Source organism: Carassius auratus, chromosome 22 (assembly GCF_003368295.1).
Source record: "Carassius auratus strain Wakin chromosome 22, ASM336829v1, whole genome shotgun sequence".
NCBI lineage: Eukaryota > Metazoa > Chordata > Actinopteri > Cypriniformes > Cyprinidae > Carassius > Carassius auratus.
Window position 1 is genome coordinate 22,364,162 of NC_039264.1, and position 135,895 is coordinate 22,500,056.

The following is a 135,895-nucleotide window of genomic DNA, read 5'->3' on the forward strand; positions in this document are numbered from 1 at the left end:
CGCATCATTGACAACAATTTTACTTCAAAACTGACCATGTTTTAACTAAATCAAGTAGCCTACAAGGAATAACTGTGGCCTCTCTGTCACCATTTGTAGCTGAAACATAAAAACGCAACTTACATGCCGAGTTGTTTTTGTAAAATGAGTAGCCGTACCTTAATTTTGTTATAGTTATGGACATGACATAAACCTGAAATTCCACCATATCTTCAGAAATCTAATCAGGTCAATTTCCAAACATATTCATCCACATTTTTAAATGACTTTTATTTTTTTTATTTATTTTTTTTACCCTCCCTGAAATTTCATAGATCTCATTTAATGTTTATAGCCTTTATAAATATATCTGTAAAAATAAAACACATTTTTCACTTTCTTACAATTCCAGGCTGGATCTCAGAGGGGATCATGGGAAGGTAAAACATGCCCTAAAAAAAAGTCTGGAGCTGCTTTTTTGCCGCATTGACCCAGTAATGGAAAAAATTAGGGTTATGAATTCTGAGGCCATGAGGGCTAGATACATCTGTTACAGTTTTAGGATGTAACAGTTATGTTCAAATCCTGGAGGAGAGCGAATGTTGGCGCAAAGCGACTGAGACTGTAAGCCTTTTTTTAAACGACCTTTTGTTTTACTACGGCGTGTTATTAGGATACGTCCTGTATGTGCTGTTATTGCAGTCCAAATTCTGAATCTGGATTGTTTGTGGTTGTGTCCATAACCTGTGTGTGTTGCCTTTGTTTGCTGAATGCTGTGTCGGGTCCTCAGACTGAAACATGTGGCTGTAATAAATCGCATAAATCCTCTTCTCTGCCTGTTAATTCACTTCCCTATGAGTTTAAGCCGAGCTGTTTTTTAGGCCATTTAAACCACAACATTCCCTCTGGATTCTCAAAACACCACGATATCTGGAATGTTTCATTGTTTACTCGCACTGTCTGGCCCTCAGGCGGAGCGCGTACACTTTCTCGCTTCATCTTTCTTTCCTCTCTCGCATTCTGTTGATTATTTCAAAAACCCTGTTTTCCTTCATGAGCTCTTTCCATTCTCACACACACACACACACACACACACTACATCTGGTCACAAGAACCTCCGCATGTGCGTTTTACACTTACATAATGCACCAGAGAAAGCCAAAAAGAAAACGAGATGAGAAAGTGGAAAGAGATTGAATGTCTCTTGACACCTTCATTCAGCAACAATGTGTGTTTGGTCACGTGAAATTAAAATGGACCCTATTTACTTTATTAATAAATGTTCCTAGTCATACTGGGTTGTGACTGTCATTGTATGTTGATTTTAATACATATTGATATCTGTTTTGATAAAATTTGTAGTCTCCAGCATGATAGAATATGCAGATATTGTAGTCTCACAATGTCAAAGTCTCCTACTTAAATCCATCACGCTTTAGGACAGCAAAAGATCAGTCATAATTTATGCCGCCCGTCCTCTACTTCCTGTAACAGCAAGGTTATGCAGCAGCAAGTGGAAGATCAATTTATTCAGCGTATTTTAGTTCTCCTGGGAAGATTACATTTATAATTTGGGAAGTTGTAATTACGATATCAGATGTATTCAAATCACTTCAGTCAGGAACACTATTGTCAAAGATGATTGGCATGTTTTGATTTGGCGGTATTGTTTTTTTCATGGGCATGAACTCCCTGCGCATCCATGCAGCCTAGCATTAACCCCCCTGGGGTAAACAGAACACATCCAACATAAATGTATTGCAGATGTCGTTAATGTCACATAAATTAAACCTTTTAGAAATTAGTCTGATTCAAAGGGGATTCAGAAGGCCGAATCCTGACTGAGCAAGAGGAGGAGCTGGGGATGGAGGAGGGTCAATAGTTTAAAACTCACAATTATGACGACTTATCTTGCATTTCCCATGAAAAAGTCTGAATTGTGAGATAAAACTCACAGTTACATATCTGGTGTTTCATGCTAGGAATAAGTTTCCATAAATTCCTTTTTAAAAATTTCCTGCGAAAATTTGCCAAACGACGGAAAATATGAGTGCACTTTAAAAACGCGTATCAATGCAGATTTAGTAGTACACATATGTGTCTGTGTGGGAACTACAGATCTTTATCCAAAAATGCTGTTTTGCTTTATGTTTCACACTCTTTGTTATATACATATCACTTATGTTTCACCTGTACCTGGTAGAGTGATATGTATAACAAAGAGTGTGAAACCTAAAACAAAGCAGCATGTTTTGGATAAAGATCTTTAGTCCGTGACACGCTTGCAGGCAGATGACTGAGGAAAGTCTGTGTCGTGTTTCATAGTGCGAGACACTACTGCGATTCGAGCTGACACAAGAGGTGAAGCCTGAAGTTAATTACTGGAGAGATGGGAGGCCCGGCCACACTGAAGCGCTCGCTAGCAGTCAGAGCTTAGTTCAGTTAAAGAATAGACCACATCTATCAGAGCAATCGATACTCACTGACAAAGATAGTCTCTCTTTTCTTTCCTTGTGTGCATGTGTGTGCTCGGTGTACACTGGTCTGCACACATCTCGCAGTAAAAATGCTAGTCATTTAATATAAAAATGGCTTTGTGTGTGTATTATTAATATTATATGCTGTCAAATGATCATTTCAAAAATACATATATACATCGTATATGTGTGTGTACTGTGTATATTTTGTATTTATATATGAACAAACACACATGCATGTATATTTAAGAAAATTTTTACTCTTATATATTAAATATATTTATATATAATATAAATTATATGAATATAAATATATACATATATTTCCATATATATGCTGTATGTGTGTGTATTTATATATAGATTTTAAATATACACAGTACACACACACACACATATATTATGTAAACCGAAACTTTTATTTTGAATGCAATTAGTCGTGATTAATCATTTGAAAGCACTATATTATATAGGTTTTTATAATAAACATTACAATTTATTTACAGATAGATATTTTGAACAATGTAGGTAACCAAATGGTTGACGGTACCCATTGACTTTCACATTCCCATCAATTGCTCAGATTATTTTTATTTTCAGATTATTCTGTACTGTGGAAGTCAATAGCTACCGTCAACTGTTTGGACACTCACATTCTTCAAAATATCTGCTATTGTGTTCAGCGTAAAATATTAATTAATACAGGTTTAAAACAACTTGAGGGTGAGTAAATGATAACTACATCTTTATTTTTGGGTGAACTATCCATTTAAATACTGTAATATATATTATTGTATTTAATATTTAATATAAAAATCAAAGTAATGTAAAAAAAAAATTTGGGGGGGGGGGTGTAGATAAAGTAGCATTAACTCTGAAAATCTAACCTATGTTATGTTCAACAAGGCAGCACATGCACTCCTACATGGGGTATTATAGTAAAGATGAGATGGTAATAACTCCTTTCGTGTTCCACAGAAGAAAAAAATCATACAGGTTTGGAACAACATGACAGAACAATGATGATAGAACTTTCAGTTGTTTAATAAACAAGCTGCTCATTCATTTACAAGGTTATCATAGAGCCACTATGACTCACCATATAAAGAGACTGTTTATTTGTTATTTCGCTTAATTGTTCAAGGCACTCAGCACTAGGTGCTACACGTTGCTCATTTGTCATTAGCAGTCATAGGTGATCGTTTATGCGGCGTGATTGGCAGCTGGAGGCGGGAGCGAGGAATAACTGGAACTTCAATGCCCACAATCCCTAAAGACTGCACCCCGCCCTCCACACATGCTGCAGCCAATCAGCGGCCGCGAACGCCACGATTGGACCGTTGCAGCCTCTGATGTCAAGGGCAAACGTGGGACTTGGACGGTTTGATTGGTTGGAACGGTTTAGTCGCTATAACCAATCGGAGGAGCGCTGGAGAGTGCCCGACAGCCGCCGAGTTTTAAGGTGGTCTGGAGAAAGGTAAGGGGTCTGATTTATCTCTTGTAATTTGCTCTTTTGATATTTAAATAACGTCTTGTATACATAAAACACGCATAAATAAGTAGGGTAAATAAAATTAAACGGTCCGGTGATATTTCTGTCCTCATTTAAGTTGATTCCCCTCTTATATTTAGGTAAACATAATTGGCTTTGGAACATTAAACTTTGTTCAGCGGCCTCATCATCTTTTTAAAAGCTTTCAGAAGTTTCTACTAAAACTATAAATAAAATGTGTCTCGTGTACAATGCATAATTGTTTTTATTAGGAGAATTATTGACATGCAAGGAACTTTACATCGCATTATTTGCGAACTAATCAATATTGATGCCGATTCGGATCAAATGTGAATGTGAGACTAAAGCTGAACTTGATTAATTGCTGTAAATGTGGGTCATTCTGGTACATTTATGAATTTATACCATGATATGTTTATAGATATGTTTGTTCGATAGATAGATAGATAATGTCAAATTGTCAGAATAACTTAAAAAGTGTAACATAAAGTGTAAACGCAGCTATTGTTATATATGAATATCCAGTTCGTCTTCCCCTGATTTTCCCATTATATTATTTCAGATCTTGTGTTGATCCTGTTGACCTCTTACCTGAAGCTCAACCAGTCCAGGACGTATCATCGCGTAGGAAGGTAAGAGGTTGAAAGAAGAGAGTCGTGTGAATAATTACCTGTCTAATCCACACAATTAGATAACGGCGATTAGGGCAATCCCTGACCACAGAGGTGTTGCAGACAGAGGGATGATTAAAAAGGGATGCCTCTGAGATCAAGCTTATATGTCGGAGGAGAACAAGTGAATGATGAAGAGATGGTGGTGATTACTAGGTTATTAAAATTATAAAAAAATTTGCTGATGTGTTTTTCGGACACACAAACAAGTGACGTGAACATGCTCCAGATAAATCAAGGTTGTAAGTGTTGCAATCATAACTTAATTTGCCAGTTTATTTCTCGAAGGGCAGATAAATGCTCGTCTGTCAGAGGCGAACGTGCAAATATGGGGTTGGACACACATGGTGCTTTCACGGAATTGCTGGCAAATTGAATCATTCCTCATCTCTCTCGCTCTCTCTCTCTCTCTCTTTCTACATCCCTTATTTTCTGATTTGCTTCTCCCTTGAGGCAAATTTAATTGCTCAGAGGTTGCTCTTTCAAAGCTCCGGAGACTTATTTGTGATTTCAGTTATGCTTCATTGAAGTATGAATTTTGCCTCCGATATGCCTTCCAGAATTCTTTAGGAAAAGTAAATTGAGACAAATGAGACACAAGTTGACATACAGTAAGTAAAGTAAAGCTTTGTTCGTCTTCAGAACATAATTTAAGATATTTTGGATGAAAACCGGTAGACGTTTGACTGTCTCATAGACTGCCAAGTAAGTTACACTGTCAAAGTCCAGAAAAGTATGAAAAGCATCATCAGAATAGTCCATCTGCCATCAGTGGTTCAACCATAACACAATGAAGCAACACAAATACAGTACTTTTTGTACGCAAAGAAAACAACAAAAATAACGACTTTATTAAACAAGTTTTCTCCTCTGTGTCTCTCCACATCACCGTAGAGCCATTTTGGAAAACACCTGATGAACGCAAGCAGTTTATTCTCTTCTGTGTCAGCCGCGTCACACGGATACGTTTTCTGTGTATTTACTCTTTGATTTGAACGAAAACAGCGCATCCTTGTTTAGCTCATATTCTCCAAAATGGCACTAGGGTGATGCAGAGAGACACAGAAGAGACAAATTGTTCAAAGTCATTGGTTTTGTTTTCTTCTTGTACAAAAAGTATTTGTGTAGCTTCATAACGTTTCAGTTGAACCACTGATGGCAGATGGACTATTCTGATGATGTCTTTCATACTTTTCTGGACCTTGACAGTGTGTTTTATTTGGCAGTCTATGATACAGTCACAAGCCTCACGGTTTTCATCCAAAATATTTTAAATTGTGTTTCGAAGATGAACGAAGCTTTTACAGGTTTGGAACGACATGGGGGTAAGAGATTAATGACAAAATTTTCATTTTGCGGTGGATTAACCCTTTCAATAAATGATTTTTTAAATATAAAGAATTTTGCTAATAAATATATAATTTATAAGATTCTATTTTCTTTGTATGTATAGATATACTGTATATATGTGTGTGCAATATATAGAGAGATTATATATATTTCAAATTTTATATAATTTAAACAAAGTATAATTAGTAATGTATTTTACATAATAACATATAGGTTTATGTGTGTAATATGTAAATTGTAATATAGCAAAACAGTTTACATATGTCATATTTTGTATCATTTTAAACAATAATGTTTTAATTTATAAATACGATTATATTCTCTAAAATAAATTAATTTAGGTATTATGGCTCAGATAAGAAAAGATCTGAGCACAGTGTTGAGATTTGATCTAGAAAAGACACATCAGAGATCACTGTGGCAAGAAGGGTATTTTTATTTCAGTCAAAAAAAAATTTAAGCAAATGTCTCAGTTTTCCCTCTAAAAACATAATGAATTGCTGTTTTTTCCCCTCTATAGGTCTGTATGGTGATATGAATCTATCAGCCTTTCAATGCAACGACGACAAGAAATCATGCATCATTGGTTGTAAGCATGTATTGGTGTCTGTTTCTGTCTCTATCTCTCCATCTATCTACCCTCTATCTATCTCACTCGGTCCACCTTAAGTGCAGCTTGAGCAGGCTGTGTGTTTGTGTTGAAGCCAACAGGCACAATATATTACAGTCTAGGGCTCACTGCTGAAAAGCCTGCTGGATCTTCCAGTGACCTGCTGTTCTTTCCTGCTTTCCTGTGTGTTTTTTTCCTTCCTCTCTAGATTTAGATTAAAAACAAAGCCTGTTCCTCCTTCTCCTTGCCTTTTTAGACCTCGGCAAAGAAGCCCTGCAGTTTTGAGGTACTGTTACAAGGTTGGAAGACTCGAATGGAGATACGTGTTTGTTTTTGTAGCTTGTTGGGGACATTTGCAGAAGGACAAGACCGAGGACAGCTGGACGTGATTCTTCGGAATTCCCTGCTCCTCCTGCTCTCCTGATCTGTCGGACTGAGAGCCGGACAGTAACGGAGTGGGACGTCAGGGAATTCTAGGGGGGAAATCCAGTCCAAGTGTGAGTAAGGGGATCTGTTTTTGGAAGACCCACTCGTCGGATGCACTGACAGCCTTCTGCGGCTCGGAAAGAACAGAGCCGGGTTCCCGAGCTCGATCCAGGGCTCTGTCCCCTGGTGGAGGGGGTACACAGGAGTACAGAGGGTCAGCGCGTTGGCCGTCAAACCCATAGCCGGCATCCCTCCGGTGACCATGTACCCGCAGGGTAGACACCCGGTAAGTGCTGTGCTCTCTCTCTTTCTCCAACATCCTCGACAAATGGGACAGATGAAGCGATTGGGTGTAAGAGAGACGTCTCTTCAGACTTTCAGTTGCACGTACGCATATTCATCTTCACCCAGCTGTCCTCAAGAGCCAGTTGATAGAAAGTTGTGTGGGAGGAATCAAACACAATGTGTGTCCGTATTAGTTTGTGTAATAAACCTTTCTCATCGGCCCCTCTAATAGATGGCAGTGCGTTTGGGCAAATCTAGAGTGGTTTAGATGTGATATATATATGTGTATAAGTGTGTGTGTGGGTGTGGGTGGGGTTGGATAGGGCTCAACTGTGGGAAGTTTATTTGTTATCTTTGACGCGTCTTTGGTTTATTGATGTTTCTAGAATCTGAAGAATCTACTGTACATCGCAGCCCGTTTTAAGTGTGGCTTGGCGTACAAGCCTAAACTTGTCATGTATACGACAACGCAAGGCATCAGATCTGTTCATGAATGAATGAAAGATCTCTTTAGACTGATTTAGTGTGCATGTAGTGCACTTGCCCCATAGACTTCCATTGTAAGGGTGAATTTCACAAAACATGTCAAGAATGAGACGTATTTCATCTTAAAATCTGAAGAAGAAAAAAATTGGGAAATAGATTTGGCATGAAGTACTTTTTAGGACAGTTACCGCATAATTTTTTCTCCTCATGGTTTTCATGTGATTTTTTTTTCTTTATCTTTAGATTAAAACTTTGAATGTTTATTTAACCTTCTCCCTCACCTTTTTAGACCTCAGCAGAGAGACCATGGGATGTATTACATATTTGTCAAATTTGTATTCCTGTAACATTCTGAGCTTCCAAGTCAGAGTGATCGAATGTAATTTATAACCATTCAATGAACGAACTCCAAAGGTATAGTGAAATCTGCAGCCAGGTTTTATTTTTCCCCCTTATGGCCTGTGAAACATGACCTGCAATGGTAAAAAGGTGTGAGAAAGGTCTCTGTGAAGCCAAGCATAAACATTGCCTTTTGTGCTCACACCTTTTCTCGTTCTGTAACTTTTAAAGAAATCTCCATGTTCGTGAGAATACTCAGAAAACACAGATCCACACATGGTTTGAACAGCTTGTTTATTAGCGGATCTCGTTAACCCAAGCATCTCGGTTACTTTTTTTAATGGGTTTTTTATTCAGAAAGGAAACAGTAGAGAGATGACAGGAAATTACTGGTAGGAAAGAGTGATCGCCAAATGACCTCAAGATGGGATTCGAACTCGGGTCTCCGTGAGCACGGTTGCGTTATTTATCAACACACTAACCACGAGGCTATTGGCGCCAAAAGCATCACTGTCACCTTTGCTCATTCTTAATCTAAAAATAAAAATCTATGTTTCCACAAAGAACCTTTTAAGAAATGTTTGCTGTAAGGTTCTTTGGGGCACCAAAAATGGTTCTTCTATGGCATCACCACAAAAACCCCAATTTATTTGGAATCTATGAACACTTGCAATCTCATAGCAACTCCCTGGAAACTAGCAAAGTACTGCATTTTCTTCAAGCAATGTAAATCTCAATGTCTCAGCATGCTTCAGGCAATGTTTTACCAATCAGATTGGCCCATCAGTAGTTTAGTTAGACAATTCAACATCATCCAGTGCAAATCAGAGGTAGCCTGTCAGTGTGAAAAGAGTCTGCGGTACCTGCCTATTGAAAGGGTTAAGGCCTGATTTGCGAGGCAAACTGCATCGGGAGGACTGGTAATTGGTTCCACTGGATTTTTGTGGTTAGTGTTATCTGAAGCTGGGGGATTGGAAGGTGGAATGAGAGAAGGGTTACAGCGCTCCGTGCTTCTGAGCCAAAAACAACAACAATAAAAAAAGCTGGGCAGACAAAGCTCATAATCTGCTGCAGCCACACCTTCAGTTTCCGACAGTTACAGAACACAGACTTCCAAAGGTGGATCAAATGCGCTTAACACATTGTTTTTAAACCTGAAGATGAAGTGCCTCGATGGTAATGCCAGCGTTCAGTTAACGTTTAAGGGTGACAAGTCCACAGATGTCATGTGTGAGGTGTGAGAAATGTGAACTCTCTCTCTGTTGAAGGTCTTTTGGACGGGACAAGTAGTTTGAGAACCTGATACAAATAAGAGGATGTAATACGAGTGTGTGAGCGCACGTAGCACACGAGGCATCGGTGCGCTTGCACCATCGCTGATTGTACCCGTGTTTGCACTGTGTGGATTTATGGGTGTTTTGTAGGCAGGTGCTGGTGTGTGTTGTGCCAGGATGTGAATATTTACATGAATACTGAGCTCAAGGTATAATGGTGAAGATGGCATGTAGAGAAAATCATGGTCAATTGAACTGTATTTACAGGTATGAATTAAAATGTCACTTTTCACAAGTTTTGCTCGTGGTCTTGACAGGCAAGGTTCTTGAATGCTGAAAATTTGTGTTAAATGCTGGGTTTTTTTCATTGCTGCCTGACTTTTATAATGATTACTAGGGACGGTAATTGTGAGGAATGTATTCTGATCCCATATAACCATTACTTTTCCATTAGCCGTTCCTTTAGTAGGCACTTTTGAGGAAAGAAATATTTGGAAGAAGTAAGTTCTTAGTGCATTTACTGCCCTCGGGAGCTTTCAGTGTAATAACTGACAGACATATATTCCATTCCTTATTTATTGAATTCTTGTTGAAATGTGTTTATCTTGACCTTTAGTGGCTTTTAGCGACTTGACATGGTGCGACAAAGTAACAGTCCTTAGTATTTCAACGTGATGAAAGCACTTCAGTAACTGAGTCCGAATAAGTAACCGCTTATTCATAAAGTGTTTATTAAATGAAATGGCTCAGAAGATTCACTCATTTGGGAATCGGACTACACTTCTCATAATGTGTATTTCTGATTTACTGAAAAGAACCACTGCATAAGAATAATTGTTTAAGAATCATAGTAAAACAAGGCACTCTTTATGCTAATTTAGTTTCACTAAAAAGAATTGCTAGCACTAGATTTGGAATCATGCTTTTGGGAATTGGACAACACTGGTTAAACTGAATGCTTTTGATACACTAAAAGTAATCATTTTGTAAGACTTATTTGTTCAAGAATCAAACTACATGGGTCACACATTTTGTATTCTAATTCCTGGCTCATGATAGTTATTGTTTGAGAATCTAACAGTACTAAAGTAGTTAACAGTGTGTTTGATTCACTAGAAAAATCCATCAGTCTGCAGAAAATGCATGTTTCTTGACATAGCTGAAAGTCATAAAAACCATTGCATTCTGATACTAAAACTGACACTTACAAATGGGTTATTTTTTCATACAAAGCACGAATTGTACCATATTCATGCATGTTTTTTAGTGTGTTATTGCGTGAATGTGTGTCTGTGAGTGAATGCCAGCTTTCTGTTGCACTGATGTGTTGGCCAAGTCAAAGTCATAGCCAAATATTTAGCCACAAATTTCACATATGCTTTTTTTTAATGAGCTGGTAGTTTGAGCTGGAGTGCTCTCCTTTGCTCATTTTTACTCACAGCCATATTATATTAAAAAAATGTTTTATTCTGGCCACATTTGGATGTTAAACTTGGTTGCAGGTTTCATATCTTCACACTGTTTTATTATCACTCTTTCGGGTTGGTCAGAAACACATGAGGATTTTCTTTCTTTCTTCATTTAGGCTCAAACTATTGCTGGTTTACTCTGTAAAGCATAAAAGCTGTTTTCTCTGCCTGCCAATCCACAGTTCATAATCCAGTATTGGATGCCGATTGCTTTTGCTCGGCCCCACAAAGCAAGCTACTCCAGAGCCGCATTGTAAGTAAGTCGCCAAGATAGTCCCAGCAGCCATCCAACGTCTCAGCATTCAGTGGGGTTTAAGATTGGGTAAAAGCCTCAGAAATGATTGGCAAAAATGGAAGGACTTTCTCTCAGATTGTTCAATGAGGATGTGACACCCAGTTCAAGGTGTACCTGCTAAACTCAAGCACCTCAAACCCATTGCATCTTAGGAGTTTGTGGGGACAAGGTCTTGCAGGACTGGGAAGGAAGGAAAGCTGGGTTTTTAGAGAGCGAGATCACACACATTCACCCAGATCCCCCCCGAGATCACACTGACACTTCTCTTCCTCCCACTTTCTGGTGATCCTTATCTATTCGTGCGCCTTTTTGCACTAAATATTTCACCAGCGGATGATTATTTCATGGATGTCTCTATCCCAGCCTGTCTGCGAGGATGTGAGCGAAAAACAGCTTCGCAGTCGTCTCGGAAGCTGACGGCGCTCCTCTTTCAACGTGTCTTTCTCTCCTTCTTCAAACCGATTTGAGTCACTGTGTCCAAAATAGCAACTCCAGCAGTGATATACGAGATGATCAGAGTGGGCGATTGGGAGAGATTTCATTTCCCACCATTGTTATGGGATCTGCTCGTCTCGGTCTCCCCCTTTGACCTCCCTCAGAAGATAATCTCCAGTAATTCTAGGCTAGCCTGCTGCAGCTCGTCTAAATTGTGATTGACTAGCCGCTGTCCCACATGGCTCGCTGTCTGCCTCGTCCCCCTCTATCCAGATTAACTGGATCAGTTTTGGATTTCAGGATTCCCCCTCCTTCTGTCTGACACACACTGTTGTATCTAAACAGACGCTCCTACCCAGGATTCCTCCTTGTTTATTTGCATGTGTTAGTTTTGCACGCATGTTTGTTCTTTATGTTGCAGAGCCCTTCGTTTTAATAAAGTCCGAGCAAATATTTTTTTCTAAATTCATCTAAAGCAATAAAAGATTCTTTATCTCTTAATTAAATGCAGTGATAATTACTGTTGCTTATACTTAACATTAGCTGCGTTTCTATTACCATTCTAACTGTGCATATTGAAAATTGCACATTGAAAATACGCTCAATGACAATACATCAGTTTCGCAAAAAACTCCCATATATATATATATACATATATATATATAATATAAAATTACACTCACATTAGATGGTTTTTCAGGCAATTCGAAAAGGAACGTTTCATAAAACTGCAATGGAAACATTGGTTTTCCACATTTACAGGTCATCTGCCACACATAAGTCACATGATCATTCTTTAATGTACTATAACTTTAATCTTCTATAAAAACACTTTGTAGGTGGCCGCTCTCAAGCGTAAGGGGCTTTCTTTGCCATTAATGTTTGGATAACCCCTTATTTACACTGCAAACAGCTATGGCACATTACGTCTCCGTCATGACCAACGAAGCTGATCGCAGCAACTCTAGTTAATGCTTGTGTTTATACCAGCCACTCTGTGGCATGTCCCAGAAGTGGCTCTCCGCACTGCTTCGCCAAAAAAAAACACGACTACGTCTCCTTTGATTAAAAATGATGGCTAGTGCAGTGGCTGCAATTTACGTAAACTTACCAGCATCACCATAATGTATTGCATTAATATTATTTTAGTCGCATAACATTGGAAATGGTTTTGCGCAAATCTTTAATGGAAACCAGGATATTGTTCAATACCCATCCTGTACCATTTTTGCTGCAGACACGAAAGGTAGCTCAAATTTTGCAACTTGTTGAAACTTCTAAACTGCAAAGCAACACCCTAGAAACAGTATTCAACACCCTGTTACCAACCCAGAATACACTATCAGCCACATAACAACATCTAAGTCACCGCATAGTAAGTGATACGGAAACCACCTACAACAACCTAGAAACCGTGTAGCAAAACCTTGGACACCTAGAGACCTACCTCTCACAGCAACCTAGTAATTGCATAGCATCACCCTGGCAACCTCCCATAACATCCCAGCAATGGCATAGCACATTTTTGGCAACCCCTCACAGCATCTGAGCAACTGCAGAGCAATAGCAATTTAAACCCTGATAACCACTCAGAGCACCCTATCAACCTTATAACAACATTCTAGCAACTGCATAGCAAGGCCCTGGCAACCGCTCACAACATTTGAGCAACTGCATAGCCATACCCTGGCAACCACATAGCAATGCCCTGGCAGCCATCCACAACAATCTGGCTTCATGGTAGCAGGATTTACACTGATAACTGCACATTTCCTTAGAAAATGTAAAAATAGAGTTTGTGTAAAGTCAATTCAGTGAATTGTTTCTAAACGCATAATTGTCAGAAATGCATTGCTGAAACATTACAAAGAAGTTAGCTAAACAGTTTTTTTCACCAGTATTGTGAATAGTGTTTTTTTGGGCGGGGCTAGAATCGTGTATATGATGCAATAGAGCTACAGAGCATGGCTCCTCCCCTAACACTATAATGACGCTTTTCCACTGCGTAGTACGGTTCAGTACGGTTCACTTTTGAAGGGTTTTCCACTGGGTACTTGGTACTTGATACTTTTTTTATTAGAACCACTTCGGTTGAGGTTCCAAGTGAACTGTACCATTACTAAAACATGACGTGTAAACTCTGCTGAACACTGATTGGCCGTAGAGAATCATAACTACCTGCGTCACTGAACTTGTGACACAAACACAACAGAACCGCTAGATTTAAATCAGCACAGCCAGCGAAGGATCGAACACAACTCTTTTGAGTAAGGTGATGTTCAGCCCCTGGAATGCAGATTTTACTGGAGGAACCGCACTGAAAATCTAGTATTTTACCCCTCGGAATGCGATATTTACCAGGGAACCTCCCCTTGAAACACGATTGGGTTAGTTTCGAGTAGAAATTGGGTGGGTTTTGTTGTGAAACCTGGTAACCCTGACTACAGCCTACAGTTTGATAGCTAGCTGTGCCTTCATCACATAAATGCATAATACCTTATTGTAATAATTTTCAAAACAGCTTGGTCTCCTTATTGAAATTAAGATGCTAGATTATCCATTCAGGTTTGCGAGTGGGCGTGGTTTCAGCCCCGCCAACGGACACGCCCCCTGCATTTGAGAGCAGAGAATACTACTAAGATTGAGATACCTTAGTTTTTTCCATTCAGATTTGGCTGGGTGGTTAATAACACATTTTTCTATGTTGTGACAAACTCAGAAGAACACGCATTTAATTGAATTGTTCTGTGGCTACACAATATATTTATGAGCTGTTTCCTGGTTGTTTATTTTTGTGTTGTTGTGAAATGTACCATGTGAGTTCTGGCCCTGTGTGGTGTGAGCTGCTTTCAGGACAGTTACTGCACACACACACACACGTTTGAATGAATGAGGGTCAGTAGGGACATGATGATTGCCCCCCTCTATCCACAAACAAACACGGCGGTGTGTGTACTGAACTCATCCAGTCAGCTGTGCGCCTGCAGCTTAATTACTCGAAAGCTCACCGAGTGTCTGACCTCCACCGTTAGCCTAATTGAAATTTAATTGAATTTCGCTTGTCTAGACTAATTAAGCTCCTACTGAAACCGGCAATCTTCAGCTGCTCGCTGGACACCGAGCTTCAGAGAGAAAACCAGAAGCCCGGAGGAGCGAAGGACAAAGGCGGCCATTTTAGGAAGCAGCTGACAGAATGGGAAATGTGTTTAAAAATAGCAAAGGAAAGGACTTGGGTCTTAATGAGGAGGGGAGGTAGATATGAATACAGCTGGATCAGATTAGAGCACACAGGCTCATAGATGACCCCATGTGAAACATGTCTTTTGGGGAAAATATGTGGGTATGGTAAAATGCATCAGCAGAATTGAAAGTTCCATACTCTTGTTCAATAAAATAATATTTGATTCACTAAAAAGAACCAGTCAGAAGAATCATTCATTCAGAAATCAACCTAAACCATTTAGCAATTTCCAAAATTGTTTGCCAAGTAGGTATACTACTTTTGAATAAAAACTAACTTTGTGACTATTAAAAAACTATGTAGTATGTAGTATGAATGTGTTTAATTTAAGGTAGGTTTGCATGTCCTATAGCTGACATGTTGTCATTATCTAGGTTTCCATCCAAATGTGAGGCAAATCTTTTCAAAGTTCTTAAAAATATAAAAAAACTAAAAACTAATTTTGTATCAGGTGTTTCCATCAGGTTGTTCGAGCGGTGGTATTGGTAGTTAAATTAAAAAGGAAAAAAAAATAGTTCGCAAATGCAAATGCATTTCTATTATTCGTGTTAAATCTTTTTCAGCAAACCACCAAAGCGAATGTAAAAACTTCTTTGCGACTGAAAGGATTTTTTTATTTTTTATTTTTTTCAGCATTCAGATCACTCATTTTTGATGCAAAACTTCAAAATGCACATAAAAACGGTGGTGGAAACAACAGCTACTGTGACTCACTTAGCCATTTGCAACTCTTCTCTTATAGCCTTATGGGATAGTAAAATGTCCACTGGGTGCAGACTTCTGAATCTGGCCAATAATAGTACTAGCCAATAATAAAATCAGTTTTTCACCTACTATATAGTAGAGCCTTAGGCATATTCAGACACAGTATGCTTTAGTTTGACTTAAAACAACAAAGTTATTGGTTCAGGTATTCAGTCATTAATAAAGTAGAACTCAATGTCCTGGGAATGTATAGAAGTTTTGTATTGACTAAAAATTTATTTAGAATTTCTGGTATAGTTTCCATGAAATATTCATAGCTGCTTTTTTAATTCTCGAGATTGGGAATCGCATTTGTGTCTACCAGGAGTAAGGGTTAAATCTTATAAGAGCGTTTTGCAAAACAAGGGTTACACCGACCCCATAGAATTGCTGCTGTTATCAAATTTTCTCTCCTCCCTCACCAAAAATGCATGTAGTGTTTGTAGTGCAGCCAAGGTCAAAGATAATGCACTGGGAGCACTTTTCAATTTTATTTCAATGAGTCAATTAAGCAGTCCAGTCTTCCATCGCAGACCTATGGATGTTTAGTGATTAATAAGCCATCTCTCTCCTCAGGTACCTCTGCAGCCGGGACAGTCATTCAAGTTCACGGTGCTGGAGACTCTGGACCGCATTAAAGAGGAGTTCCAGTTCCTCCAGGCTCAGTACCACAGGTCAGATCATATGAGCTGATTTACTCCCAGAATGTGAAACGCATTTGATTATTTATGAATCTCTTCCTGTAGGCTAATAACCGGCTGGATGTGTATTGAATTAATTTCACTGTATTATACAGCACACTATACAGCAGTGAGGCATCAACGTTTTCATGTTATCCATGGAAAACTGCATTCAGAAATCAGAAATAACTAAAAGTGGTGATGCTGCTGGCTTAACAATATATTCAGTGTATCTTTTACAAAAACAAACTATTTTTCCCAACAAATGGCAGTTTTAAAATAATGTTGTTTGCATGTGTAACTTTACAGCTGAGCGAACTGAAACAACAATCAAATGAGCTCTGCTGAACTGTCCTGTAACGCTGTAAATTGCAGTGGAGAAGTTTAATTCATTTAAGTGATTTGATTTGTGTTGGTTCCTTTAACTGAATCAATTTGTGCTGATTGCATTAAGTGAATCTGTTTGTTCCGAATCATTTACTTGAATGGTTTGTTCTAAATCATTTTAGCGAATCAGTTCATTCTTGTTCATTGAGGTGAACTGGTTTGCACTATTTGCACTAAAGTGAATTTGACCATTTTGATTCATTCAAGTGAATCAGTTTGGATTGATTCCAGTAATTGAATTGGTTTGTTCAGATTCATTTAAATGAATTGATAATTTTTTATTCATTTGAATTATTGTTTTGTTTGAAGTGAACTACATTATTCTGATTCATTTAAGCAAATCAGTATTTCATTTCATTGATCTATTCATTGAAGTGTATAGGTTTGTTATGATTCATTTAAATTAACTGGTTGTTCTGATTCCTTTAAGTGAGTTCAATCATTCTTCTGATACATTTAAGTAAATCAGATTGTTTTGATTTCTTTAAGTGAATTTTTTTTATTCAGATTCTTTACATTTAATTGATTCATTCTCATTCACTGAAGTGCATCAGTTTGTTCTGATTCATTTAAGCGATTTGGATCATTCTGATTCATGTAGTTAAATCAAGTTGCTTTGATTCAATAAATCGGTTCGTTCTGATTCATTTAATTTAACTGATTCATTTTTTATTAATTTAAGGGAATCAGACTTTTCAGACTCAGTTTCTGATACAATGACAAGTCATTCGCATCTTTTGTACAATTCATATTTTTCTGCCGTGCTTTCACAGTCTCAAAATCGAGTGTGAGAAGTTGGCCAGCGAGAAGACAGAGATGCAGCGCCACTATATCATGGTGAGCTTTTCAACCCTCATATCGTCAGATCTGCCGTACGCTCCAGTAAATACAGCATAAAAGCCTGTCTGTGTTTAAAAAGAGAGATTGCGTTTCATTTCATGTTGCAGGGTGTTTGGTTAACCTGAGGACACATCAGCGGGTTTACGATAGGGGTTGGGAGGAGATGAAAAAGTGAGAGGGAGAAGGAAGGGCGATACGCGAGAGGAGGATGGAATGATGAGAGAAAAGAGATGGAAAGAGAGAAACAAAGATCACAAGCACAGACATGTAAATAATGAGGGAACAAGGATCCAGTGCTTGCAGTAAGCAGATAACCCACAAGACTATATTAAGCCTGCTAGTCCTGCCATGTACACCAAGACTTGTTTCAACAGCCTTCTCCTTTATTTTTATGCATTTATATATTACCCACATTTCTCTGTCTATGCTCTTTGACGACTAGACAGGACTGCATGCTCTTCTCGTCTCTCTTTAGTGAATGGTTAATTTGTTGATGGGCATAAAATAGTTTTCAGAGCTCATTTGCGATGGTGTGTTAGCCTCCTGGCTAACAGAAACAACAGAGACAGTGTATTGGACGATATTCAAGTGTTAAAAGCTTTGCTCTGTGCCGTGGTTCAGTGGTTGGCACACACACTCCTGATATTTTGAGCAATGCTGAAGGTCTTGTCATCTCTTCCTCCACTATCTATCCAATAAAGCAAAACACCCGCATGGTTATTTTAAAAACATGTTGAGGTTGTGGCCTTGTATTAATATGTCGAGCCATGATACAGATTCAGAAGAAGCAGAAAATTGTTCTATAAGCTCAATTATTTTCTAAACTATACATGCAACTTTCAGCTATATGCTAAACTATGCCACTGATTTGGAAGACAGAGTTCGAATCCGCCTCAATAAATCATAGTCATTAACTATTAAATCCTGATTGTGGATTGAAGTATGTCCTGGTGTGTGTCCTGATGTGCCATCATGATCTAGTCTTTAAAGAGCGCCCATCTACATGGTCACTCTGTGACCGCTGTGTGTAATCCAGACCCCGAGGCAGCTCAGGATGCAAAGATAGAACGAACGAGGGTCTAATGTGCTGCTTTTGCAGTAACACCCCCGCCCCAACTCATCCGTCTGATACTCTCTGCTCTCCTCCGAACATTACTGTCACAGATTGCCCTTGCGCCAGAGAGAAAGAACATAAGGAGAGATCAGGGGCAGAGACAAATGATGAGAGTGAGTGAGTGAGTGAGTGAGAGAGAGAGAGAGCGGTGATTGAAACGCAGCAGTAAAAAAGAAAAAAAGAGGAGGGGAAGATAAAGATAGCGAAGATGAAGAGCAGAAGAACTGACAGAGTGAGAGAGACGGTATAAAGACGCAGTGGGAGACAGTAAGACGACAAAAGGATGAGGACAGAGAAAGAAAAACACAAGGAGGAGAAGGGGAAAACCAGGAAGGCAGAAAGGATGACACATTTGAAAACGATTACTCCCTAGTAAGCTAAACGTTTGAGTGCTGCCGTGTGAGTGAAAAAAAGAGAGAAAACACTAATGGATTGCTCCTCTTTTAAGAGATTTTGAAACTTGTTGCTGCCCTGTGATGGAAAACGAACTTATATTTCCAACCAAACAAATCAAATTATAAAGCAAACAGCAGAAGTATTGCAATGCATTTATTTAATTTCAGAAATGAAAAGATGTAGTTGACTTTGTTTGTTCAGTAGAACACAAACCAAGTTTTTTTAAGTCAAACCGTTGCAGTCTATCACTCTTATAATGAAAGTGGATGGCAATCACTGCTAAAACATACAATAAAAAAACAAAAACATACACAAACAAAACCAACCTGTGGCTCGTGATGATTCATTGTATTTAAATAGTTTTTTTTACCTCTCATTCACGTAATGTCTGAACTGTTAGAACTCTCCTGTGTGCGTTCTCAGCAACAGGTGCGTGAGGCGTCATCTTCTTGCTTCATGGCGGATCGCAGACTTATAAGTGCATTACCGCCACCTATCTTTCAATGGACCATTGACCCTCGATCTACAACCTGAATTAGGAGTGTCAACAGTCCACTTGAGAGATAGGTGGCAGTAATGCACTTATAAGTCTGCGATCCACCATAAAGCAAGAAGAAGAAGAAGAGCCTCATGCTTGCTTGAGAACCAGGGGGGCAGGGTTTCATATTTTATTGAAGCATCCCTGGGCACCGCCATTGGTTAGCGGACCCCCACCTGCTGTTAGCATTCCATTGACTCCCTTTCATTTTGGCATCACTTTGACAGCGAATAACTTTACATCTGAAGTGTTTAAAGACTCCATTTGTCCATTCATTATTTCTAAAGAAACAGAACATGTATAAAAGGGGTCTTTGGATAAAAATAACTTGGAGTGTGAAGAACAAAAGAAAATCGTTTTGGAAAAATCTTCTTTAAATTACTTGCAGTTTCAATTTGAATTCTCATTTAAAGGTACAGTACACAATTTCAAAAATGATAATTTTTAAAAATCATAATTTAAAAACATTTCATTTACGTGTTTCACTTAACTTCCAAAAACATTCCTAAAAGCCCAAAACAATCTTGTCTAGCTACACAAGCTTGATTTCAGTGCCGTGAATTTCTGTTTACAGACCTTCACATAATGTATCCATGATGATATGTTGGTCAAAACAACTCAGAGGAGCATTTTATTGCTCAGAATTGCTCTTTTATAGCTCATGAAACTGGTTTAAATTTTTTGTTCTCAGTATCTGCTCAGATGTTTCTTGTAACTCTCTCTGTGAGGTAATTGTTGACATGCTGTGAGAGTATAGAGCAATAAAATGAATGCATATTACAAAGCTCAGAAAATTTTGATGAGACCACAAGTTTCACAATGTACCTGTATTGATTATAACTATATAAAAAAATTATAATATCACTATCATGTTAATACTACACATTAAAAATAACATTGTAGATAATCCAGCATTGACAATCCAACACAGTATGCGGCAGTATTGCATTTTTACATTCAGATGCACTGCTTTTTCATTGTTTTACTATGCAAGCAATCTTTTCGGAAATAAAAAATAAAATAAGTTAAACTTTTAAAACAGTGTAAAAACTGTTTTTGTTTTTTTTTCACTGTCCGGAATCTCACGTTTTTGAATGCAAAAACACATCCTTTGAACTAGCTGTTGCCACCCATCCTAAAATGGGGAAAAATTACTTTGGCCACCACAGTAACCATGTAGTGAGAAGCTGTTATTATAATTTTTTTATTTATTTATTTTTTACTCTGAGAATACCAGATATGAAAGCAAATGGGAGATATTACTATTTTATGTGTTGCTATACATTTTGTTTGTATTACAGTTTTGATAGTGTTCCTTTTCAGAAATGTCTTATACTCCTCATACTTATTAACTAATTATTCGGTTTTATTTGGTTTGAAATTCAATTTGATAAAATGGCATTCTGCAATTTGCTTCATCTGTAATTGCACTGATATGAATTGGCAGTCTATGAATCACGGCTCTGGTTTTGTGTGGCTGATAACGCACTCGCAATTTTCTCCCGTCTGTCAGGAAACTTGCCAGGTAACTCGTAATTCAGTCTCGGATTCACGAACAGCCGCCAACAGCACTGTCACCAACGACATTCGTGGCTTTCATATAATGTCCCTTTATTGTCTGGGGAAAAAAGGTAGTATAATGAAATAATTTATGATACTGCTCTTTCTTTGGCTTGTAACTGATTGAAATGATGAAGAAGAGTAATGTCTTAATACACAACTTATCATGATTCTGTCATCATTTACACTCGTATCGTTCCAAACCTGTAGGACTGACTTTCTTCCATTGAATACATGGAATGTCTTGGGAGATGCAAGGGTCTGTTGTACTTACCATTGGAAAAAGCATAACGCTAACTTGGATCATATGGGTCTTATCATACAATCTCCTCTGGTCTCCTTCCCTGCATACTGTCAAAGCCGCAGCGTTAGCATTAGCCGTTACGCTTTTTTGGCTAAAGGTTGCAGGCTTGCCCTCCATTGGCTTTGGTTATATCTTAGCTGTACACTATAATATTGGAACCAGTGATATTTATAGGTATTATAGTTCCTATTAGCTATTGTTTCTATGGAATGCCATACGTAAGCCATTCTCCATATTGGAATGGTCAAAGTGATCACTCAAGAGCAAGTTGCATGTGTGTCTGCATCCATAGTTATATGGTCACGCGACACGTCCTATTGAAATGTAAATATCACAAGTTTTTTATTTACATGAGGCTGCAGTCTTGTGGCATCTCGAGAAGCTCATTGATTTTACCTGTGAGTGACGACACATTGACCATTCCAAGATGGCGGATGTGTCGATGTGTCTGGAACAGGCGGCAAGGAAATCGGCCGGAAGTCCGCTGCGTGCTGCCATCTTGTAGCAGACCTTCCTTTGCATTAGCATTCCCTTTGACTCCCATTCATTTTGGCGTCACTTTGACAGTGAATAACTTTACATCTGAGGCGTTTAAAGACTCCGTTTGTCCATTATTTATTTCTAAAGATACACGACAATGTATGAAGGGCTCCATTACCTTCTATGTTACATTATGGCCCCGTAGAAACAGTTTTTGTAAAAACAGGCTAACGATTACGTCATAACCACTCAACTCTCTGTCGCATAACCGTACAGACAGGAGAAGCTCGCAGGCAATTAACTTAAAGTCGGCATGAAATCTAATTTGACAAATCTTCTTTTTATATGTAATATTGTAGTGTTTATTATAAATGATTTATCTGTGCACTTCATTATTTTTTTTTAAATTCATGTACCGTTATAATCTTTAATCAAATACATTACCCTACCATCCCCCCTCGAAACGACCTCTCTTCTCTTTCGGTCACGTGCCATGGCGAAAGGGTGCGGCCAGAGCCAAAGAGGGTGCGGCAATAGGTGTCTGTCTCGTTTCAGACACGTCGAGATGCTCTCGAGGGTGAACTTGACCGACTACTTCACTCGACTCATCATGGTTTGCAGGAGGCTCGTATAAATATGAACATGGGGGAGAGAAATCCTCCACAACTGAATGTAAACTAGCATTCAAATCTGCCTCCATTTTATTTGCAACGCCCAACCTCCAACGATCCAATCTAATTTCTAATTTCAGAAGCCGTTTAACTCGGATATACGTCACAGCAAGGACGTAACTTCCGTTTCATGTCGACTTTAATATGGCGTACTGGCGTTACATTTTAAAATACTATACAAAATAATTAACCAGAATACTTACTCCTGCTCACTCACGACAAAGAACTCCCCGCTCAAGCTCGCCGTCTCTGCAAGATTAACGATGGCAGTTTGCACGCACAGATACTAGTACATGTACATCTGTCAGACAGGTTGCTGACGTCATCAAGCTTAGTTTGAGTCTGCGCGTCAGAAACAGAAGTGCTAAAAAACGCTAAAAATGGGCTTCACTCAATTGAGTTCCAATGGGGTCGCTGTGTCCATTTCTTTTACTGTCTATGGTCTGGGACGGTCATATGTGGCATCTAAATATAACCTGTGTGTACAAGTTGGAGCTCTCAAATAATTCAGTTTATAAGTTGTTATTGTAATTCATGGATGTGGACACATTTTACAAGTTGGAATCTCGTAATTATGTAAATTCCGACATCTGTCAAATTTGACAGCTATCGTTACTGCATTCTGAAAGCCTAGCTTTTCACCCTCGCAAACTTTGGTATTTCTTACTGATAGTGCAATCCTATTTAGTATTTCCTTTTTTGGAGCTCTTTTGACAGCACAGAGGATGGTTATTTTTATATCGGTCAATTCAAATTGGGCTGTTTGGTGTTAATGGGCTTGTGGCAGATGCAATGATTGAGCCGAAGAGGATAGCCCAATGGAAATTATATCTCATCAGAGTTGCCTGTCTAGTAATACTAGATCAGAATGAGCCAATCAATGTGTCTGAGCTTAGAAGATCACAGCTGTATCCAGTACAGTGGAGTTGACACACACACACAGAGTCTACAGCGGTTTCAGCAAGAGCCGAGTGTCCAGCGACACAGCAGGATATATGTACAAGCGACGGATGGTAAACAGCTGCCGGGTTGAACCAGGGGACACCAAGTGCATTTTGCCCCTTGTTAGACTGGTGAGGACTAACACACACGCACACACACACACACACACCGTGGCTGCAGCAGGAGGAGAGGCTTTGTTGAACCTCCACCGCATTGAGCCCCGCTACATCCGCCACATGCCGCGCACAATCTGCTCCAGACAACACACACACACACACGGACACACTCAAGGGATTACACACACACACTCGTGGTGTAGAATGGGAATGCACATTACATTAGAGAGTTTATATAACAATGAGCTGCATTACGAGCCAAAAGCGCGTCACAATCCCACCAATATCCAGATTAACAACACAATAAATAAATAAATGTCACAGTGAAACTCACCCACCTTCAGATATTCTACATTTAGCAGACACTTTTATCCAAAGCGGCTTACAATGCATTCAGGCTATACATTTTTTTTTGGGAATCAAACCCACAACCTCCTAATGCAATGCTCTACCACTGAGCCACAGGAACACCATAGGGATGAACTTAAATATACAAGTGTGCAATGTAAACTACTTCACATACTTTATTTCTTGGCTAATAACTGGAATTAGTTCTTTGCCTGCCTTTTTTTTTAATTGCCCCACCTCAAAAAAGTGTTTGCTTTCTTTGCCCTTGCCCTATCAATATTTTCAGGGGCCCCACTTTTTTTTCTTCTTAGCAGCATAACTATATTTGTGTCAGAAGATGTATTTGTTAGCTATAAACTATTCATTAAACTCATCAAAAAATTGTATGGAGTTTATTTAATGGAATTAATTTAGAGATTAATTTAAGATTTTTTGCTGTTAATTCAAATTTGTTTTGACCTTATACATATTTTAAGTGGACCCACCGCAAAAGAAGGTACACTTATTTTTAGCATAATTATATTTGTTCCAGGAGCAAATGTGTTTGTTATTCATTAAAAATAGTTTCTTAAATTAAACTTAAATAATTAACTTTTAATTTAAAATGAATCAAATGAAATGTGTTATATTTCCAGCTGTTATCGTAAATTATTAACTTCAGTTTAGTTTATTTTATTTTAATTAAGTTATAACTTTTTGAAAAACATGCTTTTTTTAAATACATTTGCTCCTGACACACTTAAAACTCAGTGCCTTGATTCCAGAGTGTTCTGGGATGTTGCCAGGGTGTTTCTACACAGTTTCTAGGGTGGATACCGAACATCCAGGACACTGTTTCCCCAAACCTGTGTGTTCGGTTTTGTGTTAAGGCTGGCTAATAGAAGCATTTCCATTCAGTTGGTACGGATATGTCAGTGGGGGCGATTAACTGGATGACATATCGGCCTATTTTTGTGCGAATTAGAATTTCCGTTCAGCGTTTTTCTCCCTGGATTGATTCTACATCAAACCATGCTGAGAACTAATGTTGGTCTGAAATGATGCAGAGACCTTTTTTGGCCGTTACTGAGGTAATACGAGCGCTGCTGAATAGCCTTCTGGGCCGCCGCAGGGCTTTTTAAAACTGCTGCACTATCAGCATGCAGAACCAGCAAACGTGATTTATATTTGTGTGTGTGTGTGTGTGTGTGTGCCAGCAGGCCAGATAGATGGGGAAATAGTTCTGCTGTTATGTCACGCTTTATCTAAAATTCATCACCCACTGGAGCGATCGATACTGGAAATGCGATAAATTTGAATACAGAGCAACATGTGTCTAAAATGCTTCACTTTACAGACTCGCATTTAAACTGCCAGTCAAAAGTTTGGACACGCTTGACTGGATTTATGGTTCTCATGATCTTAAAAAAATCCTTTTGGTCTGAAAGTTTTTCTACGAGGCTTGAATTGAGTTTTGTAGATGAAATTTTGCCTATGTGTGAATTTCTTTACAAAACAAAAAATCTTTTCATTATTGTTATTTAAATGGATTCTGAACTGCCTTTTTTATTGTTTTGTACTGTTCTCTGAGGTCCCCTTATAATGTTATCAAGATTTTTAATAATAAGGAAGAAATGGGCTTTTTTCTGTCCTGTTTTGAATTTATTTGAAATATAACTTATTTTAATTGAATTTTAACCAATAATAACCAATTGGAATTCCTACTATCTGAGAATGCTCTTCTGGGGTTTAAGACTAAACCTATTGCTTTATAGACAGAGAAACGTTAAAATTTTGTCTTTGAACTTCCATTTTTGCAGTCGCTCTGTATATTTCTATTGCGTCACTGTTGTTGAAGAGTAATTAGCTAGTGAAGTGGATTTACTAAAACTAGAGTTAACAAAATTTATTAAGCAGATGTCATAACAAATGTAAGTAGACCAGGACATTTTTATACAAACTGTTCAATTATAAATCCACAAGAGCGTACCACCATTCTGTGGGAATCCAATCCGGAACACGGAAGACAATAAACACAGAGTAGAAAATTGGAGGAACTAGATAAGCCCATATGGTGCGCAAATGGTGCGGAACGAATCAAGCTAAAGAAGATCTATATTAATATAGATACTTTGCTTCGCAAACACTAATAAAGAATAAGTAGGTACGTGTGTCCAAACATTGAAATATTTTACCAATCGTTAACCTTATATCAACACCTTTGGGTTTCCAGTCGCTGTCATTAGATATGAATTGACTTTAATCCTGAGATTAAACCGCAGTGAAGGTTTGATAGAAGAGAGGAGGTCAGGCACACATCACGGATGGGAAATGGAGTTTACGGAATAATAGAAGAGAAGAGAGGAGGATTAAAAAGGAAGGTCGGTAACAAGGGAGCTGATCGGGAAAGACAGAGATAAGGGGAGAGAAGAGGAAAAAGGATTTTTGAAAATCGAGCTATACACAGAGCAGTTACCAAGTGTGTGAGCGTTACAGACAGATGGAGAAAGACAGAATAGGCGAGCAGTTGTGTCAGGTTTCATCTTCATCATTGGCATCGTTGCTCATCTGTCTGCCGAAACAGACACGTGCAAACACACGCGGACGCGTTCAGACTCTCTCTGTCTTGCTGTAGTTTCAGCGAGTCGTTAGTGTCTATCAGGCTGCTGAGGTTTTAATTTGATTGATGATGATGATTCACTGCTGTTTAATTCATCACGCTACTGACTGATGCTCTCACGTTTGTGTTCCCACAGTACTATGAGATGTCCTACGGGCTTAACATTGAGATGCACAAACAGGTAAGACAAACCTGTTGGGCGAATTCACTAAACAGTTTTGCATGTGGTATTTTAACACTTGAAATCTTATTTTCTGTTTACACTGCACACTGGATTTTTATAAGCTCGCAGCAATGCCCCAAATTATAAAAACATTTACATTTGTAACACAAAAGTTGTGGTTTAGATCCGGTTGATTAATGTACAATTTGATTTGATCTGACTGTTCACATTGGTAGCATATATGGATGCGGTTTGCATCTGGTTTATAAGTGGCTCATTTCATGTCACCTGACTGTTCACCTGTGTGATGCGTATGTATTCAGTTTGGATTTGGTTTAAACATGTCTGATTTAATTCAGTCTGACGGTTCACACTTGTAATAGAAATGGATATGGTTTGCTTCCAGTCTAATTTCATATGAGCTGACTGTTCGCACGTGTAACACATGTGGATTGGATTTGGGTTCATACAAATCTGACCGTTTGTACTTGTAACATATGGATCCGGTTTATAAATGTCTGATTTCATGGGTCCTGACCATTGGCTTCCTAACATATATGGATGTAGTTTGAATCTAGTTTATATACATTTGATTTCATGCATTTTTTGTTGCTGCATAAATTAAATATTAATTTAAATATGTATTGCATTTATTATAGTGCTGTCAAGCGATTAATCGCGATTAATTGCATCCAAAATAAAACTTTTTGTTTGCATAATATATGTGTGTGTAGTGTACTGTGCATATTTATTATGTATATATAAATACACAAAATATTTTTTTCACAAAAATGTTATGTTTGTATATTAAATATATTTATAATATAAAATATGAACATACATATAGACATGTACATGCATGTAAATGTTTTCTAAATATACACTGTATGTGTATTTATACATACATAATATACTCAAACACAAACATATATTATGCAAACAAAAACTTTTATTTTGCATGCGATTAATCACGATTAATCATTTGACAGCACTTATTTATTATTCTAGAAATATTTTGTATAATACTGACATATTTACAAAATTATATATATATCCCTAGGAATAATTGAATATATCATCCTCCACAACCAAGCACTCCGACTTCTAAAATGAGGAACTAGACCATGCACATTGTGCTCAATTTGATACCTGATTTGCATAATTCCTTTTGAGAATACACATCCACATACAAGTGCAAATAAACAATGCTATCAGTAGGCGCAATTCATTCTCAGTGAATTCCCCCATGTGTGTTGGGCAATGAAATGGTTATAATGGGGTTTTAGGGAGGGTCAGAATACTCCATGATGCTCCATAATCACACACACATATTCAGAAGCACACACACATGCTTTTTGGAGAGCTCTTAAAAGCATGAAGTGGACTTGATTTACATTAAAAAAAATTATTATGTTTATATAATAACAATTGTAAAAAATATTGAATATAAAAATTTAGTTTTATATTATATTATATGCGATCCATGAACAAACTCCTGTAAGAACAGGCAGCACTCGTGTGTGTCTGTCTTTCCTTTCCTCTGACTGATTTCCCTCTAAATCAGTCTTTCCCAGCATCAGCGGCGTGTGAAGAAGGGGGTAATCATACACGCTCTCTGTGTGAGCTGGAACACATCAATGGAGAGTGATGGAGGAATACAGAAAGATTAAAAAAACGACACTAGAACATAAAAAGCTTTAAGAATGGCAATAAAGATTGTTTAAGAACCATCACTTAGACAGAGCAAGACTGTTTTATGGACATGTGAAGCAAGGACCCTAGATTTGTGTTTTTATGTGCTGTTTAGTGGCAGCACGTGTGGGTGTGTGTCAGTGGGCGGGGCTTCAGTCCTAACGCTTTCATCTTCAACAAACTGATTTGCCTCCTAACGGGATACACACATCTCTCTGTCTCCGCCCCCCTGTAATCCTGCTCTGATCGTAGTGCTTCTAGGCTTTTCCTGTCTGTCTCTGTAGGTCTCACTCCTGTCCCTGTTCAATTAATGCACTGGATTAAGACAAGCTATGAAGGGTGGCTAGACAGAGATCTAGATGGGCCAGTGTGTGTGTGTGTGTGTGTGTGTGTTAGCCATTGAATTCTGTGCTGTGTTAAATTACCACTCGATTTTCAGCAGATTTGCTCTGATGATGTTTCACCGCATCTGAATACATGCTTGAGATGTGAGATATTAATAATAGCGCTGAATCATTGTCATATGATTATGAATGATATTTTGATCATCTGTAATTATACACTTCTTTTTCATATCTATCTATCTATCTATCTATCTATCTATCTATCATCTGTCTCTCTGTCTATATATATGTGTGTGTGTGTGTGTGTGTGTGTGTACAGGTGTGGTTTTCAGCAATACTGTGAAAAAAACCCTCTAATGGCTCTGGCATTATGATTACATCCAATGCAGTGAGGTGTGTGTGTGTGTGTGTGTGAGAGAGAGAAAGAGAGAGAGAGAAAGGTGGCATAGTGGACTAAACAGAAAAACAATACAACAGAACCATAAAAAAGTGGTGATATAAAGCCACACACACCCACACACACACACACACGGACGGCTTTAAAGTGATGCCCCCGGATGCAGGTTTGGTCTTATCAGCCTGCCCTCTTTAGATCTAATGGAGCCTGCCTCTCTTGTCCTCTGTCTCTCTCTCTTCAAACATTTAAAGGCAAATATTAAGCAATGATGCTCTAATCACTGATTGTGGTCACAGGCACAGAGGTATTCAATAAAGCCCTCATTTTCTCTTCTCCTCCTCTGTCACACTGCTCTTTCTCTGTCTCTTTCGCCCTCTGTCTCTCTCTATCTGTGCTTGTTCTATCTTAAATTCCCTCCTTCTCTCATTTTGGCTCACTCTAGTGCTCTCTCTCTCTCTCTCTCTCTCTCTCTTTCTCTGGGCAGTGTGCCAGCCTCTCTTCCCCTGGCGCTCCGCCAGTATCCCCCTCTCCTCCCTCCTCTCCTCGCTCTCTCTCTCTCTTTCTCTCTGATTGATGGCCCTTCCATTCGGAAAGAGGAAGAAAAGAAACAGAACGAGGGAGGAAAGGCGAGCAGTAAAGCCCTGAAAATCAGACTCGCTCACAAAGGAGGGCACGCGCACACATATATGCCCAAAACCCTATACACATGCAAAGGCTCATGGGTAATTAAAATGTGCGGAGGGGGAAGCACTTACAGAGGGGGATGTGGACGCATTCCTGCACATGAGTTCACAAACAAATATAAATACACAAACTCGCACACTCTCCAAACAAAAACAAAAGAGCCGTTTATGGGGCATCTGACACCGTCATTTACCCCAAATCTCGTTGATTTTAAAGCACACTCATCAGTTTAATAGAAATATATTTTAATTCAAATATATATCTATTAATATAAAATAACTTCGTTTAACTGTTAACATTTATATAAATTATCCTAATTATTGCTCAATTGTTTATGTAGGTACAGACATCCTTTATTGCCCTTTTTATTTTACTAATATATATATATATATATATATATATATATATATATATATATATATATATATATATATATATATATATATATATGTATGTGTGTGTGTGTGTGTGTGTGTGTGTGTGTGTGTGTATATATATATACACACACACACACACACACACACACACACACACACACACACACACACATATATATATATATATATATATATATATATATATTTACATTTACAATTTTATATTTTATATATACATAGACAAAATGTAGGTTTGTATGTTTCTGTTTTTATTTCAATGTTAATATTTAACATTTTTTATATTAAAATTTGAACATCAGTCCAGTTCATTCGTGACCCAATATTATACTAGCCCATTTAATTAGCACAGACGGCCCAGAACTGCAAATGCTGCTGCCTTTCTGACATGCAAACACGTCATGTAAATATAGTGAAAATATGATTCATTCCATTTGAATGGTAGAAAGTTTAATAACTGTTGAACACACGCAAAGCAAGTCTATGCAAATGTGGAGACCCGTTCACACACTCGACGTGAATTCTGGGTAAATATACATGTGCACACACAAACAGCAGGGCATCTGCACCTACTCAGTCCCTTTTGATCGAGTGATAAAGCCATTATGCTAAAAGCTTGGCACCCTGGGACTTCCTCACAAACACGCACACACATCTTGTTTTCCTCTGTTTCTTCATTTCCCTCCTGCACTCTCTCTCTCTCTCTCTCTCCTCCTCAAACACACTCCGTTTCATTCCAAACCGGTTACATCACTCGCTCCCTCAACCTCATTATACACAAATGAGCTCTGTTTCACTCGCGCGCGCACTCACACACAATCTGCGGATGTTCAGCATCACTGCTACACTGTATCCCAACACAGATGCAAACAACCCAACACACTTCCCTTCACTCGTCTGCAGTCTCAGATGGCAGGAGTAACAAGTATTCTGACAGGTTATAATCATATTTCTAGCTACCAAATATCATAACCTGATATTCATAAGTTAATATCCTTTACACAGATAGATAGATAGACAGACAGACAGACATTATGAATTGTGTTTAATGTATTGTGTGGTGGTGTGCAGATTAAAATAGCTTGGCTACAAACACAGAGCTCTAAAACACAGGTTTGTGTTGCTCCTTATGTAGGTATTAGAGTGCACTTAGTGGCCCGCTGTGTTTCTGTGCCTCCATCACTGCAAATACTCCTCCATTAGATCGTGTGTGTGTGTGTGTGTGTGTGTGTGTGTGTGTGTGTGTGTGTTAGAGAGAATCACATAGCCATATCACAGGACAGGAAGAAAAGAATGAAGAAAAAAAAAACTTAAAAGAGGATAATGGCTGGAGTATGAGGGTGGATGGGGACTGGGCACCGCGAGGAACACCATGAAAGGAACGTGTGTGTGTGTGTGTGTGTGTGTGTGTGCGAGTGAAAGTAATTAACTGTTCATGTGTTGCAGCGTGTGTGAAACACTTGTCTGCCTGTCTGTTGTTTTTCTTAGTGAGACTATAATTAAACGTGTGCGTGTGTTTGTGTGCTCTCTTGCAAAGAGATTGAGACTATTTAAGCTATTCAGCCCTGAAGAGCTCTCTCTCTCTCTCTCTCTCACACACACACACACACACACAGAGCCTATGGAAATGGCTGAATGAATAGACCTCATCACACTCAAACCAGACACATATTTTCTGAAGAAGACTAAAGTGTCTCTTCCCCACACGGCCTCGGCTCTATGTGGCTGTTAGGGTGTTTCTGGGATCGTCTACAGTGTGTGGTTTCAGGACGTCTCTAGCGTGTTGCTCTGTTTGATAGTAGAGTGTTGCTTTGCGGCTGGGTGTTGCTACATAATGTACACAGTTCTTGGTGGTTGCTAAATGGTTGCTAGTGTGTTCTTGGTGGTTGCTAGGAGATTGTTAGGGCGTTTCTGTTTGGTTGCTCATTGCTACGGTTCCGAGTGGTTGCTAGGACGTCATGATTGGTTTTTAACACATTGCTGGACTGTTCTGTTTGATAGTAGCATGATGGCTTGCAACTGATAGACCAACGCTACTTTTACGTCATCGAAGGGTAACGCCCCTTTTTGGGGGAAAACAAACGGATTCCTGATACAGAACTCGCTACAGGGACCTTTTGTTTTTCATTGTTTCTGATGTTTACAGGCCTGTCAGACACAATTACAAACAGATATTGTATAATATTTATATTGTTTAGTCCTAGCCTGCGAATAATTGAAACTTAAAATCAGTTAACAGCTAAGGTAGCGTGCCTAATGAGAGCTAACGTAAATCACGTAGCTACTAGCAGCTTGTATATCTAACTACAACAAAACTGTCTATAGCTTAAATCAAGTGAAATATGATCCAAGTAAACCACCGAATCATCATGACATGGTCTCATCGTCTAGTTTATCATACTGTGAGTGTGTTAATGACAAAAAATAGGCTACTTGGTGATTCCACGAGATAATGGTAACGTTAGATGTCCATATTTGGCCACTGCGTGGGGTTATTAATCCAGTTTTCGACCATTTCAAAGGGAAACCTCTGTAAACATCGTGTCCAGTAGCTTCTTTAAATACCTCTCACGGTCCTCGGCCCACAAAGAAAGTGTGTATGTTTCTGCCATTTTTGTTATCAAGAAATTAGAGCGAGTTTTGTATCAGGGGAATCCGTTTGTTTTCCCCCAAAAAGGGGCGTTAACCTTCGATGACGCAAAAGTAGCATGGGTCTATAGGGGTTTGCTACAAACATAGTTATTGGTGGTGAATATAGTGTTGTTGGTGAATACTAGGCTTTTAGGAGTTTTTAAAAAATTTCTAGGGTGTTCTGTGTGATAACTAGTGTTAGGAATAGTTTTTCATGTCCAAAATATTACAATTAACCTGCACCTCCATCCCAGATATGCTAATCACCTTCATTTCACTATTATGTGTCACTCCCTTCCTTTGTCTTGTGCATCATTTGTTGTTAAGACATCGTTATCATGAACATGATCTAAGCTGGAGCCGTTTGTGAGCTTGGGAATTGAGAGCCCAGTGCCGTTGTTCAGGTTTATCACTGTCACTGTTTTCTCTCCTAATCAAGCATGTGTACGTGTGTGTTCTCTTGCAGGCGGAGATCGTGAAGCGACTCAGTGCTATCTGTGCTCAAATCATCCCTTTCCTCTCTCAGGAGGTATGCTGCGAGTGATTGACAACTCCTCAAGGTTCTGGGTCTTCTCCCACAGGCGCGCGCACACACTCTCTCGTCCCCCTTCCCGTCAGACTGATTCACCCTCAGTACGCCAGACAGAGTCTGGATTTTAATGACCCTGTCTCACATCTCTGACTAAACAAGGACTGCTGATATTCTGCGTTTTTTTTTTTTTTAACAAAGCCGCAAACTCCTGCCGCGTTCAGTTACCGAAAGTCGTCTGCGATGACTTGATGAGCTCAGGTTGCAAATTCAGCTCGAGTCCAGCATCGCTGTTAGCTTTATTAGCAGCTCTGCTAGTAGTGTTACAAACAGGCTCCAAACTCACACCGTTGGCTGAACCAGACGTCCAACAATGACTCACTTTACCTTTCAAATGAGTCCAAACATCCGATTCCAGTCATTCACACACAGATTGAAGAGTTCCTGGGGACAGTAAACAAAATAAGAGTGTAGTTCACTGAAAGAAATGAAATACTGTTATCATTTACTCACCCCAAGTTTTTCCGAACCTGTATGAGTGTCTTCTGTTGAGCACAGAAGATGATATTTTGACCATCAACAGTTTATGGAAGTCCAAAATACTATGGAAGTCAATGGCTGTTGGCTTCAAAATTTCTTATTCAGAAAACCTTATTTTGTGTTCAACAAAAGATAGAGTCTCATACAGGTTTGGTACGAGTGGAGAATTCGTATTTTTGGGTGAACTATCCCATCATCGCTCTGATATTAGAGTTGCTGGGTTCTATCAGTTTGAATGAAGGGTAGAAGGAGAACTTTATTAGAAACAAGCTCTTGAGATTCAGCTGTTGCGTTAGTATGGATGGCTGAGACTAGAATTGCTTGTTTCGCGTCCCAACTAATTCAAAAGCTCCAGTTCCCTTGTCGAGGAGCCACAGAACCATAGTTGTCTTCAAAGCTTTGGAGGCGCAGTCCTCTGGAGTCTGCAGTGGGCTGCATGAACACACACTCTGAATTAATACAACTCACCTGTAGAGATCAAAACGCAAAAGGAGAAAGATTAACATCATTTCTCAAGTAATTGTGCATCCACATTATATATTTAATAGATAGAATGTATATAAGCTCTGTTATTCTGACTAAATAATGTTAAAAACTTTAATTGTAGATTATGTTGGACGGTCTACAGATCATTATTTTCATACAGTTTATTTGTAAATATAACCTTATATAAAATGTATACTGATAGAGCTCCCTTTTATTTGAGGATAACAGTGGTCCGACAAAACGTCTGGAATGGGTCCTCATTTTAAATGAGGAGGATTTATTTGGGCAGATGAGCAATAAAAGATCAGGCAGAACTGCATTGATTAGGAGGTCACCTTTAGCATTAGCTTGAATTAGTATGTGCTGACGGGGAAGGACAGAGTGATATGTCTGTCAATACTGACTGTGTGTGTGTGTGTGTGTGTGTGTGTGTGTGTCTCACCATGTATCTTTGTGTGTGTCAGCATCAACAGCAGGTTGTTCAGGCGGTGGAACGAGCCAAACAGGTCACCATGGCGGAGCTCAACGCCATCATAGGGGTGAGTGACCTCTGACCTCTCGTACCGGAGCAGACGGATAGAGAGTTAGATAGACAGATGTTGTGTTTATCTCTGTCTGTGTGTCTCTCAGCAGCAGCAGCTCCAGCACCTGTCTCACCACACTCCAGGTATTCCTCTCACTCCTCACCCTTCAGGTCTGTCTCTGGGCGGCACATCAGGGCTGCTGGCCCTCACCGGGGCTCTGGGGGTCTCCGCCCACCTGGCCAACAAGGACGAACGCAACCATCTAGACCCCGAGCACCTGCGAGGTGAGTGTCCATCTGAACTCTCTGCGTGCATTTTTAATGTCACAAATGCATGGGGTTATTCAATGGCTTACATAATAGTAGTAACAAATAAATGTAGTATATCTTTAGACTTTATAGGAATAGGTCACCCCAAAAATGAAAATTTGCGGACAGTTTACTCACCCTCAGGCAGTGCAAGATGTAGCTGAGTTTGTTTCTTCATCAGATTTAGAGGAATTTGCCACTACCTCACCAGTGGATCATGTGCAGTGAATGGGTGCCGTCAGAATGAGTCCAAAAAGCTGATAAGAGTAATCCACTAGGGATTGCAAATATGCAACTTTTCACTTCACAAGAGATTAACTGATGAACTGGAGTGGTGTGGCTTATTGTGAGGTTTTTATCAGATGATTGGACTCTCATTCTGACGGCACCCATTCACTCCAATTGGTGAGCAAGTGAACAAATTAGAATTTAGGAGTGAACTATTCCATTAATAAAGGCTTCAACAAGGCACAAAATACATGCAACTGGTAAATTTTCCTAAGAAAGTTTATTTTGCACTCTTATAAATCCGATTTGTCCAGCATTAAAAGGTGCATGATAAGATAGCAATGGTGCAAAAGTTGGCCTAGAAAACATAAACGAGAAGCCTAACGAGAACGAGGGTGTGTTGAGTCGGTTCGGTAGATTGGATAGACTTCTGAGAAGCCTTGAAAGTGTGATAGACTGAAGGCCGGAGGGGCGACTTGCTCAGGGAGCTCAACACAATGGATGTATTTTTATTGCACCCTGACTGGGTTTTTCAGCATGACCTTGGCTTGCTGTGCAATTGTTGTTATTATTATCTAGTCTGACGTCAATCCCTAAACCCGTCCTTCTCTTTCTGTTTCTCTCTCTCCTCGGCTCCCAGAGGGTGCACCCAGCAGGGTGAGTATCAAACCTGTGTGTTTGTATGTGTATATGTGTGCCTCCACCCCACCGTCTTTGATAAACGACTTTAAAGAGAAGTATTATGAAATCCGGCCAACCTTTCAGGACTCTCTAAACAGCACTGTTCCTGCCCTCTGCCTTTAGCGCGGAGGAAAAGTGTTCATTCTGTACTTTTGATATAACAAGTCATCATTCTCAGTCATTTGGTGAATCATACAGTAGTTAGACTTAAAGGAACAGTACATGCTAAAAAGAATCTCGCTAGCTCGTTGACTTACCATCATGTTGTTCAAAACCTTTATGACTTCAGTCGGCTACGAAAGGTCACATATATTCAGTGAGTAACTGTTTAGAAACTATAATATGTTTTTAGGAGGTAAAGAAATATATTGTTTCAAGGAAAAATAAGCAATTGAGTTTTTGATGTACTGTCTGTTTAAAAGTTTTGCCGTTCGTTTAAACAGATATTTATGTAAGTTCTGTTCATTTACTCATCCTCATGTTATTCAAAACCTGTATGTTTTTTTTAGGTCGCAGAGGGAAAGATGTTTTTTATGAACAATCACTGAAAACAAGTCATAAAAAACTAGAATATAGCTTCAGAAGTCTTGTAATGTAGCATTAAAATCATATAAAAACTAGTGTATTTTGTCCTTTTAATGGAAAATAGGCTTTTTGTGTAGTAAAGATAAAAATTAAAAATAAACTATTTTTAGAATGTTTTCGGACAATTTTTTAAAAAGTAATGAACACACGATAATTGTGAAATATAAACTCAGAATTCTGACTTATTTCTTAAAAATAAACAAAAAGATAACTGCGACTTATGTCACGATTGTGACAGAATTGTGAGATAAAACATTACAATTAAATCTTTTAATGTATTATTATTTTTTAATTATTTTAAATATTTGTTTATTTGTATTGTTTTATTAAAAAGTTTTAGGTTTTTTAACATGGCATAAGCATGTTTCCATAGGAATAAACTTGCACAGACAAGACAAAAATAATAATAATAATAATAATACAGAATTGTGGGATAAAATAGTTTTATTTTTTAAACTGGCTTCCGTAGAACTGGGCTTGCATAGGAACGATTCCGAGGAGAAAAGCCAAGTTCTTGGAGATGATTTCTTGTTGTGGACTGTAGAGGGAGAAAATGAGGGAGTCAAGGAAAGGTCTGAGCGAGGGGGAGTGAAAAGAGAGAGAGAGATTTTGGAGAAAACAGGTTTGTTTGAGAGAACTGGGCTTCTTTGTGCGCCTTTTTTCTCATCTCAGTCCAGTGCACTTCCTGTTTGGCTCATAAAACTGCACCGTTGCAGAAAACGAAGTGTTTGAAGTCACTGATTTGAGACCGGTTTTTGCTGTACTCCTCATAATGATGAAAGATGAGAAATAGACGGTTGACACTGGACGGTGACCAAATGTTTGGGGGCCAGTTCAGTATTCAGTATTTCTCATTGCTGAAAAAAAGTGCCGGATTCTGCTTTAAAGTTAAAAAATCACTCAAAAATAAAAACCGCCATCATTTACTCACCCTCATGTACAGTGACCTTTCTGAATGACCTAATACCAAATTTACCTTTACAACTCCTTCAGCGCATTTCAAATATTTCGCAGATTTGACATCACGACGTTTGGTTACACTCGAGGGAATGATGACATTTGATGTTATTGACTTCCGACACAAAGTGATCGTATGGCCTCAGAACAATGAACTGTTGGGTGAACTTTGCACAACCTTAGCGTTTTGCTGGCAGTGAGACTGTGTGTGTGTTTACGCTGTGTTTCTTGTCTCTACAGAGTAAATCCGTGTCGTCCACTGACAGTCAGGCAGCGGAGGACCGTCAGGGTCCATCAGGGGTGTATCCCTCACAGGCCAGCAGTGATGCCAAACGGAGACGGTGTGAGGAAAAAGACGTCCTCCCGTCTCACTACGTAGGTTCTGTCACATGACCATGACATCATACTTGTCCAAGTAAAGAGACTGAGACTGTTAAACTGACAGCCCTAATGTTATTTTATTCCAGTCAAATTTAATTTAATTTAATTTAGTCTTAGTCAGCATGCACTTTTATTGACATCTGATTATGATGTTTGCAACATTTGTATTGTAAAACATGATTTGAATTTTGTACATTTATTCCTTATATATTTTAGAACTATTATAGATTTTATTTTTTGATTGCAGCATTTATTGTGTTTACTGGAAGGAATTGTATCCTAATTTGGTCTATTTCCACATTTTCGCTAAATGCAATTAAGATAATTGTATATATTATAAATTATAGTTATATGATATGATTAATTTTAATTTAAAATAATTGTATAATAAATAATATTAGTGTGCCTGTTTTTAAACAAAATGAATATTCACACAATTATTGTGCATATATATAAAATACTTTAATAATAAAATTATATTTTAGTAATATAAAAATATATGCATTTATATTATATAAATGTATAATTATATAATTATAAATAAATATAATTCAAATAAAATTGTATATTAAATAATAATAATAATTATGATTTTAAATATAGTTAATAAATGTATATTAAATGATATCCATATGTATAATTATTACATAATTAAAACAATTATTATTTTATTATATAAAATATTCTATTTTAGTAATATGAAATTGGTACAAAAATTATATAATGTAATTTTATTTACTTTAATATAAAATACATATATATTATATTATATATATCCACATATATTATATTATGTTTTGTTATATTATTGTTACATTTATATGAATATAAAAACGTATGCCTAATGTATATTTGTTTTATTTATTGACTGTTTATTATAGATCGTTAAGCTCATCGGCGCATCAGGTGTCTGATTTATCAAACACACATGTAGGGAAGAGTCGGATGTGACCGTCCATGCGGGTGTTATTAGGGGGATGATGTCACTATAGGGTGATGGCAATAGGAACATCAGGCCATGATCACATCAAAGCCCAGTTGCCATGGCAACTAAGTACGTTGTCACCCCCTGATTCCCAGAGATGGGTGAAAGAGGAGAGTGAGATGAGTGTGAGCAGTGTGAGAGCAATGGGGGGGGGGAGGTGATTGGTGAAATCAGACACAAAGGGAGGGGGAGCAGAAAAAGGACACTGCAATATTGTAAATGTGTACCTGATAAATGTCCCATAGGGCTATATATATTTGTGTGTGTGTGTGTGTGTGTGGTCTAACAGCGTCCTTCTCCTGTCTGTTGTGTTTCAGGACAGTGACGGAGACAAGAGCGAGGACAATCTTGTAGTTGATGTCTCAAATGAGGTCAGTTCACATGGACTGTTAAATTAACATTGGTGAAAGTCTGCATCATTAATAGAAAGTCTCAATCATCATTAATAGAAAACATGAAGACATTATGGTAAACAAGAGTGAATATATACAATAACTGAGTTTAATATATATATATATAATGTTTATTGCTATGTGCTATTAAAATTATGGTTCATATCGTCTTATGATGATGATATTTTATAGTGATTTTTTGATTTGATTGATTTGTACATTTTATTTTATTTGTTTCAAATTGTTTTTTTTTTTTTTCAAATTGTTTTTTTTTTTCTTTTCTTATTTTTACATTTCTTTGGTTTGGTTGTTTGTCAGTGTTTTTTTTTTTTTTGTATTTGTTTTTGTTATATATTGTTTTTTTATTATTCTACTAATGCTGTTTTTGTTTTGGTTGTTTGTCAGTTTACTTGTGTTGTTGTTTTTTGTTATTCTACTAATACTTTTTTTTTCTACTAATGTTGTTTTTTTTGTTTTGTTTTGTTATGCTTCAAAACGGACCCAGTTTACTTTCTTAATACATGATCCTGGTCTTATTGTGCCTAATTCATCAGTTCATTCATTCAGCATATTGTTGTAAAAATACATTATCTTCATGCGCATTAATCAAAATGCAATAACCTTCTTCTCCTGTGAATATCAATGCAATCCATAACTGGAGATCAGGATATAATAAAGACTTTAGGCCGCACAGAAACACCCACAGCACCCTAGCTTTTTGCTGGTCTTTCACTGAATTTAATCTTAGTAACATATTTGTATTTAATTGTAGAACAGTACCAACAAATGCATTTCATCCTGAAAAAAAACAAAACTTCCATTCATTATTATTGCTATGATTTCTGTGTAATTATGATCCTTTTCAAGGTAAAACGTTACAGCTCTGTTTCTCAATTACTGGACGAATATTGAACATCACTCATATTTATTAAACTGCATTCATTCAGTAATTGCTGATAATATCGCAGGCGAATCAGGATTGTTTTCTGCTGCAGAGCGTCTGGAGTCAGTGAGCACTGTGCTTATGCTTTTATAATCATTAAGTGACCCTGCTGCATAATTAACACATTTAAAAACATTAAAAAAAAACATTCCTGCAATATCCTGTTTTGTAATTTTCTACCGAGTAAACGCGGATGGCATAATGAAACATAAGTGAATAGATCAGACGTTGTTCAGTTTAATTCCAGGTTAACAAAGATCACTATTGTTTTGAGCAAACCCTACTAACTCTCTAAAGTTGACACATCCGGATGAAAGCTAAATGTCTTCATGCTCTTGATTCTCCGTAACTCTTTGACTCTGTGTTTTCAGGATCCATCGTCTCCTGTAGGCAGTGGCCCTCTGTCTCCACGTGGGAATGGTTTGGATCGAGCCCCGACCCTGAGGAAAGAGCTCCCAGGATCCCCTAGCCCCCCTCCGGCCTCCCCCCCACACAGCCCACCCCCTGGCAAAAACAAGGACACGGCACAAGTACGACCACTCTTCTCAAACACCTAATGTACCACATTATGTCTCATTCACTATCAACATGCTTCACTACTGTTTGACAACCAGGACGTGTCCAAATACTTTTTTTGTCTTTAATATAAAACACATGTTGCACTTTTCATAAACAACATGCAAAATAGAGCCTAGAAGTTGTTGTTCTTTTTTAATTACATATATTGCTTAGCTTGTGTGAGCACGTGTGTGTGTCTGTGTGTGTGTGTGTTTTGTTGCTATTGTATAAATATACAACATTTAAATAATAATAATAATAATAATGATTTTAAGCTTTATTTGCAGATGTCATCTAATGTAAGGTCTAGTTTGGCACCCAGTGTTGGTTAGTAGTTACTGATCAACTTATTTTCTATCAATTAAATAAAGTTTTTAAATATTTTGTTTTCAATTTTTTTTTATATATATATAATTTATTGAATATCGATTAAATAATCAAAAATTTTATATTTGTTTCTAGGATTGCATTTGATTAAATTAAGTTGTATGTGCAAGTTATTTAGGGATATAATATAAATTATATATAATATAAAGTATTTCGTTATTATATGAATGCATATTTTTTATACATTTGTTATAAACTAAATTGTACATAAATTATTTAAAAGTTAAATAAATTAACAAATGTTTCATATTTTTAATAATATTATTTTTAAATTAATTGTATTATTATTTATTATTCTTATTTGTACTATAATAAAACATGGAATATCAGTTTAAAAAACTGTCATCATTGTGAAACTGTTGTAGAATTTTATTTAATGGGTTTCATTGAAATTTGAGGTGGGGTAGAGCAAAGTCTTATTTAAAAATTTGGGATTTTTTTTTGTGGATACTACAAATTTACTGCGGATCTGTTTTAGTGTTGCTATATATTCAACATTGTAACATCTGACTTTTGGTTCTGTTGGCAGACAGAAAAATCTCAGTCGCCCTCCTCTAAATCAGGCAATTCCTCTCCCTCTCACCATGACCCCCTCACCCCTGGTCCACCGGGGCCCAGCACTTCCTGTTTACGCCTGGTCAACAAACCTTCCTCCTCGGCAGACCCTCTGGGTAAGACATTATCTGTTTGTGTTTACAGAGAACACGTGCTACAAGTCAATACGAATAATTGTTTAATTGTGTGTCCTGTAGCTCTGCGGAGTCCCTTGTCCATGACGCCTGCTTCTTACCCGGCTCACTTTGGGGTGGTGTCCCACGCTGGGCTTAACGGAGAGCTGGCCAGCCCGGGCGGCTTCGGAGGCTCGCTCACCCTCTCGCCCCAAATCAGTGCTGCAGCCAGCGCCTACACACGCAGCCCTATGGTGACTGTGTTTCTGAATCTCTTACAATTGACAGAAGTTTACGCGAAACCATTTTGATGCTTGAATACTCTCCTCCACAGGTAGCGTACGAATCTCGGTCACATCTTAGGCCCTCAGGGCTGTCCTCCTCTCTGCCCGGCTCCTCTGGTGGCAAGCCGTGAGTTACTCCCCTTTCTTTTACCTCCCTTGGTTTTTGGATGGAGTCACACAGCGATGCCCAGCGTATCGACTGTTAGCGCTTTTGTTTGCCGCGGCTGTAATACAATCCTCCCTCAAGTCCCCTGCTGACAGCTGAGGCGAGAAAAACACTTGAATTCGGGCAAACATCCTTAAGACGGCAAATTATTGCTGCGCCCACTGACGCATTCACAAACAAGCAAACTTTTCATAATTGTGTTGTCAAACTGCTTGAGTACTTAAGGTTCGAATCAGCTCCTATTCTTATTTTAAACAAGTCCTTTTACCATTTAATTTTTGTCCCTCAAGTCCACTTATAATGCTATGGTGTATTGCACCAAAATCAGTCATAATTTAGCTTTCATGATCATTTTCCACCCTCTAACTGACCCTTAGAAAATGTGAATACAATACAGTGAAAGCCAATGGGGTCCAACGTTTACTTTCATTGCAATCTTCAAAATGTCTTTTGTGTTCAGCAGCTTTCCCTTTTTTGCATTCACTATCTATCACTTTAACGTCCACCTTATTCACCCCCCCAGTGCTTACTCGTTCCACGTGAGCGCAGACGGTCAAATGCAGCCGGTGCCCTTCCCTCCTGACGCCCTCCTCGGGCCTGGCATCCCACGTCACGCCCGTCAGATCCACACCCTCAGTCATGGAGAGGTGGTGTGCGCGGTCACCATCAGCACCTCCACGCGTCACGTCTACACCGGAGGGAAAGGCTGCGTCAAAGTGTGGGACATCAGCCAACCGGGCAGCAAGAGTCCAATGGCCCAACTGGACTGTTTGGTGAGATCTGCGTCACGTTAAACTCTTCTTGTAGTTGGTACCCGCCATCCTAGTTGGATTAGTTAGTTGGGGTCTGGAAAGAGGCAAATGGCACACTATTTCATGTTTAATACTGTAAGCTGCTCTGACACAATCTGCATTGTAAAAAGCGCTATATAAATAATAGTAACTTGAATTGAAAACGTTGATTTTGATTAAATTAGTGTTTTCCCTTTCGTTCAATCAGAATCGAGACAACTACATCAGATCATGTAAGATTCTCCCAGATGGGCGGACTCTGATAGTCGGGGGCGAGGCCAGCACGCTGTCAATCTGGGACTTGGCCACGCCCACTCCACGCATCAAAGCCGAATTGACGTCCTCGGCTCCGGCCTGCTACGCTCTTGCCATCAGTCCCGACAACAAGGTCTGCTTCTCCTGCTGCAGCGACGGAAACATCGTGGTCTGGGACCTGCACAACCAGACGCTCGTCAGGTATCTACAGACTCCTGCTGGTGAGAGAGACCACCTTCATCTTCCTGAAGTCATGTGATGTCCTTGTGTCGCCCTCTACAGGCAGTTCCAAGGTCACACGGATGGAGCCAGTTGTATCGATATTTCCAATGACGGGACCAAACTGTGGACCGGGGGTCTGGACAACACCGTGCGCTGCTGGGACCTGAGAGAGGGTCGACAGCTGCAGCAGCATGACTTCACCTCACAGGTACTGCATATATATATATTTATATATATAAATCTTTTATGGACTAAAGGTACTTGGCATCCATTTTTCTGTCTAGAGGCACATTTTTATGCGTTGGATCTTTTGTTGATGTGTTTTTATGTGCTCGCAGATCTTTTCTCTGGGTTACTGTCCTACGGGCGAGTGGCTTGCAGTGGGGATGGAGAGCAGTAATGTAGAAGTGCTGCACGTCTCCAAACCAGACAAATACCAGTTGCACCTTCACGAAAGCTGCGTTCTCTCGCTCAAGTTTGCCTACTGCGGTACGAGTCACTATGGAGATGTATATGCCACTCGTTGAATTTTCCCATGTATTCCTATGGGCCTTCCTTATTTATGCCTATTTAACATAAATGCTAAATGCTATAATATTCATTTTCTTTGTGTGTATTCCAGGTAAGTGGTTTGTAAGCACGGGAAAGGACAATCTGCTCAATGCATGGAGGACGCCGTATGGAGCCAGTATTTTCCAGGTTTGTTCCAAACCCATATGACTTTATTTCTTCCTTAGAGATGTCTTTAGATGTCCTAAACCTCCAAATGCTGCTACACTATTAACATTTCAGAATAACAGAGCAGCTGTGCGCTTGACAGGAAATGCGATAAAGATGCGATGGAGAAAGAACAAAGCTTGTTTTAAAATGAGACAGTTGTTGTTGCAGATTCGAAAATCACTGCACGCCTCTATTTGACAGTGAGATTTAGCTGGATCTCATCGGTATTTGCGAAAATGTCTCATTTTGTCTCTCACTCTCTCTCCAGTCAAAGGAGTCCTCATCCGTCCTGAGCTGTGACGTGTCCCCAGACGACAAATATATTGTAACTGGTTCTGGGGATAAGAAAGCCACGGTGTATGAGGTGGTGTATTGAACACAAAGATGGACAGATGGATGGATGAACATACAGCGCCAAGCATGAAACAATCATGGATGGCATGGCGGGCAAACATAGCTCTTCTATTTGCAGTCCTTTCACAAACCATTTGAGAAATAGAAAGTTTTGTTCAGAATGGCATACTATTCATACTATGTATGTTATCGGTATACTGTGCACAGTACTGATTACATGTTATCTGGATTACCTAATCAGATTCCAAAAATAAATTACTCATAATTTAAATTATATTTTAAAATGCTCAGAAAATCAGATTAGAGTTACTTTAAAGATTACTTGATTACACATTAAGCATGCAATGGCAGCAAACTGTACAAAATTCTTTTTTTTAAAGTTTCATAAAAAGTATTCATAATATATTAACTAAAATAAGTAACCTAGATTACACTCCTAAATACAATTTTCATCATAATCTGTAATCAGTAATTTGTAAGTAATCAACCCAGCACTGCATGCTTCTTTTTAACAAATTTTATCGCAAGTAATACATTTTTTTTTCTTTTAAATTATCACAATACTGAAAAAAAATACTAGTTGCTGCTTCTGTAACTTCATGACTTTAACACTAATGGACGATTAATTAGCAAGACATTTTTTGTAACATTATTGGACAACAACTTTGGACCAAAAATGTAAATCAACAAAGTGATCAGCTCTCGCCAAATTAAATGTGCAATAATGTAGTGTAGCGTATATATATATTAACATCCTACTGTTCTTATTTTACATCCTATGCTTTCAGATATTTTTTTTGGTTGCACTTTATGTTACAGTACGTGTACTAACATGTACTTATACAGTGTATTTATTTAAGAAAGTTCTGGTAATACAATGTAACTAGGTTCAGGGTTAGTACCTAGTTATTACATAGTTATTGAAATTACTATAATAAGTACATAGTATGTACATGAGGAACAGGACTGTAAAGTAAAGTGCTACCTTTTTTTAATAGTATGTAGTACACAGTATATACTGTCTAGTATGCAGTATGCTAGTATTCCATTACGAACATAGTGAGTAAGTGGGGAGGTTTTAATTAGAACCGTCTCCAAGCTAAAAAAGGAAGCCCCACAGACAGCAGGTATTTAGGGAGCTTCTACTTACAGAAACACCAAAACCAGACAATCATTTCATTAGTCGCTAACTCTCTCCATAAAGCGAGCACAGCATCTTCCCTCCAAAGAGCAAAGAGTTTGGATGCTCCTGGCTCACGTTGAAGCATCTCCGGATGAACATGATATGGGCGTACAAACAATTCTCCACTCGCCTATCCAACCCAATTAGACATTCATGTGGCAAATCCCAGTCGAATTCTCCAACCTGCATTTAATTTCCTCCTTCCACAAGTCAGTGTCTAATGAGGAGCAAGGGTAAATCATGCAGGATTCGTGCGGCAAATATTCATAACCACGACCGTTCTGTTTTAATTCCTGTGGATTATCATACAGATGTTGTGCTCATTTGTGGTTTAATGCTCATTTTCATGTTATTAATTATCTTTTAGCAGCTTTGCATGGGGAAATCTTTTCATGATCGTTCTCCTTCAGTAAGATGAGGCAAATACCTAAATAGTCAAAACTGGTATATGGTCTTTCGTCAAATATTGTAAGAATTATGAAAACGTATAAAGTAATGTGATGTTTAACGCAGTACAACTAATTACAAAAATAGGTTCCAAAAAATAAATAATGTAATTAATCAACACAGCATGGAATGGAATGCAGTAGTCTTTATGAAGATAAGATTATTTTAATTTGAGGATTGCAAATATTGCAATATTAGTATCAGCAAATAATTGATAAGGGATGTCATGCAATTAAATGCATTTTTTATTAATTGAAATCCCTGAATGTACATTTTCACAAGGTAAATGAGAGAAATGCTTGAGAGGTCCTATCACAGAGCCTTGATGCACACCATAAATAAGAAGAGCTGTGGTTGCCAACCTGACCAGGATTGTTCAAGGAGAGACACTACAGGATTCATCTATCACATTCACCAAACATCCTGCTGGGAACAGATTTTTTTTAGTTTTTTTTATTACAGTTTTGTTCATTCTTCTTTTGATCTATAAAGCTTTTCTCAGCACTCAGAAAATGGTTGAATTAGTCAAACCATTTTTGTTTGTGAACAGAAGAAATTGTATCAGGTTCTTTCTCTTTTGTATGGCATTAGTAAGCAGTGTCACTATAGTGTTTTGATCAGTCTGTTTATTATGCAGAAAGTGCAGTGTTTTCTTTTTTCTTTTTCGAATAGTTGAAAATATGGCTGCCTGCAAACAGTGGCATTTGTCCGTTTGAAGACAGACCGGCTCTGCTGCACGAAATGTCTTTGACATTATGCTATCTTAATATCTGTATCTATCTATCCTTATATAACGCATTGTTTGTATACTGAGAACAATGTTCACCGTCACGATTTTGTTAAAGACGCTGTCTCTTGAAAGCCAAGGAACTTTTTCGAAGGCATTGCTGTGATATCCCTGTAGCACTTCCCATGTGATGTAAAAGACATGTGTACATTGACAAATTAAACTTGTGGTCATGTTTTGAAGTTATTGAATTATTTAACCACTTCTCAAGAATATCAAACAATAATTAAAATTTATATAAAATACTATTTCATGCTAATACAAATTGTATTTACCAATGTAGAACGGTTTTCAATAAAAAAAAAAAAATGTAATAATTTTATTAAGTGTAAATTGTAATAGTTAAAGTGACATACAGCCAACTCAGAATTCATTCTCAGCATTTAATCCATTCAAAGTGCGCACACACACACACAGCAGTGGGCAGCCATTTATGCTGAACCGCCCAGGGGTTTGATGCCTTGCTCAAGGGCAACTCAGTCGTGGTATTGAAGGTTGAGAGAGCACTGTACATTCACTGTACATCACCAGCCCAAGACTCGAACTCACAACCTTTGGATTACAAGTCAGAATCTCTTACCATTAGGCCACGACTTCCCATCAGTTACATTTAAGTACACTAAACCATCTCATCAGTGACAAATATAAGATTGGTAACAATTAATTAATTTAATGCATTCACATTCTTGTACACATTTAAATGTCTTATTTTAAAAATGACATTAAATTTACATAAGTTTTTGGGTCTGCATAATACATAATTCTTAAACTTTACTTAATGAATTTAAATGTGTATTTATCTACATAATGCAAAGTAAAAAAATAAATAAAAAAAGTTATTTTTTCCATTTCATCAGAAATTTTAAACTATAAATTAAAGCAACTACCCAACAGTATGCATCTTTTGGCTTTTAAAGAGCTTTATTTACAGTTCATACATACCAAGTTTGCGACCAAAGTCAAAATAATTTTCAACATGCTCCAACATACAGTATTCACGTGATAGGATGTTAACTGAGTGTCTTTATAGCCGTTTCCCTGAAGTCAATGATACACTAAAATCCAGAGCCTTGTCCTATATCATAGTCCATCATCTTATACATAATCCATACAATCATAACACAGAGCCAAGATCAGGTCAGCTTTTAAGAAAATCATCGACGAAGAAGTCATAGGTCAGTCTTTAATTCTCGTCATTCATACACTGTGGCTCCATAATTGTCCATTTCTGTGAAAATTCCAAAGGCTAAAAAAATAAGATTTCTTTTACTATTATATTCACTACAGAGGTTTCATCTTATTAAAAAAAAGAAAGACAAAGATAGAAGAAGAAAAGAGGAGGTCTTTGGAGAAATTCCATGTTTTTGAAGCTAGTCTACCAGCTTTCCTCACAGCATTAAAAAAACAACAAGGTCAGTTCTGAAGATCCACCATCCGATCCTGGAGTCGAAAAGTACAGACATACCACTGCCTCAGAGTCCATATTGACATCCATGCCACACCTTTTGTCTCCCAAGTTCAAGGCAAAATAATGATGAATGTAGTCTCCTCCATCCAATCAGGTTTTCTCATTTTATGAATGACGTTCCAAACACATTCAGTTTAGTAAATGACTTCATACACAGTAGCCTTCTTATCTCCTGAGCCAGTGACAATGAACTGGTCGTCAGGGGAAATGTCACAGCTGAGGACAGACGACGATTCCTTAGACTAGGGACAAAAACAATTAGTTACCAAGTTAATCAGGTGTTAGAAAGCAGTGCTGATCAGTGTCTCATGTATTCTGAAAAATAGGACAAACAGAAAGAGCCTACTCAATTTTATTTTATTTTTTTGTCTCATTGTGACAATGTCATAATAAAAGTCTCCATCAAAGTGACAAAAATGGCATTTAAATTATCAGTTAAATTTTGCTAGAACAATAAACGATCTGAAACAGTTAAAAAAAAAAAAAACTGAGGAAGCTATTCCGAGAAGCCTGCATTTTAGAAAAACTAATATTTTAAAATAGTTTAAGCTAACTTTTAAAAAGCAGTTACAAGCTAACTTAAATAAAGTAAAAAATAGTAAAATAATCATTCATTAGTTTTTTACCAACCATATTAATGATGGAATTTGCAAAAATTTGTCAGTTTGCTCTAATTTTCAGAAAAAGTAGCTTGTTGCTGGAAAAGCTGCAGCATTTTAAAGCTTACTTAAAGCTGCGGTAGGTAACTTTTGACGCTCTAGCGGTTAATAAACAGAACTGCTTGCGTCTTGCGGAAGAACATTGTAGCCGGAACTACTTCTCTCTGTTTATGTCTATGAAGAATCGCAAAGGTACTGGGTTACTCCGCCGCAGTATCCCCGAAGCAATCTAAAATAGTCTGAATATAAACACTTATTATAGGTGCACCCTAGTGATTCAGGACAAGCCAAAAACACGGTTTGGAAAATGGATTCATGGTGTATTCGCTTATTATATACATGTTTCTACGTTTTGAACACAAACAAAGTTACGGACCACAGCTCTGATTGGTTGTTTTTTACCGGGAGCGATGGAGTTTCTGCAAATGGCAATAGGAGCACTGGGAGGAGCCAGAGGAGCTTGATTTTTTTCACAGATTATCTGTCTCATATTCTACTGTCAGGACATAATGACAGGTTTAACAAATATGTAAAAAAATATATTTTTACAAAAGTTACCTACAGTACCTTTAATGTATTAAGGTTAGTAGTGTCACTACTTTTAGTTAGTTACTCAATACTTTGGTATTTATAGTCAACAGACACTATTATCAAACCATTACCTGGAATATGCTTGATCCATATGGAGTTCGCCATGCATTCAGTAGATTATCTTTGCCTGTGCTAACAAACCATTTACCTGCAATAGTAAAAGTAAGATTTTAGGCACAGCCCTTCAATTAAACAGCCGCGTTTTTCTATAATGCTAACTAAAAACAAGGTATTTTTTAAGCGGAACACAAAAACAAACGTACCGCAGTAGGCAAACTTGAGCGAGAGAACACAGCTTTCGTGAAGGTGCAACTGGTATTTGTCTGGTTTGGAGACGTGCAGCACTTCTACATTACTGCTCTCCATCCCCACTGCAAGCCACTCGCCCGTAGGACAGTAACCCAGAGAAAAGATCTGCGAGCACATAAAAACACATCAACAAAAGATCCAACGCATAAAAATGTGCCTGCAGACAGAAAAATGGATGCCAAGTACCTTTAGTCCATAAAAGTTATATATATATGCAGTACCTGTGAGGTGAAGTCATGCTGCTGCAGCTGTCGACCCTCTCTCAGGTCCCAGCAGCGCACGGTGTTGTCCAGACCCCCGGTCCACAGTTTGGTCCCGTCGTTGGAAATATCGATACAACTGGCTCCATCCGTGTGACCTTGGAACTGCCTGTAGAGGGCGACACAAGGACATCACATGACTTCAGGAAGATGAAGGTGGTCTGTCTCACCAGCAGGAGTCTGTAGATACCTGACGAGCGTCTGGTTGTGCAGGTCCCAGACCACGATGTTTCCGTCGCTGCAGCAGGAGAAGCAGACCTTGTTGTCGGGACTGATGGCCAGAGCGTAGCAGGCCGGAGCCGAGGACGTCAATTCGGCTTTGATGCGTGGAGTGGGCGTGGCCAAGTCCCAGATTGACAGCGTGCTGGCCTCGCCCCCGACTATCAGAGTCCGCCCATCTGGAAGGAGCTTGCATGACCGGATATAATTGTCTCGATTCTGATTAAACAAAAGAATAGACTTTATTTAGTCCAACTAGGATGGCGGGTACCAACTACAAAAAGAGTTTAACGTGACGCAGATCTCACCAAACAGTCCAGTTGGGCCATTGGACTCTTGCTGCCCGGTTGGCTGATGTCCCACACTTTGACGCAGCCTTTCCCGCCGGTGTAGACGTGACGTGTGGAGGTGCTGATGGTGACCGCGCACACCACCTCTCCATGACTGAGGGTGTGGATCTGACGGGCGTGACGTGGGATGCCAGGCCCGAGGAGGGCGTCAGGAGGGAAGGGCACCGGCTGCATTTGACCGTCTGCGCTCACGTGGAACGAGTAAGCACTGGGGGGGTGAAAGTCTTATTATTAGGATTTAGTTTAAGACAGATTGGACTATGGAGTCCATCTGACGTCGAGAGGAACTGGCATTGGAAACTTACGGCTTTCCAGAAGCTGCCGACTGCAGACTAGCAGGTAACCCTGGTACCCTCATATGGGGGTGAGGAGACTCGTAGCCCACCTTCAAAAGCAAGAAAGCAGAGATTTAAAGAGACTGAAGCATAAAGGCACAGGGTTAATGTAACCTGTTTTGTCCTTAGTACCACAGGTGAGCGTCCGTATCCAGCGGCGGCTGCAGCAGCGGCGACGGCAGCTGAGCCGTTCATCTGAGGGGAGACGAGGTGGAGACCGGCACCGTATCCTGCGGCTCCAGCCAACTCTCCGTTAACTCCCGGGGGAGGAAGGCCAAATGCACCGGGGGGGTACGCACCCTGCACCGCCAACGGGTTCCTCAGACCTAATGCTAAGAAATCCAGAAATAGAGGTTTAGAAAGAGTTTACAGGAATTGAACTTAAGAAATAGACAAGCAGAAAAGACAAGCAAGGTTTCTTCTCAATGCTGAAGTATATTATAAATAAAGAATTTATTGAGAAAAATGTGAAAGATTTCTTCATTAGTATACATTTATTAAGTTTTTAAATATTTATTTTCATTGTTAAACATTTTAGTAGTATCATGAACATTTCTATTATTTACCACATGACTTTGATTTAGGAGACAAAACATTGTCAAATATTTAAATTTTTTCAAAAATTGTTTCATATTTTGCTTGTTTTAAAAAAACAAATAATAAAAGAATGTTGCTAAGTATTACATGCATTTTTTATATAAATACAACAGTTATGCCAAACTGCCTTTTTTTGAGTAATAAGATTATGCCAAACCTTTTTGAGAAATAAATCGATTATTCTAAACTATTTTTATTTTTTATTTTTATTTTTTTAGCATTTAACATTATCCCAAACTACTTGAGGTTATCCAGAATTTCATTTTTCCATTGAGGATTTTTTTTTTTCTTGTTTATGATATCAAGACAGTTAGACCATACCTACATTTGGACTTGTACCCTCAAAAATATTAAAAGTAAAAATTAAAAACGTGCGCATGAGAGAAGGTGCGTTCAAATCACTGTATGTATGAACTTCGTTTTTAATTTTAGAATAAATTAAAAGATCCTGACAAAAAAACAACAACAGTGTCATGTCTTTGACCCCATTTATATGAACCTCAAGAACGCTTTAACAATTACACAGCCTCCAAGGACACAAGCTCAGCAAGATGATACAATTAAAACAAGACCACCTCTCAGAAACAGGAAGACCACTACTGCCCTCTGCTGGCGGACTAGCCATCAACCTTCAATAAGGACATTCAAACCAGGCTGAAGGAAACACTCCAGTCATTCAGTCACTACAGACAAGGACTTTCAGGATAACAGGATCTTACCAAGAGGGTCAATGCCTGGCTTCCCAGGAACGGGGCGGAACTGCGGAGGAACGCTAGGGCCTGGGGTGGACCCCTCCTGGGACATGGGCGTGCCAGGCTTCATCCCTGGAGTGCTGGACTTCTCTCTCTGGAAGGCATTTACACACATTAATTATTCAAGCAAGGTATATATATTCAATGAAAAAGAACTGGGAATAACTTGAGCGGGAACTGTAACTCTTTGTGATTCTAGCACAAGCAAGACGAGGGATGTGTGACGCTGCAGAGGAAAGTGCGTCTTTTTGTGCAAATAAAGAAAACAGTGTCGCAGTTAAGGGCAGTGAGAGACTTTAGTTTGGGGGAGGTGAAGGAACTAGTTTGTTAAATGAGAAATGCTTTCGTTTAACATCAAACAGACATGTTTGTGTGTGTTTTTAAGTGTGTACCGGTGGAGGCTCCTTGCTGCGTGAAGGGGAAGCAGCACTGCTGGAGGAAGCCAGCGAGGTCGGACTGGCCTGGGGCAGAGGCTCCTTACGGGAAGGAGGGAGTTTATCTAATCCGTTCTCTCTGGAGGAGTACGACTGCACACTCCTTGGAGAAGAAGGGTCCTGAGGGAACACGGTGCGCATGATGGATTAATCAGGAGAAAACACAGTCAGCCTCGATTTTAAGTTTGTTGTTTAATGTAAACCGACCTCGTCAACGACCAAATTGTCATCGCTCTTCTCCGCGTCGCTGCCCTGAATGAGAAAAAATGTTTCAGAGTTAAGCAACTCTTTATTTATTCCCTACATATGCTTAAATCAGATAAAGATCATTTGGATGATTCATAAAAGGATGAAGCAGATTTAACACTTACGTAGTCGGTCATAAACTCCTTCTCATCTGCTTTTCTCTTTTTTCCGTTGCTGAGGTAGTCTGAAGGCCTGCCTTTGTCTCCGTTAGAAAGTGAACTCTGGAAGAGGAAGATGAGAAAATGAGAGGGGAAAGGGAGAACGGCGGAGAGAGAGAGGCAGAGGATGTGCGTGTAAATGTGTGTGTGTGTGTGAGCGGGAAGAAGGGAGATAATGATGTAGGAGACGAGGGATAAATCAAATCAGCTCCATAACTGCTGGACCCACAGGCGATAGAGACGCCTAATGCATGACAGTCTGCACTGAGAGGAGCTCAACTAGAAAGAGACGGAGAGAGAAAACGGACGGATACTACTGATACTCACTGGTCCAGGTTCACGGTCTGTGGGGATCATGGGAAGGGCAGGTAAACGTCCCCGCAGCCAGTCAAAACAAACCAAAAAACAAACAATGTGACTATGGCGGTTAGACAAAACTCACCCCTCCACCAGACAAAACAATTAGCACAGCGCTAATAATAACAAAAGCATATTTCCTTCAGTTCCCACTCTTTCATGTTTCATTGATGATACATGAGCTGACAGATTAAAAAAAAACAAACAACAACAACATTTCAGGGTAGAGTTTAAGTCTAATAAAGAAAATGTGATTACCGTATTTTTTGTACTATAAGTCGCACCTGAGTATAAGTCGCATCAGTCCAAAAATACGTCATGATGAGGAAAAAAACACATAAATCACACTGGACTATAAGTCGCATTTATTTAGAACCAAGAATTAAGAGTAAACATTACCGTCTGCAGCCGCGAGAGGGCGCTCTATGTCTTCAGTGTAGACTACAGGAGCACTGAGCAGCATAGAGCGCCCTCTCGCGGCTTTAGACGGTAATGTTTTCTCTTGGTTCATTTCTCTTGGTTCATGTCAAATAAATTTTGATAAATAAGTCGCACCTGACTATAAGTCGCAGGACCAGCCAAACTATGAAAAAAAGTGCGACTTATAGTCCGGAAAGTACGGTAGTGCAATGCAATGCCAGCATCTTTTTAGGAGATCACTTAAGTCTGGTCTATGATATTCTAATCTTTAAGTCTAAATTGTTAAGGTGCGGTAACACTTTATCACAGTTCAGCACATTTTTGTGGGTGAGTTATAGTCATTATTCATATGAAACAATCTTTATGTTAGAGCCAAAAAAAGCTCCCCACACAAACTTCGCTCATGTTCAAGTTGGTGGATTAACCAACAGAAATATAATTTCACACAAAATTTCACAGGAATGTCACGACACTATAGTGACGAATGTAAACCACGACTATAGACTGAACATTTTTCACTAAATTTTTGAAAACATCATCTGGCTTGAGGCGATTCATAAATCGAGTTTATAAAAAAAACATTATGGGATTAGTAATTAAGATGCAAGATTTATCAAAATAAAACCAAAATCACAATATGGCTCAATGTGATTAGCGAAAAAAGTGGCGCGACTCTAAACAAGATGCTCATTAGTAGTTTTTATGGTTTTATTTTTCATTGAAATATAATACTAATAATATCTCTATTTTTTATTATTTATATTAAAATACTACTATTAATTACTATTATTATTTAGCTAAATTGACATAAAAAATACTAAAGATTTTGGCCAAATTGTGCAATTCTACAAATGCAGCAAACCTAGAGTTTTTTTACTATTTATTTATATCACATTTTTAAGGTTTTTTTTTTTTATCAGAAAATGTATTAGTAGCCCTAAAGAGTAATGTACTAAAATTGAAGACTTCACATTTCTAGATTAATGAGTACATACAGGTAGAAAGAGGAGGAGTGAGATGTTATAACTATAATACGTGCATGCATTTACATGTACTTTTGACTGACTGTGAAAACCAGTCTGGTACGGTTTCAAACTAACAGAGCTAGATAATGTATTTGACACTCGGCTTCATCATGCACATACAGACATTAATTTGAAAACATTTGGTCTCTGCTTGCTCTGAAAGATGGATCCGATTACGCATTCATTGTAATCCCACCGATTAAAACATTGCACCATTATAACTGCACTTGATAGTTCTGTGCCTGGTGTTAATAAACCAGTCAAGTGCTCTGTCAGTATGATTTTATTTGTTATACCTCTGTGCTGTTCGGCTGCGGCTGCCGCTGCCACGGCCTCCAAATGGGCTCGCTCATCTTTAGAGGCCAGCTGGGCCCCGAGGGCCCCGGAAAGGGCCAGCAGCCCAGAGCCGCCCCCCAGAGCCAGTCCCGGGTGAGGCAGGCCGGAGGGGTGAGGGGCCATGGCCAGCCCCTGGGCAGCATGCTGGGAAAGGTGCTGGGCCTGCAGCTGTTGCTAGAGGGAAAGAGAGGAAGAGGATGATGGAGGGATGAAGCGTGTGGGGGGGGGGGTTCAGATAGAGAGGGAAAAAAAAGATGGAGAGTGTGGGAGATAAAAGAGAGTGACACAGAGGCCGAGATGGAAGTGGAGTGAAGAAACAGATAGCCAGAGGAAATGAAGAGAGCATGAGGAGGAGAGAGAGATGAGAGGAAAGGGATAGAGAGAGAAAAAACACACAACACAGTTAAGACTTGGATCTGCACCAGAGTTACAAAGGGAATGAATCCCAGTGTCCCGGGAGTGAGGGAGTCAGTCACACTGGAGTCGACCAAATGGGTTCAGGGAACAGCGTTGCTGCAGCATTCACTAATAAATCACCCCAAAATAAAACGATTAAAATCATTTGAAGCTGCCATGAGATAAATCAAAATGCAACAGACCAAAGTGAATAAAAATACGGCAAATCATATATGAAGAACTGTAAATGCTTCACAGCTAAATGTCAACTGGTGGCCAGACACACACTCAACTAGTCTCCACTCACACCTCATGCTACTGGGCGCTAAAGACAAAAGATAGTTGTTCCAAACCTGTATGCTGTTATTTTTTATAATTTGCACTGTCCACTTTTCCACACAATGTTTCTTTGTCCAAACACTCCAAAAAAATACAAGACAGTTTATGTGCGAGAAAGAATATGAAAGTCGCCATTTAGCGATGATTTTCCCATGTGTCAAAATTTGCATACGGATACAAACATAATGTTGCATTAGTAGATAAAGACAATTCAATACCGTTTTGGGCCGGGAATAACGCTGATGCAGTTTTCATGAATTTCAAAAACAAGCTTTCGGAAAAAAAAAACGTTTGAAGTCTTTGCAAACAGCGCACAAGTTGAAAGGACTTTTTTGCCCTTTTGGAGATGCAGGCACTTAAAAGAAGAACAGATCAGGTCACCATGAACTCTGTTTGGTTTTTATTGTTGAATGGAAAGCTGCAGTGTGAAGACTTAGCAAAATAAAAAAATTGCTTTGGTTTGTTAACGTAAAAAAAAATTACAAACTTCTCCCAGTTCTATCAAGATGAGCACAGAAATGTGACTTATGTACACACCTTAAAAGATGTATCCGACTGAGGTGCAGAGAGCTAGTCTAATTATATTGCGCTTCCTTAACATGGATAAGTTGACCAGTTGTTAGGCCAAATTAAAAAAATATTCAAACATATCCATAGCCTAGTTACGAAAGAGTTATTTTGCACACTATCAAACATAACCAACGCCAAAACACAGAACACGAAATAAATGTTAACTTTTTCCAAATTTGTAATGGAAAGCCAGCTATTGTCTCTTAAAAAGACAGACAAGGTCACAGTGAGCACTGCTTTTTATCGTTGTATGGAAAAGTGCAGTGCAAATAATCAGCGAAAATGTCTCTTTTTGTGCTCAATGGATTTGGTACAACATGCAGGCAAAAGATTTGCAACGATATCATCTTTTGCATTACATCTCACATAGTTTGATCATCCTGCCATGTTCTGGATGGCTTATGGCTTATGTCTAATTTAATATTTCATACATTTTTTCCCATTCTGTCTAGCCAAACACAGAAATGTGTCTTAACAAAAGTCAACTAGTTTTTATCCAAATAAACATCTGTAGCCTAGTTACAAAAGCGCTTTCAAACATATAACCAAACTGAATCCAAAAAAAGAAAACCGCAATGACAACTCAAGAGGAAAGTGTTAAATAAAAAGGATGAAAAGATGGAAGTACACACTGTGGGAGGCAGAGGGGGGAGTCCACGTACCCCTATCGATGCATTCAACTCCCCCATAGTCACCTGTTTGGCGCGCTCCATGGCCTGGACCACCTGCTGCTGGTGCTGTGGACAGAGGTCAGAAAATGGCCGTCAATGATAAACAAACACGCAACAAAACAAGACAGATGGCCACCCCAGAGTGTCTTTGTGTATTGTGCGGTTTGAAGCATGTATGCTCACACACACACACACACACACACACACACACACACACAGGGCTGCATTTTGTATGAATACACACACTTAAAACAGGAGGGGAAGTTGTTTTTTCTTCTGTCAGGAAAAGCTTTGGGCAAACCGTAAGCGTTTTTGTGGAAGTGGGTTTACAAGAATAACAATAGGCTTCCCAGAGGCATCCGAATGAGAGACTATGTGAGAACGTGAGGAAATATGAGAGGATTGCATGTGTGTGAGAAACAGAAAGAGCGAGATTATATATGTGTGTGTGTGTGTGTGTGTGTGTGTGTGAGCACAAGTGAGTGAATTCTCACAGACCGTCTGAACGCAGTGTGGCATGTGTGAGTCTCGTGATGTGCAGCTGTGGGACTGAGTGTGTGTTGGTCTCATCTCACCTCCTGTGACAGGAATGGAATGAGCTGGGCACAAATCACGTTCAGCCGCTTGGCGATCTCCGTCTGCAGAGATATGGAGAGTGAGAGGGAAGCAGAACGCAAGCAAAAATTGATTTCATTTAACACAAAATGTACATTTTTGAAATGTTAAATTAACTTTTCACACCATAATTGGGCAATGTTTTCGATAAGAATAATAACGGTATTACTATTATTGTTAATATTATGCTGCATCTATTGTACAACCATGACAATTATTCTTCGTTTTAGTAATACTAATAGTAGTTATACATTCAGAATAATTAATAAATGTACTATTACTAATACTACTAAATAATAATAAAATACTACAAGTACTACTACTAATAAAGAAATTAGTAGAAATGTTATATAAGAATAAGAAATGTTACAATAATATTTAAATCATTAGTAGTAACAATAACAACAATTATTAATTAGCAATAAGTAGTGTCATTATTAATATTTTATTGTTTAATAATTTTTTATTACTACTACTACTATTAGTAGGTGTTAGCAGTAGTACTAACAGTACTTACACATTAAAAATAATTATTATTACTAAACTTACTACCACTACAGCTAATAAATTAATATTATAATGTATTACTACATTTATATTTAGCTTAAATGTATAATAATAATAATATTAAACATTTAATAACATGTATAACTATTTGTAATAATACTAAAAATACTAATTATTATTATTATTCCATCAAAGCTAATGTATTACTACTGCTACTAAAATAAATAAATATTAAAACTTAATGACGTCAATAATAAATGAAATAATTTAAATATTAGTATGTTTATTCATCAATAGTTGTACTTATACATTAGTTCAGATGTAGAGAGAACTATAATTAAGGCATCAAAACATTGCAATGACTGACAATAAACTTTCCACTCTGTTTAATGACATATCAGTGTGACCAACCAAATTTGTTTTTGTTTGTTAAGGGGCGATTAAATCTGAAGCTGTATATATCTTAAGAACCTACTTCCATTCACAAACACATCTACTGAACTGTGCCACAAACAATGCCACACAGTGCACATTTTGCCTCATAAAGCCAAAGAATGCAAAAGAGATCATGAAAAAAATGCTAATTAGAGACATGCTAATTTTTTGTGCACAAAGCATCAGTCAGCCCGTCCACATTTCTTGTGCACCAAGCTGAGACAATTACAAGACAGTAATAACCAAAATGCTTCAGCAATAGTAAAAAAAATAAATAAAATACAATCCTGTTCGCCCAAACGTATCTATCACACAAGACGTTGCAAGGGTGTGTAACCTGCTACCTCACACAGCTAGTGAATATTTTAGCCCTCCACATCTGGTTCATGCTAATTGTTACACAGTGAGTAGAGGGGATGCCTGAAATATTCATGCCCAGCATCTGCTGCTCCGGTCCAGCCGAGAGGAGTGACGCCTCCCTCTGTGAGCGGGTCATTGGTCTCGCCCCATCGAGCTGCTGAGTCTTTTGAGGCAGTGCTAGGGGTTGCCATGCTACGGCTATTGCAATCATTTACCAGCGACCAAAACAAAAGCTCCCCCGAGCTCAGGGCAACCCACCCCATGGCTGTTTATTTTGCCAACAGGTATAAACTAACATTATTATATCCATGTTCACTCACCCGTCACAATGTTTTTCTTAAAGGGATAGTTCACTCACAAATTAGTGACTTAAATGTTGTACCAAACCCATCGGACTTCATTTCTTCTGTGAAACACTAAAGATGATAGTTTAAAGACTGTACTGGTCGCTCTTTTCCATGAAATTCAACTGACTAGGGACTGTTACTGAGTTTTTACGATTCAAAAGGACACAAAAGCAGCATAAAAATATGAAAATTATTCATATGACATGTTGACTTTTTTCAAAGACATTAACTTGACATTAACTTGTCTTTCGCACATTCATGAAAGAAAGTCTCTAGATTCTCCAGAAGAAACAGTTTTGATATTAACTAAAGCTATTATCAGCTAAATAATTTATGCTGATTGAAATAAAACTGAAATCAAGTGAAATATAAATATAAATATTAGATGAAATGCTTAAAAATAGTAAAACTGAAGTACTAAAAGGTCTAAAATAATATATATATTTCTATATCATCTTACAAAAAAACTCAACTAAACTAAAAAGTATTACTAATATAAACTAATATATATGCATGCATGTATGTATGTATGCGCGTGTGGGAGTGAGTCTATGGGTATCTCACAATTCGATTTGATTACAATTCAGAGGCCCACAATTCGATTTGATTACGATTAACGATGAATCACAATGTTGTCAAACATCCTGTACATCTATTAGGGGTGGGAACCTTCAGGCACTTCATGATTTGATCCAATTCAGGGAGTAATGATCTGATTCCAAATCAATTCTTGATATAGAGTTAAATCGTGTGGGAATCTCTGTATGTCAGTACTGCCATCTTAAAAGTAGGGGTGTGAATCTTCACAATTCAATTATCATTATCAACTTAATATCAATGTGTCACATTACCAGTTTTCAATATTACTGCACATGGCTACATTTTCATATAATTTTTATCAATTTTTTTTTTTTGCAAAATTAACTTAATTTTACGTTTTATTAATAAACAAGAACAGCAAGCTATTTTTTAAACAATTACTTATTTAAAATAAGTGTTCTTTAAGTGTCCAAAAGTTTACAGATTACGATTATCATTATCAACTCAATATCACTTTGCGTCACCTTCTCAGTTTTCAATATTACTGTACATGGCTACATTTTCATATGAATTTTGTTATAAATGTTTGTTACATTTTCCTATAAATTTGGTTCAAAATTAACTTTTTTTCAACAATTTTTATTTATTTTAAAATAAGTGTTCAAGTGTCCGAATCTTTTCAGACAATAGCTGAGGATTTTTATTTTCCTCAGCATTATGGCCGTTTGAATATTACTGATGACATCATAGACGGTGGCAGGCAATACAGCCATCGGTCACGACACATTACAGAACTACACAATGGTATTTATTGTTTGAATTTTACTGTTAGAATATATATATATATATATATATATATATATATATATATATATATATATATATATATATATATATATAGTTTCCTCTCTGCTCCGAGATGTATTTTTTTTACTGTGTGAGAACATGGTGTGTAGTGTTTGTTGTCGGACGTAGCAACAGTAACTAAAGTAGGGTGGCTTTTTGTAAAAGGTCAAATACAAAATCTCCCACTTTGCCTAAATTCACCCCATTTAAATATAATTAAATTGATTAAAAAAATAAACAAACAAACAAAAAACACAAAAATACTAAAACCGTTAACATTTAAATCTGAAAATTACTTATTCAAAGTATTAATAATAAAATAAAAGTAGGCCTATGTCAGTGATGCAAAAATAACACTTGTTTGACCATTTTGATACTTCAATGATACTTTTCTGCGTTTTTCACATTCTTTTTGAATGAATTGTAATTGCCTGTAAAAGAGCAACCAACACATTCTTCAAAATCTCTCTTTGTATGTCAATATACGATTGGGTGAATAAACCTGACAATATTTAAATTTTGGGGTTCACTGAATTACTGGATGTAGAAATACCCCCCCCCCCCAACCCTCAGACTTTCCAGAAGGGAGGAATAGACCCCACCCCCACCTCTTCTATAACCATCCATCACAACCCTCCCCAGGGAAGCACAATGATTTCTTGTTAGGGAACGGCAACTACAAAATGACATCTTCAGAGGAGAGAGTGGGGGAGGCTGGGAAAAGGGGAGGGCAAGGAGGAGGGAGCGAAAGAAGAGAAATCAGGAAAAAAAAAGGCTAGCAGAAAGGCACAGTTAAGGAAATTACAGAGTGATGGGAGATGCAGAAAGACGAGGAGGGGGGAGTTACATTAGAGAAGGGAATTCGTGGAGCATGTCAAAAAAGAAGTGCAATTGAAATGGAGGGAGAGAACAGACGCTCCGAGAGCGCTGACCTAATTTAAACTGACCTGACATCTGCAGGAGAGAGAGAGAGAGACTGAGCGAGGAAGGTCGGGAAATGCAGATGCAGTAGCAGACACAATTTATGAGGAAGGAGAGCGAGAAAGTCACAGCTAGCTACTTTTAGACAATCGCTCACACTCATTTGTGTGTGTGAGAGGGGGGGATGGGGGTGGGGTGTGCACTGCAGACACGTTATTTGTTGATCTAATTAGTTTGTTTGCAGATTAATTTTAAAACAAGTGCCACGGGCCAGACCTAAGAGGATTTCGACTATAAAACGCCCGCAAAAAAAAGAGCCCTGCATAATTGAATCTGAATTATGAACCCTACAAAAGATAAAAGGAATAATAAAACTCTCCAGCACAAATCACAATGGGTCACCGAACAGGCATTTTTACACCGACACTTCAGCGTCAGCCCACGTTAAAACCATCGAGTGTGTTTGCGTGCACAGCATATGACTAGAGATGGGCCATCAACTAACAACCAATTGATGCGATTTGTTTTTATTATATTTTGTTAGTGAAGATGCTTTAATTAGCTAAAACCATCTTTGAAAGGTTGCATCCTATCCCACAGAAAACATGCAATTTTCATTATAAAACACTTACGACTAATTTTTTTTTATTTGCCACTGCATGTGAGGAAAAATGTCACATATTTTCAACCTTTCCCTAAACAGCATTACATTGTTAAAAGGAGAGTTCATCCAAAAAAAAAAAGGAAGCAATGACATCATAAACTCATGTCCCTGTATAAGTTTCTTTTTTCAAGTTGAACACAAAAGACAATATTTTTATAGAAAGTCATTAACCAAACAGCTGCCATGGTCCTCCATAGTATTTTTCCCCAACTAAGGAAATTAATGGCTACCAGTAACTGTCTGGTCACCAACAAGTAGGGCTGTCGCGATATACCAGCAATGATGATAATCGTTCAAATATCATTATCGTGCATAGGGTTGTCACAATATACCAGTATTGGCAATATTTAAAACTGAATATTACACGTACAATAACATGACACAATAATCCAGCGTCATTGTCATTATGGAGTGTTAGGGTTCTTTCACACTTGTAGATCGATTGCTTTGGTCCGAAACAGGGATTAAAATGAGTACATAATTGCTTTTTTATTCTTGGTGCGGTTCGCTTTCACATGGCAAAGTTTCTAAACAGACCAAAATTGTTAATACAAGTCACGTGCAAGTAAACTGTCCTCTCATTGGTCAAAGTTCCACGGTTTATTTTTCGGAATTCCACTCATAGCCGTCATACATCAGAACCAGCTTTGATGGAACTACAACAGCTTCAAGGGCTTATTAAGGTTTATTTTTTGTTTAGTTTTTTTTTATAGCTGTCATTATATTAATTTATGAATTCATCATTCAGCAGGAGTCCAGGATTTATCGGGAAAACATTGTCAAAACCTACTACAAAGAGCAATAAGACAGCATTATAAAATGTTTTTTATTGTTGTTTTTTTTTTAATGGTGAAGACGTGTTCACCCACAGATATAATCTACTGTTCTTCATGGAACTTACGTAATTACCCGTTATACAAGCCTGGTAAAGATTAATTTGACTGATAGAATAATTTATTATTATTATTTAAAAAAAATTTAAGATTTATATAGATATCACAATCTCTCATTATCGTGAAGTTTTGAGGCCGCGATAAAACAATGTAGTAAAAATATCTGATATTGTGTCAGTCCTACTTTTGTGTTCATAAGAACAAAGAAACTCAGTTGTGGAACAACATGAGGGAGAGTAAATGACAACAATTTTCTTTTTTTACAGAACGATCCCTTTACATGCGTTTACCTCAACTGTTGATTCTTGTTTCAGTATAATTGGTGTAAAACTGCTAAATCAAAAGATATCAGCAGAGGGAACCAGCAAACTTACCTGTTTGTGCATCTCTATGTTGAGGCCGTAGGACATTTCGTAGTACTGAAAAGAGAAAAGGATATCATTAAACTAACAAATACTAGGAGGAGTATTCAAGTTGGCTGTTTTAATGTTAATTAGTGTCATTATTGGTTAGGAAATCGAGTCACTCTGCATAGTTTCATCAAAAGTACCGACTTCGGTATCAGTCGGAACTGAAATTTAAAAAGTGTCCATTTCCCGCTAAAATTTGAACGCTGTCGAGCAGATTCTTAAACACCTCTGATTGGCCATTGTGTTCATGTGCTCAACAGATATGACTGTGATTGGCTGCAATGATCATCGCTTCACGTTGAGCGTTCACACAGAAGCACACAGCAGCATTTGATAGCAGGCATCCATCACATCCTTGATGTGCAGATATATTAGAGATCCGCTGATATACATGGATTTATATTAATAAAACTCCCGTGTACCTCTGTTTGAGCACAGAAAAAGACCCTTTTTAACAGTCAACAGTTTAGCAAAACATGACCGAAGTTATTCTTAAACCAAACAGGTTTCCACTTTCATTGTGACGAATTTGTGTGACCAACCTGAACCTGTTGTGAAATCTGCATGAGGAAACTTTTACCCTCATCTGAAATTCCTGATTGCATGGATTCCTATTTAAATATGTTGCAAAAAAATGTTGGCCAAACAATGGTAAATGTAATCACACTGTTAAAAAGAGCAGACCTTGCACAAATTGCAGAAATTAGCTTAGAGCTCATCCTAAACCCATATGTGGTTATTTTGTAAAAGAGTAAATACTGATACATTTTGGTTTATTCTTCACAAAAAATGGCTTTTTATAAGACTTTTTTGTCTTTTCGTTGTTCAAATGCTTGGTCAAAAAACTCCTACTTGTCTGTTCCTTGTCAATAAATGAACAAAGTTCACTTTTTAGTAAAAAAATAAAAAAAACCTTTCAGCTAGCTGGATAAATTCTGGTACGGAGGATAAAAAAAAAAAAAAAAAAAAGTGTAATTTTATTAGATGGAGAGAATCAAGTAAAAAGAAAAGGGTAAAAACAACAGAGACGGAGGGATAGAAAGACCCTGGCAATAAAAGAAGCCGTCCTGACAGCTGCCTGTTGTATTCACCAGCTCTGCCAAGAGCCCACGGTGTTGCTAGGCGACTCCCACACTGAAAAAATTATGAGCCAAGAAGAAAAAAAAAAAAAAGAAAAGGGAGAGAAAGAAAACGGACAGAGAAAAGGGGTTAAGCCGTCTGCCAAGAGCAAATGGCATGCCAGCCTCCCATAGCTGCCATGGGCACTGAGACACATGGCAGCAGCTCTGAAAACTCATTCTCCGTCATAGATGAGTCGAGGACTTCTGATTGAGGGCTGAAGAAAGATGTCTGCTGTTTGGATGTGTGTCGCATCTGATGCAAAACTAAGTTGGGGTGTGTGTGCGCGTTTGTCTTACCATGACATAATGTCTCTGTATTTCTGTCTTCTCTGTGGCCAGCTTTTCACACTCCAACTTCAGACTGCAGAAGAAACAGAAAGAGAGATATGTTTTGTTGGATTGGTTGAAAGAGCGAATCTGCTCCACTGTTTTGGTATTCACTCAGATATGCTGTATTGAGTTGTATTTCTTTATTTCTTTTTTGAATCTAAGATAAGTGGATGTGAATGATTCAAGAGACTTTAATAGTTGTAGGAGGCAGTGTATAAACACTATACAATTCATGCTGCCTTTTTGGCAAACCGCGAAAATGTGATGTAAGAACAGACATAAATAAATAGAAAAAATACAAAGACCTAGAGACAAACAGATATATATGACAAAGACAAAAACCAGACAATTACAGAGAAATAAAAAGACACATCTCAGAAAAGAGATAGGAACACAAACCGAGAGACAAGAAATACAGTAGATGTAAAACAAGATGACGAATGAGACCGAAAAAGACAAATATACAGAGATTTAAAAACTGAATAAAGAAAGACAAAAGATGTGGACACAGACAGAAAATATAAACAAGATGTGGACAGACAGATCGAGATCTAAATAGTTAGATGTAAAGACAGACAGGAACACAGAGACACAAGATAGAGACAGAAATACAAAAGACAAAAAAATAAAACAGACAAGGACATATAGAAAGACAAGATCGATATAAAGACAGACAGATAATGAAGATAGAAAATTAATGAAAGAAAGCCAGAAAGAGACAGATTGACAGATAGATATTCACTAAGATTTATATAGACACAGAGGATTTACAAGACAGAAAGAGAGACAGATAAACAGATGATATAAGAGACATACAGAAAGACTGAAAAGACAGGCAGAAAGACACAGATACATATATAAAGAGACAAATACAAGTTAGAGGTAAAGACAAAATCATAGAAAGACAGCTAGAGGCCCAAACCAACACATACAAGATGTACGAAAAAACAACAACAAAGAGACAAAGACACACAGAAAGACAAACAAAGACAGATGAATAGAAGTAAAACAGACACTCGGAGAAACAAAAAATAGATGCAAAGACTGTGAGACAAACCAACAACTATATAGATAGATAATGAATAGGACAGAAAATGAAGACAAGAGGACAAGAGGACAAACAGATGGACAGAGATTTATAAGATATGTGGACATAATGTATCAAAATATAGATGGACACGACAGATAGACGAGACACGACAGACATGATAAACAGATAGAGACAGACAAATAGATGCACAAAGACAAATGTATTAGATGTAAAGACAAACAAACACAAAGACAGACAGACAGACAGATACCCCACAGACCAACACTGAATCCACTACAATCAAACAGCACTCTCTCTCTCTCTCTCTCTCTCTCTCTCTCTCTCTCTCGTCTCTTGGCTGTATTTCAGCTCTTCACACACACACACTGACTTGTTTGCAGGCGTCAGATTTATGCAAGCGCGCAGGAGGGCCTGGGAAAATTAGAATATGATTAATACCGCAACATTACTGCGCCGCAACAGGTAATAACGGCACATCCGCTCTCCTTCACTGACTGCGCACAACCGTCGATAATTGACTCATTTATCACCGCGAGTGAGGAAGAGTGCAGAGGATGATGGGCTGGGGATGGAGGAGAGGGGGGGGGGGTGTATGTGCGGGAAGTGAGAAAGGGAGCTGGGGAGGATTAAATTCATTCCCCTGCTAGAATTTATTACACAGGAATTGCCTCACTGCAAAAGTCACCCCCATCGCAGGATTTCCGAGAACTGACAAATCTATCGGTGCGCGTTTCGCTGAGACAGTCTCCGCTTATTTATTTATTTATTTATTTCCCATCTCGCCTGAATGAGTTGGCCTCAATTATGCGATGCGGTGAAGACACCGCTCCCTTGAGCAAAATCGTAGGGGAAGTTGGAGAAAACAGCGTGACAGCTCAGAATATTGTCAGGTTCAGTGGATAAAGATGCTAGATCTATTTACAGGCTTTTATTTACATAGGTTATGAGATATAAATACCATCATTTAAATTCTGCTGCATCTCCTACTTGGAAAAAGGGGACAGGGAGTTCACCGTTCCTCGATGCTGGCGTGTATTTAGAGAGGTAAATCAAGGCTAATGTGGAATTACACTTCAAAAGGTCAAATCTGTTAAATGCAGGCACGACACCTCGACACGCAATAAACAACAGCAACGGGAAGCTTCTGCAAGTCCAAACAATCACTGAGCATTAGTTGTTCCACCCCTTAAAATAATTTACCATGCTAAAGGAATAAGCCTAGTTAACCCAAAAAATTACCTTTCTAACATTAATTACTCACCCTCATGTAATTCCAAACCCATAAGACCTTTGTTTATGCAGCTACCGTGTTCAAGGCCTAGAAATATAGTAAGGATATCATTAAAATAGTCCATGTGTCATCAGTGGTTCAACCTTAATTTTCTAAAACTACGAGAATACTTTTTATGCACAAAGAATACAAAAATAATGACTTAATTTCTTTTGGTTGAACCACTGATGTGACATGGATTATTTTAATGGTGTCCTTGTCCTTACTACCTTTCTAGGCCTTGAATGTGGTAGCTGTGTTGATGTCTATGGAGGGTCAGAAAGCTCTCGGATTTTATCAGAAATATCTTAATTTGTTTTCCAAAGATGAACAGGTCTTGCAAGTTTGGAACGACATGAGAGTGAGTAATTAAAGACCATTTTCATTTAACCTTAGTAACCTTGTAGCAACTTGGTATTATTGATCTTAATGTTATAGATGTCAAAATGTTCCCATCTTTAATTATAAGTGCATTTTTTATAACACAAGTCTCGTTTAGCATGCATCATGACGTTTGAACATTGAATGGTTAAATGTGTGTAAGGTGACTAACCCAAACTGGCATGTACCTAAAGATTCCCACTCTTAATTACTAAACCTCAAAACCATACAATGAGAAAAGGAGATAGGGAAAAGAGAGAGAGAGAGGTCTCTTTCTTTCCCTGACAGCAGCAAATCTGCATGCTGCCTGCATCACAGCAATCCACCATTGCAAGCAAATCACCATTACTTCAATATGTACACACAGGCTAACTGCACTTTTTAATCATCTCACACACCACAACAGAGTGAATTCATAACGAAGACTCAAAGCGAAGCGCCTGAATGAGAAATTTGAGTGAAAAAGCAAATGTTCAGCCTGACGGTGAGGAGTATCAGTCCAATTAGAGAAAGTGAGGACACTTCCACAGATCTCATCTTCATTTGCCATGCCTGTGCCTCATTAGTAAAAGCCCTTGTGTCTTCTGTATTCTCGTAGTGCTTTTTCATCTCTGCTTAAAACGCACGCACGCATAGTGATTAGTTAGTGAAATAGTCCAGTTCAGAGCTAAATTAAACCCCATTACTGCCAGAGAAAGAATTGATGAAGGTTTTGCGTTTGCGGCAAATTTGCATCTTTGGCACACGCAAACTCTTACACTCTTTGAAGCTTGAAATGTGCTCTATGCTAGTGCATTTCATACGTTCAGAAATTACATATTTATAAAGCAACATAATTACATGTTGCATTCTCAGCATTGCCACAGGGGGCGCCAATGGTCATTTTTCTATAGGTCAACAAATGTCACAGACACGTACTGATTCCTAAATCAGGTCATTTTTTTGTCTACATTTGTTTACTGAAAGTTTTTCAGAAAGACGTTTCATCAGCTGAACAATCGCTATGTTGTTAAACAAAAGTACAATCCACTAGGGCTGCACGATTAATCTAATGTTATTGTCACGCGCATATTTTTTTTCTGAAAAGACGGTTCTATGATTATTAGTAAAGATCCAGCATGTGCTTTCAGATGGTGCAGCATTTACTACACAGAACAATAGTTCACTGACAAGCTACATAAAATCGTGTTCATAAATCGCAGATGTTTTAATTGCGTGATTAAATAATCAAAGAAATCATTCTGCGAATAAGAAGGCTGTTTGCGTAACTCGTCAGTGAACTACAGCTCTGTGTAGTAAATGCTGCTCCATCTGAAAGAACGTGAAAATACCACATTTAATAAAGTTTTTACTCCAAACTCACTTAATTACATCGAGTGTTTGAAGTAAATCCTACAAAGAATAAGGCACGCAACATATTTCATACTATTCCAAGCAGTGAAAAAGGCAATGTTGATTAGTATTGCATTATTATATACTTTACATTATAAAAATTATAGTACTACAAACTCTGATAAACCACATATTGTCATAGTTGTGTGTTTATCAGTCATGTTGAATTAATTAAAGCAGTTAAATCTTCTGTTTATTCAGCAACCACCATAGGCATTTCCTGGGTTCCTTCTGCGAGGCATATGTGGAGTTTCAGCACAAGAGCGCCCTCTGGCCTTTCGGACAGAGATTTACTGCGGATCACAGAACCGTACTTCACTGAAAGATACGCATTACAATCGCAGCAAATTGTGATTTATTGCCTTTGTGATTGAATTTTGGTTAATCGTGCAGCCCTACAATCTACTGAAGCCACTGTAAGTCTTTTTCACAACCTCATCATCATTCCTGTCAGAAAAGAAATACAGACTAAGGTCCAAGACTGCTTAACTGTTAATCAACTTAAAAACAATGGCATGTAATGGTTAGCATGTTTATAGCTAGTTACCTGAACAATTGCACAATGCATGCACAAGTTTACCTAGCCATACGTTAAGGTGGCAAACCGTAATGACATAAAACAAGGCCATGCCCACATTATTCCACATGGCAGAAACTAAAACAGCACTGTCGATGCAAATATACAATAAAAATCTCTGATGAAAAACTCTTGTCAGGCACACACCGACATTAAAGCGCAATTCCGAACCAAACTACCCACCACAAACACATGCACTTAAATACACACGTGCTAGAAGGGGGAATGCCAGGCCACACACATACAGATGTATCCAGCAAAGCAGACCTAAACCACAAACTGCATCATAAAGATGCCTAGAATCCACTAAAAATCCACTCTGTCTGGGCACAGAGAAGATATCATGGGTATCAGCGCAATGCTCTTTGAGTGCGGGTGGCTGTCTGTGGGTTGGCTGTCTTTATGTCTGAGCCATTGCAAACCCAGAGAAACACATTAGCAAGGTAGGTGAGCTGGTGTGTGTGAGCTTGTGTGTTCGGAAAAAGGGCTGGGCAAAGCAAGAACTACTGTAATGAGAACCTCCGGTCTAAAGCTCTCCTGTCTGCTGATTAGAGGCCTTCTACACCAAAAAACACCCAAACCTAAACACACAATCAGGAACACGCAGAGACATACGCAAAACATGTGCAGCGCTGCAAGCAACACAGCATGGTAGCACCGTATGGAGCAGCTCTCTTTGTTATGCAGTTCCTGCCCAGTTCACATTTCCTGCCGGACCTTGCGCTGTAACCTGACCTCGGCCTAAGTGTGTTTCTCACATAGACCAGCGCCCACAAACAAACACACCTCTCCCAGGCTCATCTTGTCAAATCTCTTTAGCTCTGACTCTTTCCTGCCCTTTAATCCAACACCAATCAGCCTGCAGACACAAATTACGAGGACTAGAATTAAAAACTAAGCCATGCCACATATAGCAAAGAGCTGTCTGTGACTGCCTGGCGTGACCCGTGTGTGCTTTCCACATTCTACCTGGAGCAGGACCAGCTCCATGGAAGGAGAATTCTTATGGGAAATCCCGTAGCTGAACACCATGGGAAGGCCTCTGCTAATCTTGTTGCCTGACCTAAAGAAGGTCTGAGATTTCAGACTTCACATTGTAATGCCTCACAAAGTGCCATTCAGGGGCTAATTACAGTGCTTTCAAGAAATTTAAGTCAAACTGTAAAATCACCCATTGACTTGAACTCACAATGTTTGACATTCAAATTACAATGCTGCTTTGTCGTGTTGGAAATATGGTATTTACAAGATAAGCATACATTAGCAATACTGGCTATAATAATTATAATTGGGAAAACTGGATTTTCTTCAAGCCCATAAGTTGATTTAGGGGGCACATCAATTAGAACTTCGGGGCAAAAGCTAAGTGGTATTGATCATAATACTTGTCAAGCTTGACTACGCTGTAGTATTCAGACAGTTTGTGCACCAATGATGAAAGACGCAATAAGACTTGCCAGAAAATCCCACTGTTTTAGCCGAATTATGAGGCGTCAGGCTTGCACATCTAATCTACATTTCCCATCACTCTCTGTGGCAGCATGAGAAGGAAACAAAAGCATCAATTGCACACCTAATGCACATCTTCTGCTCTTTGTTTTGTCACTCTAGATGGGAAAAATGAAACATAATGGAAAAGAACGGAAGTAATAAAGTGCCAAAATCACATTGAAAATTCATATTGATTAACAAGCATAACTTGCAAGAAGTATTTGCATACTGTGGTGACTGGAACATACATTATGAAAAGTGAAAGTGAAAGTGAAGTGACATTCAGCCAAGTATGGTGACCCATACTCAGAATTTGAGCTCTGCATTTAACCCATCCGAAATGCACACACACAGTGCAGTGACCACACACACACACACACACACACACACACACACACACACTGTGAGCACACACCTGGAGCAGTGGGCAGCCATTTATGCTGCGGCACCCGGGGAGCAGTTGGGGGTTCGATGCCTTGCTCAAGGGCACCTAAGTCATGGTATTGAAGGTGGAGAGAGAGCTGTTCATGCACTACCCCCACCCACAATTCCGGCCAGCCCGAGACTAGAACTCACAACCCTTCGATTGGGAGTCCGATGCTCTAACCATTAGGCCACGACTTCCCAATTATTTTACTAAATGCAAATACAGTTCATTAGGTCTTGAGTAAAGTATTAAACTTAAGTGACCCCTGCTCTAATTTGATAAAAATAAGATCACAAAAGTGCAGGTCTTCGTTCCTCTGCATCAGGCTAAACCTAGATCCATTAGATATCTGAGCAACAGCTAACTGCAAAAAGCAAGAGCAGATGAACAACTCTTAAAAACTGACTGGGAGTCCAGTTGAGGGCCGTATTATCCATTCAGTTAATCTAGAAAGGTGCATGAAGTAACCACTTTGCTGTTGGCTTCTGGGAAAGATTTTGAATAAATTCAACCATAACTATCCAGGCAGATACAAGCGTAAAACCAGCATCCATCAGCAGGGCTGAACTGTGTTTATACAGAGGATTGTTTAGCTTATTTGACTGAACTCCGAAGGTGGGAATAGAAGAGACCCTACAATAGGAATGTGGGGACTGGGAGGATTTGCCAAATCCGGCATGAGGGATCAAAGCTGCAGCCGTGTGAAGGCTTGCCAGTAATAAGGAGGGGTGTAAGATTGTGCAGAAGGGGCATGGACTACCATACCGGAGAGAACGCCAGAACCTACCGAAATCACACACGGGTCACGTCTGGTCTGGCCACATTCCTCAGCCTTAGAGTACACATCAAACGCATACCCACAGAATCAAAGCTGCACGTGTATGTTATGAGAATGTGTCGGGCCTTTCCCATTCAGAAGCTGCTGCAAGGGATTTCTGTTGAATACTAACAAAATTCTATGCCCTACTTGTTAGAAATTCCAGCTGGTGTTGAATAGAGGTGTCCAATCCTGCTCCTGGAAGGCCACCTTTTTGCAATAACATCCCTAGAAGTTTCTATTAATCTAGAAGACCAGTACAGGTGCATTTAACAACTGTTAGAACTAAACTCTGCAAGAGAATGGCCCTCCAGGTGCAGAACTAGACACCCATTGTGTAGAAGGTTGATCAGATAGATGGCTAGCTGTTGGGGGTGAAGTCAGTCATCTTGGTGAGGCTGGTTAGAGCTCACACACACATCTTTGGGAAAGCACAAAACTAGTTACCACAAGAAAGCAACCTGAAAACCCTAACCACTGACATCTTAACCTTTTTTTATAGCCCAACAATTGCACTGCATCAGGAATTCTACAAAGACACCCTACCATAGGTTGACAATCACAGGATTGGGAATAATGATTCTTGATAATACTGACATTAGACATCTTAGAGTGCATATATGTATTAGAAAGGGGGTTGTACCTGTGATACTGTGTCTGCAGGAACTGGAATTCCTCCTTTATGCGGTCCAGGGTCTCGGAGTAAGTGAGTTTCAGAGGTTGGGTCGACCCCGATGCTGCAGCGGCCGCAGCTGCGGCTGCAGCGGCTGAAGCAGAGGACCCAGGGGGTGGTTGCAAAGGTGCCTATGTGGGGAAAATAAAGGAGAGTTAGCATTTGAATTTTTTTGAATGGATGAAAATTTATAGCAATTGTCGGGCCTAATGCATGGACCTGGATCCGTTAATCATTTCAACACTTAAAATGAAACTTGCCTTAAAACAGAGAATGATGTATTCTTCAAAAATCAGACTCAGTGCGAACATGATTTGAGGAACTCATTGCACAGAGGTCTGTGACCATGATAGAGAGTGCTATGCACATGGCAGAAATGAAGGACGCTGATGAAAGACAAGCTCCCCAGAATGAGAGAGAAAGCAATGAAAGAATGAGAGGGGATGGGGGTTGGGGTTGTCCATGACATAGGCTCCATTGTAAAGGGATAAAGCATTACAGACAGATGCGTGTCTATATCACATTGGTTGTGGGTGTGCCGAGGATGGGGGATTGGGGTGGGGACCATGGTTGCTGCTAGAATTAAGACATTTGTTCAAAATTAAGCCTGGATTAGAAAAGGGTGCAAGAAAGAGGACCCTATCAGGGTGGGACCCCACCAAGCTAACTGAATTGCGCCAGCTCCAGCAATTAGGAGCTTGGCCTCAGGGTAATGCAGACGGACAGGCAGACAAAAGCCTATGTGCTGTACAGTAGAGCCTTTCCATCCGTCTATCCGTCTTCAAGCATTTCTGCTGACGAAGGTGCTCGAGCTCATGTCATGACTGCACCATACAGGGGTTCCCGCACTTCTCACGGGAAACTCTTCTTCTAATGAGCTAAAAGAGGGGAAAACCGCCAAAAGGGACATGATTGATCAAATGTGAAAGTGCATAAAGCCCCATTACTTCAATTAGCATGGAGCATTTGGTTTTGACGGTAGTCGCATTTACTGCCAAGCACTTTAGCGGCTAACCGTTGGCAAAATGTCATAGGGAATTATGAGCATGTGTGACCTGCATTAACACTGTAAATGCACTGACTTGGCCAAGAGTTACTGAGAAAATGAAAGACAACAGTACATGGACCGTTTAGGCTTAAAACTGGTCTTGGAGGGATGGGGACAGATGTAGCTGCAAATATCAAACAGGGGGTGGGGAGTGTCTGTGGGTGAAAGGGGTCACACTATGTCGGGGCACCAGGCTTGGAGTCCTGGGAGGAAGTTTAAAGGCGGGGGGCGGTTAGACCTAACTACACAGGGAGAATGGAGCCTCTCGGCCTTCGGCTCATAGGAGACACAGCGCATTGTTAGAGACTCTAACGAGCTCCTCTCTCCAGCCCTGCATTTCAATCTGCGGTCCAGATCCCTGGGCACTCACAACTCTGGCAAAGCAGGGAGCACACACACACACTACAATTACTCCTCACAGGTTAAAGAAAAGAGTTTGGAGGACAAGAGGAGGAAGGCCATTTGACGAGGGGAGGCGGGAGGAAGGGGGAATGACACTTGGCTATATTCCCTTCATCCTCTTTATCTCCTCTCGCTCTACCCCACCCAGCCTCTCACTCTGATATTCACCTCTTGTTATTGAATTTTGTGTACAGGTGCAAAGAGACTTCCGGAAGAAAGAAAAAAGGAACAACAAAGAGAGCAGGCCTTCACTGAAAGGCTGAGACCAAAGAGCGAGTCTCATGGAGCTTCTTGGAGACTCAAATGTTCATTAATTAGACATTCAGGTTTCCGAAACCACAGAGTGTCACCACCTCTGAGAGGCCATTATTGTGGTTCTTTCTATGTGTCTGGTCTCAATATGGCAGCCATTTTCAGTTTTCTTGTAACCTGCTTCTCAGGCTAAATCAGCTTGTAAATCCTCTGTGCAACTTTCCTTGATGGTTTTCGCAATAAATGGTCTAATTGACCTCGACAGTTTCACAACAAGGGTTTAACCTGGCATGGACCTGGCAGGGCATTGCGAGCCACTCTTGTCTTAGTGAGAGTCACAGACTTAGTAATCTGAGTAATGGCAAAACTCTGAAAACCTAAGTTGAATGAACTGATTAAATCTTATATTATGTCATGCACATGGGTCACAAATGAAAAGGCAGCTTGAGGCAGTAATGACAATCATGGCAAAATTCTCTCCTTTTTGGACGAGTGAAGAATCGCAAAGAAGTTCTCACATGACCTCTAGTGAGGGACAGGTCTTGATAAAGTTGGAGTCTGCTGGAAATTATAGCTTGTGCTGTCTAGATACTATGAAAAGCCCAGTCTATAGATTATAGGCATGTCCAAGTCCGTTTGTTTACCACACTCACAATGCGTCTTGGAAGGTGTGAGTGTGCATGCAATGTTTTCATTTCCTTCAGTCACACAAAAATCGGCACACTGCCACTACTGCTCTCAAAAAAATGTATTAAAATTGCACCGTTTTGACCCTAAGGTCTTCGGCATGCAAAAGGTTGAAATGTTGTGAGCACCTGCCCAAAATTTTGGGATGTGCGCACATTACACCCTCTTTGTTCATTTTTTCTCCTTTAATTACACGTTTTTTTGCATCAAACCATAATGATCTCCCAAATTCCCATGCCCACTCACTCACTCACTCACTCACTTACAAAGATGCTAAACGAAGAAGCAGCTGCTAAACACTACTGTGCCTATGTCCACTGAGCTGTCCAAGCCACAGCTTCATTCTTTCTGTCAGAGGTCTGGCTGAGGGGCCCTTCAAGATTCCCACATGGCCTGTATCCGAGGATTGCTACACAGCCTGTGAAATGCTGTGGACGGCCATAATGACCAACATCCCAAAACCTGTCAACATGGTGGCCTAACCTTTAATAAAGCCGTTTCTGCTTTCACACACAAATCTCTTGGAAAAAAAACTGACCACACGCTTGACGTTTTCATTCCCAGAGAATAGCTACGGAGCCCAAATTGGGATTCTCCAAACTCTTCAACTGAGTTCATTGTTTAAATTATAACTTTGCCTTAAAAACAGTAGTATATTCTCTTTAGGTGTCTTTTCATAGGAGCCTCACCAAGTGAAGCCTCTGAGAACCAGCAAGCCTGCTAATTATATCATGTTTTTCTGTAAAAAATAAAGCTTTCACATAAACATCCACCCTAGGCAACAGGGTGGAGAAGGACTGAGGCTAAAAATAATTGGAATGGACTTTCTGTATCTTTGAACCATTTGAAGAAGAACCTCTTTTTAGGTGTACACACAAATCCAAGAAACCAGGCGATGCTTTTCACAGCAACATTTGAAGTTCCGGCACTGAATATGAAATCTTTCAACTACAGTGTCAACAACCGGCAGGCATTTGCATTTTAAAGAACCTCCCCGGGAATCTGACCTAGGCACGGCCTCGTTTCATTGATTCCGTACTCTACGGTAGCATGAAGCTTTAAGGAATGCCCCAGTAATCCTTACTTAGATGGGGGAGGGGATGTGGGGTGTAGGACGGTGCCAGGCACCTGTTTCATTAACATCACATCTTTTCTCTACCCTCTCTGCAAGCTCGTTATTCAAATTTCCCTGCTGTCAGGATACATTAGCGGCGCTGCAACGTTGGCTTGTCAGCTGTGGTAATTGCTCTAGGTGCTTCCTTTATGAGGTAACCCGCAGCCTGTTTGTTCTCTCGGTTTCAAGGAATTCCATGCTTTCTCCCAATGACTTTTGCAAACCGAGGGTGACTTGGATGATGGTGCCAAAGCATGTGCAATGGCCGGAATGGGCCATACCCTGATTTCACTTGGATTTCTCTGGATACAGAAGGCTGGAGGAAATGGATACAGTGTCAGGGAGGAATACCGAGAAATACCTTGCATAGCAAGGATAGTGGTGCTCCTCTGCTGGAGACGTCTTAGCTAGAGCAGATCCCTCCAGAAGCCAGAATTAGAACCAATCAGCAGGTGTCAGCAGGCAATTTGTAGGAACTGACAACTGTTTCAACGTGCCGATTAAGATTTTCCACTTGTATGACAATGTAAAATGAGTCTTATATAGCCTCATATGTAAACAATCCAATTTTCTCTCTTTTATCCGAATACAAAAACTTTGTTTAACCCCATAAAATATAGATATGACTCTCTCTATTAGCCTACAGTTAAACGGTGTACAACAACCACTTACTCTCCCATTCAGTGTTAAAAGCACTTTGAAAGCAAACAAACGGATGGACTGACTAATTAGCATGAAAATGATTGTCTTGGTTAAGAGGGGAAATGAAGAGAGATTTTTGACTGATGCCATGCCTACATCAAACAAAAAGTTTTGTATTAAATTGCTTGTTTTAATCAAGATGATAATTTTCGGATGAATTAACCTTGTTCACACACTGAGGAATGAGTGGGTTGGTACGGTCTGTGTTTCAACCTCTTTATTTAACGCATATGGTCTTATTCCAATTTCATCAAGATATACTCACTTATAATTGACTAAATTAAATATCTGTGCCATAGTTAATCAATCTCTCTTCAGATTTTTTATATGGATACTTACAGGTTATATCTAAAACTGTAAAGCTATGATTTGGACTGAAGAAGATCTCTTATTAAGATGATGAAACATAGCTGTATCACATCCCAACCACCTCTTCATGTTTCGGACTGTTCAAGGTGAGTGGAAAGAGGTCGTATTCAGAACTAACTGGGTGCCCTGGAAAAACAGGTTGGACCAATCGATCATTCTAAAGAGAAATAAAAAAAAAAACGAGCAACCTGGTCACTGCAGAGCAACAACTAAAAGGGGTGGAAAACCAAAACACTTCACCTATGTACCGCACATCTCTTTCAGATCACGAAATTGCACACCCCAGTGGAATCTAATTTCCATCCCTTAGGAAATGAATGTCAAAGCATTCTTAGGGAAGGTTGGGGTACTGGGGGAGGGGCGTATAGCGACTGTAGGGAAACCTCAGGAAGGATTTTAACACATAGCTTGATTCAATCAGTCCAGTGTTTTCAATGGTAACTGACACTTATTAAATAGCAGTTGACCAATATAGGTTTTTCAACAGCAAATACGATAACCAAAGAGCAAGGTGACCAGAATCCTGCCCGATATATCTGTGATATAAAGCTTACATTTTAATTACAGCAATTGAGATGTACACTAAACCAAATATTGTGTCCCCGATATTTGCTACATAACACATTGTGCACTATACAGGACTTTTTTATCCTATACCTGCTCTATTCTATATCTATTCTAGCACAGCTAACGTACATATTAATCGACCAAGCAATGCAATTATTGACCGATTAACTTCAAAATGTACAAACATTGGCGGATTTATTGACCTAGCTGATATAGCACTAATACTAAAATTCCCACCTAGCTTTCTTTAAGATATGTTGCATGACTTATGCTAAAAACAACAAACAAAAACAGTATATAAAGAATCTGTTTTTACTTCTAGCATAAAGAAAAAAATACAGGTCTTATAGAGCTGCATCAAAGATGGTCACACTGGAGGTTAATGCAGTACTGAAATCCAAAAAGTAATAAAACCTAAATGTATGAAAGGTGAAAAGAGTGGCACTCTTGTAACTCATAGTCCAGCAGCCGAAATACAGAGATCTGCCTACAACATGAAATGGGCTACACTAACAGTACCATAAAAGAGGAAATAGCATCCTTTAAGCACATTATTTAAACTGATTGCATTGGTCACCACCTTTTTAAAAGCACATTTAAGGGTGGCTTGATTTGATCTAATCATGCCCTGATGAGTAGCACTACTCGGCCAACAACAGTTTCACAATCCATGTCAACATTCAACCTAAATAATGAGACAAAGGGTACAAACAGACTTTGTTTTAGCCTATATATGAAACGTACAGAAGCGCATTGCGCATCAAGCAGACGGTCATTTTACGTAGTGAGGTGACTTACCTGGGGTCGATTCTGGGGAAACATGGTGAACAACGGGTTTGTTGCGGTTCGAGGGTCTTCTGTCTCGGTGTAGCCTCAAATGTTGTTTCAGAAGAGTTTGCGCCGTTCTGTGGGACTCAGAAGAACATTTGGCCCTGTTTCAGCGGCGCCAGGCTCGGCTCGCGCATTCCTCGCTCAAGACTCCCTTTGTTCTGCTTTATCGCGCGATATAAGATGCGCTCAGTCCGGTGTCGAGTCCCTCGCTACGACGCACCTCCAAATATCGAATGCACGCGTTCGGCCTTCAGAGCTCCCCCGCCCTTGAGGTGCTTTACTGGTGAAAATAATAAAGAAACCAAGTGGATGGCCAGCTCTCGTGCTCCCAAGACGCGACACTCAACGCAGCAGCTTCTTTTGTTTGCTTCTCTCTCTCTCTCCTCATCCGCTCCTTGCTTTCGGATCCTCAGCTGATTTTCAATGGGACATGCGAGTTGTTTTCTTCAAGAAAAACGCATGCCGCCCATGTGCAAAAAAGATAAGGGGTTTGGCCTGTGGTAACCAGAAGCAAAGAGTTAAATTCTCAAGTTACACTCATTTCAACCCATAAGACACATGGACTGATCTGCTCAGTGCTGTATTTGTTTATGTATGTGGGTCAGTGACAAATAAGGATGCCTTTGGGATAATTAAAAGGAGGAAACATGGAAATACAGTGTGTTTGATGGTTTCAAGTCGTGTGACTATCAAGAAAAGGCACTACAATACATGGAGTGTATAGGGCTACACAACCTAAACAATATTAAAATGAAGATATTTTGTGGGTACCCTTTTAAAATGAATAAACTGTTCATATTAAAGTCTGTAATATGTGATTTTTTATTTTTTTTACACAGTCATGCTATAGGATTTGTTGTCACATGAGAACAAAATGGCTACCTGAATCTTGGTTAGGCTACTCCACACGCTAACAAAAGTTTTTTAAATATTAATAGAATTAGAGGAACTGCTTGTTTCGATGCCCCTTGTGAAGAAATAAAAAGGTTACAAACTGCTTATGCCAACAGTTAAACGTTATACTGAGGAATTTATACAATTTGACTTTAAGCCATTTCAAATTTGAAAGTAAAATGTTTACTGTTTTTAATGTATTTTAAGTAGAACAATTGTGACACTGGAACACAAAAGCAGTCTTAAGACGCTGGGGTAAATTTGTAGCAATAGCCAAAAATACATGGTATGGGTCAAAATTATTGATTTTTCTTATGCCAAAAATCATTAGGATACAAAGTAAAGATCATATTCCATAAAATGTTTTGTAAATTCTCTACTCTAAATATATCAAAACTAAATTTTTGATTACTAATATACATAGCTAAGAACTTTGTTTGGACAACTTTGAAGGCGATTTTTCTCAGTATTGTGATTTATTATTATAATTATTATTATTTTTTTTTTGTACCCTCATATTCCAGAACTTTAAATAGTTTATCTTGGCCAACTATTGTCCATTCCCAACAATGAAAAGCTTATTTGTTTATTATAAATTATATAAATTATACATTTATTATGTATAAATCTCAGTTTCAGAAAGTTGGTCCAGGATCACAATTTAAAAAAAAAAAAAAAAAAAAATCAAGCATCGAGGACGTCATGTGCAAAAGTCCAAGAAAATAAATAATGTTTTAGCTATAATGATCCAAATGAATAAGTCTAATACAATCTACTCTGCACAAAATGTAAAAAAATTTATATTTTGTGATGCAGTTTAAATATAGCACCTCGTCTCTCTATGCTATTCACACGTTCCCATCACATTGTCTTATTTTATGCAAAGGATTTCGATTGAAAAATAAGGGTGCAGCTAACTGTAAAATGATTGAATGAAATCTCCACGTGGGGTTTGACCCAGCCACAATCAACACTGGCTGCTTTAGCCAATCAGCGTCGAGAGCACCCCACGTGGGGTGCGCTGACCGCTCGCTGATTGGCGCGCGTCACAATTATAGAACCCCAAACGTCAGTCAAGCTCTCAGAGCGACGGAGAAACCATTTAACCCTTTCAGTGCACGCGGTGGAGACGAATTCAAATTCCTATTGTGATGTAAAGTAGCTTCTCTCTCTCTCTCTCTCTCTCTCTCTCTCTCTCTCTCTCTCTCTCTCTCTCTCTCTCTCTCTTCTCTTTTTTTATTACTTTAAATCGCTTTGCATTGTTTCAGGGCACCCACAATCAAATCCCATGGCTAGTGGTTTAAAACGGGGGCCTGTTTCCTATGTAAATCACTTTTTGTTTAGGCCACCAGTCTCTCCATCTGTTTATGAAATATCTTGATTTGGAAGATTCCTGAGACTGTCAGCCCAGCATTCATTTTTTTTTTTATCTTTGATCTTGAAGGCACATGAAAAACAGCTTTGCTATAAAGATAACATGCTCTGGGGGGCAATAAGAACCAGTGTGTGACCTAAATCAAATATCTTGTGTGTGTGTGTGTGTGTGTGTGTGTTGCTCTGGGTCAGGGAATACAGCTTAATAAGCTTACAAAGGCATTATCGCTGAGGAATATCTTGGATGAATTGTTCAAATTTGCTTTTTTTGACAAAACAATATGAACGACAGGGATTTTCCACCATAAATAATATAATACGAAAATTCTCTTTCGGTGTGCAAAAACCACAGGAGACATTTATTAGTATTCCAGTGGCGTGACCCCTTTAGTTGGGCTCATAATTAGAGAGGCAGATATTGAAAAAGCAATTTTCCCACTGTAGAAATCACTACATGGCAGCAGTGCGGCTAAAAAAACAGAAAGGAAGGATGCGGAGGAGGAGAGAAAATAGAGGGAAGGAGGAGTGTAGAGGGATCTGCTTAAAAGAAAGATACAGATTTCGAGGATGTATGGGGACTGGAAGGGGGAGGGTCATTATTGCCATTTTTCCCATGAATTTTAATACACAGAGCAGGTCTCCTGGCCTCTGCAGTCCATATGTATTGGAAACCATATTAGAGTCATGCTGCAGGATGTCTGATGTATGATGTTTGGTCTGTGTTTGTGTGTGTGTGGGGAGACAGAAAAAGAGTATTTTAAAGCTCAGATTTCACACAAGTTTTACAAGCAATGGTCAATATCTCCATTTTTCAGATCAGACGAGAGGAGCTTTCCAGTGGAGCCAAGAAAACTGAACCATTTTTATCCCCTACAATGTTTGACATTATTTATTCCACAGCCGTCCCTCGCAAGTAACAAACTTGATCAATGATCTTCCCCTGTAATTCACTTTCACATGCAGCCCACACAATATTGCACCAACACCGATATGAGCTTTCTGAAAGCTGAACAGAGGAGACCAACATGTTACTTGCTTTGTGTGCTTTTAGCTTTCAGAGCTGGCAGTAGGGTGAGTATTTAAAGAGATAGTTCATCACAAATCCATCATCAGTGATAAATAAGGGAAAAAAATAGATAATAATTTGTGCTTTTGAAAATTCTATTAAAAAAATTTACCGAATGACTCTAAAAATGTCATGTGGTGTAACTATCAAGTTAAAAGTTTTGTCTTTTATATATATTTATGTGTGTGTGTGTGTAAATATCTCACTCATTATTTTAAATAAATATCTTATTCATTTTTTATGTATTTTGTAATGATAATAAATGAATATTGAGTTTCTGGGGAGTTGCACCACCTGACATTTTACAACCTGAATTACCCTGGTCAAAAAAAGTGAATTATCTGATATTTTAAGACCCATCTTGAGAGTCACAAGTTTCTTCAAGGGTCCTCTTTATGACAATATGTCCTGTTTTATAATTTATTGTATTTTAAAAGGCCTTTTCATTATGAATGGACAATTCAATCACCATTATTATTTTTTTACTTTTAATTTAGATATTTCTTATAATGTATATATATATATATATATATATATATATATATATATATATATATATATATATATATATATATATATAAAGAGTTCAGATGTCAAAGCCTATAAGTACGTCTGACGTTTTTCTTAAAAATTAGCATTTATTTCTGACTACTAGTATATAGTTTCTATGTGAGTACTGGTCCTTCTGAATGGGTTGAGGCTGGGATTTAGTGCATTTGAACATTTGAAGTGAAAGTACTTGATGAACATATACTATGTGTGGAGAGTTTTCACTCAGTATCGTTATCTCAGGATGGCTTTTTGAAGCTTTTGCATTGGAACTCTTCATATATATATGAAAATCCGCTCCGCTGTAGCTTTCAAACCTCATTAGCATTTCCGCACATTGAAATACCGCACAAATTTTTCTTTTATGCAAACATACCTGCACACAGATATCAAGCTGACAGCGGTGTCTTCACATTCTCCAATTACAGGTCTATATTTAGAGCAGAAATGGTCACTTATTCAGTGGCGAAGAGATCATTTGTTTGCATTTGTGTGGGTACTCCGCTCTTGGTGTGACACTTGTAGAAGTCTACTTGACTACCTGCTTAAGCAATTGTCGCAATACATGCACTTAAAAAAATGTGACCTTGCTAAGAAAACACTTAATATCAATGATGCAAACTCCACTTTGGGAAAAACTCGACATCTGAAAGACTAAAGACAGAAAAGGAGACGTAAGTATTCAGCCTGCCAGAACTGAGCAGAGAAAAACTAATGGATGAATGGTAATGAGGGTCTGCGGGAGGCGTGTGAGCATGTTCCCTGGCCAGTATAGAGGTGACTGACAGCCAGACAAGACTATGCTGTTGTTGTGATCTCCTCTACACACACACATACACACAAACACCCCCCTCACAGACAAGCCCCATGTCAGCAAGGAGACAGCAGGCTGATTTATTGGATTCTCCTCCCCTGGGAACCCCCCTCCCATCCTCCAGCTCTCCCCCCCATCCATCCATCCCTCCTCCTCTTTCCTGCTTTCCCCAGGGGGCAGAGAAGGGTTAATGACCCACATCAGCATCCACACACACACACACATACTGTCATTCAAGCACATTTGCACCCTTCACAGAATATCGAACTTCAAAACACAGGAACCAGAAACTCCACCTCACTAATTATTCAAAGTATAATTTAAAAGATTAATAACGACAAAAACGATGCTTCAACCTGGAACCAACACAATGTATTTGCATATACAGAGGTATGACACCATAATCATAGATGTGAATCAATTATGCTCTTGGCTGCCTGTCAGTTCATATCTATTGTCATATTAAAAATAGAAAAACATTTTTTTTTTATTGCTATTGTATTTCTGACATTTTAATGAAGCCAACTGTGATGACATTTTCCTAAAACTGTCTTAATTACATTGGTCTAGACTCTATTTTAAGTAAAGATGCTAAAGATGCTATGCTTAAATATTAAGCTTTTCGTTTGTTTATTTGTTCTAATACTGATTTTAAAAAAAGCCTAATTTGTCTCATCATTGTCGCAATCATCGCAAATATCCTCATTTTCTTTAATAATGACTTCAATCACTGTAAATAATGATAATACATACCAAATGTGTTTCGAGCTCAGACTGCCCCCTTCAGTTCAACAGCAGTATTGCAGAATTGATGGCGTGCGTCAGATTACTAATAATAAATTCATGGACGAGGCGTTATAGTGTGATGAACATGTTGACAGTGGACGTAATTGCGATCCTTACGTTTTGCTTTGTGTTTTACACAGATTTTCACGGTTGGTGTGTCTTCATCTTGAGCACTTGATACGATATATGAGCTGTGAAGTTTGATAACATTTGCTTTGCCTCGCGGATTCCACGGGCTTTTGTTGATGTCGTTGTTTTAGCGCGATATAATCATTTTAACGTAGTTTATTGCTTTTAATAGTACGCGCTATAATCATTTTAACGTAGTTTATTCATTTTAATAGTAAGGCAGATTGATAGATTGTGTACTTGTTGAATGAAAAATCAACATGCATTGTTATTCGAAGTTGAGAAGACACGATAAAACGTTTTCTCAATAACATATAAGGTTTTGGGTGTATGTAAGTTATCTGTTGCGTAGCTATATTTTATATGTTAAAAGATTGTATAGGTTCAAGCCATTCTGTATATTTTGAAATATTAAAGCGTCACACGAGCTTTAATGCACGTGGTTCTATGGTGTAATGGTTAGCACTCTGGACTTTGAATCCAGCGATCCGAGTTCAAATCTCGGTAGAACCTGAGGTTTTTTTTTTTTTCTCACTTAAAAAAAATAACGAGTAATGATATTCAGAAAAATAAAGCTCAACTCAACGAAATACGCAAACGATAAAGACAGTAGAGCACGTGCTCCACTACTAACTGGCCTATATATTGGCCTATATTTACTGTGAAGTATATTTTTTAAATAGTATTTTTTAACCAAATGTTTTGATTTTTAAAATCGTAACTTTCACACTATGCATCTTATTATTGCACATTATTCCATCATAAATATTTGAAAATATATGAACATATTTCAACGACTGTCCATGTATATTCTCAGGAATAAATGCTGTTGAATTTTTAATTGTATTTAAAATTGTAAAAAATATATGTTTTGATAGTCTGGCCGCAGAACTTTTGAGAAATAACTCCTTAAAAATAAAACAATATAAAACTTCCGTCAAAGTAGTTTTCAGGATCGAGTCAAAGGGCATTTGAGGTGTTATACTTTGAATGTCCAGGAGGAGTCAGTATATCACACATTACGTACATGTGGGGAAAATACTTTTTTTTTTACTACTACTGTAATATGGAGATCATCTATGATATAATTTATTTGTATTATTATTTTTTATGTAAAATAATAATAATCATTATTATTATTATTATGAAAACATATATTTACAGTTTCTTTATTTATAAATCATTTAACCTTTCACGACATACCCAGATGGACCCAAAGAGATGTTGTCAGATTTAATGTCTGGTATAGCTAAGAAACCCCTATGGTTCTTGTCTTTCATATTCACTCCAACATTAACTTTTTGGATCTTTAAATACTCAATATGTCTCCTCTCTCAAGCCTAACCTTGGCAGGTTAACAGACACTGTATTTTTCAGGCCTGAGCCACTGCAGCTCAGTCCAGATGTCTCTTGTGGATCTTCTGACCTCAACAGGAGCCAAACGTCTCCTTAGACTTAGCTGCAATTTGAAGGTAGAAAGTTGCAAATGTATTAACAGTTACATTAACATTTATTGACTAGCCTTACATCTTGAGATAGTGTCTGAATTAATAGTCAGCGTGTTGTTCATGAAGTGTACAACCGTCCAATGTGTGTTACCTGTTATAATTCCTCACAGAGCCGCAGAGAACAGCAGCAACAGTGAGCGAGGATAAATATATAAACCCGTCCAGCCGGTGGTTGGGATGGCCGGGAGCCAGACTTCACTGACCCCTGAGCTGAAAGAAGTGTAGCATTGTCTCTCTGGGCCTCCAGCTCTGTGCATTTTAAAAATGAACAGCCGATCCCTTCTGGATTATTTACTTTTGCCAGGCTATATGCCACATATGACTCAGTATTACTACACCTTCCATTTTTCCTAAAGCAAGGAGGCCTTTTTTTTTGGCCAATAATGAACTCTACAGAAAATAATTTTAATAATTTTAGTATGTTTTTGTAGCTGTTTGGATGTATTTATAAAGGAGAAAATGAGAAAACCTGACATTTTGAAGATGAAAATGGCGTGATAAGTTATAAGATATATGCTAGTACCAAAGGATACTGACATTTCAGAAGCATATTGTAAACAATATTAAAAAATAATAATAAACGCACTCGCCAAAAAAAAATCATTTAACGTGAAAACCAGCCATATTTATGTTTAATAAATTCAGCGCTCTATCAGATCACTCCTAATGTTTACCATAGACAGTAAAAGAAATGTATGTTTACATAGCAGTGCTGTATATCAGTCCGCTGATTGGCGCCGGTCTCGTATCAACATGAAATAGGAGGAGCTAATAATAACGGCCTCGCGGCTCGCGCTGTGTTTCCCGCAAACGTGACTGGCGCCGTTATTTTCTCAGTTAGCTACGTGTATCAACAACATCGATAACAACATTGAAAACAACATCGATAACATACAGGTAAGGTTTAAAAATAATTCCAAAAGGCATTTTGAGCATAAACATAAATGGGAGTAAAATCACACCTGCCATTTTGAGGGAAATCGTTTCCCAAGGGCTCTGAACAAAATGACATTAGCGAACACAAACGTCGTTAAAAAAACATAAAAGTAGCAAACGTAATAGCCACCTTTTTCCAGCGATTAAAAATTATGTAAAGCACTTCTGGTTTGTGGAAGTTTCACGTTCCTTACGTTTGGTAAACTTTGATGTGATGTACAACAATATAGCTATTCATGATGATATGTTGAAAGTAATTTGTTAATGCTTAATTTTCTTTTAATGATCGACTGTTGAAGGGTGAGTATAATAATGTCTCCTCATCGTATCCAGTTTTTGAAAATGCTTATTGTTGCGGTCAGGGGTGCTTCACAAGACCCCGGGCCCTATGCATAGGCAGTCCTAATGCCCCCCCTTGAAAATATATATTCCAGACTTTTAAAGGGCCCTTTCTTCCTTTGGGGCCCTGGTAATCAGTACTGGTTTTAACCCCAGTCCGGTGCCCCTGATTACGGTCATAGAGCGAACCTTTTGCTGACCGTTTACAGTGTAAAAGGAAGTTACTCCCATAAATCGCGCAATGCATAATGGAGCATAGGAAAAATGTGTATAGGCTATAACATGAAATGCAGTTCACCCAAGCTAAAAGATTCATTAGGGCTTTTCACACTGTGCTTAGACCCTGGTTATCCACACCGCTTTTAACCCCTGGTAAAGAAGCGTTTCACACCTTTAACTTAAAAGCAGTGCACCGCCTTTTTACCGGGGTTATGAACAGGGGCGTTGCACAAGATCCTGGGTACTATGCATAGGCAGTCCTGATGGGCCCCCATGCCCCCCCCCCATGAAAATATCCAGGTGAAATAAAATATACAGACTTTTCAAGGGCCCTCTCTTCCTTCGGGGCCCTGGTAATCAGTACTGGTTTTACACCCAGTCCAACGCCCCTGGTTATGAAACCAGCTTAGTTTGTTCAGTGTTAAAACAGAGCGGTGTTTCCTTGTTGCTGCTGGATGCTTGGCGACAGACAGCCAATCAGAAATTGAGCAGCAAGGCATGATGACCACGTCGGTAACAGGAAACATGCGTCGTGTGAAGAGAAAAATAAGAAATGTCAAAAGACGGTTAACCCAGTTAACAGTTAAGCCCAGTATGAGCAGTGTGAAATTTGATCACAGAAAACCCAGGAGGGGTTTAGGATGACCCAGGGTTAACCATTTCAAGCCCTATTCTGGTAAATCCAACTTTGCTGCTTTGAACAACACTATTGTGTATTTTAAGGTTGTGGTAAGTCTAAATGGCTATCATTGAAAGTGCAAAACAACTGACAGGGGGAATTTTGCTGAATGTGACCAGCTAACTGAGCCATCTTCAAACAAAATGACACATTCATTAATTACTGGAGGAGGTATCAACAGCTAAATGTGACAACGGACCTAAAATCTTCCCCAAAGGAATAAAGGTGCTAAATCTGTTAGAGCAACTTAGGCTTTCTTTGACATCTTCTAAAGCCCGCTCTTACATAAGCTGAGAGGAATCAGGCCAGATGGAAACCCACAAAATAACAACTTACATTTGAGGTAAAAGGAGCACAACGTGATATGGAGTAACAAGAAGTTTATTTTGTCACACCATTGCCATTTGGGAACACAAAGGTAGGTTGGAAGCCTTGTTAGCATCCTGACCAGTGGTTTCAGTGCCTGCTAGCCTATGATATAACACAAACAAAGAACAGAGCATGTGCAACCAACTACAGATCTGCCCATACTGAGTGCACATACTATTACAGGTGCTTCTTAATAAATTTGAATGACGAGGAAGAGTTCATTTATTACATTAACATTCAAATTGTGAAACTCACGTATTAAATTCAGTGCACACAAACTGAATTTAGTAGATTAAAAAGTAGATTAAGTCTTTGTTTTTTGTTTTTTAATTGTGATGATATTGGCTCATATTTAACAAAAATCCACCAGTTCACTATCTCAAAAAATTTGAATATGACGAAATGCCAATCAGCTTATCAACTCAAAACACCTGCAAAGGTTTCCTGAGCCTTCAGAATGGTCTCTGAGTATCATTGACACCCTTCACAAGGAGTGTGAGTCACAAAAATGCATTGGCTATAAGCTGGCTATTCACAGAGTGCTGTATCCAAGCATGTTAACAGAGAGTTGAGTGGAAGGAAAAAGTGTGAAAGAAAAATGGACTGAGGCTGGGGTCAAGGCATCAAGAGCCACCACACACAGATGTGTCAAGGAATTTGGCTACTGTTGTCATATTCCTCTTGTTAAGCCACTTCTGAACCGAAGACAACCTCAGAGGTATCTTATCTGGGCTAAGGAGAAGAAGAAATAGACTGTTGCATTTGGTCCAAAGTCATCTTTTCAGATGATAGAAAGTTTTGTATTTCATTTGGAAACCAAGGTCCTAGAGTCTGGAGGAAGGCTGGAGAAGCTCATAGCCCAAGTTGCTTGAAGTCCAGTGTTAAGTTTCCACAGTCTATGATGATTTGGGGTGAAATCTTATCTGCTGGTGTTGGTCCATGTTTTTTGAAAACCAAAGTCACTGCACAAGTTTACCAAGAAATCTTGGAGTACATCATGCTTTTTTCTTCTGACTAGCTTTCTGAAGACGCTGATTTAATCTTTCAGCAGGATTTGGCACCTGCCCACACTGCTAAAAGCAGGAAAAGTTGGTTTAATGACCATGGTGTTTGTGTGCTTGACTGGACCGTAAACTCACCAGACCTGAAGCACAGAGAGGATCTATGATATATTGTCAAGAGGAAGATGAGAAACAAGAGATTAAAAAAAAATGCAGATGAGCTGAAGGCCACCATCAAAGAATCCTGGGCTTCCATACATTCTCTCAGCAGTGCCACAAACTGATCACCTCCATGCCACGCTGAATTGAGGCAGTAGTTAAAGCAAAAGGAGCCCCTACCAAGTATTGAGTACATGTACAGTAAATGAACATACTTTCCAGAAGGCCAACTATTCACCAAAAATGTTTTTTTAAATATTGGTTTTATGAAGTATTCTAATTTGTTGAGATCGTGAATTGGTGGGTTTTTGTTAAATGTGAGCTAAAATCATCACAATTAAAAGAACCAAAGACTTAAAACTACTTCAGTCCGTGTGCATTAGATTTATTTAATACACGAGTTTCACAATTTGAGTTGAATTACTGAAATAAATTAACTTTTCCTCGACATTCTAATTTATTGAGAAGCACCTGTATATCATTTGAATTTATTATATAATAATTGAATATTAGAGTATTCAGCAATGCATTTTCTTTTCAATTGCTTCACCTTGACATTGCATTGTAATTGGAGGACTAATTAAGCTCTTGAGATTTCATTTTGAAAGAAAGCTGACTAATTTTGACCATCTCTCATTTGTAGTCATGGCTGTGAGTGAAAAAATGGTAAACATTAAAAACCTGGCTACCGCAGTGCTGGACAGACGGTCAGGAAAGTGCCCTTAAGCTAAAATAAACAACACTTGCAAACCAAATAAGATCAAACGTGTTTGGTAACCACTTCTGGCTGATATGTCCTTTACGGTATATAAAACTAAAGTTTACCTTTGGATTGAATTCATGTTAATTCATGCGCAACATAAACACATAGTATTGACATTAGACTTCTGAATTAAAATATGCTAACTGGATATGCAAACATTAAATGTACCATGCAAATGTATTTTTATTTATTTTCTTAGTAGAATGCAGATGTAATCAAAACAGATTCCATTTCATAATTTTGAGGCTAGTGAGTTTTCATGTAACAAAAAGAGAAAAATCTGAAACATAAAAAAAAATTAAATAATAATAATAATAAAAAACAACAACAACACAATGCAGCACTGAACCAACAAGCAGAATAATATGACAGATATTTAATAAGAATTTGGACAAACGCAAAAACAACAATTCAAAAGTTCAATGAAGCCAGCTTTTTAAAATGCATAAACTGAAAATATAAAGATGCACAACAGGCTTGCAGATGCTGTAGTGGTATCTCACGTTTACATTTTTTCAGGTTTAAACACAGGGGAACAATAAGATAACCTAGCAATTTAGTTTTTACATTATTCACTATTTGCAGTCCAGATTACTAAGGCACATAATATTAGCAAAAGTGATTTCTGACATTTTAAACGACAGAATGCAGTATTCTGTTGGGTCCATCGATTTATATAAGAAAAGCAAGCCATTATTTACACAACCGTTAGATTAATAATTCAGATTATACATGCCGTACTTGACTTTGTCCAAAACCTGGTCCAGTATATATACACCACATCAATCCGACCCCTCAACATCCTCAGCAAATAATTCTGATTAAAATAATCTGATTAAATATGTATAAAAAGTTCTCTGCCATTCAAAAGAAATGAAGACGCACTCAAAGGAGGACCATTGTGAGCATTGCAGTCTTGCTCCGCCCCCTCCTGTCAGTCCAGTGGTTTGTGGGAGATGTAGTGTTCGGCCTCATTTCTCTCACACAGGTCTAGATTAGCAAACATGGTTATTGTGCGCCACCTCGCTTAAAGGTAAACGTAAGCTTGTTTTCCTTTCCTCACTGTCCGCTGTCTCTGGACTTGAGCACTGAGGATAAGGACGGACCTTGAAGAAATTTGATACATATCGTACCTGCAAGAGACAATGACTGTTAGCAGTTTTGCAGTAATAAAATCACAATATTATGCTTTATTTATATATTTTTTATGATGTTTCTGGATATTTTGGGGGTAAATTGTCCCTTTAAAGGAAAAATTGGTTAACTCACGGTGAGAATTGCAATGAGCGCTCCCTGGAAGAGCCCGACCAGCACGTCGCTCCAGTGGTGCTTATAATCAGACACACGAGTGTAGCCTACATACACCGCGAAGGCCACCAGGAAGAACTGGATAGTGGGCCTCAGGAGACGAGCCCATTTTGCATTCAACCTGGCCTGAACATAGAACTGGTGAGAGAAAAGAAGAAGAGGTGACTTTCATTAGACTTTTTTTTTAGCCTTTGGAAAATAACAAATGTTAGCATTATCTCAGAGGGCTCTCTAAATAGCCTTTAAGATTTGCAGTACGTTTGTTTGCGTTGTAATTCATCAGGAAATCATTTTGTACTAAGACGAATGATGCAGAACCTGTCTTGGCTGATTTCAGAGATTAGTTTTTATTGTGTGTTATGTTCTCGGATAGTTTCATTAAATTAGTTCCAGTTCGTTTGCAAACTCTGCAGCAACATAATGAATAATGATAACTGCAAAAATGTGAACTCGTACACATTATATTCCTCACTGTTTCCCATTTTCTGTGCTTCAAAAACAATTGCACCCAACTAAGCCTTAATGTGCAGTCATATTAGCAAAAGTTTTCACAGGCAAAAAAGATAATTGTCAAATGTAGCTATGACTGAACACAGTCATTTTCAAACCAAGCAGCCTTCTGTCAGACAATGCGGTGAGTTTGCCTGACCAGTTTGGACAATGCAAAATGTTTGTGGAAATTCCCAATGGCATGGATTCCTATCGAATAACTAGATTTTGCCTTGAAAATGTATTGAGCACCAGTAAATGTCATTACATTCATTGACAAATTGAAATATAACTGTAGAATTAATAACTATTTTCAAACAGGTTTCCCCATCTGCCATTGGTCACAAAAACACATAATCCCGCACGTCCTGATTTTGCCAAGTCCGATGTGTTCCTAGGTCAACATATTTTGTTGACCCTGGAACAACATTTTACTCCAAAAATATATTCTTAACCATATCCCTACACCTAAACCTAACCTTAACCATGAGTAATCCCTAAAATCAGAGGAAATGATAGATGAATGACACTGATGTACAAGCACCAAACACTGATTTTAAGCATAAACTTCCCAAAATCTATAAACTGGTTCTTCAAATCTGATTGGTTAATCACAATGTTGTTCCAGGGTCAACAACGATGTTGTCCCAGGAACATGTCTCACTTGGTAAAATCAGGTTAGGCCATAATCCCACCCCCAAACCTGTGTTTAAGGTTTAAAGGAATCATGAACTGGCTTCTTTTTTTTTTTTTTTTGTTTATATTGTTCTCTAAGGTCCACTTATAATGTTATCAATATTTTTACATCAAAAACCCTCATCATGTAGAAGTAATAGGCTATTTTCTGTCCTGTTTTGACCCCCCTTATCTGAACGCTCTGTTTTGATGGATTGTAGACTCGTCGTGAACGCCCTCTGCTTTGATTGGCTAACAGTTGTGTAAGTTTGACAGCCTACATACTTCTTAGATGGATGTTTGCCTCTCTTAAGACTTAGTGCTCCTGTTATTTACACTAGATGTGTGAATTGGTGGGCGGGGCTAAACAGTTCTCAATCTTCTGCAGACGTGGTGTTTATCCAGACTATTGTGTCAAAGTGGCACGTCATTTTTGCAGATTAGCTTCAATAGAAGCTGTTTTAGACTAACAAGATAGTTTTAAGTTCTGAAACTTGCACAATGTTTTTATAGTACAAAGACATCAAGGCCATTTTGATGACCCCTTCAATGTTTACCATATTAGCTTGTGGCTGCTGTAGCACTCACCGCTAGAAACAGCATGCAATACATCCCAAATGAGGAGTGACCCGAGTAGAAGGACAACCTACGACACACAAATCACATACGGTTTCAATAGAAATAAACTGAAATCAAGCCGTTAGTACATATACAGTAAGAAACATACCGGGCTTCAGTTACATCACTTTTGGGGCCAGTGCAGTTGATCGTGGCCATGTATCCGTTGCAGATTTTGGGAGCACAAATGGTTAAGAAATATGGCCGTGGTCGCCCAATGGTGTACTTGGCCATGTCTGTCAGTGATTGGCTGACGGCTCCCCCAAACAAGAAGGGACCCAGCACCTTATATATGGCTGACAAATATCGATTAAAGGTAGAGTTGGAGTGAATTTTTTTGCTGTACACCAGATATGCTTCACCCGAAGATATCTAGAAGAACAGAAGAGGTAACTGTTTAGAAATGAATATTGCGAGCACATAACTCTGTGTTGTTTTGCATAATTAAATGGATCATAAACGGACACTGTGTTAAGAATCAGCGTGTGACTCATGGGATGATGATGGAGATCAGTGAATGAGGGACTCACGATGATGATGGTGCAGGTGATGGTGACTACAGCCATTGTCACGTTGGTGATTGTGTCGTCTTTTACAGGGTAACTAATGCTCTCGTCTGGACAGTAGATGCCTCGCTTGTATGGCTGGGACACAATATTCAATATCACAAAGGGCAGAGAAGCTACAGGAAAGAGGAAATGAGACAAAGAATAAATACATGAATAAATAAAGCGATCTAAAGCGATAATGCTTCATAAATTAGTTATTTTCTAATGTGGAGAATATAAAGGGTGAATATCCTGAAACCCGACAAGAACCATATTTAAAAATAAAATAAAGAGTCATATATAAAATAAAATATTTTCAACCATTTCTAATTACATTAATTTCAAAACAACAATTTTATATTTATTTTATAATTGAATGCATATATTTTTATAATATATTTAAAAATCATGGTATGTTTGTTTAACTAACCAATTTGGTAATTTTATAATTGGATATAATTCAGTCAAACATATTTCTTTTGATTTTTTTTTGCTTTGTTTTTTTGTTAGTTACAAAAGATAATTACACACACACACACACACACAAAAATACACACATCTTGTAATTTTTTTCTCATCATGACAAACATTTTAAATCCATTAAATCATGAATTTATACATGCTTCACACACACACACACACACACACACACACAAAATACAATATATACACAAATAAAACTGCAGCAGTTATTTTTGCATCACAGATGATTTCATGAAATGCAGCATAATCTTTTTTTAAACAACTGTTAGACTACCATCTGAACTCTGTTATGGAAGCAGTGACTATTTATAGTAAACCTCTTTTTTTCCTAAGAGTCACACGGAAATTAATCCCACAGCTATGAGGAAGTCACCTGACCACACCATCTTAACCCAAAACACGTTGTGCTCCATACCATAAACACGACTGTACACACCCACAGCCCAGACATCCTTTCCACAACGCCTTAGTCAGTCAACTGATGTGGCTAGAGATGCATATGTCTGAACGCAGTCACAGCGTGATCCTTTAATGAGTGGAAAATGTCCTTGGGACATCCATAAAATGTTACAAAATCACCCAGTAACCATGTGATCCTAAACCACAGCGACTCGAGAAAACAGTAAGGACAATCATACTTCCTGTAAATCCATTTTCTATTGATCAATGGATGTGTAAAAGTGTTGTAGTAAGTTTGCATATCTTTATCACAAGAAAATGTAAATATTATTCTGCTTGAATGGTATCTATAGCATATGTGTAGATATTTTAGGTATGCTATGAACACGACATACCTATAGAGATATCAGAAAGATGCTACATCAGTAGAAAACATGCAGTTAAAAATGTTCAAGGATTCTGGACCTTCTAGTTGATTCATGTCTAAATATGTATTTCCAGCACACAAACCAGAAATGCCTTTTATACCACTGTGGTATTAAAATGTACAAGAGGATCTGTGAGTCAGACCCCAGTCAGGTCTGTCTCAAATATAACTCTGGGCTCAATGTGAAGGAGCTGCTTTCAGCCAGGCAGTTTTCATATTAGAAAATAAATCTGTATAATATTATTCTACAAGGGCCATTAAAAAATACAAACAAGAAGTTCATAATCTGTACATAAGGGACTCGTTAATAATCATACAATATACTACTAAAAACATTTCTATAAAGCACCATTCACACAAGACTGCAGCTCAAACTTGCTACACCTTTCTTTTTCTTCAAACCAAAATTCTTAAGTCTTTACAAAGATGCCTTCTTTTGTTTTGCACCTTACAAAACACCATACTTTTCCAGACAAATGTTTAAAAATGATTGTTTTGTTTTGCTCTGCACCTTACCAAACAAAATGTTGTCTTTTTTGTGTTAAAGCAACAATTTGAAGGTTTTTTGTTTTGTTTTTTTAGAAAAATTACTATAGTTGTCTTCAGACTCATCTTTTGTTGATAGTTTATAGGGAGAGAGAAAAATATATATATATTTTTTTACCAATCTCTTCAAATTTGATGCAATTTAAAAGTTTGGCACTAGAAATTTAGAAACTTTGAAAATCTTTGAAAAATAAGTTGAAATGCAATGGTGCAACATAACTTATCCAGAACAAGTCATTTTGAGTTCCAGTGTATACTTGAGACAAGTAGCTTCATTTTCTCATGACAACAGACAGAGTAATAAAATCATAGAGGCACTTAGGAACAAATAAAACTGTCTTTGTATTCCCAAAAACAAAGAACTATGGTGTTTGAAATGACACTGTATTTCCATACACTGTGGTCTGAACAGTGACAATAAACACACAAAACATAATGCACTGACAAACCTGAAAGCTGAGATCCTCAGCGGTGCACTATTAAAACAATACCACTCATGTAGCTTTGCCCCAAAAACAATAATTATTATTAAGTTCCATGTAACTGAAAATATAATTTTTAATGTTTAGAGTAATGATTAACAATTTGGTCAAAAATCCAGGTCAAAGGATTCTGCCGATAAGATTAAATCAATTTTTAAACGTATTGAACCATACTTTTTAAATGAATAACATGTGAATAATGAATAACACTAATTATTTCATAGTACCTAACTAATGTTAACTGAAGACACTTTAAAATTAAAAGATGTATTATTAAATAACAGACGCAACTTGTAAAACTATAGTTCCACCATTCAACTATCGGTGCCGATTAATCTGCCAAAACGATCAATCGGTCGACCTCTACTAACTAACTACTGAATTAGACTCTCATCTCAATCAGGCCCCGTTTACACCAGTGCATTTAAGTTTTAAAGAGCATAATTTTTGCTATGGTTACACTACTCCGGCGTTTTCGACAATCGAAAATGGAGACTTTTGAAAACGCTCCAGACCACGTTTTTGTTTAAAAACTCGGAGGTTGCATTTCAGTGTAAACGGACCAAGACTGAGTCTTTTGAAAACGATGGCATAGTTGCACACATTTGATCTGTGTATACATGACGACCGTGTAAACAATAACATGATATGTATAGGTAGATTGTCCATTCAACCACTTTAAGCCATGCAGATGTGTCTGAAATCTGAATAATAGGAAATTTACCTTATACATAGATCTGAGATCGTTTATGAAATGCAGTGTAGACGAGGATTGTTTTCATTTCAAATCGAAAACGCAGTAGTGGAAACAGGACCTCAAACTGATGCAGCTTTTTTTACTAGTTTATTCATCATTGTAATTCTGCAAGGTCCATTTTAAAGATACACAAACAACAAGCTCATAACATGAATGTAAAAAATAAAGTGCTCACTGAGTTTAAGAAAATAGTCCAGCTTTTTATAGAGCAACGTTCATACAACACTGTAGCTCAGTTTACTTGCACCTTACCAAAAAAAAAAAAAAGTTTGAAAAACTCTAAACTAATTTTTTTGAGTTGTTTTCCTCCAAAATATTTACAAATATATTTTGTTTTCTTTTGTTATGCACTTTGCAAAATACGTTTTTTGAAAAACAGTTACAGATGTTTTCTTTTAATCACCTTATAAAAAAGTTTTAAAAAAAAATCATTTTGCTTAGTTGTTTTATTTTCTTTTGTTTTTCACCTAAAAAAGTTATAAAAAAAAAAACATATGCGCTATAGTTTGTTATATTAAAAGAAAACAAAAACTGTTACATTACCTTAAACTGTTTACTAGCAAACTAGTTTACTCAAAATGATGTGATCCACTTGCTAAAAAAATTGCTTACTGAATGGAAACTTGTATTTTTGTTTCCATTAAGGAAATGTATTCTTTACGAACAATGTAAGAAAACTAAACTTTCCCTCAGTTCTCATGGACCATCCTGTTTAAAGAGACCCCAAAACAATGGCTCCAGTTTTATCACTCCATTGAGATTCAGACACTTTGAGGATCTGGAGCTGAGCTTGGATGGCCTTGTCTGTGTGTTTGCCAGTTGAATACACTCCAAACAAATGAAAATAAAAGCCCAATAAAACAGTCAAATTTTTCCCTTTGTCTCTCCAAACTTTTCAACTGTTGAGACACGTTATTAGGAAACAAAAATACAAGTAAAATTGCAAGATGGAAAACTAAAAGATCTCCCCCAGAGAAGTCCTTTTTTTAATTTCAAACGGTCATTGAGTAATGACAAACACAATCAAAACATCGAGAAGCATTGAGAACCGAGTCTAAAATCTGTCAGCTTTACCTTTAAAAAGGCTGAGCTGTGTATTCTGGTTCTCATCAGTGAAATTCATCAATATTACTCACAAAATATTTTCCAGACTGTGTACCCACGGAATCAAGTCAGTGTAAGGTACATTAAACATGGTCAATGTGGAAGAGCTTCAAACGGTTCGAGTTCAAAGCCTCAGTTGGCAGGTGCGAGCTCAGCACTCATTTAATTACACAATGAAACAGGACTGCAGGGAGAGATGTGGCACGCAGAAGTGAGGGGGCGAGATGTGCTTGAAGAAAGTTGTGCTTGACACCCAACATATTGCAGTATTGGGGCAGTGCTTAAGGAAAAACGAACCTGGTCTCAACTGCCACCAGCCCTCACCCTTCAACCATTCCCCGAAACAAATTAGTTCCATTTACCATTTCAAGGTACAGGAAGTGAAATTTCCTGTAAAACATTAAAAGGACCTCATTTTGGAATGAGGTCTTTTTATGAGTGTTTTTATGCTTTTTTCTTCTTCATGCTATGTGAATAAATGCAATGCATTCTAGCCCTTAACTAAACATTTCACTAAAAATAAAACTTCTGTCATCATTTGCTCACAATCAGGTAGTTTTTCCTTGATAAAACGTAGTTTAAGAAGGTTCACACTTCTCTCTTTTACTTGCAATAAAAGTGGATGGGGTCCAAATTAAAATGGTCCATACAACTTGCTCTCTATATTCCAAGTCTGGCTAATTCATATGATTAGCACTGTCATGTAAATTTAAGTACTTGATAAAAAAAAAAATCTTACCCGTGACGATTAACAATTACAAGTTCATTACTGCCTTCAGGCATTTGATATAACGGTGTACATAGCCTATATTTATATTGTTTTACTACATTATCTATTTTTACTGTTTTATTTAATTGACTTGTTTTTGATATTTTATTTTTAGGCAATATTAATTGCCACATTCCTATTATATATGTCTTTTAAGTAATTTCAAAGTTTATTGTTTGCTTAGGTCAATTTAAATTACCATGAGAAATTATCAGATTACCCAATTAATCGTCATGATACTCATCCAATTACTCGATTCCCAAAATAATTTTAGTGACAGTCCTACATGAGATGGGTTTGGGACAACATGAGGGTGACCAAATGATATCAGACTTGATCCATGAGCTCCTAATATGGGGGAAAAAATTATAAGGTCAATGCAGCATTTCAAGAAACTGTAACAAAGCAACATGGTGACTTAACCGAGAGGGCGAGGTCATCCTTTTGCCTGTCCCACAGACAAAAATGAAGTCCTATAGTCTCCACCTCATTCATGTTTCTCTCTTTGTTTAGAGCATCCGCCCACTCCTTCATGAACACTATAAATACGAAGGGCAGAACAGTGTGTTACTTTATTTGGTTCAAACCGATGTGTAGTTACGGTATGTGGGATAATTGGTGGCAATCTGAGGCTGAAACGGTTACACTTTCCCTCACACCACTGGAGGAACGCCAGGGCTATTACTGGACGAAACTAGCAGTTTCATTCAGTAAACAAAAGGAAATGTTCTCAGCAAAATAAAATTCTGTTATTGTTTACTCACCCTCATGTTATTTTTACACCGAACGTACGTAGATGTTCATCAGAATGTCTGGATACAATGAAAGTGAATGGGAACCAGAGACAGTGCCATGCGAAAGTATTCATACCCCTTCATTTTTTCACATTTTGTTAATTCCATAGAAAGCAAAGTCATACAGTGAGAGTTAATAAAATAGGACCTTTCGCACCACTTTAGTTCCAAAACTAAATGTACAGTACTAAAGTACTGGGAGGATTGTGCGCAAACTATTACCCAAGTACTATTTAAAGGATTGCATTCGCATCAACAGTGTGTACTAGGACGTGACGTAAGATGGTCGACATATGTCATTTGTGCACGATGTTCAACAACGTCATCAAAGAAGAACAACTTTAACAACAGGAGGATGGAAGATGCGGTGATCGGAGCTGTTTATGCTGTTTCTCACGAGTTTCACAATAATGGAGATGAAATGTTGACATATGCGTACTGTTAATGTTTGAAAGAACTGAAAAAAAGATTAAGAATCTCCAATGACAACTGGCAGTGCTACAAGTGCCTGCACTTCAGTGTCCGTCCATCTATTGCTGTTCATCACACTTACAAAAAAGTTGACACAATGTATATTGTATGTTTAAACGGCATTTTAAATCATGGCGGGTGAGGGCGTTTTCGAAACGCCAATCATTGTATACTTACCAGCACATTTGGTAATACCCTGGATGTAAGAACCTGCTCCAGAGTAGGAGCTAATTTGTTTCTCGAAAAAGACAGTCTGGTACTAAGATCGCATCCAGTTCCTGTGGTGCGAAAACGCCCAAAAGTGGGTAGTTCCACAATTAGTTCTGGTACTATGAAAATGTTAATGTGGTGCGAAAGGCCCTAGTGGCACTTATTTAGTTTCAAGTAAACTTTTCCTTTAACTTTAGCATTCAGTGGCTTAAACCACTTTACAACAAGCTACTTGTCAAAATGATTTTTTTTTATTGTTGTACTTTTGTTTTCTTTGAGCACAAAGTATTCTCGTAGCTTCCTAGCATTACAGTTGAATAACTGATGTCACATGGACTATTTTAAGGATGTCCATATCTTTTTGGGCCTTGTGTGGTATTCGCGTTGCTATCTATGGAGGGTCAGAAAGCTCTCTGATTTCATTAAAATATCTAAAATTCTGTTTCAAAGATGAACGAAGATCTCTCAGGTTTAAAATGGCATGAGTAATTAATTTCCATGTTTTGCCAGAAAATTACCATTTATGATGTACGTAAACACACACTACTCTATTTCTCCCGCTCTCTCCCTACAGACGCACACACGGAAACATAACACATGCTCTATAACGTCAGCGCTACTCTGACGATTTTAGCAGTAAAATAATTTACATGACAAGCTTCATGACATTTCTCACAAGAGTGGTAACAACGGCACTGAACGTGAAGAAAGTGAAATAAAAGTTTCACTACTAGTAGGGACGCTGCTGCCGAACACTTTTGAGATACACATAGCCTACTCAAAGAGGGAACGCTAATTCACAGACTCTCTCTCTCTCCCTTTCTCATAGCTTAGTTATTAACTGTATTAACTGCGTTTGTCTGCTATCAATGGCTCAATCCTCCATTACTAGGTTTGGCGTTTTGTAATTAGCAATGGAAGCGTTGGATGAGATGCAGAAGAAATTAATCCTACTCACAATAGCGTTTTATTACAAAAACCGAACGAATACTTTGAAATATATAATCTGATCTATGTCTGGTGGTGTTAACCGTAGTATACACACAACAATTGACTCTGTTGAATTATCAAAAATATGCTTTGCATCACCACCTCGGGTGTGCATTATTTTTCCCATCGTCAATTATTCCTTAACTACTTGGAAGGTTTCGAAGCACACTAAAAAAAAATTGGTGTACGACTTACTTTGAAACTATTTTCAGTCTGAAATTGACTCCGTAAATAGATTACTACAAAGAAAAATAGGCTTCGAAAACTAATATTTATAGTGTAGCTTTCCCAAGAAACTGAAATTATGAGAGCATTTAGTTCATACACCTACAGTAAATCTGAATTGTGCTGCTTGCAGTTTCAAGGACGCATGAGTTGGTGTATTTCCAATGAAAAAAAATAAAAATGGGAAAACCCACTCAAAAAAAACAAAAAAATCTTGTCTTTGGTTTTGGCTACAGGGAGTAGCCCATTTTCGTAGGGTCGGCTTCGACCTTCACCCTAACATTGGTTCACCACCTTTCATTATCAAACACACCCTCTGTTTTTACTGACTTATCTTGAATCCTAACTCATTTCAAGGTGCATTAACAAAAACACTCAGCTTTCAACACCAGCCTTGATCCATTCTGGCTCCATTTCAACATTCAAAGCCCAGTTCTTCCGAGCCGAACCCACAACGATCACGTTCTGTTCCTACTCTGAAGATGAAAATGAGATGTTCTGGACTTTCTTTGTGTGTTTTTTGGAGTGCCATCATAAGGGTTACGAAAATACAATCCTGTCGCCCCTTAAGTGAGAGTTTTGAAGGCGGTCTGTCTGCCGGCAGCAGTCCCTGAGCTGTAGTTTGGCAAGGCCGCCTGACTCATTTGGAAGCTATGTGCTGAGCATACAGCCTCGCAGGAGAGTCTGGAATCCTACTTCAACAAGAAACCCTCCCTCCTCCTCTTCTCTTTCGCCATACAGCAGAGTCCGTCCGTCCCAGCCCTCTACTTCCCCACGCTTATGCTCGTGTTTGATTTATGCTCTTGAAAGCTACGGAAATATATAACGTTGCATGGGAAATAGGCTAAATTGTACGCTTGTAGTGTTTAGCAAAATAGTTTTTGCTTTAAAGAAGGTTTCTGTGATTAATGGAACAGCGTTATGTTAATAGTCTCATGATGTGAGCAATTTCTGAACAATTTTGTCGATGTTGCAATTGCCATCTCACGCAGTCCTTTCTGAACAAGTTTAACCAAGACCTGAAAAATAATGCATGACAGCTCCAACAGCCTAAACTTTTCCTCGTCGTTTTCCCATATTATTTCGCCAGTAGTTCTTGGGAATTAGTCTGGCAATAGGTCTATGAGGCTAATTTTTCCAATTCTACCTGAAGAGCAGTCACTTACATTTTTTTTTTTCTAAAATGTTTCTAAAAATGTTTCATGCTTGCTTATTTTTATAAATTCTAATGTGTTTCCAAAAACAATGCATATACAATGCATTTAAGAAATGTATATTTTTATTTAGCAAGGATGCATTAAATTGATCAAAAGTGGAGCAGCACAGCTCAAATTCAACATTGATAATAAATGCTTCTTGAACACAAAATCAGCACATTAGAATAAAAGATCATGTGACACTCGAGACTGGAGTAATGAAGCTGAAAATTCAGCTTTACATCACTAGAATAAATTACATTCTAAAAACAGAAAATGTAATAATATGTCATAATATTACAGTTTTTAACTGAGCAGACATACATACACACACACATACATAGCATTTAACCCATGAAAATAAATAAATTCTTCTTGTTCGTGTAAACTACATGCGTGTTCTAGCTTGTACTTTGCTGAAGAAGTGATTTATTCTGGCATTCATGTTTCATAACTTGTTTGTACGAATCACTGTTTGTAACATTCCTCATCTGTAAGTCACTTTGGATAAAAGTATTTGCATGCAGGCCCTGTAAGCAATATAGCAATTATACTTTATTACAAAATACCAATACAATTCAATCTATAAAGGGGGTCTGTTGAAACAAGAAATGTTCCTTCACTGTACATTACAATTTTAGTTATTAAATAAAGTGCTTTATTGAAAATATTCAGCTACTGGTGAAAAAAAAAAAAGAAAAAGAAAAGGCCTGGAAAGTCCTACAGTACTGGGCCAAAAGCTTGGCTTTATATTAAACCGATAACTCCCATCAATTTAATTTTCACTGAAGTAAAACATTGATCTTGAAGCTTCGACTCAAATAGATGCTGAATATGATCTACCAAGTATTGTTTCTGTAAATACTGAATGATTGATAATGTAAAAAAAAAAAAACAAAGCATACCAGCATAGAGGGAACAGTAAAAGAGACGCCTGTGAGCTCAAGCAAAAGCCAGACGGTGTTTGTGTGGAGGGAAAGTTTACTTAGACAGAAGGAAAAGAGAAGCAGAGGGTGGTGGGCTGGATTGAATGTCAAATTCAGGGCTGGGAAAGGATATTACCGCCCAGAAACACTTACAGAAAGACTCCAGTAGCTGAACTCTGGGGACTTTCTGTTGTTTCTAAAGCAATCTGAGAGGCTGATATTTATTTGAAAATGACTGAATAATTCCACCTGTGCTTGCTTTCGTTAGCTCAATGCCAAGCGTCTCAAATTTACAGGACTTTGAGCTCTTTTTTATCTCCTTGTAGATCAATCAGAAACCAAAGTATGCATACACACTCATATATAGTTATGGGAGACACTGATTTTTTTCAGTGAAGAAGTTATTGACCTTTCTCAGATGTGCCTTTATTTCCAATAAATTTTTCTTTATCAGAAAACCGACAATATAGAAACATTAACTCCAACAAATGGGGAATTCTTGAATGCGGTTTGTATTATTGACAGAATTGTCATTTTCTGTCAATTATTCTGTTATGTTGGAAAAATATTGATGGTCTTTGTGTGTAAACTTTCCAAAAGCATCTGAGAACCAACAATGTCATGCGGTGCAACCCTGATCACTGTAGGTGAAGGTCAACAAGTCTCTTAAAATATCTGATTATTTGAACTTTTCATGACAGGGCAAGATTAGTTCAGGTGATAACACGTCATGTTATAATGTTAAGATGATATGAGTTCAATCACGTTATTTGTATTGCTGTCAAATGATTAAATCACAATTAATTGCATCCGAAATAAAAGATTTTCCTTACATAATATTTAAGTGCGTACTGTGTGTGTGTTTGTGTGTATGTAGGTATGTATATATATATATATATATATATATATATATATATATATATATAAATATACATACACACACACACACACATTCATGTATATATTTAAGAAAATGTTTGTATATTAAATATATTTATATATAATATAAAATTTAAATATAAATGTATAAACACATGTAAATATTTCCAATATATACTGTATGTGTGTTTATTTATATATACACATAAATAAACACAGCACACATACATATATTACATAAACAAAAACTTTTTCTTGGATGCGATTAATTGCAATTAATCGTTTGACTGCACTAGTTATTTGTAAAAATAAAAATGTTTAAAATGTTTTGGGAAATGTGTTTATTTACTTGATGGTTACAACACATTAACGTTATTTTAGTATTATTTATATTAAATTTATGCATTTAGCAACTTACAGTGCATTCAGGCTATCAATTTTTACCTATCATGTGTTCCGGGGAATCGAACCCCCAACCTTGCGCTAGTTTGCTTGCTAACGCAATGCGCTACCAGTTTATATTTTCAGTTTTCATTTCAATAGTTTTTTATGTTGTTTATTCATTAAAAATATTTCTATTTGGCTTTAATTTCTACTTGATTCAGTTTTAGTTTTAGTCATTTTAGTACTTAAACTTACTTTATTAAGTCCCCAACTAAACATTAAACATTTTATTTAGTTTTCCATATAACATGCGTTTATTTTTTAATTCAGCTTAATTTCGTTTGACTTTTTTTTTTATAGATTTAATCTTAGTTAACTATAACAACTGTGCACCAGATGACACTACATTAAAACGTTTGTTTAACCCTTTGTCATTGTAAGTGGTTTGACTAAGACAGTATTGTCCATCCCTGTCCACAACACGGACAGACAACCTCATATCAGTCCCTTCATCTAGACAGAGACATGTGCACCACGGTAAAGGTGTAGTGTGAGACTAAAGGTGAAGGATCGTGCCTAGGGCAAGTTCTAGCCCTCATGAAACCCAATGCTGGAGGTCGGAGAACACAGACACAATAAAGGACTTCAAAGGGCAGGTGCAGAAACTTCATCTCCCAGCGTCAAAGCAGGGTTACCACATGCTGTTAAGAAAAACACTGTGTTCCCGAGGAAGTGATGGTCAAGCTGGTTCACACTCACTTCAGCAAGTCGAATTTTCCGTAATGGGTAATACTATGTGACTTTGTTAGGATGTTTATGGTCAGTGGGTTTGTCTCATGGTCGGTCTGCAAGCAAAGCACCGAATAAAGCCAAAAATGCAAGAAAAGGCACATTTCTGTGGCACTTCAGCCTGCCAAACACTGTGGGAAATACTGACAAGCTTGGATCGCATTTCCATAAACAAATACTCAGCTTCCTGAAGTTGCAAAATCCAGGAAAAGAAGCCAGGATGAATGCAACTCCATTTGTAAACACACACAGAACACGCCTCCGAATACACATTTAAACATGAAAAAGCGCCTTATCGTGACACTTTTTTTGAACATGGCCTAAAGCATTTGCTTTTTACGTAAGATAACGTATATTAAATATTGACAAAAGTCAAAAGCTAAACCAGACTGGTCTTGAGATTATACATGGCGACAGCATGTCAAAATTGTTTATTGCAACTTGGTACAAAGCCAGTTTTGCAAGGTTGTGTGCTTATGCAAGGTTAGGGGAAAAATAAACGGATTAAAAAAATATCAAAAGACAATTAAAGCTTGATTTAAATGTAACTGACTAATCCAGTCGTCTCTGTTATATTTACAATTGCCAGTTTACCTTAAAATACGTTCTGTTATCGGTCAACAACCCAGTAACATAATAAGTCTATATTGTTAAGAAAAAAATGTTAGAAATGAATAAAACAACATTCAACAAACACTTTTAAGTTGCGATATGAACTGGTAAACTCGCTTACCTACGACAACACACAGCACGTCCACCAGGACGAAGAGTTTATTTTTCCTCAAGTCCGTCATCATTTCTTTAGTTCGGTTGCACTTTAAAACTAGCCCTTTAAATGTCACTTCATTTATGAGATGATATCAGAGATAATCCGCTTGGAAGAAGCTAAACAAAGCGAGCGCGACCAGTAGAGCGAGTTGTTCCGGCTCCGCTCTTGTACCTGCGCTCTTCGTGCTTCACTTCGGCTCTGAGGTGACGGTGAGAGACTTCACAGATCAGGCACTTCACAGGCCGACGCCAGGGCCGCGTTGGCGCACATACTGCTTTTCTAAAAACGGACTGCACGGCGTTCACCCCTTCCTGCTGGCTTTATTTGAAGAAGCATCCACTCCTTGTCCAAAAGCACGCCACTGTGTTGCCGCTCGCGCTCGCGCCGTGTCCACACCTTGACAGCGAGGTACGCGCATGCGCGAGCGCGCTGCCTGGACAAATCACTGCAGCTCTTGCACACACGAAATATGACGAACACAAACTCCTATGGCATATCATTACACAAATATGAACTTGGACAGTTCAGTCGTTACATTTGTTTGATTTTCAAGTATGCAATATGTGTGTGAATACAAAGGTATTTAGACCATAGATAGATAGATAGATAGATTGATAGATAGATAGAGACAACCCATATATGTGACAATGGACCACAAACCAGTCATAAGGGTCAGTTTTTTATTTTTTTATTTATTGAGACAACTATATGAACATCTGGAATCTGAGGGTGCAAAAAAAAAAAAAGAAAGGAAATTTGTCTTAAAAGTTGTCCTTTCTTATTAGCAATGCATATTACTAATAATATAAAAACATGTGTTTTGATATAGCTATTTACAGTAGGTAATTCACAAAATTTCTTAATGGAACATGATCTTTAATATCCTAATTATTTTTGCCATTAACGAAAGGTCAGCTGGATATTTATTTTATGTCAGCTGAAATTTGTATTCAGTTAAGACAGCTCGAACATGCATTTTAGTCTGGGACTAGGCTTAAACCTTGCCTGTGAAACTGGGCCTTAATAAGAAGAAACATTGGCCTGCTTACAGTAGGTGCATGCTTATACATTTTAAACAATCAGATCATATTCATTCATATTGATTTATAATATAAACAAACCTAGATTACAGTCAAGAATGTCAAGATTGTCAAGAATGGCATAATGTTTGATGTGTCATATTTAACCATTCCCTCGTTTTTCGTTTTATAATAATAATAATAATAATAATAACAGCACTTAGTCACTTTGGTACTTCAAAAATTAGCATGCAAATGCTTTTTTCTAATGCTAATAAAGGGCCTATAGTGAGACCCCTGTAGCTGACAAATGGTTGGAAAAAATAATAGGCCTTGTAGTCTACGTTTACTCAACTAACAGAGCGTTACGTGGAAACCTTACTGTAAAGGCTGTGGAAAATACTAAAAATACGTTTTGGTTCCTGTAGGTCTTTTCATTTCCAAATGCTTCATAGATGATGCTTTCATATGCTAGCATAAAAAGTAATGCTGATGATTAACAGGCTACTGATTGTTTAATTCTACTGAGATTCACTGGATTGAACGACTTTTCATTAGAAATACAATTTCTTTAGGTCTGGTCTAATATAGGCCACGGATTATACAGAAGTGTGTCCCTCTTTCTTCGCTGTCTTAAGATGTTCACCTGCCCTCTGGTGGACACAATACAATAATACAGGAGTTCAAACTGATGTTGACAATACTAAATAAATTAATTAATCCACCAGGGGGCTGTTTCTTAAAACAAGTTTACCAAATAAGCCAGGTTTATTTCAGTTAGTCTGACTTATTGTCAGTTGATCTGGTTCAAAATAAGTCAGACTAACTGAAATAAGCCTGGTTTATTTGGTAAACTTGTTTTATGAAACAAATATGGAGATGTGATGTCATTGTTTATTATGAGTTCATTGAAAAGAGTCAACATGAGATAAAATCATATTAAATTATAATTCAATTGTATTCAAGTTATTAAATTAAATGTAATATATAAATAAATTATATATTATACAAGTGTTCAAAAGTTTGGGGTTGGTAAGATTTTTTCATGTTTTTGAAAGAAGTCTCTTATGCTCAACAAGGATGCATTTTTTTGTATTTTTTTTTTTTTGTTTGTTTTTTGATTTTAAAAAAAAGTTAAAAACAGTAATATTGTGAAATATTAAATTAATTTAAAAGAACTTTTTTCTAATTCAATTATCTTCATTCCTGTGACAAAGCTGAATCATTTTCAGGAGCCATTACTTCAGTTTTCAGTGACACACAATCCTTTAAAAATCATTTGGTGCTCAAGAGAAATTTCTTATTATCAATAATACTTATGTGGCTTATTTATTAATATTTGGGTATTTTTTCTCCCAGGATTCTTTGATGCATAGAAAGTTTAAAATAACAGCATTCATCTTTTGTAACATTTTAAATGCCCTTATTGTCACCTTTGATCATTTTAATCCATCCTTGTTGAATAAAAATACTAATTTGATTACTTTCGTACAAAAAAAAGATCTATTTAAAGATAGATTAAATTAATTAATTATGAAGAATATTGATAGGTCAGTCTGGGGCTAATTGTCATTATGTAGCATTTCAACTATAGGACAGAATTTGTTTTTCTAATTCTTTTTTATTATTATTTACAAAATATAATAACAGGGACAATAAATCAATATAACAGGAGCAGTAATACATAAATTGCTTAAAAAAAAAAAAAAAAGCCAAGGCAGTGTTTGTCTCCCTTTCGTGTCTTCTGAACCTAAACTATGAACAAAACTTAAAGCCGACTAAACCATTAGAAAACACACTGAAGCATACCGGGATATGGATGATGATACACTTTGCTTTCAATTCATAACTAACAGAAGTCCAGTCACAAATGAGGTACTACACTAGATTTGACATTGCCGGTTTCTCTGGGTAGCGAAGGATTGTGGGTAGTAAGGTGGGCTGACAGGTTTGGCTTCACGCAAATACAACAGATGCACAAACTGGCTGCAAAACCTGAGAAACTTAATGCAGTGAATCCGCTACTTACATCAGGATTACATTTGTTGGCGAAGCATATGTGGAGCGTATATTCATAAACCATTCAAAACCCCTCTTCAACACTTAGTACTAAAGTACTGACGGACCAGACCGAGAGGGAAACGATCGGAGCCCCTGAGGAACGTGTGTTTTCATTTATTTATTGCACAAAAAGGACCTACGACGGGAAGCTAGAATATCGCAACTGCATTAGTAGTTCACTTGAGGATATTGTCTTTGTTAAGTAGAGCATTTTATGCTTTAAAGAAATAGTTCACCCAAAAATGAAAATTAGCTCGAAGTATACACAGCATCACGTTCAGTTTGTTCCTTCATTTGAACGGATTTGGAGAGATGTAGCATTACGTCACTCGCTCGCCTGCCGATGGATGCTCTGCAGTGAATGGGTGCCGTCAGAATGAGAGTCCAAACAGCTGTTAAAAACATCACAGTAATCCACAAGTCCATCAATTAACGTCTTCAGAGGTGAAAAGTTTTGTGTTTGTAAGAAACAAATCCATCATTAACATGTTTTTAACTTCAAACCATGGCTAAAATATGATTCCTTCATCCATATTTTGCTTTCTTTAGTGTAAGTCATCTTATATGAATCAGGAGTGAAATATGCATTATTTACAACTGAAACAAATTTTAATATGTCAGAAGACATTAACTGATGTACTGGAGTGAAGTTTATATCAGCTGTTCGGACTCTCATTCTGACGGCACCCATTCACTGCAGAGCATCCATCGGTGAGCAAGTGATGTAATGCGGGTGAACTATTCTTTAAACAAAAAGAAATAAGTGATTTCAAAACTGTTTTGAACGTTTATAAGAACTACATGCACTGAAAGGAGCGATTCACTGTACAAGTGAAAATGAGCCTTAGTGAGACCAAGGAGATGTACACCCTCTCAAATTTCCAAAGGAGCTTAAAATCAGGACGTTAAAAACACTTTCATTGCCTGTAGTAGTCTGACAGAGTCACCCAGCTTCCTAAAACACCCAATTACTAGTTGAATAGTTTAAAAGACAGCACAGATTAAATATTATGAACACATTCTCGATTAAAAGGACTGTTTGCCAAAAATGTTAATTCTCTCATCATTTACTCACGCTCATGCTGTTCCAAACCTCTATGCACTACTTTCTTCAGGATTTAAGTCACTGGGGGACAGTTTCAAGAGCTACATTTTCAAAAAGCTTCATGCATTTTTTGGAGGAAGTTAAAATATCTTCTCTTGTGTCAAGAAATGTAAACATGTTTGAAAAGACATAAAGGTGAGTAAATGATGACAAACTGATTCAGACTCTTCTTATGTAGCCTGAAAAGCAACAGGTGAATGCGAGTCGTCACGTTTGCTTAGATCTGGAATGTTTTCTTTCGCTGTAAGGGCGAGTCGCTGTGTTGGATGGGTGCGGAGCTGATGGACGAAGGTGTGCACAAGAGGCTACCGATTATCCCAAAATCTGAGACAGGTGAGGAAGTTGAAGACAAGTCAATCTGAAGCCTTCTTAAGGCAACATTATCCAAGCAAGCAGGTGCAGGATCTTCGGGAAAAGACTCCAGTTGTAGCTGGTAAAAACCTGCTCCAAGGAGCGCTGAGTCTGGCTGAGAAGAAGGGACGGAGTGGCTGCAAGGGAGAGAGGAGAAGTAAAGCTGGGTGGACGTCTGGAGTGCTGGTGGGAGAAGAGAAATGTGTCTGAACGACTGATGCTCCTGTGGGCTAGAGCAAGATCCTGCACGTAGCTCCATCTCTCCATCGATTCGCTCAGAACCTGGAAGAATGAACAGGCATTAAGAAAATGTGGTTGAGTATTTGAGGGAAAGCAGAAAAACGAGCAGTTTCTGTCGTATTTTGGCAAGAACTTTTGAAAGGAGCTCCACTCTGTTTATTATTGTAGTATTGGGTCATAACTGTTATGCAGTATTAGATTGAACAAATATGCTTTGGTCAAATTCAGACACTTCAATTTGATGATTTTCACAATGGTAAGAAAATATAAACTGTATTCATAAATATCTTTTAGAATTTTTGATACCATACTATTGATATTTATAACTACAACTAAATTTCCGTTAATTGACATAAAGTGAGGGTACGTTATAAATAGTATAGATGGAAAAACCTGAAATTTCAAAAATTACATTAATTTTAAGTTGAAGTACTAAAATTAAGTATAAAAAATAAAATGATAAAAGCACAACACCATTACTAGAAAAAAACTACTGAATATATATAATAATATATATATATAATACAATCCTATATTGTTAAATAATACTAAAATAACACTATTTTAAACAAATAGTAAAAGTTTTTCTTTAAAACCATAATGTGAAATTCTGATATACGCATTTCTGCAACATAGATTCTCCCCAAAAATGTGTGTAGATCATTATGGCTACATTAAACGACTATTTCTTGAAATCTTTTCAGGAAAACTTAATAAACTGCAATAAAGAATAAAAAAAAAAAAAAGTTTTAAACGTCATTACATCACTGAAAAACAGCAAAAATGGCAACATTAACCCAAGCCAAAGTTAGTTAATATTATTGGATTAATATTATTGGTTTATATGGAGACACAAATGATGATGGGAATGAAAATGTACTGCATAACAGCCATGATCCATTTCCTGGCACATCTATATCTCTGTTTGTACCTGTTTGTCTGTCAGTTTTAGGCTGTCAGTGAGCAGGAAGCTTAGGGCTTTAATAGGAAGCGCGGCGTGCGTTTCCGTCGTGGACGACCATGAAACTGAGCTGCGTAATTCAGGCTGTCCTCTGGATCGTACGAACAAATGAAAGGCGACAAAACATAATAGAACACAAACACAATGGGAAAAATGTGGCAGATGGAAAACAACAATGAAACAAATCATAACACATTGACCATCCATCCCAAAATCAAGAAACAAAACGCATTTATGTTGGAGATAAACAAATAAACGTAAATGAAGAAGCTGGTACCAATGGATGGTTTTAATGGGCTCATATGCATGTGGAAGGGTGACTATACTATCGAAGAACTAGTAAAGTGCACCTTGTTTATCCAGCTCCATGACTGCAGGTGGCGATGGAGGTCGCAGTTGAATGGAAGACATACTTGGCAAACCTTGAGTAGTAACTTCCACATCACCAGTATCTCCATCTGGCTCAGCATCCTCTCTAAGAGACATGTTTAAGTATCATCAGATCATTATTTTCTTCAGTGTGAACAAATTTGTCCTGGTTTATTTAGTTTGTCATGCGAAGAAATAAAAGCCTCCTTTGTAAAATGTTAAAATTTCAACCAAAAATGGTTAAAAAATTTTGCTTAAGATTTTAAGATGACCAGATTTGGGCAAATTTAGCAATACATCACTTGCTCACCAGTGGGTCTTCTGCAGTGAGTGGGTGCCGTCAGAATGAGATTCAAAACAGCTGATATGAAAATACATGAAAATAATCTGCAAGTGATCCACACCACTCAAGTCCATCAATGATTGTCTTGTGATGTAAAAAGCTGCATATTTTTAAGAAATCATTAAGACATCTTGTCTGAATCAGGAGAGAAATATGCACAAGTCAAGCACCATTTACAATCAATAACAGTCCAAAACTGTTCTAAATATATGTTGGTGGATTCTGATGTGAGAGGACAAATTTGAACTCTCAATATGATGGCACCCATTCACTGCAGAGGATTCACTGGTGAGCAAGTGATGCAATGATACATTCCTCCAGGTGAAGCAGCAAACCCTACATCTACATTTTGGATGGCCTTAGGCTGAGTACATTTTAAGCAAATTTTCAGTTTTAGGCGAACTATTCCTATAATTTACAGTTGAAACAGAACCCAAATTATTTAAATGCAACCTTTTCATTTAAATTGTTCTGCACCACTTCATTATTACTTGTTTAAAGGGGTCATATGACGTTACTAAAAAATAACATTATTTGGTGTATTTGGTGTAATGAAATGTGTTTATAGGGTTTAAGGTAAAAAAAAAAACACACATTATTTTCCACATACTGTCCATTATTGTTTCTCCTCTATGCCCCGCCTTATGAAACACACACAGCTATCCAGTGTGTTATGACTGGCCAAATACCTTACGCACCTTACCATATGATGCTGTGTCCTGGCGTGATGAGACAAAAACAATAAAACACACTATAAACGAGGCATTTGCTGCATCCAGTGGGGACATAATTACTGATTATAGATAATGACTTATACTGTGTTTTTACACGTTGCATCACATCGCGCTGCGTAAACATAAAATCATGTCTGCATTTGTGATCAGAAAAACAACAAACAACAAGTGCTACTCTACTCTGCTCAAAAGGCTTTGAGTCAGCATTATTTGTCAAAACGGCGATATTGTAGGCTACTCTCTCAGGAAACAGTCCTCATCCTCCGTAAAAAGCCCTGCGCTCATTTGAATATTTGCGTTGAACGGTTCTGGAATAGTGTTTTCAATAAAACGTAACCACTGATTTGCGTCCTCTTTTGGAAGGCCAAACAAAGTAGTTTCAATTTCATAACAAAACACACAGCGTCTTCACGACATGGCGACAGCAGCAACAATACTACAGTGAAAATAAAAGTTAAGCCTTCTTTCCTTGTGCGAACTTTTGGGTGGCATTATGCAAATCTTCCCACAGTGACGAAGACGATTCTGAGATTTCCCAGATGCATCGCGATTCTTTCTGGAATCGATTCTGACAGCAAATGTCACTGCATGCTTTAGAAACAGCCATACTCTGCTTGTTTCTAAATCCTTTCACACAATTTAACCTAAAATAATAATTCATAAAATTCGAAAAGGTTGAAGCGAATTACAAGGGTGTTCGCAGTGGGCTGTTTTTATATTAATCTGGCATCATAAAAGCATTCTAAACTGAAGTGAAATTACAGACTCACAACGCTCTTCAGCTCTTTTTCATGAGCACTTGAGTTTGCGGATAAAATCTAGATTAGAGCGCCATCTGCTGTTAAAATCTAAGCTCAGAATCGATTCCAGAGGAATTGCAATGAAAATTCGAAACAAATCGATTCTGCATTGATTTATCGTCCCAGCCCTAGTGGGGCCGTGTTTAAACGAGGTGTTTTAGGAGGCCATGGATGCGTCTAAACTTTTATAAAGAATATCTCTTTGAGTTTCCGACTTTAGTCTTTGCAACTTTATGGATCTTATCTATTCACGAACAGCTTGTAACACTCCAAAGAGAAAGGAAAACTTTAAATTGCATCAAATGACCCCTTTGATCTTTATTAAGTCTTTACTCAAAAAGACTCACGTGTTGCCAGATGGCAGATTGCACTTTTTCCGACCCAGCTTGGTGGCCTGCTGTGTGAAATACTCATGCCGCTCTGATTTCTTCCACATGTAGTAGTACTCTATACACTCACCTACTGAGCGTGTGCGGACCTGGGTGAGGGCAAATTAGAGAGACCGACACATTAAGGGACTCCTATTTCTCAAAAAAATGGTTGAAACATTATCAGCCATCTATAATGGGAAACAATGTATGATATATGAGGAAACGTAAAAAAGATATGGGGGTTTACCTTGTTGGCCTGTATGAGGTTGAAGTTCTTCCCATGGGCACGGTAACCATACTCAAAGTTACGACACTCCTCCTCACTCCAGCCACAAAGCTCTTCTGGAACATTTTTACATTGAAATTAACCTGCTATACATCCTAGGAGATGGATGCATGGATTTCATTTTTTGATTGCATGCTAAATAAGGTTTGAGAAAGAAAACAGAAAGAAAGACAAAGCAGAAAAATTACAGGGGCCTTACCATTGAAAACCTTAATATTAAAGCGATGTCTTCTTAGTGCCTCGTCTGCATTGAAGTTGCATTTCACTAGTTCATATAGAGCCTACAAAAGAGACAGAATGAAAGACCACTGAAAGTTAGTTCAACCACTGAAAGATCAAACATTAACCACTAAAGAAAAAAAGCTACATTGAGATTGAAAAGAATGAGATCAATAGTCAAAACGCATCTACGTATGTAATTTCAGAATGTCTTAATATTTGTCATGTTGCTCTTTTGCTTTAATGACAGCAGCATCTAAGCTGCATGAACTTAACAAGTTTGTGCAAAACCAAATGATTTTGTCTTCCAGCATAAAATGGAGTAAAATCTTTCAAAAAATAAAAATAATATTACGGTAAATAAAAACCTTCATTACTGACCTGAAGATTGTGCAGAATGTTAAACATTTAAATATCTTTTAAAAGAAAACCTGACATTTTGATCTCTTGCTCGCAGCAAACTAACAGTGATTAAGAAAAATCTGCCCAAGCCGTCAAACTGACATCCTTAGAGAAGGAATGCCATTCCAGAGCAAAGCAAATTTTCAGATTTTGATTAAAGATTACAAGACCATTTTTCTGTTGATTAACTTAAACAGATGAATTGTTCACCTCAAGGCTAGGAATGTGTGCTAACAAAGTATAGTGTAAATTTTTATGTGAACTTTAATGTAAGAGTAAAGGAGTCCCACTGGGCTCTATTCTTGGACCGTTATATTTTCATTAAAAGTTAACAAAAATCTGACATTTTGCTTTGGCAAATAACTAAAATAAATAAAAGGCAATAAAATTACCAAACTGAAATATAAATGAATTAAAACTATATAGAAATATATTAAAAAAAAACATTAAAATTCACAAAATTTAAATGAAAACAAAAACTGAAAATATAATATTTAATAAAAATATAATATCAATATATAAATAAATACTGTAATAGTAAACAAATAAAACCAACATAACATTGCTAGGAATGTTAGGGGGGTAACAGTGTTACCCTCCAATTCAGCCACTTCCAGACTGTATGAAAAGACAAGTGCTGCATCGGTGTGATTCAACCTAACCTGCTCATTGTCTTTGACTATATCTCCTGTAGTCAAAGTGTTTGTAGGTCCATCGTCACTTTCTTTTTTCTGGACTTCAAGCAAAAACTTTTCTACAGCCAGACTGGACAACACATCTGGGGTCCACAATAACTGGTCCTCATTTTCATTGGCTGGGGACAACAGTAACAAAACAGTTGTGGATCCCAGGGGACTCTACAGGTTGGTTATGCAAAACAGACCACTGAAACCTCATCCCTGGAGCCAGTGTAAAGGACACCAGACACTCACCTCTTTCATAAAAATTGTGTGTACAGAGAGAAGGAATTATGGCCTGATACTGGGGGCCCACCATGATGTCCTGATAACCAAAACATGGCACAAAAGCATTACTATAATGATTTTTAACATTAAGCTGACATTTAATTTTTTTTTTTTACAAAATATCATAAATTATATTTTATAAACACAACCATGATAACATTTGGGGTCAACTAATTTGTTTTGATGTTTTGGAAAGAAGTATCTTATGCTCACTTATGCTATGTTTCTTTGACTGAAAAAAAAAACAATATTGTGAAATATCTCAAATAATGGATTTATAAAAGATTTACAGTGATGACAAAGCAGCCATTACTCCAGTCTTAAGTGTTGCACGATCCTTCATTGTCATATGTTCATTGTCTGGTGATTTATAGAATTACTACACTTTGACCAAGTTGACACGTCCTTGCTGAATGTAAATATGAATAAAAACAATGAAGATCATGTTTTTCAGCATGACATTTTTAATAAAGTATTTGGTAAGTAAACCTGACTGAACCTTAACTACGTTGTCCCACTGGGCTCTATCCTTGGAACATTATAATTTCCAAAATAAATAACTCTAAATATAAAGCCACATAAATGTAATTATTAAAAGATGTAACTTCAAAACGCATCATACACAATTATTTGTAATAGAAATGCATTAAAATGTAATAAATCAGCGATCAATAATGTAAATAAATAAACTATAAAATTTAACTTTTTTTTTTTTTTTTTTACCTTACAGCCATCACTGGAGGGGATAGAGGTGCTTTCTGAGTCATCTTCGGACCAGTTGACTGATGTGTCTTTGTCATCGCCTGGTAAAGTGAAGAAGTGAGAGTGAGCACAAACCTTTTTGAAAACAGAAAATTGATTTTTCTTAGAAAATTAACACACACTAAATGTCTTATTACGTTGACAGCAAGATATGTAACAGACAAATATGGTTAAGTTCCAAACTTGTGTTTAGTGTGAAATATAAAGTAACAAACAGCAAAGAAAAAAAAAGGGCAACTAGCATTGTTAAGGACTGACATTACTTACAAGAATATTCGCTTAGGAGTTGCCAGTACAGTACAAAAAGTGGCACTGTAATTTGATTTTGTACCTCTTAGGTGACATTGTAAGAGGTCAGATGAATGGGATGTGACAGAGAGTGTGAGGTCATCAGCAGAGGAATGGCTGTCCACATCCTCCGCTCCTGAGAGTAGAGCTTTACCTATCCGAACCTATAAAAAAAGATTAATTTAAGTTCAAGCTATAAGGCAGAATTTTCACTTTCTAAGTTTCCTAAAGAAGTTACAAGGACCATTTTAAGGGTCTACTGAGGAGGACAAGCAAAAAGCATAGATAAGTTGCAGTCACATTAATGGTTCTGTGAATTTTTGTGTTATTAAGTCATTTTAAATATGAATCAATGCTATTGGGAATTTCACTTGAGGGCAAAAGATTTCACAATGGGTTCAATTTGGTCACACAAATTTGCCAATGATCAACAGAAAGCTACTTTGTTTAAAAGTGACTTATGTGTGAGCTGAACTTAATACATTTCTGTAATTTTAAATAAAAAAAATTGCCTTTTTTCATGGTCTTCTTTTTTTTAAAGGTTACCACACCCTTAGAGTGAAATCACAATTTAAGATATTAGATTTATGAGAGATTTATGAGATTTAAAATAAGAAAATATATTCTAATTTGTGAATAATAATAATAAAACCACAGTTTGAGCTAAAAAGTCATGGTTATGATAAACTAAGTTGTTTTTTGCTTTCAAAATTGTAAAATGTAAAAAAAAATCCACCGTATTTTGCAACACAGAAGCTTTTTTTATTAGTAATTTCTGATTAATTAACCGTTATAGGTAAATGACCAGAAGAAGAAAGTTCAGTAAATGGCAAACCTTTTTGTGCTACAAACCTGTGTTTTTATGATCATGATAATATAATAAAACAAAATGAAAAAACAAATCCCAGCTTGCAGTATTAAGCAGCACAACGGACAGTTTTTATAGGAAGCGTATGACACTAGAAGCCTCGCACACTGAAGTTACAAACAATTGCACCCACTCTTAAGTTATAAATAAGACGGATAAGCGCAGATAGTTATTTTTGACAAATAGTTTGATTATTTCAGTGATAGTGACCTTGTCCAGTGTCATTTCAGGCAGACTGGCTGCCAGCTCGTTTGGCTCCCGTTGTTGTTGCAGGACAGGATCAGGCATGTTGTACCCATAAAGTGCCAGCAGTTGCTCAAGGGGCATCTCACCACCCTGCGGAAAGGTGATCGAAATGATCCTTTTTTACCCTCACATTCATCAGTATTAACACAAAATTACTCCAATCCATCAATGCACAGAAAAAACATTGTTCCACTCACTGCATGGGACTTGGTTGCCATCTTTATCGCCTGCCTCCGCAGGGCCACCAGGCTCCCGTCCTGCTCCTCTAGGAACGTGGTTGCCCGGGGAAGGGCCTCCAGTGGCCCCGCATAGCCCTGGTGGAAAATGTCTACACGACTGAGCCGTTGGTCCTTGGAGCCCATTTGCACAGCTAAAGCACAGTGAGAACAGATCATTTGAATTCAATCATAACAAAGGAAATAAATTCAAATTTTAGAACAATAATCGTTTAAAATGCACCAAGATCAAAAGGTTGACTGGCTTCATACATCCACTAAAATTACATTGGTAGATGTCAGATAATTTTAAATTAAGTGGAGAAAGAGCTAAAATAAACCTGAATACCATAGTCAAATTATTCCTAATGACACTCCACATACTTTTAGACCAATTCAAGCCATATTCCACATGATGAACATGAATTAAGTTCAAAACAATGTTGTGAAGCAACTTGTCCATGAGAACAACTCATTAGAACATTTCTCGAAAGAACATAAGCCCTTACAAAAATGCACAATGGTAAACATTTCACACCAAGCTTAAACCAAAATAGTTATTGGTAGCTTTTAAATGTGATAGTAACCTTTCAGAAACGGAACAAAATAGCCATATGACCACAATGAGGCGTGTTCTAGATAACATCAATACCGTTTCCCCTCATATTTCAAGTCTTCTTTAGAAAAAAATGGCTTTATATCACTAAACTGAATAGAATTCTGTATGTTTACCTCATAAAACACGTCTAGACATAGTCTAAAGCTCAAAGGAAAGCACCACAAACATATCTAAAGTGTCTTTTCTTAAGTCTTTCTTCTTCATAGGCACTAAACGCATTTGTATGTGAACACACCGAGCTTTAGTGAAGTTAGTCACTCAGGCGCTTTCCTGTAAGGCAGTGCTGAACATTTGCACCGTGACTCTGAACCGGTGCGAGAAGGAAACACTTTCAGGGAAGTCGAGGAGTCAAGTGACAGTATCTGAAGTTTTGGAACTTTAGACCTGCCATCCGCGCGCACCTGGGACACGCTTCAGCACCAGCGCTCGCGCCGCTCTCCCGTGGTTTCGAACGGCGCTCGAGCTGGCGAATTAAACGCTCGCGAACGCAACACAACATAGAGAGAGATAGAGCGGCGGAACGCTGAGGAGTGCTCCCATTTTAACTTCCTCCTCTTTAATGACCGGCTATCTTTGCCGCTTTCTGAGTCGCTCGATCAGACGGGCCGGGTCTTTAACTCTCCGTTAATGCGCGGCTGGTTGTTAAAGTGTAGCGGAGCGGCCGAATCATTTTATCGCTGTGTTGTTCTTCCACCGAGCCCCGCAGCTCACTTACCTCCGCCATTCCGATTCTGCGCAAGCGGTGGAATGCCCGGATGTTGTGTAGAACTCCTATTGAACTTAGATTCAGACGAGCTGAGTCTCATGATAGCCATCAAACCATCTCAAATTTATAACACAGCATCACATCTGCACTGTATATGTCTGTGTTGAATGGAAATCGATCCCACCACTGATTTTTGTGAGCAAAGTATAGTAGCGTGTGAAGGGGTCTAAAATAGGCTAGATGACGTATTTTCAAAGTTATAAACTATGAATGAAATTGCAGATGTTTTAACTTCACGTGAATATGGCTAGTGTAAAGACATATATATATATATATATATATATATATATATATATATATATATATATATATATATATATATAAAAGAGATGTTTAATTCCAGAAGATGATGTCAGTGTCAAAAATCCATAAATTTTTTTATAGATTCAACTGTCCTAAGTCATAGCTATAGCCTTTTTAAAGTGTTTATTATGAGATGATTTTTAGGACAGCTCTTCCTCATTTGATTATCATCATCATATGAAGGCTAATTATACAACACCATACCGTTCAAAAGTTTAGGGTATAAGGCTTATTGTTTTTGAACAATTTATTAGATCAAAAATACAATATAACAGTAAGAAAATACTCTTAAATATTATTAAAATTTAAAGTTACTATTTCATTATGTATTATTAATAAATATGTTCATGTGGTTACTTTTGAGTCTTATTGAACAACTTAGCATTTCTATCACTATTGTAATGAAATTACAATAGTGACCTTGATAATAATAATCAATTCTTTCACTAACTTTTTGGATTGATTGATTGATTCATTAATTCATGTATGCAATCATTCTTTCTTTCAATAAATATTATTATTTAGATTATTTAAATAAGCAATGCAGTTTGTTTTAAAGAGAAAAGTACACATTCTCTTTAAGGATTTAGGAAGAAAATGGGATTAAATTAGTGGCTGTACATGTTTTTTATGCTATTATTAATTACCTTTCTTGATACTTATTAATAATATTAATTAAATATGCTTTCAACTTAAATGTACTATAATGCACAAGGGTGTAAATCAATATTCAAGATTAGATTGGACAAAATGTCGACTTTAAGATATGAGAATTGAAAATCCCACCCCGTCACTGGTCACAGCTTTGGTAAAGAGTCCATATGATATTTCAGTTACTTGTTTAAAATCGTAATACAGTTTAGCATAGCATGAATTCATTATATCCAAAGTCTTGGTAAACAAAACCAAGACCCCCTTTAGACAAGCTCTTCAAATATGTCTTTTTCTAAAGATCTTGATTTTTATATAAGGCCTGAATTACAAAAAAGAGGAACTTGCACGTGCTCACAGCCTCACACATGGAGAATCATTGGAGAGAATGAAGGGGGAGTGACGAGTGTGTTGCTTGCAGATAAACTCATAATGTGTATCAGTGTGTGTCTATCAGTACAGGTCGTCTTTTTGCCCTGATATTCTATAAGCTATGCTTCCTTGCCCAAAGCCCAATCCTAGTGACTAACATAAACCATACTACTGGTTTCAGATCAGAAATTAACATAAAGTGTGAAAACACCTGCATCAGTTTCTCAGAGGATGTGGTCTGACTGAGAATAGCTGATAGTAATCTGCTGTGGAACAAATCAACATGTAGAAAAAACGTAAAAACAACAACAACAACAACAACAACAACATTTTAATATCTGATTCACAGTGTAATATATCTCTTTATTATAAATTATATATCAAATACAATTTTATTTCGAAAAGAGATTATGAGATCTGACAAAATTATATAAATACTTTTCTCTGCTGTATTTGACTGTTTAAAATTATGACCGTCAAACCTCAATCTTGAAATGAAGATTGATGGAGGATCATTTTAATGGAGATCAGATTCCAGCCGATTGTCATATATTTCAGTTCTCTTGACTCTTGCATGTCATTTGATCCAGAAAGCTTTTATTAGGAATTATATAAAGAAATCAGTAATTAATCACATTTTTTGCCTTTAAAATGAGAAAAACATTTACACTGCAACCTTGCATCAAACAATGGTGTGCATCGGGGGCGGAGTTATATGTTTTCTCAACCAGTAACGGGGTTAGGGAAGTGTCCTAAACTGTTTAAAAACAGTTTGTGTGCTCAAACGGCTAATTAATCTAGAAGAAACATAGCAATCAAGTGTTGATATTCTCACAATTCAAATTATTTTTCAGAATTGCAAGATATAAAGTCATAATTCTCAGATATAAAGTCAGAATTCTGAGGTATTAAGTCAGAATTCTGAGATATAATGTCAGAATTCTGAAGTATAAAGTCAGATTTCTGAGATATAAGTTAGTTTTCTAAGATATAAAGTCAGAATTTTAAGATATAAAGTCAGAATTGTGAGATATAAAGTTAGAATTGTGAGATATAAAGTCAGAATTGTGAGATATAAAGTCAGAATTCTGAGGTATAAAGTTAGATTTCTGAGATATTAAGTTAGATTTCTGAGATATAAAGTCAGAATTGTGAGATATAAAGTCAGAATTGTGAGATATAAAGTTAGATTTCTGAGATATAAAGTCAGAATTCTAAGATATAAAGTCAGAATTGTGAGATATAAAGTTAGAATTCTGAGGTATAATGTCAGAATTTTGAGATATAAAGTCAGAATTGTGAGATATAAAGTCAGAATTGTGAGATTTAAAGTCAGAATTCTGAGATATAAAGTCAGAATTCTGAGTTATAAAGTCAGAATTCTGAGGTATAATGTCAGAATTCTGAGATATAAAGTCAGAATTGTGAGATATAAAGTTAGAATTGTGAGATATAAAGTCTGAATTGTGAGATATAAAGTCAGAATTGTGAGATATAAAGTTAGAATTCTGAGGTATAAAGTCAATTCTGAGGTATAAAGTCAGAATTTGTGAGATATAAAGTAAGAATTGGGAGATATAAAGTTAGAATTCTGAGATATAAAGTCAGAATTCTGAGGTATAAAGTAATAATTGTGAGATATAAGTCAGTTTTCTGAGACATAAAGACAGAATTCTAAGATATAAAGTCAGAATTGTGAGATATAAGTCAGTTTTCTGAGATATAAAGTCAGAATTCTAAGATATAAAGTCAGAATTGTGAGATATAAAGTTAGAATTCTGAGGTATAATGTCAGAATTTTGATATAAAGTCAGAATTGTGAGATATAAAGTCAGAATTCCAAGGTATAATGTCAGAATTGTGAGATATAAAGTCAGAATTGTGAGATATAAAGTTAGAATTGTGAGATATAAAGTTAGAATTGTGAGATATAAAGTTAGAATTGTGAGATATAAAGTCAGAATTGTGAGATATAAAGTCAGAATTCTGAGGTATAATGTCAGAATTGTGAGATATAAAGTCAGAATTGTGAGATATAAAGTCAGAATTCAGATGTATAAAGTCAGAATTGTGAGATATAAAGACAGAATTGTGAGATATAAAGTCAGAATTGTGAGATATAAAGCTAGAATTGTGAGATATAAAGTTAGAATTCTGAGATATAAAGTCAGAATTCTAAGATATAAAGTCAGAATTGTGAGATATAAAGTCAGAATTGTGAGATATAAAGTCAGAATTGTGAGATATAAATTTAGAATTCTGAGGTATAAAGTCAGAATTCTGAGGTATAAAGTTAGATTTCTGAGATATAAAGTTAGATTTCTGAGATATAAAGTCAGAATTGTGAAATATAAAGTTAGAATTGTGAGATATAAAGTTAGAATTGTGAGTTATAAAGTCAGAATTGTGAGATATAAAGTCAGAATTCTGAGATATAAAGTCAGAATTCTGAGATATAAAGTCAGAATTCTAAGATATAAAGTCAGAATTGTGAGATATAAAGTCAGAATTGTGAGATATAAATTTAGAATTCTGAGGTATAAAGTCAGAATTCTGAGGTATAAAGTTATATTTCTGAGATATAAAGTCAGAATTCTGAGATATAAAGACAGAATTCTGATATATAAAGTCAGAATTCTGAGGTATAAAGTCAGAATTCTGAGGTATAATGTCAGAATTCTGAGATATAAGTCAGTTTTCTGAGACATAAAGTCAGAATTCTGAGGTATAAAGTCAGATTTCTGAGATATAATGTCAGAATTCTGAGGTATAATGTCAGAATTGTGAGAGATAAAGTTAGAATTCTGAGGTATAATGTCAGAATTCTGAGATATAAGTCAGTTTTCTGAGACATAAAGTCAGAATTCTGAGGTATAAAGTCAGATTTCTGAGATATAATGTCAGAATTCTGAGGTATAATGTCAGAATTCTGAGATATAAGTCAGTTTTCTGAGACATAAAGTCAGAATTCTAAGATATAAAGTCAGAATTGTGAGAGATAAAGTTAGAATTCTGAGATATAAAGTCAGAATTCTGAGGTATAAAGTAATAATTGTGAGATATAAGTCAGTTTTCTGAGACATAAAGACAGAATTCTAAGATATAAAGTCAGAATTGTGAGATATAAGTCAGTTTTCTGAGATATAAAGTCAGAATTCTAAGATATAAAGTCAGAATTGTGAGATATAAAGTTAGAATTCTGAGGTATAATGTCAGAATTTTGAGATATAAAGTCAGAATTGTGAGATATAAAGTCAGAATTCCAAGGTATAATGTCAGAATTGTGAGATATAAAGTCAGAATTGTGAGATATAAAGTTAGAATTGTGAGATATAAAGTTAGAATTGTGAGATATAAAGTTAGAATTGTGAGATATAAAGTCAGAATTCTGAGGTATAATGTCAGAATTGTGAGATATAAAGTCAGAATTGTGAGATATAAAGTTAGAATTGTGAGATATAAAGTTAGAATTGTGAGATATAAAGTCAGAATTCAGATGTATAAAGTCAGAATTGTGAGATATAAAGACAGAATTGTGAGATATAAAGTCAGAATTGTGAGATATAAAGTTAGAATTGTGAGATATAAAGTCAGAATTCTAAGATATAAAGTCAGAATTGTGAGATATAAAGTCAGAATTGTGAGATATAAATTTAGAATTCTGAGGTATAAAGTCAGAATTCTGAGGTATAAAGTTAGATTTCTGAGATATAAAGTTAGATTTCTGAGATATAAAGTCAGAATTGTGAGATATAAAGTTAGAATTCTGAGGTATGAAGTCAGAATTCTGAGGTATAAAGTTAGATTTCTGAGATATAAAGTCAGAATTGTGAGATATAAAGTCAGAATTGTGAGATATAAAGTCAGAATTCCGAGGTATAATGTCAGAATTGTGAGATATAATGTCAGAATTGTGAGATATAAAGTCAGAATTGTGAGATATAAAGTTAGAATTGTGAGATATAAAGTTAGAATTGTGAGATATAAAGTTAGAATTGTGAGATATAAAGTCAGAATTCTGAGGTATAATGTCAGAATTGTGAGATATAAAGTCAGAATTGTGAGATATAAAGTTAGAATTGTGAGATATAAATTTAGAATTGTGAGATATAAAGTCAGAATTCAGATGTATAAAGTCAGAATTGTGAGATATAAAGACAGAATTGTGAGATATAAAGTCAGAATTGTGAGATATAAAGTTAGAATTGTGAGATATAAAGTCAGAATTCTAAGATATAAAGTCAGAATTGTGAGATATAAAGTCAGAATTGTGAGATATAAATTTAGAATTCTGAGGTATAAAGTCAGAATTCTGAGGTATAAAGTTAGATTTCTGAGATATAAAGTTAGATTTCTGAGATATAAAGTCAGAATTGTGAGATATAAAGTTAGAATTCTGAGGTATAAAGTCAGAATTCTGAGGTATAAAGTTAGATTTCTGAGATATAAAGTCAGAATTGTGAGATATAAAGTCAGAATTGTGAGATATAAAGTCAGAATTCCGAGGTATAATGTCAGAATTGTGAGATATAAAGTTAGAATTGTGAGATATAAAGTTAGAATTCTGATGTATAAAGTCAGAATTCTGAGGTATAAAGTTAGATTTCTGAGATATAAGTCAGATTTCTGAGATATAAAGTCAGAATTGTGAGATATAAAGTCAGAATGCTGGGGTATAAAGTCAGAATTGTGAGATATAAAGTCAGAATTCTGAGATATAAAGTCAGAATTCTGAGGTATAATGTCAGAATTGTGAGATATAAAGTTAGAATTGTGAGATATAAAGTTAGAATTGTGAGATATAAAGTCAGATTTCAGATGTATAAGTCAGAATTCTAAGGCATAAAGTCAGAATTCTGAGGTATAATGTCAGAATTGTGAGATATAAAGACAGAATTGTGAGATATAAAGTTATAATTGTGAGGTCTAAAGTCAGAATTGCGAGATATAAAGTCAGAATTCTAAGGTATAAAGTCAGAATTCTGAGGTATAAAGTCAGAATTGCGAGATATAAAGTCAGAATTCAGATGTATAAAGTCAGAATTCTAAGGTATAAAGTCAGAATTCTGAGGTATAATGTCAGAATTGTGAGATATAAAGTCAGAATTGTGAGATATAAAGTTAGAATTGTGAGATATAAAGTTAGAATTGTGAGATATAAAGTTAGAATTCTGATGTATAAAGTCAGAATTCTGAGGTATAAAGTTAGAATTCTGAGATATAAAGTCAGAATTCTGAGGTATAAAGTTAGATTTCTGAGATATAAGTCAGATTTCTGAGATATAAAGTCAGAATTGTGAGATATAAAGTCAGAATGCTGAGGTATAAAGTCAGAATTGTGAGATATAAAGTCAGAATTCTGAGGTATAAAGTAAGAATTCTGAGATATAAAGTCAGAATTCTGAGGTATAATGTCAGAATGCTGAGGTATAAAGTCAGAATTGTGAGATATAAAGTCAGAATTCTGAGGTATAAAGTAAGAATTCTGAGATATAAAGTCAATTCTGAGGTATAAAGTTAGAATTCTGATGTATAAAGTCAGAATTCTGAGGTATAAAGTTAGATTTCTGAGATATAAAGTCAGAATTCTGAGGTATAAAGTTAGATTTCTGAGATATAAGTCAGATTTCTGAGATATAAAGTCAGAATTGTGAGATATAAAGTCAGAATGCTGAGGTATAAAGTCAGAATTTTGAGATATAAAGTCAGAATTCTGAGGTATAAAGTAAGAATTCTGAGATATAAAGTCAGAATTCTGAGGTATAATGTCAGAATTGTGAGATATAAAGTCAGAATTGTGAGATATAAAATTAGAATTGTGAGATATAAAGTTAGAATTGTGAGATATAAAGTCAGAATTCAGATGTATAAAGTCAGAATTCTAAGGTATAAAGTCAGAATTCTGAGGTATAATGTCAGAATTGTGAGATATAAAGACAGAATTGTGAGATATAAAGTTATAATTGTGAGATCTAAAGTCAGAATTGCGAGATATAAAGTCAGAATTCAGATGTATAAAGTCAGAATTCTAAGGTATAAAGTCAGAATTCTGAGGTATAAAGTTAGATTTCTGAGATATAAAGTCAGAATTCTGAGGTATAAAGTTAGAATTCTGAGATATAAGTCAGATTTCTGAGATATAAAGTCAGAATTGTGAGATATAAAGTCAGAATTGTAAGATATAAAGTTAGAATTCTGAGGTATAAAGTCAGAATTCTGAGGTATAAAGTTAGATTTCTGAGATATAAAGTCAGAATTGTGAGATATAAAGTTAGAATTGTGAGTTATAAAGTTAGAATTGTGAGATATAAAGTCAGAATTCTGAGATATAAAGTCAGAATTCTGAGGTATAAAGTCAGAATTGTGAGATATAAAGTAAGAATTGTGAGATACAAAGTTAGAATTCTGAGATATAAAGTCAGAATTGTGAGATATCAAGTTAGATTTCTGAGATATAAGTCAGATTTCTGAGATATAAAGTCAGAATTGTGAGATATTAAGTCAGAATTGTGAGATATAAAGTTAGAATTCTGAGGTATAAAGTCAGAATTCTGAGGTATAAAGTTAGATTTCTGAGATATAAAGTCAGAATTGTGAGATATAAAGTCAGAATTGTGAGATATAAAGTTAGAATTGTGAGTTATAAAGTCAGAATTCTGAGGTATAAAGTAAGAATTCTGAGATATAAAGTCAGAATTCTGAGGTATAATGTCAGAATGCTGAGGTATAAAGTCAGAATTGTGAGATATAAAGTCAGAATTCTGAGGTATAAAGTAAGAATTCTGAGATATAAAGTCAATTCTGAGGTATAAAGTTAGAATTCTGATGTATAAAGTCAGAATTCTGAGGTATAAAGTTAGATTTCTGAGATATAAAGTCAGAATTCTGAGGTATAAAGTTAGATTTCTGAGATATAAGTCAGATTTCTGAGATATAAAGTCAGAATTGTGAGATATAAAGTCAGAATGCTGAGATATAAAGTCAGAATTCTGAGGTATAAAGTCAGAATTGTGAGATATAAAGTAAGAATTGTGAGATACAAAGTTAGAATTCTGAGATATAAAGTCAGAATTGTGAGATATCAAGTTAGATTTCTGAGATATAAGTCAGATTTCTGAGATATAAAGTCAGAATTGTGAGATATTAAGTCAGAATTGTGAGATATAAAGTTAGAATTCTGAGGTATAAAGTCAGAATTCTGAGGTATAAAGTTAGATTTCTGAGATATAAAGTCAGAATTGTGAGATATAAAGTCAGAATTGTGAGATATAAAGTTAGAATTGTGAGTTATAAAGTCAGAATTCTGAGGTATAAAGTAAGAATTCTGAGATATAAAGTCAGAATTCTGAGGTATAATGTCAGAATGCTGAGGTATAAAGTCAGAATTGTGAGATATAAAGTCAGAATTCTGAGGTATAAAGTAAGAATTCTGAGATATAAAGTCAATTCTGAGGTATAAAGTTAGAATTCTGATGTATAAAGTCAGAATTCTGAGGTATAAAGTTAGATTTCTGAGATATAAAGTCAGAATTCTGAGGTATAAAGTTAGATTTCTGAGATATAAGTCAGATTTCTGAGATATAAAGTCAGAATTGTGAGATATAAAGTCAGAATGCTGAGGTATAAAGTCAGAATTGTGAGATATAAAGTCAGAATTCTGAGGTATAAAGTAAGAATTCTGAGATATAAAGTCAGAATTCTGAGGTATAATGTCAGAATTGTGAGATATAAAGTCAGAATTGTGAGATATAAAATTAGAATTGTGAGATATAAAGTTAGAATTGTGAGATATAAAGTCAGAATTCAGATGTATAAAGTCAGAATTCTAAGGTATAAAGTCAGAATTCTGAGGTATAATGTCAGAATTGTGAGATATAAAGACAGAATTGTGAGATATAAAGTTATAATTGTGAGATCTAAAGTCAGAATTGCCGAGATATAAAGTCAGAATTCAGATGTATAAAGTCAGAATTCTAAGGTATAAAGTCAGAATTCTGAGGTATAAAGTTAGATTTCTGAGATATAAAGTCAGAATTCTGAGGTATAAAGTTAGAATTCTGAGATATAAGTCAGATTTCTGAGATATAAAGTCAGAATTGTGAGATATAAAGTCAGAATTGTAAGATATAAAGTTAGAATTCTGAGGTATAAAGTCAGAATTCTGAGGTATAAAGTTAGATTTCTGAGATATAAAGTCAGAATTGTGAGATATAAAGTTAGAATTGTGAGTTATAAAGTTAGAATTGTGAGATATAAAGTCAGAATTCTGAGATATAAAGTCAGAATTCTGAGGTATAAAGTCAGAATTGTGAGATATAAAGTAAGAATTGTGAGATACAAAGTTAGAATTCTGAGATATAAAGTCAGAATTGTGAGATATCAAGTTAGATTTCTGAGATATAAGTCAGATTTCTGAGATATAAAGTCAGAATTGTGAGATATTAAGTCAGAATTGTGAGATATAAAGTTAGAATTCTGAGGTATAAAGTCAGAATTCTGAGGTATAAAGTTAGATTTCTGAGATATAAAGTCAGAATTGTGAGATATAAAGTCAGAATTGTGAGATATAAAGTTAGAATTGTGAGTTATAAAGTCAGAATTCTGAGGTATAAAGTAAGAATTCTGAGATATAAAGTCAGAATTCTGAGGTATAATGTCAGAATGCTGAGGTATAAAGTCAGAATTGTGAGATATAAAGTCAGAATTCTGAGGTATAAAGTAAGAATTCTGAGATATAAAGTCAATTCTGAGGTATAAAGTTAGAATTCTGATGTATAAAGTCAGAATTCTGAGGTATAAAGTTAGATTTCTGAGATATAAAGTCAGAATTCTGAGGTATAAAGTTAGATTTCTGAGATATAAGTCAGATTTCTGAGATATAAAGTCAGAATTGTGAGATATAAAGTCAGAATGCTGAGATATAAAGTCAGAATTCTGAGGTATAAAGTCAGAATTGTGAGATATAAAGTAAGAATTGTGAGATACAAAGTTAGAATTCTGAGATATAAAGTCAGAATTGTGAGATATCAAGTTAGATTTCTGAGATATAAGTCAGATTTCTGAGATATAAAGTCAGAATTGTGAGATATTAAGTCAGAATTGTGAGATATAAAGTTAGAATTCTGAGGTATAAAGTCAGAATTCTGAGGTATAAAGTTAGATTTCTGAGATATAAAGTCAGAATTGTGAGATATAAAGTCAGAATTGTGAGATATAAAGTTAGAATTGTGAGTTATAAAGTCAGAATTCTGAGGTATAAAGTAAGAATTCTGAGATATAAAGTCAGAATTCTGAGGTATAATGTCAGAATGCTGAGGTATAAAGTCAGAATTGTGAGATATAAAGTCAGAATTCTGAGGTATAAAGTAAGAATTCTGAGATATAAAGTCAATTCTGAGGTATAAAGTTAGAATTCTGATGTATAAAGTCAGAATTCTGAGGTATAAAGTTAGATTTCTGAGATATAAAGTCAGAATTCTGAGGTATAAAGTTAGATTTCTGAGATATAAGTCAGATTTCTGAGATATAAAGTCAGAATTGTGAGATATAAAGTCAGAATGCTGAGGTATAAAGTCAGAATTGTGAGATATAAAGTCAGAATTCTGAGGTATAAAGTAAGAATTCTGAGATATAAAGTCAGAATTCTGAGGTATAATGTCAGAATTGTGAGATATAAAGTCAGAATTGTGAGATATAAAATTAGAATTGTGAGATATAAAGTTAGAATTGTGAGATATAAAGTCAGAATTCAGATGTATAAAGTCAGAATTCTAAGGTATAAAGTCAGAATTCTGAGGTATAATGTCAGAATTGTGAGATATAAAGACAGAATTGTGAGATATAAAGTTATAATTGTGAGATCTAAAGTCAGAATTGCGAGATATAAAGTCAGATTTCTGAGATATAAAGTCAGAATTGTGAGATATAAAGTCAGAATTGTAAGATATAAAGTTAGAACTCTGAGGTATAAAGTCAGAATTCTGAGGTATAAAGTTAGATTTCTGAGATATAAAGTCAGAATTGTGAGATATAAAGTTAGAATTGTGAGTTTATAAAGTTAGAATTGTGAGTTATAAAGTCAGAATTCTGAGATAAAAGTCAGAATTTCTGAGGTATAAAGTCAGAATTGTGAGATATAAAGTAAGAATTGTGAGATACAAAGTTAGAATTCTGAGATATAAAGTCAGAATTGTGAGATATCAAGTTAGATTTCTGAGATATAAGTCAGATTTCTGAGATATAAAGTCAGAATTGTGAGATATTAAGTCAGAATTGTGAGATATAAAGTTAGAATTCTGAGGTATAAAGTCAGAATTCTGAGGTATAAGTTAGATTTCTGAGATATAAAGTCAGAATTGTGAGATATAAAGTCAGAATTGTGAGATATAAAGTCAGAATTCTGAGTTATAAAGTCAGAATTCTGAATGTATAATGTCAGAATTGTGAGATATAAAGTCAGAATTGTGAGATATAAAGTTAGAATTGAGAGATATAAAGTCAGAATTCTCCGGTATAAAGTCAGAATTCTCCGGTATATAAGTCAGATTTCTGAGATAAGTCAGAATTGCGAGATATAAAGTCAGAATTCTGAGATATAAAGTCAGAATTGCGAGATATAAAGTCAGAATTCTGAAGGTATAAAGTTAGATTTCTGAGATGTAAGTCATTTCTGAAGAGATATAAAGTCAGTTTCTGAGATATAAGTAGATTGAGATATAAAGTCAGAATTGTGAGATATAAGTCAGAATTCTAAGATATAAAGTCAGAATTGTTGAGATATAAAGTCAGAATTGTGAGATATAAAGTCAGAATTGTGAGATATAAAGTCAGAATTGTGAGATATAAATTTAGAATTCTGAGGTATAAAGTCAGAATTCTGAGGTATAAAGTTAGATTTCTGAGATATAAAGTCAGAATTTTGAGATATAAAGACAGAATTCTGATTATATAAAGTCAGAATTCTGAGGGTATAAAGTCAGAATTCTGAGGTATAATGTCAGAATTCTGAGATATAAGTCAGTTTTCTGAGACATAAATCAGAATTCTAAGATATAAAGTCAGAATTGTGAGAGATAAAGTTAGAATTCTGAGATATAAAGTCAAAATTCTGAGGTATAAAAGTCAGATTTCTGAGATATAATGTCAGAATTCTGAGGTATAAAGTCAGATTTCTGAGATATAAAATCAGAATTGTGAGATATGAAGTCAGAATTGTGAGATATAAAGTTAGAATTCTGAGGTATAAAGTCAGAATTCTGAGCTATAAAGTTAGATTTCTGAGATATAAAGTCAGAATTCTGAGGTATAAAGTCAGAATTGCGAGATACAAAGTCAGAATTCTGATGTATAAAGTCAGAATTCTGAGGTATAAAGTTAGATTTCTGAGATATAAAGTCAGAATTCTGAGGTATAAAGTTAGATTTCTGAGATATAAGTCAGATTTCTGAGATATAAAGTCAGAATTGTGAGATATAAAGTTAGAATTCTGAGGTATAAAGTCAGAATTCTGAGGTATAAAGTTAGATTTCTGAGATATAAAGTCAGAATTGTGAGATATAAAGTTAGAATTCTGAGATATAAAGTCAGAATTCTGAGGTATAAAGTCAGAATGCGAGATACAAAGTCAGAATTCTGATGTATAAAGTCAGAATTCTGAGGTATAAGTTAGATTTCTGAGATATAAAGTCAGAATTCTGAGGTATAAAGTTAGATTTCTGAGATATAAGTCAGATTTCTGAGATATAAAGTCAGAATGTGAGATATAAAGTTAGAATTCTGAGGTATAAAGTTAGATTTCTGAGATATAAAGTCAGAATTGTGAGATATAAAGTTAGAATTGTGAGATATAAAGTTAGAATTGTGAGTTATAAGTCAGAATTCTGAGATATAAAGTCAGAATTCTTGAGGTTATAAAGTCTGAATTGTGAGATATAAAGTTAGAATTGTGAGTTATAAAGTCAGAATTCTGAGTTATAAAGTCTGAATTGTGAGATATAAAGTAAGAATTGTGAGATATAAAGTTAGAATTCTGAGATATAAAGTCAGAATTGTGAGATATCAAGTTAGATTTCTGAGATAAAGTCAGATTTCTGAGATATAAAGTCAGAATTGTGAGATATTAAGTCAGAATTGTGAGATATAAAGTTAGAATTCTGAGGTATAAAGTCAGAATTCTGAGTATAAAGTTAGATTTCTGAGATATAAAGTCAGAATTGTGAGATATAAAGTTGAATTGTGAGATATAAAGTCAGAATTCTGAGTTATAAAGTCAGAATTCTGAGATATAAAGTCAGAATTGTGAGGTATAAAGTTCAGATTGTGAGATATAAGTCAGAATTCTGAGATATAAAGTCAGAATTGTGAGATATAAAGTTCAGAATTGCTGAGATATAAAGTCAGAATTGTGAGATATAAAGTCAGATTTCTGAGATATAAAGTCAGAATTCTGAGATATAAAGTCAGAATTCTGAGATATAATGTCAGAATTCTGAGATATAAAGTCAGAATTGTGAGATATAAAGTTAGAATTGTGATATAAAGTCAGAATTGTGAGAATAAAGTCAGAATTCAATGTATAAATCAGAATTCTGAGGTATAAAGTCAGAATTCTGAGGTATAAAGTCAGAATTGTGAGATATAAAGTCAGAATTGTGAGATATAAAGTCAGAATTCTGAGATATAAAGTCAGAATTGCGAGATATAAAGTCAGATTTCTGAGATATAAAGTCAGAATTGTGAGATATAAAGTCAGAATTCTGAGATATAAAGTCAGATTCTGAGTATAAAGTCAGAATTCTGAGGTATAAGTTAGATTTCTGAGATATAAAGTCAGAATTGTGAGATATAAAGTTAGAATTGTGAGATATAAAAGTCAGAATTCTGAGATATAAAGTCAGAATTCTGAGATATAAAGTCAGAATTCTGAGATATAAAGTCAGAATTGTGAGATATAAAGTCAGAATTGTGAGATATAAAGTTGAATTCTGAG

The 135,895-nt window shown here is 37.0% G+C and overlaps 4 protein-coding genes and 1 non-coding gene across 17 annotated transcripts; 2 read left to right on the top strand and 3 right to left on the bottom strand.

The window, feature by feature from the left end:
• Positions 1 to 3,793: 3,793 nt before the first annotated feature.
• Positions 3,794 to 47,418, top strand: LOC113040027 (transducin-like enhancer protein 4). Of its 4 annotated transcripts, none has more exons than XM_026198233.1 (21): positions 3,794 to 3,933; positions 4,532 to 4,601; positions 16,171 to 16,268; positions 17,435 to 17,498; positions 26,706 to 26,750; positions 33,342 to 33,404; positions 34,895 to 34,969; positions 35,061 to 35,238; positions 36,131 to 36,147; positions 37,954 to 38,088; positions 39,397 to 39,450; positions 40,786 to 40,944; positions 41,889 to 42,030; positions 42,112 to 42,281; positions 42,362 to 42,438; positions 43,001 to 43,250; positions 43,477 to 43,724; positions 43,806 to 43,953; positions 44,084 to 44,234; positions 44,368 to 44,444; positions 44,734 to 47,418. In XM_026198233.1, the coding sequence occupies exons 1-21, from the start codon at positions 3,809 to 3,811 to the stop codon at positions 44,839 to 44,841; spliced, it is 2,454 nt and encodes an 817-aa protein (XP_026054018.1). In that variant the 5' UTR covers positions 3,794 to 3,808; the 3' UTR covers positions 44,842 to 47,418. The 4 variants fall into 4 exon arrangements, with proteins under 4 accessions (XP_026054018.1, XP_026054019.1, XP_026054020.1 ...); XM_026198234.1 differs by having other exon boundaries at positions 35,064 to 35,238; XM_026198235.1 differs by lacking the exons at positions 3,794 to 3,933; positions 4,532 to 4,601 and adding an exon at positions 6,475 to 7,312.
• A 716-nt stretch (positions 47,419 to 48,134) lies between these two features.
• Positions 48,135 to 80,535, bottom strand: LOC113040029 (transducin-like enhancer protein 1). 8 transcript variants are annotated; one of them, XM_026198241.1, is made up of 20 exons: positions 79,736 to 80,535; positions 73,767 to 73,927; positions 65,685 to 65,748; positions 64,231 to 64,275; positions 58,304 to 58,366; positions 57,720 to 57,794; positions 55,713 to 55,920; positions 53,942 to 54,003; positions 53,582 to 53,677; positions 53,418 to 53,462; positions 53,169 to 53,330; positions 52,744 to 52,870; positions 51,560 to 51,759; positions 51,398 to 51,477; positions 51,051 to 51,300; positions 50,714 to 50,961; positions 50,485 to 50,632; positions 50,218 to 50,368; positions 50,026 to 50,102; positions 48,135 to 48,946 (listed from the first exon to the last, which is right to left on the bottom strand). In XM_026198241.1, the coding sequence occupies exons 1-20, from the start codon at positions 79,757 to 79,759 to the stop codon at positions 48,839 to 48,841; spliced, it is 2,394 nt and encodes a 797-aa protein (XP_026054026.1). In that variant the 5' UTR covers positions 79,760 to 80,535; the 3' UTR covers positions 48,135 to 48,838. The 8 variants fall into 8 exon arrangements, with proteins under 8 accessions (XP_026054026.1, XP_026054030.1, XP_026054023.1 ...); XM_026198245.1 differs by having other exon boundaries at positions 53,942 to 53,958; positions 55,713 to 55,926; XM_026198238.1 differs by having other exon boundaries at positions 57,690 to 57,794.
• A 5,286-nt stretch (positions 80,536 to 85,821) lies between these two features.
• On the top strand, positions 85,822 to 85,893 carry trnaq-uug (transfer RNA glutamine (anticodon UUG)). The gene has a single exon. It is a non-coding gene; the product is annotated as a tRNA-Gln (tRNA).
• A 5,618-nt stretch (positions 85,894 to 91,511) lies between these two features.
• Positions 91,512 to 108,022, bottom strand: LOC113040038 (phospholipid phosphatase 2). Its single transcript, XM_026198258.1, has 6 exons — positions 107,556 to 108,022; positions 94,974 to 95,125; positions 94,553 to 94,815; positions 94,414 to 94,471; positions 92,623 to 92,799; positions 91,512 to 92,486 (listed from the first exon to the last, which is right to left on the bottom strand). The coding sequence occupies exons 1-6, from the start codon at positions 107,617 to 107,619 to the stop codon at positions 92,349 to 92,351; spliced, it is 852 nt and encodes a 283-aa protein (XP_026054043.1). The 5' UTR covers positions 107,620 to 108,022; the 3' UTR covers positions 91,512 to 92,348.
• Positions 108,023 to 110,215: 2,193 nt separating this feature from the next.
• On the bottom strand, positions 110,216 to 121,636 carry LOC113040031 (mesoderm induction early response protein 2-like). 3 transcript variants are annotated; one of them, XM_026198247.1, is made up of 13 exons: positions 121,531 to 121,636; positions 120,179 to 120,351; positions 119,946 to 120,071; positions 118,911 to 119,031; positions 118,541 to 118,620; positions 117,785 to 117,854; positions 117,515 to 117,666; positions 116,431 to 116,512; positions 116,193 to 116,284; positions 115,922 to 116,052; positions 113,679 to 113,803; positions 113,299 to 113,419; positions 110,216 to 112,409 (listed from the first exon to the last, which is right to left on the bottom strand). In XM_026198247.1, the coding sequence occupies exons 1-12, from the start codon at positions 121,628 to 121,630 to the stop codon at positions 113,340 to 113,342; spliced, it is 1,332 nt and encodes a 443-aa protein (XP_026054032.1). In that variant the 5' UTR covers positions 121,631 to 121,636; the 3' UTR covers positions 110,216 to 112,409; positions 113,299 to 113,339. The 3 variants fall into 3 exon arrangements, with proteins under 3 accessions (XP_026054032.1, XP_026054031.1, XP_026054033.1); XM_026198246.1 differs by having other exon boundaries at positions 110,217 to 112,409; positions 116,193 to 116,287; XM_026198248.1 differs by lacking the exon at positions 121,531 to 121,636 and adding an exon at positions 121,051 to 121,523 and having other exon boundaries at positions 110,218 to 112,409; positions 116,193 to 116,287.
• Between the last annotated feature and the right edge of the window lie 14,259 nt (positions 121,637 to 135,895).

Excerpts from the sequence above, each read along its gene's own strand:
- LOC113040027 (XM_026198233.1), top strand. The coding sequence starts at position 3,809 with ATGTCAAGGGCAAACGTGGGACTTGGACGGTTTGATTGGTTGGAACGG. Across the intron at positions 3,934-4,531 it reads TTAAGGTGGTCTGGAGAAAG|ATCTTGTGTTGATCCTGTTG; the intron begins GTAAGGGGTCTG and ends ATATTATTTCAG. Across the intron at positions 43,251-43,476 it reads TGGCCCAACTGGACTGTTTG|AATCGAGACAACTACATCAG; the intron begins GTGAGATCTGCG and ends TCGTTCAATCAG.
- LOC113040029 (XM_026198237.1), bottom strand. The coding sequence starts at position 79,759 with ATGTTTCCCCAGAATCGACCCCAG. Across the intron at positions 52,871-53,168 it reads GCAGCAAGGAGCCTCCACCG|AGAGAGAAGTCCAGCACTCC; the intron begins GTACACACTTAA and ends AATGCCTTCCAG. Across the intron at positions 51,301-51,397 it reads TCGGCAGCTTCTGGAAAGCC|TGCTTACTCGTTCCACGTGA; the intron begins GTAAGTTTCCAA and ends TCACCCCCCCAG.
- LOC113040038 (XM_026198258.1), bottom strand. The coding sequence starts at position 107,619 with ATGATGACGGACTTGAGGAAAAATAAACTCTTCGTCCTGGTGGACGTG. Across the intron at positions 95,126-107,555 it reads CGTGCTGTGTGTTGTCGTAG|CTTCTCTGCCCTTTGTGATA; the intron begins GTAAGCGAGTTT and ends TCTTTCCTGTAG. Across the intron at positions 94,472-94,552 it reads AGTGATGTAACTGAAGCCCG|GTTGTCCTTCTACTCGGGTC; the intron begins GTATGTTTCTTA and ends TGTGTGTCGTAG.
- LOC113040031 (XM_026198246.1), bottom strand. The coding sequence starts at position 121,630 with ATGGCTATCATGAGACTCAGCTCGTCTGAATCTAAGTTCAATAGGAGT. Across the intron at positions 119,032-119,945 it reads CTGAAATGACACTGGACAAG|GTTCGGATAGGTAAAGCTCT; the intron begins GTCACTATCACT and ends CTTTTTTTATAG. Across the intron at positions 113,420-113,678 it reads CATGGAGCTGGATAAACAAG|AGGACAGCCTGAATTACGCA; the intron begins GTGCACTTTACT and ends CGTACGATCCAG.